A 144,179-nucleotide genomic window follows, 5' to 3' on the forward strand; every position below is an offset into this window, starting at 1 on the left:
ACCCTCCGATTCTGCATTAAAACACAACCTAACCCAAACTTCAATGCATCACTATACACCTTATATTGCCCACTTTCATCTGGCAAAGCCAACACTGGTGCCGAGGTTAACTTGTCTTTCAAGGTCTTGAATGCTTGTTCACACTCCTGGGTCCAAATAAACTTACATTCCTTCTTCATCAAATTCGTCATGGGCCTCGTAATCCTCGAAAAATCCTTCACAAATCTCCGATAATAGCCTGCCAATCCTAAGAAACTCCAAACATCTGACACACTCTTAGGTGTTGGCCATTCACTCACTGCATTAACCTTTGCAGGATCTTATGGAACTCCCTCCTTAGAAATCACATGACCCAAAAGGCTACTTTTTCCAACCAAAACTCATACTTCGACAGCTTAGCATACAACTGGTGTTCCCTCAAGGTTAACAATACTTTTCTCAAATGGTCCTCATGCTCCTACCTATTCTTGGAGTAGATCAAAATATCATCAGTGAAAACCACCACAAACTTATCTAAATATGGCCTAAATATTCAATTCTTCAAATCCATGAACAATATAGGTGCATTAGTTAACCCAAATGGCATAATCGTGAACTCATAATGACCATAACGAGTCCTGAAAGCAGTTTTGGGAATGTCTTGCTCTGCAATTCTCAACTGATGGTACCCTGACCTCAAATCTATCCTGGAAAATATTCCAGCTCCTTTCAATTGATAAAAAAAATCATCAATTCTAGGCAAAGGATACTTATTCTTGATTGTCACATTGTTCAACTCTCGATAGTCTATACACAACCTCAAATTTCCATCCTTCTTTTTCACAAACAGCACTAGAGTACCCCAAGGAGAAGAACTAGTTCAAATATATCCCTTGTCTAACAAGTCATCTAACTAAGTTTTCAGTTCCTTCATCTCAGCTGGAGCCATCCTATATGGAGCCTTCAAAAAAGGTCCAATCCCTGGAACGACACTACTAGAAAACACCTTTTTTACGACGGAAAAAATCCGTATGTATTCCTTAGAAATCCGTCGGAACACGTTGTCGGAAAACCCTTTGTAGGAGATTTTGCACATACCGAAGGATTTTACGTCGGAAAATGTCCTATCAACGGAAGTTCTGACGGATTACAATTTGTCAGAGCCTGAGTTTGACCAGTATTGGGAGTCCGTCGCAAGGTTCCGACGGTACTAAACCCCTCGGAATTGTCCCGCCTTTAGACGGAATAGTCCGTCGGTCCGTGCCCCCCTTCCGACGGAATATTCCGTCGGTACCTACCACTTTCCGACGGACTATTCCGTCGGTACGTAGCATCTTCCGACGGATTATTACGTAGGTAACGCACACTGTTCCCACGGACTTTTCCGTCGCAATGTTCCTACGGAATATTATCCGTCGCAAGCTACCAATGGAAATATCCGTCGGAACGTTCCACCATTGCGCCGGAATATAATTTCGTCGGAAATCTGCGACGGAATTACGAGGGCGCTTTAACTAGTTTGACTATTCCCTCTTTTGGTCGTTGATACCCCTTCACACCTGTAATTCCTGCTTCTTATATTAACGATTGAATAAAATTATTGGTTTTTGTGCAAAAATAATTATATATATATATACACTAATTCCAATGTCTACAATAAATACTAAGTTAATCAATGTGCATCAACTGTGCGATTGCCCTGGCCAGCTCGACCACTACCCGTGTCGTCGTCTCTGGGATCTCGAAATGGAGGTCGCACGGTGGAACATGGGTCATTGGCGTAACGACCCATCATCCTCTCTTCCAACCTCTTCTCCATTTCTTCCATTTGGGCTCTTACTAAGGCTTGAACTCGGGCTTCCATCTCGCGTTCCATTTCTTGCCGAAGAGCCTGCATCCTGGTTTCCACCTGATCTTGTATCTGAGAAACAAGGGAGGGCGTGTATTGGAGGGAAGATGTGGAAAGTCGACCCATCTGGTTGCCATAGTAAAGGTCAGCACTTCCGCCAAGTCCCTTCACACGTCCTTTTTTGTTTCGACCACCCACGGTCTCCCAGTACAGCTTATTCGGACTCTTCTGAGTCCTTTGAGTGCTAGCCTCCTCAACCCTCTTTTGGTAGGCCTCATACAAGACAAACATATGAAAAGGAACAACAAGTTAGTAAGTTATACAAATAAGCTAAGCTTTGGGTACCATATTCATGAAAAAATAAACAAAGTAATATGACGTAGGTGACTTCATTTTCGACAAAATGAACTATTTCTTTCTCTAAACATGTCTAATATAGGTATTATAAGGGGTTCATGCCTTGAAATGCCAAAAAAAACTAACTCCCTAAGTTTTGGGACGCATTTTGAGCCTAAATGAACCAAGTATGGCGTATTTGACCTATTCTTTGCCCATTTTCTTCATTTTCGACCAAATAAACTATTTATTTCTCTAAACATGTCTAATATAGGTATTCTAAGGGGTTCATGCCTTGAAATGCTAAAAAAAACTAACTCCCTACGTTTCGGGTCGCATTTGGAGCCAAAATGAACCAAGTATGGTGTATATGACCTATTCTTTGCCCATTTTCTAAGTTTTTTACCAAATGAACTATTTCTTTCTTTAAGCATGTATATTGTAGTTATTCTAAGGGATATAACACTTGAAATCACATAAAACTACAATTCCCTACGTTTCGGGACGCATTTGGAGCCAAATTGAACCAAGTATGGCGTATATGAACTATTATTTGCACATTTTCTAAGTTTTTTACCAAATGAACTATTTCTTTCTCTAAATATGTATATAGTAGTTATTCTAAGGGATATAACACTTGAAATAACATAAAACTACAATCACATAACCCCATGACCAAACCCACACTCGAAACCACGTGACAGTCATGGCTTTTCATTCCATAGAGCTTACACGCTTGCAAATCTACGCATCTGCTCAAATTTGAGGCGTAATTATCAGGGAACCGTAGCTGTTTAACCCACTCACACAAAACTTTTCTCTGAGCCTTTTCAAGAGCGAATGGAGCCTTTGGCATTACCTCTTTTCCTTTATCATCCTCTTCAAGATGAAGCTGGGGACGTTTACAATATTTAGCAATGTCATTCCGAGCTGAAGGCATGTCACACGTATGCTTTTTCACATCCATTACAGTGTGAATTAACTGATCAAAGAAGTTCTTTTCAATGTGCATGACATCTAAGTTGTGACAAATGAGGAGATGCTTCCAATATGGGAGCTCCCACAAGGTGCTTTGCTTGAACCACCCCTTCTTTTCATTTTTCAGCCTTTTAATTGAATCGGGTCCATCTGTAGCCTTTGGAAGGTCCTTAACACATTCCCACAGCTCCTCTCCTAACATGATGTGTGGAGGGGCTCCTTTCTCTACTTTGCTTTTACAGAATGCTGTCTTACTGTTCTGAAAAGGGTGATCTGTCGGAAGGAATTGCCAGTGGCAATCAAACCAAGAAACTTTACCACCATGTTCAAGCCAAAATGCTTTAGTCTTCTCCATGCAATGTGGACACGCTTTTTTACCAGCCGTGGCCTAACCAGACAACATGCCATAAGCCGGGAAGTCACTAATGGTCCATAGGATGGCTGCTCGAAGATTGAAATTATGTTTCTTTGAAATATCATAAGTAGCTGCGCCAACTTCCCACAACAGTTTCAACTCCTCTATCAGTGGTTGCATGTAAACATCCAAGTTTCCCTTAGGGTTTTTAGGACCAGGAACGAGCAACGAAAGGAACATGAATTGTCTTTTCATGCACATTGAGGGAGGCAAGTTATAAGGGGTCAAAATGAAAGGCCAACAAGAATATTGTCCCCCAAACTTACCATGAGGAGCAAAACCATCTGTACACAAGCCAAGTCTCACATTACAAGGCTCAGAAGCAAACTTTGGAATCCGACAATCGAGGTGTTTTTTCGAATGCCATTGTGCCATTAGCACTGTCACTAGGGTGTGCCATTGTGCCTTGAACTCTGGGATTTTTCGAATGCCATGTCATTTTCTTCGAAATGTTCTTCATTGAAAACAGTCTTTGCAACCTGGGTGTGATCGGGAAATAAAATAAAACATTCAAAGGCACAAGGCTACCTTTGGAAGTCTGCTTGTATCGGTCGCTGCCACAAACCCGACATTCAAACAACTGAGCATCATCCTTCCAAAACAACATACACCCTTTCGGGCAAGCATGAATCTTTTGATGGGACAGTTCCAACCCCTTCACAATCTTCTTCACCTCGTAGAAAGTGTCGGCCATATGGTTGTTGTTCGGAATCGCCTCACTTAGCAAAGAAGCAAACCCATCAACACATCTGTGAGGCAAGTTATACTCACATTTTAGACTATTGATTCTAGCGGCCATCTCTAACACAGACAAAGAACTCCCTTTGTATAATGGCCTTTCAGAAGCCTTCAACAAATCCAGAAAATGCTTACCAGTTGCATTAGGCTCCTCTTCTGATGAAACACTAGCCTCCTCGGAGTGCCCTTGATTTGACTATGACCAATAGCATCCAAAACCATGTCACGATATTCATTGGACCGTCGTTCGGGAACTCCCGGATACCCTTCCCCGTGACACATCCACTCATAGTAGTTAGGTATGAAAACCTTGCCATACAGATGAATTTTAACCGTATCCGCATTCCAAAGGCGTTTGTTCTTACATTTAACACATGGACACCTAACCTCATCCGGATTATTACTCTCGGGATGATCTGTGACGTATGGAATGAATTCATTAACTCCTTTCACGAAATCTGGATTAATACTTTTCCCAATCGTCCTATTATACATCCATCTACGTTCTCTTCGTTTCATGATTACAACTTCTACACAGCTCACGCATATGTACAATCACATTAGTCATGAACAGTATTTCGCAGTCATTATCCACCAAAGCGTTATGGAAATGCAAATGAGAAATGCTTCCAAAGGGTCCTTATCACTCCAACCTAACCCATCCTTATACGTTTATTCTCACTAGTGAATGTAACCCGAGTTTTCAATTCTATGGAAAATCCGCCAGTATTTCCCTACAATTCTCCAAGTACACGATGTAGGCGATTAAACACACCTACATATGTACCCAAAGAACACAGTAGAGAAATGCATGAATAGGCAGGATTTTCCCGCGAATAAAAAATAAGGCTTACATTCACCACCTAAGTGAGAATAAGCGTACAAGGACAGTCCTAACCGGGGACTATTCAAGACATACTCCTAATGTGTATGCCTTGAACGGGTATCTAGGCATATGATTATGCAAATGATTCATATATATATATATATATATATGTATATATATATATATATAAACTAACTTGCATTACATTAAACTAACAAATATACCATAATTTATCTAAAGAAAACTAACATATCATAATATCATAATATTCAAATAAACCAATCAAACAAAATCAAACTACACTAAAATATCATTAAATTAAACCAAAATAAGATACATAATATAAATTAAAATACATTAAGCTACATTATAGTAAACTAAAGTAATGTAACATACATTATATTAAACTAAACCAAACCAACCTACATTATATTAAATTAAACAAAACTAAACAACATTATATTAAAATAAAGTAAGCTAACATACATCATATTAAGCTAAACTAAACTAAATCAACATACATTATTATATTAAACTAAACCAAACTAAATTAACATATTATAATACAACTAAACTAAACTAACATATTACCCTAAACTATACCAAACTAAAGTAACATGTTATAATAAAGTAATTAAAAACTATACTTAAATTAACTAAACTAATCTAACATATTATAACACAAACACATTCATTTCAAATATTTCAACAAATTAAAATATAAATATAACAAATTGTAAATACAATAACTAAAAACAATAATAAACTACCATATATCTACACACCATTAGGATCTAACATGCCAAGTATAAACTAAATTTATAAATTTAGCTTTAAAATAATGTCTAACTTGTAGATCTGAGTTTGTAATTGCCAAATAAACAATTCAATACACAAAACCTACAAATATTCAAATTTTAAACAAAAAATTAACACCAAATAAAAGCATAAACTACATTTATGATTTAAGCTTTTAAGTTTATGCTTGCATTTTGTATAAAAAATAATAATAACATATGTGTACTTAAATTTAAAAAAAGCAAAAAAAAAACAAAAAAACAAAAAAAGCAAACGGAAACTACCTGCTGACGGCGGCAGCGGCGGCTGGGCGTGGTGGTTGCAGACCCGCCGACGATTTATGCTTTGGGGTTGATGGTTGTTAGTGAAAACACCCGTACGCCCAAGGTGAAAGGTGGTGGTTAGGGTTTTCAGGAAAAAATAAAAAAATAAAATAAATAAATTAAATACACTTACCGGCGGCGGTGCAGCAGCGGAGGGGTGCGTGGTGGCGGCGGCGGCGGCTGGTGAGCGTGCCCCTTTCTCTCTCTTCCTCTTTCTCCTTCTCCCTTTCTCTCTCTTCCTCTTCCTCCTTCTCCCTTTCTCTTTCTTCCTCTTCCTCTCTCCTATGTCGCCCTCCCTTACTCTCTCTTCCTCTTTCTCCTTCTCCCTTTCTCTCTCTTCCTCTTCCTCAACCTGTGTCGCCTTCTCTCTCTTCCTCTCGTTTTTTTTCTTCTCTGTTCTGTACAGAATCAGAAGAGTTGCGTTTTTTTTTTTATCTTTCTCAGCTTCCGACGGAAATTATTCCCTCGAAAATCACACGTTCCGACGGATTTTTCCGTCGGAACCTGAGATTTCCGAGGGAATAATTACTGTCGGAAGCCTCTATGAGGGAATATTATGTCGTAACCAACACATTCCGAGGGATTTAAAATCCGTTAGAAATGTTCCGAGGGAAAAGTCCGTCGGTAAGGCACTTTTTCGACGGATTATTCCTACAAAGTCAATTTCCCTTGGAAATTTTGAATTTTACGAGGGAATTAAATTCCGTCGGAAGCGTTCCCTCGGAAATAAGCCTATTTCTAGTAGTGTAACTAAGTCAATGATAAACTCAACATCCCTCACTGGCGGCATACCTGGTATCTCATCAGGAAAGACATCTCAAAATTCCTCAACTACTGGAATACTCTCATTCTTCTTATCTTCTTTTCCCACTTCCTGAACACTACACATGTAAATAGGATAACCTTTCCTGACACAATTCCGAAATTGCAAGGCAGAAATGATTTTGATCCCTGGACTATTCCCTTCCTTCCTATATGTCACTGACACTTTACCCGGACCTAACAATTTCACTTTCTGAGCAGCACAATCTATGTGAGCCTTATACTTTCTCAGCCAGTCCATCCCTAAAATCACATCAAAGTCTTGCAACTCAAACTCAATCAAGTCTGAAGGAAATTCTACTCCAACTATGGTGATAAGTACCCCTTTATATAAATTGGAACAACTCCTCACCTGCCCAATTGGAATAGAAACATCTGAACTCTCTAACTTTAATCTCTGGAGTAGAGATTGTGAAACAAAAGAATGAGACGCATCCGAATCAAATATGACTCTAGCATTCAAAGAACAAACAAGGAAAGTGCTAATTACCACATCATTAGAAGCCTCAGCCTTACGACGATTCATCACGAACACACGACCCTTAGGAGCCGTTCCTGCACTGCTACTGGTTCCATTCCTCTGAGCTGATCTATTGGTATGGGGTGGTTTGGGTGGGTTATTAGTCTCTTGGACATTCCCTATCTTAAAATCCTTCTCCTTAGTGTAACACTCATACTCTCGATGCCCTAGTTTCTGACAGTAATGACAAGTCACAGGGTTTCCCTCACAGTCCTTCCCTGGGTGGTTTTTTTCACATCTCTTACAGAAATAACTTCTCTTGGGTTTGGTGTTATTTCCATTCCCTCAGTTATTATTTCCCTGTCCATTAGCTCCCTTCCCAAGGTTTCCCTTATTGTCTAACTTGTTGAATTGCCCATTTCCTCCAGAACTCTCCCCACTCCTAGGTCTCTTATTAGCTCCATGTGAATCCCCATCACTCTTCCTTTTCTCTCCAGTAGAGGGAGATTTGGGGGTGTTACAAAGTGGTATCAGTTTATCGGGTCTTAAAAAAAGATTAAAATTGGGAAAAATAAAACGGTGGGTAGACATTAAGAGGGCATATAGGATAGAGTTTCGTATTTGTGTGTGAAGGCCAAAAGCATTATTTTAAATAAAAACTATTTTCTTGTTTGGAAAAATGATTGAGAAAAGGATTCTCGTGTACGACTCTCTATCTAGGTAAGGCTCGCCTCGACGTTGTAGGTAACTTACCTGGGAGACGCGTGCTCAACCGTCTAATATCATGATTCAAGTACATTATTATTATTTTCAAAAATAAAAAGAATTGAAACTATATGAAAGCTTGAGTCAGTGTGATTGCTTGTGCATTAAAGTTGTTGTTATAACACCTTGGTCCGAAATTTTTGAGCTATTGCCCATAGTTGGGTGATCTTGAGTTATACTTGGTTTATTATTGAGTAATGTATTGCTTTATGCAATTGGAATTTATGAGTTGAGTTTATTATGTGAAATAGCATTGAATTGATTGATTTATAAGTGTAGTCAAGAATATTAAAATGATTGATGATATGAGGAATAAATTCTTTGGTTTATATTATTTTAAAGGTGATGGGAGGTTTGAAATTTTGGTGTCTTGATGCTCATAATTGAGTCATCTTAAGTTATACTTGTTGATTGATGCGTATTGCATCATGCAAATGGAATTCATTGAGTTTTGATTTGAATTGCTCATGTCAAATAGTATTCATGTGTTTATTGAAGTGATTTATTTATATTGATGTTGGATTAAATCGTAAAGAATTTTTTTTAATATCTATTACTTGAAAGGTGAAGGGATTAGTATGTATTACTGATTTTGTGACTAGAATAACTACCTTTGTTCAGTCTCTTTATGAGAAGTTTGACCTTCAAGTGTTCACTCAACCACCATGGCTAGTTCTATTATCTCTAGCCCATTTACCTAGCCTAAAGTTAAAAAGTATGAATCTTTCTTTGAGAATGAGAAGCACCATCATGAGAGAAAGTGGCTAGAAACCTTGACTCGATTCAAAAATGATTTGTACTACCTTAAAGTTGACTATGAACCTGGGAGGAGAGTTGTGGAACCACCAAAGTTGGGGAGAACCAAACCTTGAAATAACCTTACCAACTTCATTACTTGAACTCCTAACTACTCTTTTGTTTATCCAAGACTTCACAAGGAGTTTGCTTCTTCCATTGATGAATCCATACCACCTTTTGAAAGACATAAGAATTATCCTTCTCCTTCTCCTACTCCAAGTTATGAGACTCATACCTCATGTAGGCGTCCAAGCCCAATAGCCAATTTTCACATTGCAAAAGGCCCAAAGTTCATGATGCTTCATATTCATATAAAAGATTACCAAGCCTAACGTATCATCCACCTTCTCCAAAGGTCCAACATTATTTCTTCTAAGCCAATTTGTAGATTTGCTAGCCCAGACTATAGCCCAATTTATAGCCCAATTCAAAGCTCAAGCCATACTCTAAATTACAGTGATTACAACCCAGTTACCCAACTAAAAATCCTACTACACTTGACCCAATTATTAAGCTTATTGAGTGGATGGTAGGGCAACCTATGATGATCCAGATTATGATCCTTCCAATGAATATTTTTATTCTGAGAATTTTGATTAAGTGATTGAAGTAGTTTATATGCTTTCAATAATGTCTTAACTGAATTTATTATTGTTTCAAAAAAAAATTTCTATGTTTTGGAATGAATTAAGTGTTTTCATGGTGTGTTCCTTTTAATTTTCAAGTATGGTATGAATAACCAGGAATTATGTCTTCAAGAATGGGAAATAAGCGATCTGGTTCCAAAGTAGGCAAGGTCCTTAGGAAGTTAACCAACATAGCTGAAAACATCATGCAAGTGGTGAACCAAGGAAACCGTCATTCTGACTTGGATTCTTACAATGAAACCATTAAAAAGATAGCCGCAGTTAAACCACTTGTGTACTTGGGAAAGGAAGGCCCAACCAGTCTTGAAAATTGGATTAGGGAGTTAAACAAGCTATTTAATGCCATCAATTGCCCAAAATAGGGTTGAGGGTGAACAATGGTGCTTACTATCTAAGGGAGGAAGCTGACATACGGTGGACCCAAAGGAAGGATTAGTTGTTGAAGAGACCTAACTTTGGGTGGGACGAGTTCAACGAAGCCTTGAGAGAGAAGTTTTACCCAGCCTACCTAAGAAAGAAAAAGTGTATGGAGTTTACCAATCTCAGGATGGGAAGTATGTCTATAAGTGAGTATTATAATAAATTCATAAAGCTAGTGAGGTTTGCACTTGAAGTTGTCCCGAGGTTCGAGCAAGGCCTAACCTTAACCTTTCAAGGGAAGCTTGGGGGAGTGACTTTTGAAACCTTGGATGAAGTTTATGGTCGTGCTGCCCATTTGTACGGTATTATAAAGGGAAGGAAATTGAGAGTTCTAAGGGAGAGGAAATAAAGAAATCTGAGCCTGTTCACGGAGATGAAAAAAACTCAAGCCAAATGGGAATTCTCAGGGGAATGGAGATTTTGATGGAAGAAAGGAAAATAAAGGGAACTTTGGAAAAGGAAATGATGGACAAGAAATCAATGTTCGAGGAAATGGGGATTAAGGAAACCATGAGAAACCCCAGAGATTGTATTTTTGTAGAAGGTGTGAGAAGAACCACCCTAGGAAAGTTTGTGAAGGTAACCCAGTGACTTGTCATTATTGTCAATATCTAGGACACCGTGAATTTGAGTGCTTCAAGAAGGAATCTGATGTCAAGGCAGGGAAAGTTTAGGAGATTAAGAACATATTCAAGCCATCTCAATTTAGTGGACCACAAGTTGGAACCGGTAACAATGGAGAGAATGTTCCTAAAAGGCGTGTTTTCGTAATGAATAATTGTGAACGTGAAAGCTTTGAATGATTTGATATGTTCTCTATGTTGTTAGAATTTCAATTATATTGTTTCAAGCTTTTTGAATCCTTCTATGCGTTTCTCATTAATAAAAGCTGAATTATAATAATAGCATTTGAATTTTCAAGATTCATGTGAAGTTTTCATGAGAAACATAATTGTTTGAATTTTGAGTGCATGTTGAAGTTTTACAAAATTTTAATTCCAAGGTGGAAAGATACATATTTGATTATATCAAGTGGAAGTTGGAAATAATTATTTTCATGTGCAAATCATGGAATTGTGTGTATATATGTTATTTACCTGGTTTATATGACGGAATTTATGAATATAGTTCCAAGATTATTGGTGGAATAAGAATTATTTAATGAGTGTTCCTAATGTTGGAATTGGTGTATATATATAATTTCCTTATATGGAAATAGGTGGATTTATGTGAAATAATTCTTTTACATATTAAAATCATATTTTGGAATGTTTGTGTTTGTTGTAAATTTCAATATATTGTTGTATGGGTTTATCCATTTAAGTGTGAATTTTATATAAGTTTGATACAATCTATTGACTAATTTCTTTGACCTTATATGGTATAATTAACTATGTGATATGTGGCAAGTATTTGAATCATACGAAGTGGTCAATATGGTTGAGTTTGTTATTTTGAGTTTAAAGGATTTGATGGTTACCATGTGAAATGAGGAGTTATTTTGGATTGTTAATGGTCATAAATGTGAATATTTAGAGGATGTGTGTTATCAAATCTTTACTAATTTTTGGAATATGATATATGTTGAGAATGGAAATATTATTTGTGGTAATGATGAGTTGAAGGTTCTACATCAGTGTTGGAGTAAGGTATGTATTTTTGGGAGATATGAATTTTGATATTAGCATTAATTTATTATCGTTTGTATCTAAAGGTGGAAAGTATTCATATTGCGAGAATGAGTATTGTGATGATTATGTAAAGAAAAATTGTTGATGATTGAATCTTTGAAGAAACTTAATACAAAAGTTAGAGGATTTTGAGTCAATTGAAGTGAAAGGGAGTATAAAAAATAGTATTTGAGATAAAGGAATTTGTTTTAAATTGAAGTTATTTTGAAGAAATAATACCTTATGAAGGGATTTATTGAAGTTAGTTAAGGAATGATTGTTTGGATGGTTACTTAAAGGATTTTACTCTAAGGGATTGACGACAAAGTTAATTGATATAGAGAAGTTATTAATAATGGAAAAATCAACAATTGCATTTTGAGTTATTTAAAGAATTGCCTTAAAGATAAGTTATGGATTCTAACAACCAGATTGAGAAATTTGAAGTTATGAGAAAAGATGATCAAGAGTATTATGAATGTTTTTGAATGTTTTAAAGGCGAAGTATTATGAACTGACCAAGAGTTAATAATTACGATTTAAGGTTGTATTACCAGGATTTATGAATTGGTTGGGAAAATTGTAAATACTTTTGGAAGATATCCTTAGACAAGTTACTAATCTATGAGCGATAAGAAGGTCAAGATAAGATGTGTCCTTTTATGCTTGGTACCTATGACAGTGTTTGCTATAAAGATGAATATGTGATTATTGTAATAATAGAGTTTCTTTATGAAAAAGTAAGACTTTTATTAAAACAAGTATTTACAAGTATGCAAAATGAAATTTCAAATATACAGTTTTCAAAATAAAGTTTTGTATTCTTTGTTTTTAAATAATTGTTTAGATTGTAAATTAACATAAACCTTTTAAAATCTTTTATTAAATATTTTGATTTTAGTCCATACCTTATAGTGTTTTAAACGATTCTCCTAATGAAAGTATTTTAAATTTTTCGAATGACTCATAAAAATATTTTACGAGTTTTCACACAACTTTTGTAAGCAAATCATTTTAAAACCTAAGCTCTTTTGACCGTCTGAAACGTGCTGGTTTTCCTTACTTTCATTGATGATTTTTGATAAAGTGTTAGTACAATTGATTTAGTGAGTTAATGTGTTGGTCGAGTTACGGGTACGTAACTCCTTTTAAGGGGGGTTGAGGGCGATAGAGTTTCGCGCATTTACCTTTCGAGTCATTTTTGAGTAATTTTGAGTCTTTCTTGAGTTAGTTATGATCTTGAGCCTAGTTAGGATGGGGTGCATGAGTCTAAGAATTTAAAATCGATTTCTTTTTATTTTGGCTAATTCGGGACGAAACTTCTTTTAAGGAGGGTAGACTGTAATACCCCGTATTTTTGAAACGTATTTTACAATTAATTAATTAATTATTATTTTCTAAAGAGGGTATTTTAGTAATTTATTTTACTATTTGATTTTTGAAGCCGAAATGATATTTGAATTTTGGCGCCAAAATTATTTTAAAACTTAATTATTTTTGGATTTTGAATTATCCATTTATTTTATTTTAAAAACCGAATTATTTATATATATTTCGGATATTTTAATTAAGCAAAATTATATTTAATTTAAAAGGGCCGAATTTCCCTAATTAATTAGCTAGGATTTTTGGATTTTCTAAGTGAAGATATCTGATTTTCTTAGTTAAACTAATTAGTGAATAATTGATATTTTTCTAATTAATTATCTTATACAAATTATATTATTTACACAATCATTTTTATTCCTTAAAAACTAGCAAAATAATTGCCTAAATATTTAAAAGGAGGTCCGAAAATATGAGCTTAGGAAAGCTCAAATTTTCGGCCACTATATTGTATTTTGAGAAAAATTATTTTGGTAATTTTGTATTTTAATCATCTTCCTCAATTCTATTATTTTCCTTAATTCTTATTTTCCATTTCCTAAATATTTGATCATCTTATTTCCCTACCTTAAATCATTCTTGATTATTCCCCAAACAAAGCCATTTACCATTTAATATTTCATGACTACATACTTACCTTATTTCTTCATTAATTACTTAATAACCATAACCTAGACTTTCAAAAATTCTTTAACTCTCTTCTCCAAGTAGTTTCCTTAAACTAATTTACCATAATTGTTCTACATTCTCCTACCATAATTCTTGCATGAGCTAGCCTATAAATACCCCCTCATACCTCTCATATTCTTCACACCAAAAACTTAATTCTTTTCTTCTCTCTTACTCTTCTTTTCCCTCAACCTTTTCCTACTTTTCTTCTCCTATTTTCTAAAAGAAAATCAGCCCATATATCTTTGAAGCCAATTTTCGGGCACTTCTGGGAAGTTTTGGGGTTTTTCTATTTCACAAAAAAAATTGTTCCTGTTGAAAACTCCTTGAGGTTAGGCTCAAGAATCACCCAATTCGGAGTTATATTGAAGGAGTTACGGCCTCTTCAAGTTCTATCAATTCTTTCCAACACAAATCCAATTCTTTTTAATCCTATTCCTTTATTTTCTTCATGGTTAGTTTTCTAAAATATAAATGCCTATTTCAAAGATATAATTTTATATTAAAGTATTGTTTTTAAAAAGAGTTTTGTAGTCCATGCACATTAGATTTGGATTTATGTCTAAAGATGTTGTGATAACCTTATGGTTATGTTAATTGCAAGGTGTATTCGTGATTGAACTTTGAAAGTGCGAAGTGTTGATTGAGATTCAGAATCAAGGTACGTTTAGGTGGCTAGATACCCTTCGAAAGTGATTGGTTTGTATATCATGTTTTATATGATTTTATTGGTGATTGAATTAAATTTATTTGAATTATGATTTATGAAATAAATTATGGTTGGAGGAATTGATTTTAATAGTTGTTTTATTAAATGTATTTTTGAGGGATTGATTTTAATATCTTGTTTTGAATGGTTTGAAATTATTTGTTATGTTTAAAGGAACTTGGTTTTAAAAAGTATGTTGGATTGTTTTAAAGAGTTTTTAAAAGGATTTGATTTTAAAAGCTTATTGAATTAAATACAAAAGGAGTTTTTGAGTTATTCTATTATAAACGTTGATTTTATTCAAAGAGGAGGTTCATGAGAATTATTGAATTATTTATGAAAGCTTTACAAGCATGATTATTATACTAATCCCACTATGCAGATTCATTGAAGACTATGGATTTTGTATGACCTAGTCTTTCTCCAAGAATAGCCTTTAAATAGTAGGAGACTAACTTGGGGGGTGTGCACACTTAGAGAGGAGGTTGAGTTTTCGAAAATAATTGATTTTATTAATCATTATTATTGAGTTATTGAGTTATTGGAATTATTTTGAGGATATTTGAGAATTGGTTTTCAAAAGAAGAATTGGTTTTCAAAAGAGGAATTGGTTTTCAAAAGAGGAATTGGTTTTCAAAAGAAGAATTTGTTTTATAAATCGTTTCATCAAATTATTGAGAATTGATTTGAAATTATGAGTTTTGGAGTTCATTGGATTAAATATTGGAATTGGTTTTATAAGCATGTTTGCAAATAAATTGAATTTACTTATCTTGCACTTATCGTACTTAGCATATTTTGCTAATCCGTATTTCTTATTTGTTTTGGTTCGCCTTGTTTACCGTAATGGTAAGCAGTGTTGACTAATTTCAGGTGGAGTCAAGAATTAAGCATATATATGGGAGTCATGGGAATGTTCTTCACCTAGATTAGGATTGTTGGTCTTGGTTTAATTATATATGAATACTCATGACGATGGTTTCCATTTATAGTTATTGTTAATAAAGAAAGAGTTTGAATTTCTGCTGCAAAGTATTGGTTTTGGTTAGTAGTTGAGTAGCCTTGCGTAATCACGCGGCGGTAATACTCCTAAATCTATCTCTACGGTGTAATTATATGTATTATACTAGTATTTCCATAGAGGGAGATTTGGGGGTGTTACATTATAGAGTAATTCGTATAAAATGAAATAAGTTCTTTTAAATAAGTTTAGAGAAAATTAGATGAAATAAACCGACCCTAAGACCCTGTTCACATCACCTTAAAAAAAATACTCGAAATATTCAATAAAAATAATTTCAGTTTAGTGAAAATAATTTCAGTTCAGTAACTATAAGTTCAATTTAGTAAAAATAATTTAAGTTCAGTAGAAATAAGTTCAGTTTAGTAAAAATCAGTAATTCCAAAGACGAAATATACTTTGTAACAGACAATCAACAAAATTAATTTCAGTTCAACAAAAATAATTTTAGTTCAACAAAAATAATTTAAGTTCAGTAAAAATAATTTGAGTTCAGCAAAAATTATTTAAGTTGCCGCTTCCTAGTTTTTTTGCTAGGGTTTTCCCTCTAGGTTTCTCCTTGGGAGGGTGTTTTTCCTAGTTTTTTGCTAAGGTTTTTCCAGTTTTTTACGGTTTTCCTTTAATCTTCTCCCATTCTCCCGTTTTTCTCCTTCATCCTTCTCTCCTTGATCTCCATTGTGATTATTGGTAGGGGCTACCACTAGTTCCTTGATCAGTGGTAAGCCCCGAAATCCCTTTTTAATCGCTTATAATAATAGATCCCATCCTTAAGATGGTCTTGATCGGTCTAGATGATTTCTCTTTTGTCATCGGAAGTTCTAATTTTTTGGTGGTGGTTCGTGCGGCGTTGAATCAGTTGTCAGATCAACGACTACAATTAATTGAATTGGGTTTTGTTCAATTCAAAAACTATCAAAAATCGCAAGGCCCCCTTATAGAAGAAGGCTGCAGAGGACAGTGATTCAAGAGAAGAAGGTATTCATCAATGTCAAATCTCACTTGCGATCGTAGTTCTACAGAATTAGAATTGTTGTTTGATTCAATTTTCATTATATTTATCGTTTCTAATCTCTTTTGTAGATGTCGTTATGGCTTCTTATTAATGAATTGATCTTCCTTGAAAAAAAAATTAATTTAAGTTCAGCAAAAATAAGGTGAACTGAACTGTGCCTAAATCGAGGCATTTTAAAGGGAGGAAAGTTATGTACCTATTGGTACATAACAGGGGCATAATGGTAACTTAGTACAACAAAAAGATGATGGGACCACATATTATCACTTTAATTTTCAGGTTTTAATTGTACCACTATAGTCATTTTAATACCATTATAACTACTATTATACCATTACACTCCAATGGCATAATTTTACAACCTAGTGGTACATATATTAGCTTCAAAAGTATACCATTGTAACAATCTTTAGTGAAGTTTTAAATATTTACAGTACTATTGTAATAACAATGATACATTTCACATCTCAGTGGTACCAATGTTAATTTTTAAAATATTTACGAATTGTCATGTTATGTACCAACAAATACATAGCATTCCTCCATTTCTACATCCTCGCATAAATCCGAGGACTTCAATTAATACAATACTAGTTTTGTGCCCTGGTGATGCCCAGGTTGATAAATTTTATGATGACATTTTTACTTGAATGTTAAATACGGTCAAATAATTCGTTCTGATAATGTTGGATATTTAGACATACGATATCATATGGCTTATATTTATATAATAATGTACTTTTTGTACTTTTGTTTGTAAATAGATATCTATGTTATTATTCACTTGAAATTATACTTATTGAACATAAATTATTTTCATTGAACTGAAAGTATTTTCACCGAAGTAAAACTATTTTTTACTTATTAAAACTTATTTTTACTAATTCTCCAATGTTTTCTTAAATAAGTTAAATAACAATGCATTTTGTATGCGGCTAGTCACACCATCTGGCCGGACCAAGTAACACGTATAAAACTGACTAATTAACCCCTGTAATACTAACTGAGTAATCTCTAACACTAACTAAGTAACCCATATCTATAACAGTCATTAAATGATCGCTATAACACAAACCAAGTAACCCCTGTAGCACTAATGAAGTAACTCCTGTAATAATTGGTGACACGGTTTGGCCAGCTATGTATAGAAGTTTGTGATTAAATATATTATACATGGATCTTATTTTAAAGAACTTTTTAAAACGAATTTGATGATGGAAATAAAACATAGTTATAGGATATCTATTAAAAGTTATAATTAATTTTGTATATATGAAATATTAGAATTCTATCGATAATAAAACTATATGCAACAATTTTATCTTAAAAAATATATCCAATAATTGATTAATTAGTATCATATGTGTCACAATAATACCTATTTTTCGCCTATGTGGCCTGACACTTGGCGAAAAACTGTCGCTGTCTTTATATATTAGTGACTAGTTTTGTGCCTCGCCCGGATTGTCCTAAACTTTTTAGCTTGAATATTAAATACGATCCTATAACCCCTTTTGATAATGTAAAATATTTAGATTTACGATATCATATTGCTTATTATTTATATAGTAGTGTACTTTTTGTAGTTTTATTTGTAAAAAGATATCTATGTTATTATTAACTTGATATTTTTTTATTGCGCTTAAATTATTTCTAATGAACTGAAAGTATTTTTACCAAACTAAAATTATTTTTTCTAATTAAAACTTATTTTTACTGATTTTCTACTTTTTCTTAAATTATATTATAAATAGATCTCATTTTAAAGAACTTTTTAAAACGAATTTTATGATGGAAATAGTAATGAGTTATAAGATATTTATTAAAAGCTATAATTAATTTTGTATATATGAAATATTAGAAATATATCGATAATAAAACACTATACAATATTTTTATCTTAAAAAAATCTATCCAAAATTCGCTTACTTAGCATCCTATGTGTCACATTAATACCTATTTGTCATCTATGTGCTTCGACACTTGGCAAAAAACTGGAATGCAAAGTGTCGATATCTCGTGGTCTGCCTGCGAGACTGGCTTTATATATTAGTGACTAGTTTTGTGCCCGGGCGATGCCCAGATGGTTTATTAAATTTTAAGATAACATTTTTACTTAAATGTTAAATACGGTCAAAGATAACATTTTTATTTAAATGTTAAATACGATCAAATAATTCGTTCTGATTATGTAGGATATTTAGACATACGATATCATATGGAGTGTACTTTGTATAGTTTTGTTTGTAAATAGATATCTATGTTATTATTGACTTGAAATTATCTGTATTGAACTTAAATTATTTTCACCGAACTGAAAATATTTTTACCAAACTAAAATTATGATTAAAACTTATTTTACATATTCTCTAATATTTTTTAAAATAAATTAAATAACAATGCATTTTGTATGCGGCTAACTACACCATCTGGCCGGACAAAATAACCCCTATAAAACTGATCGATTAACCCCTGTAATACTAACTGGGTAACCTCTAACACTGACTAAGTAACCTCTATCTATAACACCGATTGATCAGTAACCACTATAGCACTAACCAAGTAACCCTTATAGCACTAACGAAATAACTCTGATCTTGTAATAGTTGGTGACACGGTTTGGCCAGCTACGTATAAAAGTTTGTGATTAAATATATATTATAAATGGATCTTATTTTAAAGAACTTTTTAAAACGAATTTGATGATGGAAACAGAATTGAGTTATAGGATATTTATTAAAAATTATGATTAATTTTTTATATATGAAATATTAGAATTTTATCGATAATAAAACTCTATGCAACAATTTTATCTTAAAAAAACTATCCAAAAATTGCTTACTTAGCATCATATGTGTCACAATAATACCTATTTATCTTCTACGTGGCGTGACACTTGGCGAAAAATTGAAATGTCAAGTGTCGTTGTCTCATGATCTGGCTGCGATACTGGCTTTATTTACTAGTGATATGATATGATATAGAATAGGATCACAGTATGAGTAATATTACTTCTAAGTTCCGACTAAAGTACAGACACCAGAAATCTCTAGCAATCACAAATTACATAAATTATCCGATTTCTTTTACCACGTGGCATAAACCCATTGCATATCTTCAATCTCATGGACCCCTTTTCCATGACCGTTAGAGAGAGAGGGAGGAGGAGAAGATAGAGAAAGAATTTGGCAACTAATAATCGAAGGAGGTTGTGTCTCGAGACTCCTCTTCAATGGCCACATTCAACTACTCTACACTACTTCCTCCTCGCAGGTATCCCCCTTTCTCTTTATTTTCTTTCCATTTTTAGTATGATCATGAATAAATTACGTATATTGTTACTTGTTACTATTTCAATTTTATTTATACTATTGTATAATTTTAACGAGTAAGTATTAAACAATCACCGGTGTTTTTACCAATCCTTTATTTTTATTTTCGGGTATTAGTGATGGGCGCAGCCCTAATTGTTCGGGGCTGCGCCTCACTAACACCAACAAAAAAAAATGTTATTGAACATATATGGTAAAACAACTATAGAGTACCTGTGATTGACCAACTATTGTTTGTAATTTAAGAGTATGTTTAAATATGATTTAGCTAGCTTAAAAATACAGAAAGGGATATATCTTGTCAAATTTGAATGAGAGCTTAAGATATATGTTTTCAGTGGTTATCTTCGAGCATCTTGCTTGGCATTCCAGAGTTCTGGTAAATCATGGGTGGTGCTTCCTAAGGGATCATTTCGTCGAAGAAGACAATTTGGGATTAGAGCAGAAATTAATTATGTAAATGCTGATGAGGCTAAAGAGCTTGTAAAAGCTGATGGGTATGCAATTGTGGATGTTCGAGACAAATCTCAATTTGAGCGCGCTCATATCAAATCGTGTTATCATGTTCCCCTTTTCATTGAAAACCAAGACAATGACCCTGGTACACTCTTATTCTTTATACTATGATTGCGCTTTATGTCTGTATTTAGTGCTCAATTGCTTAATGTTTGACATATTAACTATGTTATTCGAACTTTGTTATAAACGGAACTGCGGGAACAAAAACAGTAAGAACAAAGTTACCGAAAATTAGAGTGAGTCGCGGACTATGTCGCTCTCTTTAGAACATTCACGGCACTGCCCTGAAAATGTGCAAGCAGTTCGTACTAAACCGGATGTTCCCCAGGATAAAACAACCTTTCTCTATTGTAATTATACCGGTGGAACTGCACAAAACCACCGGGCAACTAAACACCAAAAAGAAAAGAAACTGCTGGAGGGTTTTTTTTTTTTTGTGAGGAAAAATAGAGAGGAGAAGAAGATTGCTTTCTGTTTTTTTTTTTTTTGTCACTTAAAAACAGGAAATCAACACGCCTTTTATAGGCAAAATTGCAACGTAACTGCTGCTGTTTAATTAGGCACTAATTACGCAATTAAAACGGTCATAAGTTGAACGTTCAAAACGGTTACAGAAGATTAATGCGTGGCAAAACGTTTAGCAAAAAATCAGTGAAAACGTTTGCATGATTAACGCTCCATTAATCAGTTTTGAAAAAACGGTCAAATGTAATCAGTCAAAAACGTTTAGCAAAAATCAAGGAACTAATCACGCAATTAGCCTTGTCCAAAAAATAAGTTTATTTAATAAACCCGACCCGGCTCGGTTCGGCGCGCGTGTGTGATAGATGGTTTACCATATAGGTCCTCCCTCTCCACAAAATGTGGGTAGCCCAAGGGCCACACCCCTTTAGCCCACTCTCTATATTATAAAGAGAGTAAAACTCTCATTTCCCACCAATGTGGGACTTTGAGTTTTTTCACAAAATTCACACACTACACACTTGTTGTTCCAACAAACTCTTCATTTCATCTCTGAAAAAACGTAGTCTAGTTTGACACTGGTTATTTTGACCAAAAATTTATATCATGCAGGCACAATCATAAAAAGGACTCTGCACAACAATTTTGCTGGTTTGTTCTTTGGGTTGCCTTTCACTAAACAGAACCCTGATTTTGTGAAGTCTATAAAGAGCCAGTTTTCACCTGATACCAAGTTATTACTTGTATGTCAGGAAGGATTAAGGTTGGTATCTCTAGCTTAAGTAACTACATATAATGTCCGATATATCTGGCTTGCTTGTATGCCAATTTGAAACAATTCGTTCATTAGGCTCAAAATTCAAGATCCACTGGTAACAGATTTTGTGTTTAATACAGTCATTCTTTTATTGTGATCCATATGAATTCATTACAAGATCAATATTTATTGAATTTGGTGAGGCATTCTAAGAAGTTCACTGTGTTATGGTTATTGAATTTGGAATCATGAGCTATATTTTAGCATAACAAAACAGAAGGAGTTTAATTTCTACTTTGTATAACTTTGTCACTCGACATAGTTTCATTTGCTTCAAACTTCAGTCCTTTAACCCTTAGTCCTAGTCTAGTAGACCTATGAAACTGAATCATGCTACTCGTATATATGAATTATGAAAAGAACATTGGACTGTATGTTTGATTGAACACTTGCAGGTCTACAGCTGCTGCTAGGAGATTGGAAGAATATGGGTTTCAGAATGTAGCATGCATAACATCTGGACTTCAGTCTGTAAAACCAGGTACTAATCTGATTATGCAAATTAAAGCACAAATATTACTTATGTGCCCTGGTATTATGATATCAGGAAACACCAATTGACAGAATGCGATGCTCTCAAATTCTCATGTAGGAACATTTGAATCTGTTGGTTCCACCGAGTTACAGAATGCTGGTAAAGCCGGTTTGATTACAGTTCAAGGAAAGATTTCAGCAGTACTTGGAACTATTCTTGTTTGTAAGTCACTCTTATTTTCGGCCTTTAAACTGAGGAATCTCCATATAATGCTAACTTTAATTTCCATGCGACATTGGTTTCATTATCAAAATACAGGTGCATTTCTGTTCGTCACTTTTTTCCCTGACCAAGCAGAAAAGCTGCTACCCCCAAGCTAGTCCAACAAGGAAGAGGTGAATGCAGGAGAAAAAATAGTAGTAGAAAAGCGTTTTTGTTGCTATTTTCTGTCACTATACAAGTCTAGTCTAAGATTTATTTGTAGTGTTCTTGGAATCACAGGTTTCATTCAAATTTTTTATAACGAGCTTGAAATTATGTAAACTGCATCCTTTTTGCTGCACTTGTATCGAATGAGATGGCTTTGGAGGTTGATTCCTGTCATGTTTTGTTTGCAGCATGCATATTGTTGTTACAATCTATTTCCTTCAATTCATAACGAGGCCCTTAACCTCAGTACAAAAAATTTCTTTCCCTAATGCCTTTGTTAGAATGTCAGCAAGTTGTTCATAGTAGACACATGGCTAAAAGCAATGATTCCTCTTTGAATCGCTCCTTGGATACAATGACAATCAACTTCAATATGTGTTTGAGCGATCATGGTGCAATATGTATGCAATGCCGATTTACAATCACAAAGTCAACTCCTAGCTCGAGGATGATACACCCCTAGATTTACAATCACAAAGTCAACTCAAGACTCTTATAAGCTAAGTCACAACATATTAGTTCAAAAATTATTGCTAGCTTTATAGTCACTAACAAGAAAACTATCACTAACTAGAATATTTACTTTGTACAAGCATGTAGTTGGTAAACAAAGTATCAATTTTTTTTTTTTTTTTTTTTTTTTGTTGACAAAAAAATATCAAATTTGATATAAGAACATCGTGTTTGATAATAACAATTTTTTTTTCTTTTTTTGTGAAAGAGAGGAGACAAAATAGATAAAATAATAAACAAAAGGGCAAAAGAAAGGAAATGCACCAAACAAAGAAAAAAAAGTTAACGTTGGTCCTCTTTAGCACTAACCCACTAAGAAACCTCCAATAAAATAACATGAAAATCCTTAAGCACCGCCTCGAATAACACATACTTTTGATCTGACTTAACCCCAAATTTAGCTAATCAGACTCGACTAGCTTCCCTATAGCAATAGTTAATTGTAATAATTTCTCAATGTGTAATATGAGCTTTAAATTTTCGGATAATATGAATATAGTGAGTTGTACTATCTTATGACCATCATCTCAAGCAACTAGCAATCCATGTAAAACTCCAACCCCCCTTAGTACAAGTACAACTTCCACAATTTAAAGCAATGTTTTGCATAATTTGCCACGTTGTACTCGGATATTTACCCCTGCTCTCCGTGGTTTTCCCTTACCTACCCACACCATCGATATTCAATCGGACCCATTCCTCTCTTGGAAAACGCCACCTGATATAAGCTTCTTCTCGCCACTCTTTCATACCATTATCCTGATGTTCTTCATGCTCCGTTACTCATTTTATCACCCCAACATATGCAAACACAATAGCTCACTTGGTCCATAGGAACATTTAGATTACTATGGAAGGTTCTTGCATTCTGCCACTTACACAACCATCAGCATGTATCTGCAAAATTCTCGACCATTCAATTCTCATATTAGCACTTTTTTCATCTATATTTATCAAGATACATTTTTCTAGAGAAAAGTTGCTTCTCACATTTGTCAAGCGCTTCAAGTGTTACCATAAAATTCGAGATGTAATTTGCATTAATTTGTTTGTATAGCCATATGCACTCATTGCCTCATTGGCCCAATCAATTCGAAATACAAATTCGATGTTGCAATGTTGTGATTTTTTATTTTATTTTATTTTATTTTTTCTTTCTACGAGGCAATGCTGTGAATTATAATTATAAAATCCGCCAAAAAAACCCACATTATCGATATTTGTCACCTCAAATAGATAATCAACCACCTAAGTCAATGGACTTAAAATTCCAATTTCTTAATAATGGTTCATCCAAGTCATCTAATAATCCATGTCAAAACATCATCTAACAATGACTCACATCACAATAATGTAACCTAGTGTAATGTAATAATCAAAACCATAATAAATACATAAAATAAAATTTTGTAAGATTTTGCATTAGTTATTTTCATAATTTTCATAAATAAACTCAAAATATACACACAAAATCTAAAGAAACGATGAACCAACCACCGTGATTAACCATCATGTGGCGGAGCTAACACCTCTTTACTATTCTTTCTTCCTCTCTTACCGCCACTTCTCACTCTTTCTCTCTCCTCTTTTTAAAAACTTCATCATTTTCTCGATCCAAAAAATCCCCCCATTTTCTCTCTCCTCTCCTCACCTCCATTTTCTCTCTCCTCCATTTCCATATTTCCATGGCGGAAAACACCGACGCACCACCTTCTTCTTCTCCGCCATCTACGCCGACCAAAGATCCAATCACACTCCACACTCGTCGCGAACCCTTCGAGTACGGCCTCCTTCCAATCCCGAAGCTCATCTTCTCCGACGCCGCCGCTTCCATCGGATCCCTCAAAGAGAAGCTTCTTCAACACGCTGATTCTCTCCGAGTTAACTCGTCGATTGTCGCCGATGTTCTGCAAATCTCCGAGGAACATTCCAGGCTTGTTATCGATACGATTGCCGCTGTTCTTCCGACTGATTCTGATCCTCTTGTTGTTGCGAAGCCTGATAATGTGCCGGCGATTGGGGTGAATGTGTATGATTTGATCTTGTTTTTGTATATTCAGTCTTATAAAAGGCTTTTGCCTAGGACTCATAAGGATTCTGCTGCCGTTGCTGATGTTTGGCCCTCGACTTCGGCGTTTGATGGGTATTTGTCTGCTCTCTCTCCTCTTCAGGTAAATTTTTAGGTTTTAATTTTTCAATTTATTTTTTGATTTTTATGATTTTTGCTGTGAAATGAAGAAATGTATTTGGTTGTTTCTTGGGTGAGTTTTGATTGATTGTTGATTGGCATTTGCAAGAAAGGATGTTGTGTTGTTGTAACTTATAGGGTAGTACTGTTGGAATCGAGAATTTGAAACTTAGGTGCTTGGTTATTTTGCTTGAAATTTGATTGGAGGTTTTGGAAATTCAAATGGGAGGTATGGCGAGAAGGAGATAGTTTGATAGAATAAAATGAGAAATTGATGGCAACTTTGGTACAAAGGAGGTAATAGTTGGGTTAATTTTGTTTTGTGATTCGGAACAGTTCTTTAGGGGAGAAGGTTTTGGTGGCATTGTAAGATGAAAGCAAGGGTATGGAATTTATACTTGCTTTTGATGAGTGTAATGTTATTTTGCGAATTAGAAGAATATTTCCTTGAAAAACAATTTATGGTTATTGTGCGGAATGATTCCTGGTGCTTGTGCGGGGTTTCAGGTGCAATTTGGGGATGTAGAGCTTCCTCCTTGTGGGACAAACAAGAGAAGTTTCTTTGGGTAGGAGTGATTTCGATTGCTTGTGCAGGGCATTAGGTTATATTTTGTTGGAAGGCTTTGGTGATTACTTGGCTTTAATTATTTATGCAATGTGACAATAAGTGTGAGGAGGCCTTCAGCTCTTTGTAATCTTTCCCCCTTTGATGGTATCCTATGGGGTCTAAAGAGTAAAGGTATGACGTCATACCTGCAGAAGTTTGTGCCTATTGAAGTTGCTTTCATTTGATCACTCATGGTTTTTGTATATGTGTAATGAATTTGTTCACGGGTTAGAGAAGGATTTGTTTATTTCTATAGTTTTTGCTCCTTCTCATCTTCCACCAGGTTATTAGCCCTGTATGAGATGAGGAGACACCTTGACAGTTAATGCAAGGAGAGTTTTTGGTTAGGATAGGATCAAGGCTAGATAGATCAAATAATACGTCGAGAAATGTGTTATTGCTTAGACTGACTCAGGATTCTGAATGTAGATACTGTCATCATTTTAATTATGCAATTATTATTGGCTTTAAATAAGAGGTATGCTGAGGACAGGGTGTTAGGGTTTTTTAATCAAATGTGATTACATCTTTTGAATATGGTAGATCCTAAACTCCAATATTAGTTTTTGTTAATATCTGGTGGTTATGATAATGGTCAAAGAAGCTTCACTTCTTTGGAAAAAAGTTAAGAGTCTAGAGAAAGAAACTTCTTTGAGTTAGTTGCACAGGGAAAGGCATTGTGAACATACTAATCTGCGCTAGTTAGTTTGATGAAATGGAATGAGACAGTTAAAGCAACTTTGGTATAGAGGATGTAATAGTTGGGTTAATTTTGTTTTGCGGTTTGGAACAGTTCTTTAGGTGAGAAGGTTTTGATGGCATTGTAAGAAGAGAACAAGGATATGGAGTGAAATCTTGCTTTCTTAAGAGTGCAATGTTATTTGCCTATTAGAACAAGTTATAATTATTCGCCAAGAGTGTTATTTAGCACTATGCTGGCCTAGGATTAAACAGGTAGGTACTGTCATTAACTTAAAAAAACAATTATTATTGGCTTAAGAGTAGAGGTATGCTGAGAACAGGGTATTAGGGTTTTTTAATCAAGTGTGATTAAAGCTTTTGAATATGGCGGATCCTAAACTCTAATATTAGTTTTTGTTATCATCTTAAAATCTGGGGGCCATGATAACGTGCAAAGAAGCTCCCTCCTCTTTGGAAAAAAAGCTATAGTCTAGAGAAAGAAACTTCTTTGAGTTAGTTGCACTGGTAAGGCATTGTGAAGATGTGAACATACTAATCTGCACTAGATAACAATCTTCTCCCTTCGCCAACTTTCTTTACAAAAAAATTGCACTAAAGGATCATTAGCTTTGAATTTCATTTACCTTATAACCACAAACTTGAGTGAAAGGGAAGAGGAAGCATCAGATGGCATGTGTTAGTTTGAAGTTTTCTTATTCCATTCTCACAACCCCTTTTTGTCATTATCTCTCATAATTACCCCAATCACACAATCACACTAAATGGCCTTAGTCTTTAGTTTATTTTAAAGTCAAGCAAACTTATTAAAGTTAGCTAAGTTCAACTAAAGGTTAGTAAGGGTTACCCAAGTTCAATTTACAGCTTATTAAGCTCATATAAATGAAAACCAAGTGAATCAAAATACACCCTAAAAAGAATAGATCTCACATTTGTCAAGCAAAGGTCTTAACTCTTGATACATTTACTTTTCTATCTAATCAGTGTACTAAGCTATTGGTTTAGAGACATCTGTAGCCTATCATTTTTTTTTATTTTATTAACTTATTCTTCTTAAATACTATTCCACACTTGGCTAGGCTTAATTTAACAATAAATTTTTCAAAAATTATATTGAGTTATTTATTTAGCTTAATTTCTGGTGGAGTACTTTCGCTAGATTATTTTGAAATTATAACTTTTTTTTTTTTTAAATCTTAAAAGTCAAATGTGGCACATAAATGTAAAGGCAACCATACTTGTTTTTGAAAGGGAAAAGTGACTAAAAATAGTTGTAGACAAAGGAGTGCGTACTTTATTAATTTTTAGACACGTTCATGAAGAAGGGGAGGCAGATATCTCCTCCCTTATACACATCAATGTTTGAAAAAGCGAGCCTAAGGCGTTAGAGGTCATGCGCTTTTTATGGTCTAGGCGAGGCGACTTCGATGAGGTGCAGCTAAGGCTCACTGAGGCGCAAGGAACTCCGAAATGCCTTGGTGCACCTTGAGCCTTTTTATACATAGATACACATATCCACCTTACCTAGCACCCATGGCAGGTGTATATCCAATGTCTACATCCTCCCAAGTGGGTATGGACATAGATTTACACTTGGCTCACAACCTAAGTGGATATCCACTATCAGCTTATATCGGCATACCTATTATCCACCTGATTAGGAATGGCATTGGCCGGACCTGATGGTATAGAATTCGAGCTGATTAATAAGCAAGACTCCCAAAACCTAGTCCGACTCGGAATGTGGATCAGAAACTACCAGCTTTGAATTCATTTCGAAAAGATATCTACAACCTACGAGTCTGACCAAGTCTAATTTTCTTAGTACATTCATTCCTTCATTATACCCATTTTCAATTTAGATTGCTGACCTTTAAAATGTAAATGAAAATGTAAGTTCTGAGAGGAGTAAGATCAGAAGGTAAGAAACAAATGAAGACAGATATTTGTGACTTGATCTTCTTTTCTCCCCTAACTTTGGTTATTAACACATGTAAAAAGTTTATTTAGGTGAAATTGATTTGGTATAGGTCCAAATATCTTGGTAGTGTGTAGGACTATAGGTAAAAAGGTGAAACGTCAGGAAATTTGAACAAAACATCCCCCAAAACTATGGTGTCATGGCTGAAACATTTGTGAGGTGTAATGTTAAGTGTGTAAATGCGCTCATTATTAGGCCTATCGGTGGCACAAAGAGATAAAAAGAAGGGAGATATAGTTTAGGTAAGTATTGTTGGCAAAAGCTTTTTGTGAGGTTTAAAGGCTTGGCTTCACCAACTGATCTCTCTCACTCTCTCTTCACAACCAATGGCTTTGTGATATGTTTTGCTTACTTCAAGTGATCAATGGATGAGTGAATATATAAGCACTTGCTCATACCTTTTCTGGTTGGAGAAATGGAAAGAGGACGTAGTAATGTGGAAGGCATAATTAATCTTATAAATAACATGGGAATGGAAAGTTTTACAGTCTGTTTGGATAGATTCGGGGGAAGGAAGAGAAGGGGAGGGAGGAAAAGGGGTGGGAAAGGAAGGGGAGGGGAGGGAAAAATGACGAGTTTTCCTTCCAAATCTTTCCATTGTTGGAGGGATCAATTTCTTGCAATTTAATCCCTTTATTTCTTTCCCTTCCAATTCTCTTCCTTCCTCACTTGTTATCCAAATGAAAGATTATCCATCCTTCAATTTCTCTTCCCTTCCTTTCCTCTATTTCCTTCAATCCAAACAAAGTGTTAAGGAAAACAAAATAGGGGTGTGAATGGTCAAACAAGAAGAGGGAGAGGGATTATGAAAAGTAGTGGAGTGCTCCAAAAAAAGGCGGATTCTTTTTTTTTTTTTTTTTTTTCCCCTCTAATCCTCATTAAGGCTTCTTTTTTCAAAATTTTGAGGCACTAGGTGTTGTTCAGTTGGTCCATTTGTTTCTGTTTCTGTTCTTGTTTTTGTGTTGATGCTACATAGGTTACCTGAAAGGAGATTATTTGACATTGTATTGTCGTTGGTTTCCTCTTTTTATATTTCCTTACTAAACCTTGGTTCCCAAACACTGTTAGAATACTGGTGGATCTGTCAACTGATGTTTAAGGATACTCATGAATTTGTGTCTTCTGAACTTTTCATAAGTTACTTTTTCTAGGTTAATTTTGAGCTTAATCCTGCATTCTGTTAGTTTCTGTACAAAATACCTAATATTCAGATTTATTTAACACATGGCAATCTTGAACGGAGGTGGAGTTGAATGTTTATCTTTAGTAATATGAATCAGCAAATTAGTACTATTGCAGTTCTTGCTAACTACTTTGGTTGCTACTTACCCCTCTGTGATAGGAATGATACCATCAACTATCTGCTTTTGGTATCTGACTGCAAGATGTCTACTCCTTTTGCAGCTTGTACGCAGTAATACTCGTAAATTCATGCCATCACAAGCAGATGAAGAAGCTCATCAATTATCTTACTTGCAAAAACACTTGGCAAATATCCTCACTCTCTTAGCAGAGCCAGTTGAAGGGGAAGGTGACGAATCTCTGGTTAGTTGCAACTATCATCTATCATAGAGTTGTTTATTCCTGGAAGAATTATTTTCTCACTTCTCTTGATTGATTTACTGCTTTATTCATATTATGTGTTGTAGATTGAGAGATGTATGGTAGATGTTTGTGTGTGCATTGAAAAGTGATCAACCAGAGCTTTTATTATCTCATGGTTCCTTAACACTAGTGTGAGGGATTGATGTGGGACAGATACCAAGACCACTTTGTTTCTAGTTGTGATCTTTGTAGTAACAATGCAGGTCAAGACTTATAATTGAGTCCTTGATCAATTTTATTGTCATCATGCTAACTGACAGATAAAATTTTCTGTGGGCAACATGTCATTTGTCATACGTGTCAAAGGGAAAAAAGAGAAGCAAAGGGGTAGTTTAACTATCCATGCGGTACATTGAGTAGTTGAAGTTAGTAAATTTGTTTAGCTGTCCAGAAAAGGTAATTTTGCATTGTTGAATAAAGGAATTATATGAGATTGTTAGTTTTTTTTTCTTTTCTAATTTAGATAAAATGGTATACCATCCATTAAAAAAAAAAAAAAAGGGTTTGTTCTTGGTCATTTTTATGGTGCTTGTAGTGTAGTCCTATTGATGCTCTGTGTATAGCTGACCAGAAAAGTTAATTTTGCAATGTTGCTTGCTAAAGGAATTATATGAGGTAGTTAATTGTTCTTCTAATTTGGAAGAAAATGTTATACCATCTGTAAAAGTTTGGTCTTTGTCATGAAAAAAAATAATAATTTGAGGAACTGCTATATTTGGACCCCCTATATTTCTTTCTTTGTTGTGCCTTTTTATTTTCCTTCTCTCAACTTTTGTTGATTTATCTGAACTACATTTTATGACAGGTATTGCCAATGGAAAGGTTTGAACACCTTGGCTTTTTGATACAATTTGGTGTGAAGGGGTCTGAAGTAGTACCATTAAGCCAAGCAGCACCCTTTTTTGCAAATTCAGACCCTGATATGCCTGCTGCACCTGTACCTGCAGCACAAGTTCATGATTGGCTTCTGCAGAAGATAGCTGATGCCTTGGAACGTATAGCTGAGAGGGCCACTGCAAAAGAAAATGGCTCTGATCAAGACATTGCTATGTCTGATGCCAATTCAAGCTCAGCTAAGGCTTCAACAAGCTCAAGAGGCCTGACTTTTATTGAAGGGATTTCTAAGTCCTCATATGTGAAACAAGCAGCTGACGTGAAAGGTTCTTCTCTTAAGGTTCTGAATTGCCATGATTCTGTTATCTATATTTTGGCACCCTTGAGATATGCCACCATATATGGCTGCTCTGATGCAACTATAGTTCTTGGAGCTGTTGGTAAGGTAATGATCCAGTTGTGGAATAAGTTATATTTCTCATCTTTACTGACCCAGATGATCCCATGAATTTCTTTATTTGTTTAATTTAGTTGGAGATTCCTAAATGTGAGTTCTGATTTAGATGTGAAACTGACAGCACAGTTGTTATGACAATGATCATGTCAACAGGCTCTAAGAGTAGAACACTGTGAGCGAGTTCATGTCATCTCTGCAGCAAAACGAATTTGTATTGCCAACTGTCGTGAGTGCATGTTTTACTTGGGAGTCAATCAAAGACCTCTTATTATTGGTGATAATCATAAACTACAGGTATGCCACTGTTATTTGCAACTTCACCATCAGTCTCCAAATGTATATGCTCCATATTTCTCTATGCTTAAAAGTATCCACTAACATTTTTGCAATACATTGATCCATCACCTTTTTGTGTTTGATTGTTGGTCTTTGACTGATCCCCCCCCCCCCTCCCTCCCTCCCTCTCTCTCTACACACACACACACAAAGCCATCATATCTTCTGTTTCTAAGAATGAGTTGATGGCCAGAGTAAAGGAGTAACTGACCTTTGAAACTAACGAGGCCTTGATCATTTTTAGCTCTTTATCATGACTGTTTTGTAGCCTTAATAGAATATTAGAAAGCAAGTCAATTTTGTCATGTACTGTAGTGTTTGATGAGTTAGAAATATGCTGCCAACAATAGCCAGCTACTAGAAGTCACTTCTCCGCAGGACGGAATTAGTTAAATGTGGGAAAGATACTCTTGTATAAGAATGTTGAGGCATAAATGATATTCATTAAAATTGTGTGAGCTAGAGGGTAGGTTTTATAATTGTAAGTTGTTTTGTACTATAATTTTAAATATTCAGTTATACAAATGAATTGTGTAGCTTAATGACCATGTAATAAGGGATGAATGGCTATCAACTAATGGCTGAAACCTCAACTACGAAAATCACTCTTATGGATGATAGATGGTTTTCTTTACTTATATGGTCACTTGCTCAGAATTAGGGGTTGAGGATGGTGCCAGTGAAGTTAACTGAAATGGGCAGACAGCACTGTGACATGCCTCACTAGAAAACAATTTATGGAATGTTGGGTCTTTTGCTGTATTGCTGTGCACTTGTGATAGTAAAGGTTTTTGTGGACATAGGATTTATTTCGTATTCTTCAAATAGTAAGTGCTACAAATTGTTTTTTTTTTTTTTTTTTTTTTAAGTGGAAAAATTGCCCAGAAAAATCCCAACTTTGCCTCATCTGCCCAAAGTAATCCCAACTTTGGTTATTTTTTAATAACCCGAACTTTAATGTGAGTTTACTTCCAACAGTTTCGTTGCAAGTGCCTTTGTAGCCTTGCGCTATGCCATAGATCTTTTCTATCTTGTTTTACTTGCAGGCCTTTAACCTCTAGATAAAATTTTTACTAAATTCACTTGTGTGAGCTTAAATATTGTGATTCTTGGATTATCATTCAAAATATAGTTTGGGTTACTGTCTATACATGGAATTTATGGTCCACACCATACCCATTCTATTGGCAGAGGGGGTGTTTAATTTCCATACGTGTGCATTTTAATTCGTCCAAATGATTGGTAGGATACAAATCAATGATAATCTTTAGTGCATCTTCAGATGATAATCCAAGTAAGAAATTTATTCACTTTTCTCAATGTTATTAGCCATAGAAGATTGCCTGTGAGGCTACTGAACAGAATATTAATTTAACTAATGAGAAGCAAACAGGGAGCTGATGCTCAAGCACAACATAAAGAAACACATTTGTCAAATTTTTGTTTGTTGCCTGCATGATTTCAGCATTGATAATAGCAACTTCGAGGATTGTTTACTCAGAGGGTTGTGCATCCTTTTTAAATATTGAGTCTGCTGAGAAATGTCTCTTATTGAGAGTACTTCAGTAGTTCAGTTGGCACAACCTCAAATTGATTGATGGCTTTTGGCTAATTACTAATTAGGTCTTGGATTAATGGGCATGATTGGTTTTGTGGAAAAATTGACTATTAACTAAATTACAAAATCAATCCCTTCTTGTGACTGTGATTTATTTAACTGCTCATGTGTGTGGCTTAGCATTTTGCCAGTTTTCTGTGAACAAATACTTAAGAATGGAGGCCTGCAATTAGTAGGGGTATCTGGTAATTTATGCTAATAGAATTTGAAGTGACCTTAAGCCTATTTGTTTAAGTAATGAATGTAAGGCCTCTGGTATCAGGCTATCAGCTGTGCATACTAATTAGTTAGCTTAATTTGGTTATGACTGTTGACTGCTTGCATCAGATTTTGCTTAGATATCTAAGTTTTATGAGGGAGGCTTTTGTCAGACCTTGAAGTACATTGTAATATTCTTTCTTTTACTTTCTAATGGCTCATAATCAGTGTTGGTCTTGTCCTCAACTCCTTACCCAATCCCCTATGTGCATATTTTGTTGATTTAGGTGGCAACCCCCTTTTAGGCCATAGATATCGCCAGTGAAGTTTATTTACTTTTTTTTTCCCCTCTAGGGAGCATGCAATCTTTTTTAATTTCTTTTCTTCCTATGATTTTTTCCTGTGCCGGTGTATTGTGAAGCTTTGCTTGATTCTTTTCTTGCATACTCCTGTTGACTGCTTGTTTATGAGAGAATCTTTTATCCTTGATGAATTTTCAGGTGGCACCATACAATACTTTTTACCCTCAATTGGAGGAACACATGAGTCAAGTTGGTATTGAGCCCACTATCAACCAGTGGAATGAACCTTTGCCATTGGGTGTGGTTGATCCACATGATTCGTTATCACACCCTGCAGGTGTTTCTGATGCTCAAGCTGAGACAGCTGCACCGCTGGATCCAGATCAGTTTACTAACTTTTTGGTAAGCTTAAATTCCTTACAACCTGCTGCTTCTGTTTATGTTGCTTTATCTGTTCAGTACTAGGTATTTGTTATCAGTCTCTGGTTACGCATTTTCGTTACTTCGGATCTTTTCATCTTTTGAATATGTATGCGGAATTCCCTCCTTTTTAAAAGAAATTGTGCTGGAAATGTGCCTGAGGTTATGTGCTTCATTAAAGGCAGACTAGACTTAGTAGACTATGTATCTTTATATTTACATGCTCTAAATAAAATAGGTTATTTTGATGGGTTTTCTTGATAAAGTTTCTTGAACCACACATATTAGCTGGATCTTAACCAAGAGATAGACTCGTTTTAAGTTGAATCAAATAATCAATGATGATCTTCCAGGGATTTGCCTATATAAGCTGCAGCCAAAGTTGGAAATATAAGAGCCTGAACACCAACTGTAGATAATCCAAGAAACATGACAGGTATAGGAATCACTAAAGGTACTATAGATTCAAGAACAACCACCATTAATTGTTTGACTCATACTTTTCCAGAAGGTCAAAAACTAAGTGAGTAGGGTTTTAGCGAAATCTTCTAAGATGTAAAAGACTATAAAAAATAAAATAATAATAATAATAATAATTGGAGTTGTTGAATGTGTTTACCTAAATAATTGGAGCTGTTAAATTTATTTACCATATAGGTTACTGACTTGTGTCACATACTCGCATGAGTAAAGTAACAGTTGTAGTCATATCATTTATGGGTGCGGCTAACTCCTGGTAAGGTCTGTAATATTTCCCGAGCCCCTGACCAATTAGAAACAAAAATAAATAGAAACATAGTCCCAATAAAGGGGACCCAAGGGGCTATATCCTTCTCCAATTTGAGTTATGCTCATGTCTGATGAATTCAAGGACATCAAAAAAATTGACTGCCTATAGTCAGATTCATTTGTAGACTGAAATAGATTTTTTATTTTATTTACTTTGATTATGAAATTGCATGTCATTGTTCAATTTGTTTATGCAGATTCCGAACTGGTTTGGTGGTGAAGTACCTGGAGCCACTAAAGACAACCCATTTTCTTTGCCTGAGGCTTACATGAATTCTCAGCATAAAAATGTATGTTTTGAATTCTCCTAAATAAGTTAGATATGATATTGTGATTTTTATATATTGTCTAATTAAATGACTCTTATCCTTCAGAACACAAACCTGGGGGAGGTCAAGCAAGTTCTGCAGGAAACTCCCCTAGATGAGAGCAAGAAGCGAGAACTGTCATCTGCACTTCATGTGTTGTTTAAAGATTGGTTATACGGTAAAGGCTTAACCTCTAGATATGTCGCTGATGCTTAGATTGTGTGCTTTATCAGCTTTATGAACCAGATTATTGAAACTAATACATTATATGCATAGGACAGCTCAGTATCGCTGTAATTTTTTTGGTTTTTGTTTTTGTTTTTTTTTTTTTGTTTTTTTTTTCATACGATGTATGTCATATAATCAATCATAATTAGTCAATCGTATTGAAATTATGATAATTTAGAAATTTGACAGCATAAAATGTGAACACTCTGGTTTTCAGTTTTTGGTTTTGTTTAAAAAAATAACAAAAGGCTGGAAACAAACAAAAGATAACGAACAGGGCCTAATTTTCTTGTAAGTATTTTTTCACAACTAGAGAAAAAAGAAAATTCTATATGAAGCAGAAGGGTGTTAGATACTTGGATGGATGGATTATTAGTTTTGTGCTTTTTTGCTGGTTTTAATGGTTTCCTTGATACATGTTACAGCTTCTGGGAATGTTCGCCAACTTTACTGCTTACAAGGAGACTAATGCAGTTTTTAGCCATTGATTGAGATGGTGTTGACGGATGTTTCTCTGTTTTTTAATCTTCAACTTGAAAGTCCCGCAATTATCAGCACCTTTAAGAGTTGATAATGTACACAACTCATAACCAGGCTTACATAATAGTCTGAAGTGTTTGCAGCAGTTGTAAGTTAGCTTTTGGGCAGGGTGCATATTTTTGCACTAGCTAATCTCGTCCTCAATTTTTCGTGTAAGGAAATTCCCTGTAATTTTTAGTTTTTGTAGTTTTCACTCTACTTTGTGAAATTTGATACTGCAGATTCTTCAGTTGTCTGATTGCATATCTTATTCAAATGGTGCATTTTTATTGTTTTGATTTGCTTTTCATATTCTGCCGGTGTGTTATTGTCTTGATGTTGTATTGTAGCTTTGTTCCTAAGTCCCTAAGATATACTCCTAGTAATTTTTTAGTTTTTGTAAAGACAATAGAAACTGACCATGTTAATTGATAGGTAAGTTTGTAAAGAATTGTACTACGTATAAATTTTGGGAAATACTTTGTTACACTTTCTACTTTTATTTTCATGATAATAAGAGAAATAACACTTAATAAAAGTACCCTAAAACACACTTCTTAATATAAATTTCTATTAATTGAATTTTACAAAATTTCATATGTGGCTAGCCACATTGTGCGGTCAGTCACAAATTTTTTATTTTTTTTTTATTTCTTTTTCTCTCTCTTCTCTCTCCTCTTTTCTTCTTCTCCAGTTAGCCCACACTAGATCCTCTCCTCTCATTTTCTCAGATAACACAAATTACGCAACCATCGTCGATAGTCGTCTTCGCCTTCATGGTTCGTTCGTCGGTGGTTCGTTTGTCGATGGTGGTGGTTTCGCTGGGTGGGTAGTGGTGGTTTGGTGACTCCGTTGCCGGAAAACAAGTTCAAGGTTTTCCCGGCCTAGATCTAGAGAGAACAAATTCGACCAAAAGAGGTCGGCCTATAGACTGATCTGATCAAGGGGTTCGGGCTAACCCGGCCAACTGGTCACCACCAATGGCAAGGCATCTTATGTTAAGATTTGTTAACTCTTAAAAAGTTTGTACTAAAAGTAAGACCAAGGAAGCAACAAAAGATAATGGGTGCATGCATGAGATTATCAGACTGGGCAATCTATCCCATGTGCTAACCTCTTCCATTTTTACTTGTCTTTTTCTGCTTGATTCTACCTCATAACTTCCTCATATTGGCTTGAGGTTTAAGGACAAAAAAAATTTCTCAACCCACTGGAAAAAGTGCGAGACAATAGTAACTCCCTCCGTTTCATATAGTTCGACCAATTATAAGGGTATAAATTTTTAGGAGAATTATTTAATTGAAGTGGACGTGAATAGGAGATAATGTAATAAGGAGTATTACTTTGTTAATGAAATAAACGTGATAGAAGATAATGAAATTTTTATTGTTTTATAAAACCCTAATAAAGAATAATGTAATAAAAAAGACGAAGAAATAATACAAGGAAGAAGTGTTCAAACTAGATTTTATAAAAATCTACTACCTCCGTTTTATATTAATTGCAATTTTGGGGTATTAATTATAAGACATAAAAAACTCCAAGGGAGTGTTTGGAATATGGGAATTGAGAGTGGGAATAATTTTAATCCCAATTCAAAAAAAATCTCTTGTTTGTTAGATGAGATTTGGAATAAAGAAGGGAATGGGATTGAGAATAAATGGGGTAAATTCCCACCATTTTATTACCTAAAGAGGGTAGGTAATAAATGGGTGGAAATAGGAATAAGTTGAAAATGACATTTTTGTCATTAATGAAATTAATGGAGGAGAAAGGGAGGAAGTCTTTGGCAAAAGTGGAGAGGGTCCAATTGGACCAGCGCACGATTAAAAAAATAATTTCCCTAAAAAAATAAAGGAAAAACAAAAAAAATCAATTCTTTCTGTTTCGTTGGGAAAACGGGAACGGGGTATGTTTTTTGGGGGGAAATTTACCGCCAAAATGCTGATGATTGTTGTTGATGTCAGTGCTTTCCTAAAATTGATAGAAAAGGAAGAGAGAGAAAGCTACAAACTTCAACCAAAACTTTAACAAAAATACAAACAACGATGAAGAACTAATAAATGTAATCAAAGTTAGAAAATTTAGTAAACTCAAAAACGACAAACAAAATCAGGTAACTATACTTTAAATTTTAGTAGTGTTTGTATTTTAATTAGTGTTTTTGTTGATTTTAATGTAATTTATTAATGTATTAAACTAAATTTCTAGGGTTTCTCAATTGGTTTTCTGGGAATTCTTTACTAAACTCCACAAAGACCAACAAATTCAGGTACTATACTTTAATCTTAATTAGTGTTTTTGCTATGTTCTAGGCTTTCTGAATTGGATTTTCGTCAATTGTTTTATGTTACAAAATGATAATTTCATAATTAGGATTAACATACTAAGTTGATAATTTGTTGTATTGAAGATAGTTAATTAATACAAAATTTCTAGGGTTTCTAGATAATATTATGTTACTAATTTCTACGGTTTATAGATAATATCATGTTAATAATGTTAGTGTTGTCTTTTATATTTCTTGGAGTTCTAGGGTTTTAGAATTTACAACTTATTTGTTTGGGTTTGGTTTTGGTTTTGGTTTTGGAATAGGTATTTCAATTGTTGCTAGTATGAACCTTGATTTGATACAAATGACTTGGTTGTCAAGAACTTTGGTGTAGTGTTTCTATATGATTTTCATATAGTGTAGTTCATGTCACTAGCTTTAGCTTATGAGGAATCAGTACCATAATCTAAACTAGAGTAACATATTTCCTGCTCATCACTTTGTTCATGTTGAGCATTACAACATTGGTTGCATTGAGTTTCTTCTTTTGTAGCTTTCTTTGATGTACTTACTAGAGGAACAACCATCACCAACAACGTAACAAGTTTAATTTTAACAACCATCAAGATAGTAACAAGTTGGTCTTGATGTCATACAACGTAGCAAGTTTAATTTTAACAAGACAACGTACATGCTTCTACTACTTTGCTTATTAATTTTAACAAGACAACTTTGCTTTTTTATACGTTATTGTTTGTAGTTGATTTGCAATTTTGCATATAGTGTAGCTAAAATGGAGAAAGGTCTTAAAAGTATCTATGTCCTAATTATTTCAATTACATAGAACATATATGTATTGAATTTTGAATTGTGGTCATCATGCTTGTTATATCAATTGCAAAGAACATGTATGTATTCAATATGGCTAATTCATGAAATTGTATATTTGTAAATCATGTTTGTGTATTTGATAATCTCAAGGTTGTTGAATGAATTATTGTGATGTGCGATTTTGTAATTCTGATTATGAGGAATGTAGGTAGTTTCTAATTTCATGTTGTGTATGATTTGGTGAATCAATTGTTTACCATTCGAAGAATAAATTGTTTTTTATTGCACTATGTTGGCAATCGTATTTGTGAATCAATGTCATCCTCGAATGTCTTAAAAGTTTCTATGTGCTTATAATAAAGTGATGTACATCTGTTCTTAGGATAATGAGGGGTGGCAGTACAAGTGGTGCGAATTTGGACCGTGATGATGTTGTGCTCTTGGACTCTGATGATGAGGTTAGGCCCCTAGGCAATCAGGTAGCAGATTCAACATACTTGTGTGATGGAACGCAAAGTATGAGGTGCTATGATGCTGTTCTTTCTAATGGGGTTGTTCATGAGCCCTTTGTGGGGATGATATTTGCTAGTTGGGGGGGGGGGTGTTGATACTTATTTCAAGAACTATGGAAGGCAACAAGGTTTATGTATTCTTCGTGCATCTGGTTCTTACACCTAGAAGAAGGATGCTGCGACGAATCAGCTAAGAGGGTACATGTGGAAGTGTGAATGTTATGGAAGCAGTACTTATAAGCGTTGCATTAATGGGAAAAGGGTGGTTGCTGAACGTGAAGGGCCTACGCTGCGTAAGTCAAAGAAATGTGACTGCCCCGTGTATATGCACTGCTGTAAAAACAAATCTGGTGATTGGGTGGTGAAGGGGTTGGAATTACAGCACAAGAATTATGTCCCTACACCTCGAAAGTCTCGCTTCATTGCTATGTATAGGCAAGACGACATCAATGTTGTTGTGACAAGAAAGCTCTTCATTGATGTTGGTGTTGGGTCTAAAGTCACCCAAGTCTTCAACTCACTAGCTAGTGAGAGGAATAGGGTTGAAAATGTGACCTTCACCAAGAAAGATTTGAGGAATATTATCAGCCGGGAAAGAAGTGAAAAGATGAAGAATGGTGACTGGAATTCATTGTTCAATTACTTCAACGACACGTGTACTGATAATCAGAACTTCTATCATATGCATAGGGTAGACAAATTCAATCAATTGTCCGTGTTATGTGGGTTGACGCAAGAAGTAGGGCTGCATATGAGGAGTTTGGGGATGTGGTTGTGTTTCACTCTATGTTCTTAACAAATGAGTACGACTTGCCATTTGTAAACTTTGTCGGTGTAAACCACCATGGACAAAGCATTCTGCTAGGATGTGCCTTGCTTTCCCATGAGAATACGGAAACCTTTGAATGGTTATTCAGAACTTGGCTAGGGTGTATGTCTAACAAGAAACCCTTGGCTATATTAACTGACCAAGATGCTGCAATGAGGATAGCTCTCCGCAATGTTATGCCTGTAACACGTCACCGCTGGTGCTTATGGCACATACTTACCAAGTTCAGCCAGAAACTTGAGAGGCTTGAGACTTATGAATTGTTTAAGGTGGAACTTCACAATGTCATTTGTGACAGCCTCACTGTCGATGAGTTTGAGAAGGATTGGGCTGCTGTCATTGCAAAATATAAGCTCGAGGATGAATCGTGTGGCTGGCAGGTTAGTATGTGTAATGTTTTATCTATTCCCTTACCTAATTTTTGCACCAGTCTTATATATAAATGTCTTAGTTGTAGTTAAATAAGTTAGTTCATTATATGAATTCATGGTTTTTGTTAAATTTGTTAGTTATTTTAACAACATTTGGAAAATATTTGTGTATCAAATCTTGCACTTTATCTTTTTATCTGTTGGAACTATTAATTTGGTTTGTGTATTTCCTCACCTGTCTTCAATAGGTTTGTACAGCGAGAGGAAAATGTGGGTTCTTGCTTACATGAGACACATCTTTTGGGCAGGAATGAAGACAACTCAGTGTGTTGAGAGCATTAACTATTTCTTTGATGGCTTCCTCGACAAGCACACACGGTTGTTTGAGTTTGGGTCGAAATACATCCAAGCAATGGAGTCATGAGCAAATGATGAGCAACAAGCTGATGCTGCTAATCAGCGATTTTCTCGACCACTTATCACTAGTTTTAATGGTTTTCCAGAAAAATCTACACAGATGCAAAGTTTTTGGATGTCCAAGAAGTATGCAATAGGGTGTTGTACTTGACCCCGTTGCAAATGGTCATCGATTCTGATGCTAACACTGTTACCCACATGATTGAGGACAGAGTGTGGGTCTTGTGCAATGATACTCAGAAAGAATTCCCGACTCAATATACGAGGATATATCATGTGAAAATACACGCAAAAACCAGTGAAGCTTTTTGCAACTGCAAGCATTTTGAAACTCATGGAATTATATGCCGTCATATCATTAAGGTATTCTTATCTATGTGGTTATAATTTCAATTACATACAACATATATTTATTGAATTTCGAATTGTGGTCATCATGCTTGTTATTTTAATTACATATGCCTAATTCATGAATTTGTGTAGTTGTAAATAATGTTTGTTTACTTGATAATCTCAAGGTTTTGGATATGCATAAGGTGACTGTTGTCCTTGAAATGTATGTCTTGCATCGCTGGCGCAAGGATGTTTTGAGAAAGCACACTAGGGTCAAGGTCGCTTACCATGATCCTTCTAAGACGGAAGAGGCGAGAAGGTATGATGAAATGATGGTAGATTTTGAGCCCTTATTCATTAAGGCATCTGCATTGGCTGATTGTGTCCCTATAGTTATCGAGTCACTTTAATTGTTGGACATTAACTTGGATGCCACAGTCACTGCTGCAGGCATATCTAGTGTCACACCAACTAAGAAAACTCCACCCAAATCAATCAAGAAATCTCCTGCTTCCTCCAAAAAGAAATCTCCAAAGTCTGTGAGCACCAAGAAAAAAGGGACTGTCACTGAGACAGAGAATCAGTGTGCTTTGAGTGTTTCTCCTTCCTATGTTGAGAGTGGTTCCTCATCTACTGATGTGTTGGTCAATGACCCCGTTTTCTCGCAAAAGCCTCATAGAATCCAAGTTGTAGGCATCAGTCTTGTGTAGAGAGGCCTAAAAAGCGAACTCCAGTCACCAAGTCCAACAAAAATAAGGCACTACACCCTCATGTTACTTGTAACAATAAGATGTTCAGGTATAACATTTTTTCTTCTAATTTCACTTACTAATGGTATAATTATGTGCAGGTGAGCTCTGATGAAGTACCTCGCTTGTCTGCTGGTGGCATTGAGATGTTGACTGAAGATGGTTCAGTAGGGTACTTCACTAGCACAGTGGAAGCGAAGTCCGATGGTTTTGTGTTGTGTGGTGATGATGATAGAGGTGTTGTGGGACTGGATGATGATGATCTTCTCACCCAACATGATGTTTGGATATAAAATACAATTTCTGTGTAACTTTTTGGATGTTAAAGGGCAGGTGAAAATTAGAGGATAGTAACTTTTTGGAGCATTTATAGGTGGGCAGTCATTTTTTGGATTTTGCCCCTGGAAGAGGTTTTTATTTTTTTGGTGTGTTTGGTTTGATTGAACACACGAGTCTAACAATTATGCAGCTGATAGTTAACTAAGAACTAGTTAAGAGGGACGTATATCTAATCCCCTCCCCCCTAATCCTTTTGAACATTGAAGTACCTCTAATGGTCTTAATTGACAACATTTGTAACCTTTTGAGAACAACTACTATGTTTAATGTTGGATGTTTCATTGTGATTGCAGTCTTTGTTAATCATGGCGCTTTATGTTCATGCTAGAGTGGGTTCAAACATGATTAAGATTGATTTTTTAAAAAAAAAAAAAAATTGTTTTGGTCATGTATTTTTTGTTAACTAATCAATATAAAAATAATCAAGTTCCTTATAACTTCCTTATAACTTCCTCATTTTAATTGAAACAAATATGGTTTAATACTTATTTTTATTGATATGAAATTTATACCTTACCATTACTTTTTCTTATTTGAATTAAAACTTATAAGTTCCTCATTAGTGCATAATGATATGAAAGATTGGGTCTTGACGTGATAGGCTTTGTCCCCATGTCTCTATATTTGTAGTCAATAATCGATTAAGTTAAAAAAGGTTCCATTCTTATTTCAGTTCAAATTGAAACTTATACGTTACCTTTACTTATTTGTATTGGAATTAAAACGTATAACATCATTAGTGTATAAATGATTCGGAAGATTGGGTCTTCAAGTAATAGGCTTTGTCCCCATGATTGCTAAAGTGATAAATGAACTCTTATTAGTAATTTTTATATAGTAATAAATATTTGTTTCAAAAAAAAAAAATATATATAGTAATAAAATATATGCATTATCAAGTTCCTCATGGGTATATATACACACACACCGAATTATTAACATTGGACTGAAGAGGACAAACATTATGATGATGGACATGTAATTGGTACACTATAAGACATATTTAGGACCTTTCACATTTTTCTTTAGCCTTTACATGTTTCAAAGACATATTTTAGGACCTTTCACATATTTATTGTTCAATAATTATGTGAAAAGTCCTAAATAAGGATGAGTATAACTTTTGTGTTACTTCTAATGTATAGGATCAGGATGTCAATAAAAAAAGGAAAAGATAGGAAAGTTTGGCAGGAAGCATCTTTTCCTTTAAGGATAGAAATTCAGACTTTAGCTTAGTATGACTTCTAAGGTATAAGTGTGTCTGTAACTTGTCTTTTATAACTGACACTGAGTAGTGAGGGAAGCCAAGGAGACACATTTATTATAAAAATAAAATAAAAAATGTAATTTTTTTTTAAAAAGCTACAATCTGCATTATGTTATTGACACATGTCACATATTATTACCAATTAAGTTGAAAATGATTATAAGACAAGATATTTGGCATTACTTGATCATTGATCATTCACTTTGTTTTCAGGTTTCCTTGACACTGATCTTGGTACCCTACAAGTTATTTATGGTACCCTTGAAGTTGTTTATAGTACCTTCAGTATCATACCAGGGAAGTAACGAAAAACAATATGTTATTAACATTAATTATCAAGCCACTATTATATTATGCATACATAAGTTGCATTCGAAATACATTCAAACTTATTATTTGACCATTATTGCAAAGCGGAAACATGCCACCTAACACCATTACCCAATGCCTTAACCCAAAACAACCCTAAACTAGAACAAGGTAGAACTTAGTTGGTGTATTAACATTACGCTTGACAAGCACACCTTTGCCCGGTTTAAAAAACATCATATCTAATCAATTGATCGACATCGTTTCACATTATTTTCCCCTTTTTGTTGAAAGAGGTATGTAGCTCCGCAAGGCCATGTGTTGCTGGATGCCTTCAGCTCCACTTCCATGATCGGATGTGTTTCGGGGTTTTCTGATGTCCTGCGGGAGAGTTACAATTCCGAGACTGGAACCAGACGCCTGTACCTGCAAAACAAACGGATGCTCCGGATGATTGGAGATCCGCCTCCGACGGTCAAGTTAGTACTTGATTAAGGAGTAATTAATGCGGAAATTAAAGTGATTGGGTCTCTCTAGGTGAGAGTGTTTAATGTGTGTAATCTGCGTTTTTAGCGTGTAATCTCCCTTAATGAGGATTAAGGGAGGTATTTATAACCTCGGGAAACGTGTCAATCTAGGTTTAGGTTAACCTTGGGCTGATTGGGCTTCCCTCGGAAGTTGGGCCTAGGTGACTGGTTATCCCAGGCGTCATGGGAAGGACACGTGTCGTGTCGTAATTGGTCCATAGTGGACGGATCATTGCTTGACACGTGGCAGACTCCTATTGGCCCATGTGACGGACACATGGCGGAACCTGATTGGTCCACTTGTCAGATGGTGATTGGTGGGGAAAAATCCCCTAATCATTTGCCCCTCACAGGTGGCACGTGATTGATCACGTGTTACCTGTGACAGGTATCGCCCTGTAACAGGCGACGGCCTGCTACAGGTGTCACTCGGCGAGAGGCCGAGAGATTCTCCCGCCAAAATTTTGAATTCTGGAAGTGACCCTTCGCCTTCTTACTTCGTCTATATAAAGGAGTGTTGACTTCGGTCATTTTCACACTTGAAAACTTTGTGAGAGAACATTCGGACCCCTGAACTTGCTCTGACATTTTGGACCCTTTCTGCCTACCGCCTGCTCTGACAAGCCGACTGCAAAGGATTTTCAGAACTTCATCAATCGTCACTCGTTCAGGTAACCGTCGGTTCTCTTACTCTTAATTTTCTCTTTACTTTATTCTTTTTTTAAATGGCACCACGGAAGCACACGACACGACCTAGGTTAGTGATCAGCCGGTCACCGGGGACGGCTGAATCTAGGACTAAGAGTGCCGCCTGCTCTTTTCTGGACCCATCTTTGCCCTTTATACAAAGTCCAACTGTATCTGTGTCTATGCATAGCATGATGGCCAGAACAAAAAAGACTGCCAGGATCTCAAACTCAGACGGCTCCTCCCACAGGGTGCCGATTAGTGAAACATCTGACCAGGCGCCAGATGTGGAAGTGAAACAAAGCGGCTTGAAAGCCGGCAGTTCTGAGGGAGGAGTCAAAGTGACCCCTTCCCATTTTACAGTTGACAATTCTACATTCTCTCCTGCTCCTTTTAAAGGAGAGGAGGCGGGCCCCTCCGGGAGAGGGGGAGAGTCGTCCTCTTCGGACTCGTCAGAGGACGATTCCGAGTCTAGCTCTTCTGGCCATGCTTCTCTGGACACAGAAGAGAAAAAGAGTTGCCTGCAAGAGGCGAGGCTTTCTCACGCAGTTGAGAAGGGGGACGATTGGGCGGAGCCATCCGCCTCTCACCGAGAGCAAAATACCCCCTACTACTGCACGGTACCTCGGGGCCGGATCACAACCATGCAAGAGAAAGTGGAGAGCTTTATCGCAAACCACACAATGGGCCCCGGCTTTTTAGTGTTTGTGCCGGATCCAGAAGACACAGTCGTCTGGCCGGCTGGTACCAGTTATGATAGCGCCTGCTTTGGCTGCTACGAGGCGGTCATCAAGGCTGGGCTGCGCTTCCCACTACATCCGGCTGTTCAGCGGATCTTGGATGGGTATGAGTTGGGGTTATGGCAGTTAGCCCCGAACTCCTGGGTCAACGTACTCGGCTATGTGGCCGGGTGCGAACTGCACGGGGTGGAGCCGAGCTTCGAGGCTTTCGCCCACATGAACTACCTCAGCCGGACCCCTAAGGCAGGCGGTACCGGCTGGTATCAATTGACGAGCCACAGGGGCTACCTCATGACGAGAGGTAAAGAAAACAAATGGAAGGACTGGCGGAGCACCTTCCTTATCATTGAGAGTTCAGACACAGAGCTGAACAAGCGCTTCAACAGGTGGAACAGGAATCCGCCCCTTCTTGCAGGCGGCCGCAGCATGCCGCCTGTTCCCCCCAAGGCTAAGAAAGAGATCCTAGATAAAGGACTCTTCAAAGTAGAGTCGAAGGTGAACTCTACTTCAGGGGTACGAGAGCAAGTACCCCTGCACTGCGTCCCGAGCTTCAAATGGCTCTACGACGAGTACTTTTTGGCCGCCTGTGGCCTCAGCAGTCGGTACTCAAGAGGTAGCCGGCCTGTCGAATACTCTGCTGTTCCGTGCATTTCTTGTTATGACTTATTAACTTTGCTATTTGTTTTTGCAGCGGACGCCATGAGCAAAATTACCGCCTGCAAGACTGCGGCGGCCATGTTGCGGGCCTCCATCATGCAACAGTCTTCTACCGACTCCCCCAACAAGGGGGCACCCTTGGTGGGCTTCGAACCTTTCACCCTCTTTTTGGAGTTGTGTTTATGCATATACTGACTCTTTTCTTCTTTTTTAGACGGGCGCTCCAAGAGCTTCTTCTTCCCAACAGCCGGACCCCAAGGCCCGGAGGACGACTGTTGCGAGCTCTCCTGGTTCTGCCAGGAAACATGCGGCGGCTGAGAAACAGCCGGCCACTTCTTCTAAAACTCCAGCTTGGCCACCTAGAAGTATGAAATTGTCCTTGTAAATTTTAGACTTGCTCCCTTCTTTACTAGGTTTAATCCGTTTGTTTATGCTTGCTGCAGCCGGCCCTCAGGAGCCTGACTTGGTCGAGGTGGCCAAGTCTATGATCAAGGCCGTTCCTCCAGCTGAAAGGGAGGCGGTCAGGGGTGTCGGCACCCTTGACCTAGACGGGATTGCAGGGGTCCTTGCTGAGGTATACTTAGCATATTTTTGAGTATTTGAATTCCAGGACGCCTGTTTTCTTTTTGTTTGGAAACTGACGCCTGTTCCCCTTTTTACTTAGGCCCTGCTCCGAGTGAACGGCCTTCGCAAGCCGCTTGACCGGAAGAACAAAGAGGTAAAGGCTGCAAAAGCTATGGCCGCCTCTGACTGTGATAAGACAATGTTTCAAATTGCCCAAAATGAAGTTCTGACCATTGATATTCTTTATTATCAGGCGCAGGCTACCGCCGCTATCCGGGATCAGTTAGAGGCGGCCCAGAAGAGGAATAGCGAGCTGGAGGCGACCATCAACAACCTCAAGGCCGAGCTGAGACCTCTTCGCCAAAAGATGTCCTCATACGAAACCTTGGAGAAATCCTTGGCGAGCGTAAAGGTACGCCTGGTGACCCAGGAGAAGAGTCTTACTTAGGAGCTCTCGGAAAAGGCCGAGCAAGAAAAGAAAGAGCTGGTCCGGGAGATGATGGAAGACTCTGCTCAAATCCAGCGCATGACTTGGGGCCGCCTCTTCCCCAATGCCGACTTTGCCTCATGGGAAAAAACGTACCGCCAGTGTTCTGATAGATATAATCAGGAGATCCTGGCGGCTGCTGAGGAAGAGGCGTTGGCGGCTGCTGAGGAAGAGGCGTTGGAGGAGGAGGAGGAGGAGGAGCCGGTAGTGGCGCTTGTGCCGCTTGGGGTTAATGCATCAAAGAAGGATGCAGCTGAAGCCGAGTCCAGCAAGAAGAGTGCTGACCAGGCGGCAACTGCTAATATTGAAGATCTGCCCCCTTCTTAAGCTTTATGTCTTCTTTCCACGGCCTGCGTGCCGTTTGTTTGTATTTACCCGGCCAGGGGGTCGAGGCTCTGAATATTTTGCCAGTCTTTAATGACCGGCTTCTTTTTAATGAATTTTTTTGTTTTGCTTCAAATTTGTTTAAGTATTGAATATTCTGATATCCAATTGTACACTATACCGACTGTTTTACATGGCCGATAGTTGCAGACAGGTACGGATAGTTAGTCACGCCGCCTATGCCCCTGGACGACTGGTCGTCTGTTTCCAGGCTAGACGATCAGTCGACCATTTATCTAATCGGTATTCGAACCATTTTAAAGACTGGATCCCCTTTAGGCAGGCGGTTCCGTCATATAAAATTAACCAAGTAGGAAAGTGGTTTCCTACTTGTCATGTTTTTAGGCTAGAGACTTTAGGCCGTCTAGGCCGACTTTTCCCCGCCATATTTAATCTAGTGTGAGCCGGTGCTGTATGAACACCTTTTTAGTTTCATACTAAATTTTTAAGGAATGACCAAGTAAACATGATTGTTACCTAGTCGTCAAGTAACTGAGTAGTAGAGGTATCAAGCGGTGGGTACCGGTTGTTCCCCTTTATTCGCCAATGTTTGTTGGCTTTTAACTCATAGGTTGTTAACCTAGCAGGAGTAGTGGTTGAGAGCCCCTGTTTGCTAAAAACAGGCGGACGACTCATACCTTTTAGGCTCCATACTAAGGTAGAGAGAGTGACTATGAGTTAACTTTGGTGTTACTCAGTCGCCGTCATTCCTGCTTGAGTAGTAAAGGTACCAGGCGGCGGAGGCCGGCTGAACCTTTTGATTTGCCAATGTTTGTTGGCTATTAACTCAAGAGGTACCCCCTGCATTTATCCCAAGTAATACAGGCGGTCATCTGACTCAGATGTCAACTGCTACCACTGGTTTGGTTAGTGATAGAGTTATCCTTGTCTCAAAAACGGCTACGTGGTTGCCCTTGGGGACAGTCGTATAGGTGTCGTGTAATTAGTTTATAGAGCAATGTTCCACCCAAAAGGGAGCTGCTCTCTGCGACGAATTTCATCCGGAGGGATGCCGCCGGACGCCTGCTATGATGTTGGGACAGGTCGTATTAGTTTTGAAGATTGGATCAGTTGGCTTGGCGCCTGGTCTGATCATTTGGCCTGTGGCCTTGGTTAGTTCTTGGTGAACGTAGGTGCTAAGTAAAAGGAGGGTAGCCGCCTGTTTAGGCACAGGGTCGGCCAGGCCCTGATCATTTTTAGTTAAGTATAAGGGGGGTGGCTGTGTGTTTGGAACCGGTCGGCCCCTCTTCTATGGAGAGTAGCCGACTATATGTCCAGACGGCATGCCCCTATGGTGATAGAGTAAAATATTCAATGGAGAGTAGCCGACTGTAAAGGTACAGGCGGCATGCCCCTCTGAAGATAGAGTAAAATACTCAATGGAGAGTAGCCGACTGTAAAGGTACAGACGGCATGCCCCTCTGAAGATAGAGTAAAATACTCAATGGAGAGTAGCCGACTGTAAATGTACAGACGGCATGCCCCTCTGAAGATAGAGTAAAATACTCAATGGAGAGTAGCCGACTGTAAAGGTACAGACGGCATGCCCCTCTGAAGATAGAGTAAAATACTCAATGGAGAGTAGCCGACTGTAAATGTATAGGCGGCCTGCCCCTCTTAAGTAAGAATAAAAATTAAACATGGAGAGTAGCCGACTGTTTGTTAGTAGGTGTGCCCCTCTTAGTACAAAATTGAATATTAAGTATGCAAACTTTTATTAAGTAGCCCTTGACTATTTACATCATTCAAAAGAAATATTTCTTAAGATTATCTACATTCCAAGTTCGAGGCAACGGTTGTCCGTCTGGTGTTGTCCGTCCCTGACCTCTTCACAGATTCGGTAGGGTCCTTCCCAGTTGGGAGTTAGTTTGCCAGACTCATTAGCCCTACCAACTGCTTCCATTTTTCTAAGTACAAAGTCCCCCACTTTGAGTGGACGCCTGTGTACTTTTTTGTTGTATGATCTAGTCATTCTTAGGCGGTAAATTTCATGGCGCAAGACAGCATTGCCCCTCCTTTCAGGAAGTGAGTCTAATGCAAGGCGCATGGCTTCCCAGTTTGCCTCTTCGTCATATAGCATTACTCGAAGAGTCGGCTCGTAGTGTTCTATTGGAAGAACAGCTTCCGCACCATAAGTTAGGAGGAACGGAGTTTCTCCAGTCGCCCCTTTTTCAGTCGTCCTAATGGCCCAGAGAACATGTGGTAATTCATCCGCCCATAGGCCGCCTGCTCGTTCAATCTTTTTCTTGAGACCGTCTGAGATGATTTTATTAAAGGCTTCTACCTGGCCGTTTGCTTGTGGACGGCCGACAGATGCAAAGTAGTGTGCAATTCCTTGGTCACCCAACCAACTTTTGAGAACAGACGTCTCAAATTGGGGACCATTATCAAAAACCATAGACATGGGAACCCCGAACCGAGTGATGACATTTATCCAAATGAATGAAATTACATCCTTCGTCTTGATTCCCTTTACAGCCTCCGCCTCTACCCATTTAGTGAAGTAGTCGACGGCAACAAGTATGTACCTCCTCCCGCCTGTAGCAGGCGTATATGGACCCAGAATATCCATGCCCCACTTAGCAAACGGTAGTGGGCTATGAATGGTAGTGAGGTCAGTAGCCGGACGGTGAATTAGTTTGCCAAACCTTTGGCACTTGTCACATTTTTTCACCATCACCATCGCATCTGCTTCTAAAGTAGGCCAAAAGTAGTCCTGCCGCCTTGCCCGTTCAGCAAGCGTCCTACCTCCTATATGGGAAGCACAGTAACCAGAGTGAAGATCGTCCAGTATCTCTCGCCCCTTTTCTGGAGTAACACACTTTAAGAAGGGTTGAAGGTACCCCCTTTTGTGAAGTTCTCCCTTTATTATTTCAAAACAGGTTGCTCGTTTTTTCAGTGCTGCCGCCTGTTGATGATCATCCGGTAGGGTACCATTTGTCAGATATGCCCTGATTGGATCCATCCAGGTTGAGCTTCTGTCTAAGATTCCAATAGGTTCTTCCTCAATGCTTCTCCTCTCCATTACTTCCCAAAAAACAGTTCGAGGAGTATCACAGGAGGCGGATGATGCTAATTTTGAAAGTGCATCCGCCTGGTTGTTTTCTGATCTCGGCACTTGGGTCAGATGGAAATCCTCAAGGGAGCCGACTGCTTATCGGACCGCCTGTAAATACTTGATCATGGCCGGATGGGTTGCTTCGTATTCGCCATTGTACTGACTCACTATCAATTGTGAATCGGAACAGGCGTCTATTTTTCTTGCCCCTGCCGCCTTGCACATGCGGATTCCGGCTAGTAAAGCTTCATATTCTGCCTCATTGTTTGAGGCCTGAAAACTGAAGCGTAGAGCATACTCGTACATGTCGCCCTCTGGCGACTGACATATGACGCCTGCTCCACAACCATTTGAAGTAGAGCTTCCGTCCACATATACCTTCCAGACTTGGTCTGTAACTTGAGAGTCAGGAGGACGAGTCATCTCAACAATAAAGTCAGCAAAGGCTTGCCCCTTCACTGCTTTTCTAGGCTCGAAAGTAACTTCGAGGCTCTATATTTCTATGGCCCATTTGATCATTCGGCCTGACGACTCCATGATGGTCAGTGGCCGCTTGATAGGTTGGTCTGTATACACGACGACTGCATGTGCCAAAAAGTAGGGCTTCAACTTTTTAACAGCCATGAAGAGTGCAAGACCAAATTTCTCCACTAAGGGATACCTCAACTCGGCATTTTTCAGTACGTGTAGAGTACAGCAAGGAGAACATGTAGAGTACTTCTTTGGGCAAAGGGCTGACCAGCCTCGACAAGGAATGCAAGTGAACTTTCAATTTCTGGAAGGTCGCCTCAGCATCCGGCCCCCATTCAAACCTTTCCTTTTTCTTAATTGCCTGGAAAAAGTATAGGCATTTGTCGCCTGATCGGCTTAGAAATCTTCCCAAGGCCGCCAGACAACCTGTTAACTTCTGAACCTCTCGGATGGTACGAGGCGACTGCATGTCAATGACCGCCTGCACCTTCTCAGGGTTCGCCTCTATTCCTCTCTGATTGATAAGGAATCCGAGAAATTTCCCAGACTCAACTCCAAAGACACATTTCTTGGGATTGAGCATGACATGGTGCCGCCTGAGTGCGGCGAAAGTTTCTCGGAGGTCCGTCAGATGATCTTTCTGAAGTTTAGACTTGACAATCATATCATCAATATATGCCTCGACATTTCTCCCAATTTGATCAAAGAACACAGTGTTTATCATTCGCTGGAAAGTGGCCGGGGCATTCTTAAGACCAAACGGCATGACCGTGTAATAGTATAACCCCTGATCAGTGACGAAGGCCGTCTTCTCCTGATCTTTCTTCCATAAAGGAATTTGATGGAAACCAGAGTAGGCGTCCATAAAGCTCATCAAAGCATGGCCGGCTGTTGAGTCGACCAGGTTATCAATTTTAGGCAGAGGGTAACTGTCTTTGGGGCACGCCTTGTTTAATTCTGTGTAGTCTACACACATTTGCCAGGTGCCATTCGGCTTTTTAACAAGCACCACATTTGCAACCCAGTCTGGGAAGTAACATTGCCGAATGAACCCTGCATCAAGTAATTTTTTAACTTCGGCGGCTACCGCCTGACTTCTTTCTTCGCCATGGTTCCGCTTCTTCTGCCTTACCGACTTCTTTTTCGGATCCACAACCAGTTTATGTACCGCCAGGTCAGGACTAATGCCTGGCATTTCGTGGACTTCGAATGCAAAGATGTCCTTGTATTCTTTCAATAGTTTGTGAAAGTCGTCACCCAGGACTCTCAAAGCAGTCGTCCCAACTTTGACTGTTTGGTCAGGACGCGAGTCGTCTAAGATCAGGTCCGTATGCTCACCAGCCGGCTGAGGGCGGAATTCATCCGACCGCTCCTCTGCCAATGATTGCTATTTTCTGTCTTTTCTTGCGGCCCCCGTCTGGGATTCCTTTCTCTTCTTGCCGCCTGCTTCTTGAACAGGCGCACTCTTCTTGACATTGTCAAGGTCTATTTTTCCACCACTCGACCCAGTGGCCATAACAGTGGGCTTGACATCCGAGAGATAGCACTCTCGGGCCATCCTCTGATCTCCCCTTAGGGACCCGACTGTTCCATTATCCCTCTCAAACTTGAGCAGCATAAAAGATGGGATGATAACAGCCTTGGAATTATTCAGGGTTGGTCGTCCCAGAATCATGTTGTAGGCCGAGAGTTCTTCTACTACCAGGAACCGGACTACCATGTGTCGTCCTTCCCCTTTTTCTCCCAGGCGGATGGGTAAATCCACTCGTCCCACTGGGTGGACGACTCCTCCTCCAAACCCTACTAAAGGGTGGGATGCCGGATGTATGCAATCAGTCTGATATTTAAGTTTCGACAGACATTTGCTACTGATGAGATCTGAGGATCTTCCGGTATCTATGAGGATTCGGCCAACTCTCTGGTTGGCCACTTTACATTCAATAACGATAGGGTCGTCATGCGGCCCTCTTACCCCTCCTAGATCTTCTTCAGTGATGACAATCTCAGGAAATGAATATTTGGAGGGCCGTTCTTGGTGAACGGAATTTACATCTAACCGTCTGATATTGTCTTTGTTGCCCCTAATAGTGGGGTCGCCTCCTGAGAAGTCGCCTGCAATGGTGTAGACGACTGCATCATCTGTATCGGAGCTGTCGGCCTGTTGATTCTTTTTGACCGACAGCTTTTTCGAGGAAGAGTTCCCCTTGGATTTCTTGACATAAGAGTCAAGATCGCCTTGCTCAGCCAGGCGGTCCAGATATCGCATGAGACTGATGCATTCGTTGGTTTCATGACCAACATCTTCATGATAATCACAGAATTTTCCTTGGTTCCGACTGCTCGCAGAACCCTTCATGGGGGCCGGCTTCTCAATTTGAGATCCGTCCCTTGATTTCCTTTAGGATAGCTTGGCTATCCTTGTTAAATGCATACTTCGGGGAGTATGGTTTGAATTCTTTCCTCTTTTTCCTGGCCGGCTGTTTAGAGGAATCAGCCGCCCAGACCTCTTTTCTCTTTTTCTCATCTTTGTTGGACGACTGTTTCTGTCGTCCTTTTTTGTCGAAGCTCTTCCCGTCCGACTGTTTTCCCGTACTACAAAGATCAATCGCCTGTATATAGGCTTCTGCTTCAATCAAATCTTCTTGAAGAGTCGCCACCCTCTTTCGAACCAGATCAAACTTGAAGGTCGACCCGTCTTTGAGGCCTCTGAAAAAGTCAGTATAGGCCACCTCATCCGGTAGCCCTTGAATCTGTATTCTCATCAGGTTAAACCGCCTGATGTAAGAACGAAGCCCCTCCTTCTCGCCCTGCTGAATTGTTCCTAAATCAAGGGTCGTCTTCTTCGCAGGGATGTTCATGGCGAAGTTGGAGGTGAATAAGTAAGCAAGCGTCCTGAAGTTATTTACACAACCAGTCGGCAGGTTGCCGAACCATTGTTGTGCGATTCCTTTGAGAGTCGCTGGGAAACACTTGCACCAAGTGGGATCATCCAACCCTTGAAGGTACATCAGGTTGGTGAATGCCATCAGATGGTCTTCTGGTTAGTAGTGCCGTCATAGGCGCCTACTAATACATTTTTCACTTTGGCCGGCTGAGCGGCTTCAGTAATTTCCTTGGAGAAGGCCGACGGCTGTTCACCAAGTCTAAGCAACCGTAGCTGCCAGTCCATAAGGTTGGACATTTTTTGCTGCATGTCCACCAAACGGAGGTGGCTGTAAAAAATACTGTTGTTGCGGTACAAACGGTAAGTTTGGTACCGCCTGGTCGCTATGAAAGCCGGACTGACGGGAGGTGTCGCTTGACTGACTCTCATGATACGACTGAGTATGCCTCATCGAGGTATTTCGCAGACTGTCTTGGAAGTTTGAAGTAGAGGCCGACTCTGACAATCGGTCACTCTTCTTCTGCTTTAGCAGTAGCCGAGCGTCTGTGTATGTTTTCCTCGATCCGTCCGCCTGAATATGACGAACAGGTTTCCTATTTCCTGGAGTAGGAAAACGGTATTTTGTGAAATCAAGGGCAGGTGGCTCCCACTTCCTAGATTTAGGATGAGGGGTCGCCTCTCGCCCTTGAACTGGTTTCCTCTTCAGTGAAGTGGAGGGTTTCTTAGCCGACTGCTCCTTGTCCAGAGCAGGCGGCTTCTTGTTGATCAACTCTTGAATTTCTCCCTTGAAGTCCCTCATGAAGGTCATGAGTTCGTTCCTTGTGATGGGAGCAGACCCATCAGTCGGCTGCTGCCGAACAGGCGGTGCGCCTGCTGGCTCGCTTCTTGTTTGAAGATGTTCCCGTTCCCTCCTTTCGGTATGACGGGTACGTCGGGCCCTTAGGGTCCCGTCTGAAGCTGTGTGAGCTTCAACTTCAAATTCATTCTCAGTATCGTGGTCCGACTGAACTAGAGGGTCGTCCAGGGGACGTCTCTCTTCAGGAGTCGGTACAAACGTGGATGCCATCTCAGAAGTACTCTCCCCACAGACGGCGCCAAAATGTTTCGGGGTTTTCTGATGTCCTGCGGGAGAGTTACAATTCCGAGACTGGAACCAGACGCCTGTACCTGCAAAACAAACGGATGCTCCGGATGATTGGAGATCCGCCTCCGACGGTCAAGTTAGTACTTGATTAAGGAGTAATTAATGCGAAAATTAAAGTGATTGGGTCTCTCTAGGTGAGAGTGTTTAATGTGTGTAATCTGCGTTTTTAGCGTGTAATCTCCCTTAATGAGGATTAAGGGAGGTATTTATAACCTCGGGAAACGTGTCAATCTAGGTTTAGGTTAACCTTAGGCTGATTGGGCTTCCCTCGGAAGTTGGGCCTAGGTGACTGGTTATCCCAGGTGTCATGGGAAGGACACGTGTCATGTCGTAATTGGTCCATAGTGGACGGATCATTGCTTGACACGTGGCAGACTCCTATTGGCCCATGTGACGGACACATGGCGGAACCTGATTGGTCCACTTGTCAGATGGTGATTGGTGGGGAAAAATCCCCTAATCAGGATGTAAATCTTTGAAATGCTTCCTGGCAATTGCAGCTGGCACATTGTCACAATACTAAACTTATATATATATATATATATATATATATATATATATATATATATATATATATATATATATATATATATATATATATATTTGTCATTCGTAACACTGAGAAGCTGTTAAGGAAAATGAATTTTTAAAATGTTTCAAACTTTAACATTTACCAAAATTCCTTATTTTGGGTAGCACTTCGTAAAAATCTTAGTGTAGAATTTTCCTAATAAGCCATAATACATTTCCAACACTTTGAAAGAATCTTAGTGTATCTCGGAAAACCTTCGCATTACCACTCATATCTTACATATCTACTTTGAAAGAACCTGGGAGTCGCTCCGTCAACGAAACCATATCGGATAAATTTAATTTTGCCTTTGCCTTTATAATAACCATAAGTAATTATTTGAAATGTCTTATTTCAATTATCTTCCTCCACTTATTTGTCATTACTTTATCATTGATCATTCATATGTTAATCAGGTACCATTAATCAAGTTTTTGGTACCCTTGACGTTGTTTTGGGTACCTTCAGTATCATACTAGATAAATTACGAACAACACTAGGTTATAATCATTAAGTACCTAGCCTTTATCGAATTATGCATACATAAGTTGCATTAGAAATACATTCCAACTTCTAATTTAACTTAGGTTAGATATTAATTAGTCATTAGAGATAGTGTTAAGCTAAAATCTTCATTTATAACTTGATGAAAAGTGGTACAATCTTGCAAATATAAGCAACATCTTCACAATAAGAAGAAGTCATAAGGAATTTTCGGATAATCTAAAATAACATTGTGAATAATTAAATTACTAAATTAGTATGAGTTATTTAAATAGAACAAGAAAGATAAGAATGTAAATTGACTAGCTTAATGGATTGTACATAAGGACAAAGCATCATTTTAAAGAAATGAATAGGTTGGTTTTTTTTTTTGGTCTTTTTTCCTTCACCTTATGTGTAAATTTTTTGCGGCGTCATAATTTTCATTCAATGGAGGATCTATTAAGGGATATGAGAATTATCTTAAATAATTTAAACTACAGTCATTGTAGTACAAAGTTTTGCTTTTAATACAATACATAACTATTAATTTTTTAAAGCTTATTGTATATTAATTCACTATTATACGTTAGTGCTTAGAGGGGAACACGTGAATACCGTATTTCACATTCAGAGTAAACTACTATTCTGAATATAATAAATTTTGTAGTAATATTCATTGATTGCATGGAATGCTGTAGTGGTAAATTATTAAAATGTGTTAGGGCTTTAAGTGGGTCAAGGTCAGAGGTTCAAAATCTGGCACAAGTTTTTGTTTTTTATTTTCGGATTTGTTTTCATTTTATCAATATAATACATTTTGTTGACAACTTGACTATTATGTATACCAGCGCTGTAGTGGTAAAGGTTATATGAGATAAGTTGTATTGGTGGGTGTAAGGTCAATGGTTCGAAACCTGCCCCAAAACCCAAATTACGTACAATTTGTATACACTCCTCTTTAAAGCTTGAAGGTCGGATTTCTCTCTCCTCTTCTTCACTGCTGCATAATTTCAAGTAGTAATTTTTAGTTTTATCTTATTCGAATTTCTCTTAATTTGATTTTAATTTTGATAATTTCAATTGAATTTCCAAACTTTTTATTCTGATTTTTGTAATTTTGACAATTTAAAATCATCTTCTTCTAAATTTGATAAGTTCAAAGAACTTGTTTGAATTTTGATAAATTCAAATCATCTTGTATGAATTTCTCTTAATTTGATTGTAATTTGTCCCAAGATGGTATTTTCTTTAAAATTTACAATCTAATTTTTTATATTAGTATTCAGAAAATTTACGAATTTGATAGCTCATAAATTTGATTGTTATTCAAATGTAACATTATAATTTTTGCTAGATTTTTTTAATTGAGTATTCCCAATTTAGGATTTTTGTATTGCATGAGCAAACAAAATTTAAATGAGCAAAACATAGTGAATTTGAAGATCTAACAAAAAGAAAACACAAAAGCAAGTACTGAAAGCTGAAAGAACTCATCAACTCAAAATGAACATAAATTCATCAACTGTAAATGCATTAATCATATGGAACACTTAATTATTAGTAAATTATTAGAACATTTCTTTGATCATTTGGGAAATGTGCAATCAATTTTTTGCTCATTTAGGAAATGATAAAATAGTTAGTTGCTCATTTTTTCAAACAAGAAAATAATTAGTTACTCATTTGTAAAATAAGCAAACATTTCTTTGATCATTTAATTTGGAAAATGGACAATCAATTTTTTGCTCATTTAGCAAATGAGCAAACAGTTAGCTGCTCATTTGTCAAATGAGCAAATACTAGTTAATTGCTCATTTGTCAAATGATCAAACATTTCTTTAATCATTCATTAAATCAACAACCATTTATTTGCTCATTTGTGAAATGAGAAATCAATTATTTCCTCACTTGAAAAATGAGCAAATATTTCTTTACTCATTTGTCAAATGAGCAAATAGCTCGTTGCTCATTTGAGAAATGAGCAACCATTTGTTTTCTCATTTGTTAAATAAGCAAATAATTTTTTTTTGAAGGAAATAAACAAATAATTAGTTACTCTTTTGTAAAATAAGAAAACATTTCTTTGATCATTTAATTTGGGAAATGGGCAATCAATTTTTTTCTCATTTAGCAAATGAGCAAATAGTTAGTTGCTCATTTGTCAAATGAGCAAATACTTAGTTGCTAATTTAACAAATGAGCAAAAACTTAGTTGCTCATTTGTCAAATGAGAAAATAGTTAGTTGCTTATTTGTCAAATGAGCAAACATTTCTTTAATCATTCATTAAATTTACAAGCATTTCTTTGCTCATTTGTGAAATGAGCAATCAATTATTTCCTCACTTGACAATGTTGGGTTTCGTAGTGTCCGACACTATGCAAAAGTGAAACCCGCCCACTAATTAAAGCAACTAAACATGTAATCACATAATTAACAACATAAGAGAGAGAAGGAGAAAAGACATTCTTACCCTCAATCCATGCTTCGCTCGTTTCACGAGCTCTTACTTGAAATCTTAACCTCGCAAGCGCGAAGGCCTCCTACGGCTCGCACCCTCGACCCGACTAGAGCGGTCTTAATCCCGAAGGTTAGTCGGGACTTGATCAAATAAAATTAGAGTATTACGAACTTAAAGGTTTTCTCACTAATGATGAGATGCCTTATTGAGTTCAACTCAAGTGATTTTTCCAAAACCCAAAACTTGGGTATTTATAGGGAAAGGAGACTTGATCTCCCTTCTCCCATCAATGAGGAAGATTTGCATTTTTCCTCAATTTTATTTTAATAAAAAACAAAATAAAATGCAAGGCAATCAACAAGCTCCAAGTGTCACATGGAGGGAGAAGTTTGGTGAGGACCACCAGAGGGGGGGGGGGGACCAAAACACCTTGCTCCCCAAGCCAAACACCAAACAAATGGTCCCCTCCCTTGACCGGGCTTGACCACGCCACTTGGCTGGCTGGCAGCCTGCCTTAGCTGCCAAGGCTGTCAGCTGCTGCCTAGCACCAAGGCTGGGCTGCCCAGCCAGCTTGCACCCGCATGCTAGGCATGCTGCCTGCGATGCTTGCGGTAGCAAGGCCTAGCAAGCACTTGCGTGCTGCTGGCCTTACGATGCTTGCGGCAGGGCAGCTATGTGCGAGGCACTAGCATGCTAGCATGCCTAGCGCACAGCGATGCTGGCCATGCTACACCAGCTGGCTAGCCAGCGCTGCTAGCAAGCTCGGCATGGTGCGTGGTCTAGGATAGCCTAGCACTCGCATGGCTAGGCCAACGCGAGGCTACGACTTAGCTTGAACTTGTCGCTTGTTTGATTTCTCGTCTCGTAGAATTCTAAACTCGACTCGACTTGCGACGCTCGGTTTCGACGCTCTAAGCTCGACATCTGACGTCTTTGTTCGTAATACTCTAATGACTCATCTAATCCTTCGGATTGATTCGTCGTCGGTTATTCGATTGGGGTGCGACCCGAAGGGTTCAGTCAAGGTTAAGCTGTAATATTAATTACACATTAATATTACTGATCGGAAGCGGCCTCCATCTAGGCATTCCGATCATTTGACCTCACTGAAGAATTAGCTTTCTAATAATTCCGAACCCTCTATCGGAATAATACACTTGTTGGAAGGACACCATTCCTTTCAGACAAATGAGCAAATATTTCTTTACTCATTTTTCAAATGAGCAAATAGCTCGTTACTCATTTGTAAAATGAGAAAATATTTCATATAAATGCTAGGTATAAAAGTCACCATAATATAACCACCACAAAAGTCACCATAATATAACCACCACAATAGTCACCATAATAAAAAGTCACCACAAAATATCCAATTTAGATTCAAACATAACCGCCATTTTTACATCATTCAAAGACTAACAAAGATCTAACCACCATTTATAAAATGAGCAAATAATTCTTTGCTCATTTATCAAATGAGCAACAGTTCTTTCATTCTTTGTTCATTTATCAAATGAGCAAACAAACAATTCTTTGCTTGAAATTATATGAGGAAAAAATTAGCTTGAAATAATTAATAACTATAGAAACTTTGTTACAACTAAACTCTCATACAAACGCTTGTCTCTACATAACACAAATAAACCTACGTGGGATTTAAACCCACATCTTTTGTGCATTTGCACAATGCTCTACCAATTGAGCTAGTAGGTTGATGTATATAAAACAAATAAGTTGAAGGAAACTTACGCGCCAGTAAACTTTGGTATTAAAAAAATATAAGATGTGAGTGTACAGTTACTTGAAAGAGAAAAAAAATATTGAAAAACATTTAATAGAGCATGAGTTCACTTGCATCCTTATTGAACATTTATGAGTCCGAAAAACAAGCTACTACAATGGTAGCGAAGTTTATTCAAATGCTGATTTTGCAAAGCATGATTGTCAGCAACTTATTGTAAGGTCATAAATAACCATTGTACTCATTATAAAGGGTCTCCAGTTTTTCCCATTCATAGTCTAAAAAATACTTAATAGATGTAAGCTGAGAAAGAAGAGCTTATATTCAAATTAGGAATGCACAAATTTTCGACAAACTACTTAAGATATGTCATACATATATCATATCTTATTTGGGAGTATTTAAGCACTAAAAGCATAGTGAAATTTATTAGTACTTCTTGGTGTTCTGACAATGCTCCTATTAAGATGAACATTGCAAAAGCCTCTCATTCCAAAGCAGAGTAAACATAAAGAACACACATCAAAAACAAACGTGTATATACGAATTTGCAGCAGATACAAGATTCACATTCTTAACTCCCACAAAAGCTGAACGAAAACACGGAGATATGAAAAATGAGATGGTGGCAGTCTGGGGATGGTGAAACAACACAATCTACTCAATAGCGGAAATCAAAATCAAAACAGAAAAATAAGGTATTTTCATGAGAAGTTGGTATGTGGACGTGGTAGCAATAAAGTTCCTGTACCAGTTTCAATTACCAGTTAAAGCCCAAGCCTTTTGTCAGTAAAAACAACAGCAATCCACTTGCCAGACTTATGAATGTTAACATAGATATCTGATGCTGCACTTGATCCTAATCCTGTTTCAATTACATGCAAATGAATCGTGACTTTGTGTGCAATATTAAACAGTAATTACGAATCACACTATATGCATATTAGTAGATTACACAGTCTGATTTGATTGTCATTGTTGTTCACAGATAGTTCCAATTCCCACCAACATTGGTATAAAGTATAGAAAATTATTGGGAACCTTCAGTAGTTGTAATCAAATTTAGATATAGTTTTATAACTAAATTCTCAGTAAAAAAAACAACTATTTATGCCATTCGGAATCTCAATTACACATATATCAGTAGTCATCCATAATTTTAATCGCACTAAAACTCAGGATTCAATATAACTAGAAACAATATTTGCTTGACTAATAATTCTATTAACTTTATAAAAATTAAATCATCATCTCTATAATTTAAACCAAGTACAACTAGCACACAATCACATAACCGCACAACACCACAAAAGATAGGAAGGCATGAAACAACAGGGAAGTAGTAGGGCCACAACAACATAGCGACATGTAGTAGTAGAAAAGGGGGAAAAAAACTAAAAATAAAAGGTCGAGAGATTATCTTACCCCATGAATTGTTTCAATGGATTAGAAGAGGAACTCAGAAATTGCTTAAATGGAAAAGTTAGAGTTCCCGCAAGTAACAATTAGAATAATCCTCAAAATCCAAACAATTCAAAGAACAAGAACACAAACTTAATACAATTAAGCAGAAAAATTAAACACAATTGAAGAAATTAGGCCGAAAAATAAAACAAAAATCAAGGTAAAAACACAAATAAAAAATAATTACTCAAATAAAACTAAATTCGACTTTATAATTATTCAAATAAACCTAAAATCAAACTAAAATCAACGTAATAGCACAAATAAGCGTGATATCTAGGTTTTTCGAAAAAACGAAATATGTAAGATAACGAAAATCACACTAAAATCAAACTAAAATCAACAAAAATCACCTTGACAAAGAATCAATGAAGTTTGAAGAAGAATTGAAATTAAAATTTTTGTGTAAAAAATACTTAATAGATTATATTAAGTTTAATATTTCCATGATGAAAATATTAAAATTTTTGTAATGCTCATTATTCGATTATATTAAGTTAATATTTCCATGATGAAAATATACATCTTGATCACATAAAATAATTATGATAACTACATTTTAATTGTTTACCCTTATCATTAAAATATTTAGTTTTACACATTCAATTAAATGTATATTGTTTTTTTTTTTTAAAAAATAAATTAGAAGTTAATTGTTCTTTCTGTATAAATCTTATCACTAAGTTGCGCATATCATCTCGAAATTCAACCGTAAAACTATCCAATTCGCTCCAAGAAGCATAGTATAATGAAATCATTAGATATCAAGCTCATATAATAGGAAATGGAAAATTGGTTTAAGTATGTAGTTATTAAATAAGTTTCCTCAATTTAATATACAAAATGAATTACATACATGGATAAAAGGATTACAAGGAAACAATGCAAAATGTTGAAACTTGAATTAAAAGCAACCTTTTACTTTGTATAATTTAAAATTCAAGAAGCACACAAAAAAAGTAACATTTATGATGGTTGTAAGTTACTGTAGGGCCAACATGATTATCCCATCATTTATAAAACCCATTATAATTTGGAAATCTTTTGCGATATTTTAAAACATAAATTGTTTGTGTTTTTTTTAACCCAAGTCAAACTCGTTTCAAAAGCTCAATTGGAGACGGTAAGAGGGAATGAAATGATCATGCAAAGATATTGAATTTTCCATGCATTAAATGAGTGATCTTATATTGATCATTCCCGATGTTTCAAATTTTATTACTTGAACGGGAAAGACATTTTTTCAAATTGTACCATATGAGTTAATAATTTATCGTTTTATGTTTTTAAATTCGTTGAACTTTTATAATACTTAATTACCGAAAATAAGCAGATACAGGTTAGTTATTAAACGTTTTAAGCTATGTTAATATTAAGTTCATCCTATTTAAATTAGTCATGATTAACTTATTTTCACATTTATAATACTTCATTGCTATCCTAAATATATGTTAGTACGACTAACAACAATTAATTGTTACTTGTAGGATGTCTTTTGATTTTATAAAAACACAATACAACCGTAGTTCGCGGAGCCCTTAAACAAGTAGAACGGCCTAACAATGGTTGGATTCCATAAAAATACAATACCCACGGGTCCACCCGTCGAACCAAATATATCCGCCTTGTACTTATCCGGCAATTTTCTTGATTTAAACTCCAATGCTTCTCTAGACACTTTAGTTTCGGTTAGGATTATTATTATTGGATCGTATTTGTGAATTAGATAGCAAAAGTTGTCTTCAAATGACTTCCTTGTCATCCCTCTACAATTCCAACTTAGCACATTAGAACCTGTTTCAAATGGGAGCCTAAGTTAGTAAGTGATAATAATTTTAGAAACTACACTGGGTACAAAAAAAAGGAATTGGGTTTAGATTTTATGTTAATTATGTGATAAATATGATGATAGTCACTTTCATCTTTAATTTGTTTCACAGTTTTAACACGTTATTCAGATCAAACATGATTGGCTTATGATATTATTTTTAAGAACTATATGGTATTTACTACGGTAACAAACATTTTATTTTCACTTGTCAATAGTAGGATTAATTTTATATGTACTTCTACTTTTTAAGTGAGATATATGACATCCTAGTCATTTCAATATGTCATATGGAGCATAAAGTCAGGAGGATGTTTACTTTTTTTTGTTTGTGTTTTTTTCCTCCTAAATTTTTATTGCACTAATTATTTTGGTTTTTTTTTTTTTTTGAAGTTATGTTAGCATTAATGATCAAACATTTTATTTTCACTTTGTTTGTTAATTGGTAAATAAAAAGGGTAAAGTGTTAATAAAAATAATAAGGGTAAATAATAAATGTTTCTCAAAGATGCATCAACCTGTAAAATTAATCGGAGCCTAAATCGTTAACAATACAAATCCGGATACAATATTTACAATTCTTTATAAAATGGTAAATGCTTACCCAATTTTTTTTTAAAAAAGAAAATGTTATGCAATTATGGTTGTTCAAGCTAATATGTCCCATAGTTGGATAAAATAATGCATGAGTTTTTTTTGGAGTCCAATTTATAGACATTATTCCTTTGATTAATCATTAAGATAAAATACTAATTTGATAAAATAGGATACCAAAGTGTCAAATATGCTTATGATTCACCAAAATAGGGTACCAAAATGTCAAATAAAATAAATTTTTTGTATATAATAAGTATAAATGTCATAAGTACATCATCCAGTTTATTTATTTGACCTATGCATGTCATGATGAAATAGGGGTTCATTGTCATATGTCAATAAAAGTTGATGACTCTTCCCTTAATTTATGGTTTCATATTTTATTATTTTTTTAACCTTAATTATTTTAGATTTTTGTTTTAACATGCTTTTTATAATATGTTGTTAATGTTGATGACTTTGTTTTAGTTGATTCAAATATTAGTAATGTTATTATAATTTGTTGATTTAAGGTCCAAGATTTTGTATATTAATTTACTAAGACAATAAGAATTGACACATTTTTCATGATAGGTAACACTTAATAGTGTGTTTTATCTCCTATTTTTTATGAGGATTTTGACATATTAATGGAGTCAAGGATAGTACACTTAACAAGTTTAGGATCTTTTTTACGCGCAATGTTTGATACACCTAAATTAATGTGTTAGTATTTTTTTTGGTTAGGACTTTTTTTACCCGCTACATTTAGTTTCTACTTATTTCTTTGTGTGTAATTATCGTAAAAGTTATATAAATTGACCAAGTATATACATTTTTAAGAATTTTTTAATTTTTTAACAAGTATAATTTTCAAATTTTGTACTTATTTCTATACCTTTTTTTATTTGTATTTTTTTTTGGATATGGAACAATGAATCCTTATCAACAATGAACAATAACATTCAACTTATTAACTTACCCTACCTATACTAAAAATAAAAAAAAATAAAAAAATAAAAAAAAAATCCTTCACTTAATGAAGTGACACCTAACAAAGAAGAAAAGAATTGACAAAAAAAATGGCTCATAATTTTCCCTATTACACTACCTCCAACATTTTTCACTTATCATAAATATCACCTTTAATAATTACTCCCCTTCATTTTTTTCCTTTTCTTTCATTACCATCATCTTCAACCTTATTTATTATTTCTCTTTTTTTTAAAAAAAAAAAAACCCTTAAAACTTTATATATTTCTTTTCTTCAAAAATTAATTTAAATTCCAAGATGAACAACATAGGGAAGGTAATTGTTTCACGGTTGTCCTCTCGTGAAGTTGGTTGCACATCAAGAATTAAATTTCACCCCAAAACCGTGCATTATTTTAAACCACACACAAGCACCACCCCGGATTCTGATTTGAACAAGACTACCTACTATGAGGATGAGTTCATGTATGTCAATGGATATGCCACACCAAATGAGTTTATTCATAACGAAATTTTATCATCCATGGCTATTCGACGTACTATGGTGGTGGAAATACTCGCTGTCTAATGAGAATCCCCTAAGGTGATATCGTTCTGGCACATGTCCCCTTAAAAGAAGATTACATGGCCGGCCAAAAGAAGTGGGCTAGGATGTTCATCTTATGGGATATGCTGAGGATGCAAAGGGAAAGTGATTTGGTGGTTCTAGAGGACCTCCAAGTCGTAATTGATCCTAGACCCTTTGTAGATCCACAACCGAGTGTGACGTTGCCTGTGCCAGATACTCCAACTTATATTTTTATGGGCGGCTACAGTGATGGAGTGCATGCTATAGAGGTGAGTTCCACGATTCACACAATCCAACTTGATGTTGGTTCCCAAAAATTACCAAAATCCAAAAATCGTTACTTTGTTTCTCATGTAAGGCCCGAAAAGAGATTTCATATTGAAAATAGGTCTCCAATCCCCGAAGGAACTATTGTGTTGTTGTGGAATTGTCGGGGAATGATAAGAAACTCATTCGAAGACACTTTTATTTTCTTGTATCACAAGTACTTACCTTCAATTTTTGTACTCACTGAAATCCGTATATCTAAAGATGCCCTCGATTATGTTGAACGGAAGTTGGGAATTAAATACAAACTTGAGGTTTTTGGCTCGATTAATGGATCGGGTGGGGTGGCTTTATTGTGGGATCCGGTTCTCTTTACTCATTTTTTCGAGCACGGGGGGTATAATTATCGGGGTCTAGCTATGTCGGTGATATACGAGGTAATCTCCAACTTATTTTATTTTACTATGTTTTATATTAATTTGGTACTATGTTAATACAATTATCTTTTTAAGTAAAAAAAACAAATTTGAGATTTAAATAAATTATGTAGAAAATTGGTTTTCGGTTTTATTATTTTTTTGGAAGTACAATTTCCACTAGTTATATGTTACAAGATACATGATAGTGACATTTATTTGTTTGCTTTCATTATTTATATTTTTACATATTTAGTAATGTTTTAAAATAGCTTTTAAGTCTGATAGTAATAGTTGTTACTTGTTAGGTCGATAAGAATTTAAATGCAAGAAAAAATGATATCAAGTAAAAAAAAAACATATATTAAATTCAACTTGAAAGTAAAAATGGTAATATAAAAATGATAGGGTCAGTGAACTAGGGTAGGAAGTATATATAGGTGGATTTTGTTAGTCGTGGAAAATTTACATGTCAGTGACTTCAAGTGTTAGATAGATAGATTGAACTCCCACTTTAAGTATGTTTGCTAGATTTTTGGTTGATATGTTGAAACAATGATTCCCATTTTTTGCTCTGTCATCTTTTCAGGCTTTAGTGTTCTTATTAGGTTGAAATAAATTAATATAGTCACTTCACCTACATTATCTTTTTTAGCGTAAGGTTCTATTAAAAACAATGAGTTTAGTTAATAATAAATATGGTGATTAAGTTATAAATTATATTTAAATTCAAGGTTTTATTCATTAACTATTTTAGATAAAATTAGTCTTCAATTTAATCTAAGTATTGTGATTTTTTAGATGCATCGGACAAAGGTTGAGTATGAGGAAGATGAAGAGGAAGAGGAAGAGGACGAGGAGGAAGAAGAGGAGGAAGAGGACAAGGACCCTATGATCACCTCAAGTAGCAGTTCTTCCGGAGATGACGCAACTGAAATATTAGCTAAGATTCAATACAAGCGTGGATATAATCTAATGTACGACCTTAATGGGCAATTAAGCTTCTAATGTACGGCTACTAAATGTTGCATTTTGTTAAACTTTATGGAACTTCAGTTTTATCTGTTTTATTACTAAAATTTGTGGACTACTACCAAATATCTATTAATCAAATGAATCACTTGTCAAAACATATTTTGTTAAATTTGTGGACTACTACCAAGTATCTATTAATCAAATGTAGCAACCTCTTGAGCACAAACATATAAGTAAGTGCTCCAACAATACTTTTTCTCTCTTCATACCTATTGAAACATTATTTACTACATTTTATATTTATTATTTAAAGTTACTTTCCTTTACATTTCTATTTAGTCAATCCCTTTACATTTCTATCTACTAGTCACCTCTTTATATTTCTATCTACCTAATAATATTCCTTTCGTTATAACTTGTATAATTTACTTCAACAACTTTCATAATAACTCAAAATAATGTATGCAACAATTAATATGACTCCTTTCCTAGTCTAATTAAGTGACAGTTGTGCTATCGAAATAACGAAATTGAATATCCTTACTAAAATAAGAAGAAAAACACCCTATCACACTACATAATTAAAAAAAAAAAAAAATCATGTACAATAAATATGAACTAACACAACAATAATATAATAATGTAAGTTCCTCTAATAAGAGGGATGATATTAGTACAATGAAAAAGACATTGGGTTGTACTTTAATGCACCAATAGTTACAAAAACATTAACTAATAATTACCTACATAAATAGACCCCGATGACCATCATTACACCCATATTTTATAAAAAAAACTACGTCATACATACAAAGTGTAACACTTTCATTACTTTAAATTAAAGAAGACAAACTAGAAAACCTTAATTAATATTCAAACCCGTAATAGTCTAGAGCTCTTAGCTTCCGTCATTTGACACATCATCGTTGTTTCGATATCATCTTCGCTTTCATTTTCAGTATCATCTTCACTTGATCCAACATCTTCGCCTTTTTCCGTATCCCAATCCTCATCTGATTTGGGGGTCGCATAACCTTCATCTTCACCACTCCATTCATCGGCCGAAGTTAGCTGCCAAATACTGTCAAAAAAATAAATTCCTAATCCATACTTTTCTAGCAAAATACAACACTATTTGGTACTCCTCTAGGTAATCACTAGATTTGAAGGGGTTGGCCTCACAAAGATCCTTGTGGGCAGTAAGGTCATAACCATTTTTCTCAAACATCATCGCCTTGAATTGGACATATTTTGCATCATATCCATAACCAATTAAGCAATAAGTTATAGTGAAATAATTATGAGAGAAGCCAACCCATTCCGTACTTAAGATGGGTTTGACAAGGTCTTTCTTGGGATCAAAGAATTTCCTACCCAACATTAACAAACTCCAAACTTTACGGTCATTTTTGTGGTGTTCCATTTTTTCTTGAACCATGAGTAGCCAATTCTCCAAGGGCATGAAAAATCCAATTCCCTTCTTAGGGAGCAAGATAAAGCAATTAAGTAAAGTGCACCTTAGGTGAGCTAGGTTAAAGCTAAAGCACATTTTGCAATAATTTAAGAGGTAAAAAATATTACAATAGACCTCTTTTCTAAACTCTTTTGCCTTGCCGAGTGACATAGGTGTTAAGAATAGATACTCGGGATGGCAAGTAATACCTGTAACGGCCCCAAACCCAAGGCGAGTGATAGTACTCATTTGGTGTCCTCGCAACATCAATTTTTGACGTTCTAGGAAATAATGAGTACCAATAAGGCACTTAACATCATGCTTCCCTTTTTCATCCATCTGCTTAAGTAAGTCTTCCAACTGTGCCATAGTCACCTCCTCCCTCCTTTGTCGAATTATTTTTTTTCTTTACCCGTTCCTCCCTTCCCCCTCTCGTCATCTTAGAAGTAACCATATCTTCCTATACCAAGTAACAAAAAAAAAATTAGTAATATTTGAAAAAAATAAACCTTGGGGTGCAGCCACGTTAGAGTAGTAAAACAAGATAAACACTCTTTTTCTTACTTTTGATTTATATTTATAAATTAATTTGTAGCATTACTTACTATGCCTATGAACTTATTATTATATAGATGTGTAAGGGTGTTGGAGTATGAATTATGACTATTATGACCTACTTTAAAAACCATAAGGGCTACCTTCTCAACCACTTAATAAATGATAAGAAAGTATAAGCACTTTAAAAAGCCTCATATTTTCATTTGCACAAACAATATTCACTTGCAAAAACTTGGGAAATTGAAATATAATTTAACATTTCGGACATGATTATCACGACTTTAGGTTAATTCACATTATTAGAAGTACATTAAATATTAGTAACCAATTGATTTAAAGAGGAAGGCCAGTAAACTATAACGCTTGCCATACAATAGAAGTAAAGTAAGAAAGAAATGATGGTTTGTAATAAATGTTAGCTTTCTAGTGGCCAACACATATGAAGGTTGTTTACTTGTTTGTTTAATTTTTGACTTTAAGGTTCATTTGATGTTATTTTATAGTGGCCAACAATACAAAAATAATTTATATTGATGTAGTTAAATATCATTTATGTGAAGTTAAATTTATTTTAACCCTATAATTAAAACCCAAACCCTTAATGAAAAATTAAATAAAATTAATAACTTTACTTTACCTATAACTACCCTACGGTATGGAGTAGGGGAGTAACACCACAAAAGCTACCTTCTAATCAACCAAGTAATGATAATGTGTGAATAATTTATTAACCCCTCATTGTTGAATTTACACCCTGAATCTTATAAAAGCTTATTACAAAAACTTGTATTGTCTCTTTTTTTTTTAACACATCATATTAGTAAGAAAATAATTTGATAATGTATATAATTTTAACTTGTTGAATTTACACATCATATTAGGACAATTTTGTGGGATCGGACTCCATCGGACCATGCGCAGGGTCAATGTCTGATCCGCCTTCTATTCAAACTTGTGCAGGGTCCAAGTCGATCTGCCTCCGATCCGCACCCAAATATTTGGATTATTTTTAATGCATTCCAGTTAGATTTTTTGTCATTCAAAAAAGATCTGCCTTCTATTCGGACCTTACGCACGGTCCAACTCGATCTGCCTCCTATCCGCAGCTAAAAATGCGTATTTTGGTTCGGGTTATTTTTAAATGCATTCCAATTAGATTTTTTGTCATTCAAAAAGGATCGTCGAACTCGGATTGAATTGCAATACCTAATAACAATGACATGATTTTTGGTAATAAATGTTACTTTGTTTCATTTTCCCGTAATAATTTATAATGTATGACTTATAGTTATCTTTATGTACAGTTAAATTAATCATAACGAAACCTAAGACATAATTCGTTTATCGTAAACCCTTAACCCTATACCCTAAGGTTATTTGACATAATAGTACCCAAAGTGACTACAATAGTATGGGGTAGGGCAGTAATAGCCTAAAGGCTATTACGAGTAAGATTTTTTGTAGTTCTTCCTCCACTACATTTTTTTTTCACTTGTATCACTTTTCTAAAAAGGAAAATGGTTTTAAACTAGTTGCATCATTTTCGTTTTTAAGTATTAAATTTATAATGTATCACTTTCTTTTTTAAGAGAGTAAAGGAAATTTTAGAAAATACAGTGCCTTTTACTTTAGTAGAATAGTGTATTGTTGTATGTATATATCACGACAATGTACTTTATTATCATTGTAAAAATCATATGAATAGGATGATCATCCATTGAGTCTAGCTTTGGGAATGGAAACCTACATTGAAATGTTAAGGTTTTAGGGCAAATAATTGAGCAAACAAAGCAATGTAGAAAAACAACCACTATATTAGACTAAACATATAGCGCATCATACATAATGTCCACAAATCAATAGGTTCAAGAATACCGTTCCACTTTCGGGTGCAAACCGTTCACAACATAGCTTCATATAGCGTAGCATCAAGACTCCATAGACCTTGCTGCATTACAAGAATTGCGTAGTTTGAAAACAGGAGATGTGCAATTAATAAAAAAATAAATTTACCAACAGACCATTTTTGTACTCACTTATCTGTTTGTTGGAGATTTCCAATTGCTTTATTTCCCACTTGGGCAACTTATTAACCAACCATGTATGATCCACACAATGTAACATCACATCAACAGCTTGTATCTAAAAGAAGTAAGTAGTTTTGGAATTAGCCATTTAGATTTCGCATAAACGAGAATGAGGAAAATATGAGATCTTACCAATTCCCTAATTGTAGTCTCGTGGTCGGCCAATGCATTCATGAAGAGGGAGTCAATCACTCAAATTGTTTTATGCTGGAGGGCAAAGGCAATACACCACCAGTGCTCTTTCTCCAACACTGGAACGAACACCTAATTTTCACATGTGAATATGGTTAGACAGTAATTATCCATTTCAACTAAACTTGCAAAATAATTTTGCCAAGATTGAGATAAAGAATATCATCATGTTTCCATACCACACAAACATCAAATGTCAAGCATGTACCGGAAGGCCTTGACCATCTTCTTCCAAGCAAGTCCAAAGCATGCTTCCCAGCCTTCACTTGAGCCTACAAAAATGGTCAAATCAACTTAATGTGCCTTGCAATATTACTCTAAACATGAACCATCAAAACCCAACATAACCAAACACATACTGCAAAAAAAATGATCAAGCATTATTCTCTTAGTAAACCCGGAATATTTCAATGCCCAACTCTTATTGTATTGAACAGCAGCCAAACCCACAAATCCGGTTGATACTCTTCCATTCATGTGAAGGACTTCATAGCAATCCTTCTGTGATGCTTCATAGCCATCACATCGAATAAGTATAGGCCCAGGATTGTGAAATAGAAAGTAAAAAATCCATAACATTAAGTAAGTGACTATTATTGAAAATCATGCGTAAACTAAAGGTAAGCGGGAGGGATGCTTATTTACCAATCTCCTTTCCGCTTATTTTCACCCCATCTCCTAATGAAGTGAATCATATCTTTCTGAAATGCTGACAACTTACGATATTCTGCAGTCACATCTACTGATGGCCTTACGCTTGGAGATCTAGCTAGGTTGCCATTGATAGAGTCGCCGTTACATTCTAAATCTTCCTACCTGATGTCATCTGCCACTTCTTTCGCTACAAAGCTTACAGCTAACGTAATGGGGACTTATATACCACCGACGTTGATTGTATGGTCTAAAGTAGCTAACCTACCCTCAAGCGAATTATCTTTCGATGGTGACTCTAGGCTAACTCCCGCTACCTTCAACTTCTCAATAGGGCCTGCGTCAGGCTTTTCAAAAGGGGATGGCCTTTCCAAAGGCATGTCATCAAAGCATTCATACCGAAACAAAGTAGGAGATATAAACGGCTCATTCGGGGGATGATGTGATTTTTCCCAATTCACTGCCATGGCTTCCTTCAGCCCAATTATCATTCCGAAAATCATTTTCTATATCTCTGGCCCAATTTGCCTCACAACATGATACAATAACATATAACCTATTACCACACAAAGTGTAATATACCATATGAACATGTTTTTAAATGGACTAGCCAAAAATTCACCTCGGATGAATCTTCCTCAGCGAATGTATAAGTACCATCCCTATGAATCCTCGAATGTTTATGCCCATAAGAAGCATCAACAACCTTTTGGGAAAACAACAAAATCAAATGAGTTAATGCACAAGGACAACAAAAAACCATCAACATGTAGCAATGTCCAGTAAAGGTCAACCATTGCTATAATATATTTGTGGATTTTCATTTTAAAAAAGCATATTACACATTTGACAATCAATCCAACATAAGAAAATAATCATAAATCAACTTCTAAGGACTCAATACTCACACCAAACTCTCCATAGTCCTTAGTTTTAGTCCTATCAGTTTCCAACACTCGGCGCACTAACTCTGAATCCCACACCATCACCCGTGGAAAGACATTCCATTGAACTGGTGGTTCTTTTCAAGTGATCCAAATAAAATGTCTGAACAACAGCACAAAATTAAAGGGTGGTATCAATTAGAATATTATTGTATAGGAGAATGGAATGAGAATTTATTTACTTATAAACTAAGACCGTACCGCTAAAAAAAGTGTACACCCTCCACAACCACCAACATATCCCTTGGCATCAAACCTTTTCAGAAACATCTTAGCATAATCTAACAGCCAATCTAGAACAAAAGAGCACCAATCGTAATTAGCTTCTTTGGAAGCAACTGTGACAAGGGGCAAAAACTTGTTGCCAGGACACTACCATCTGTTGTGGGACACAAAATCAAATCTAAAGCAGCCACAAGGAAAGCAATCTGGAACTTTCTCCGATCATCATCGGTATCCTACGGTACATCATCACCTTTGTCGTCCTTTCGTACTACATCAAGCACTGCTTCATCAACACTAATTTTAACAATCGACCTAACATTACCATCTTCGTCAATATTTTCTTGAAGGGTACCATATCTTTCAACAACAACATCAACCAACTCAGGAGTTGCTTCTCCTACGCCTACAACATTTGGGACTTGTAATTGTCCCATAGGTAATCCAAGAACACAATTAACTTGAACGGGGCACAAAGGAAACTCCATATCACCAATAACAAGGGCATCGCAAACAACCCTAGACATCAACCAATAACATAAGTTGTTGTAGGAGGAAATTTAGCTTAATTTCCAACAACCCACCAAAAACCATTGCCTTGACAGCTTCAACTCTTGTCGAATCAAGGTCATTTATCAGTTTGCTCCAAGCATCCACCCTACAAATTACATTGGGAGGCTGCAAATGGTAGAGCAAAGAAGAATTTATAAAAAAGAGTTGTTGTGAAAGCGAGCATTTAATCTATAACAAATCTGGAAACACAACGTAACTGATCGAAAGATATAAGTATTGCTATTTTCACTATAATCTAAGAAACTATTAGCACTATAATATTTATATAAATGTTATATATATCCAAGACCTTTGAACAGACAAAAGAAAAGACTTAGAAAACATCTACACAAATATAAAATTCATACACGCGTGCTTACCCTATTTTTAGCCCTTTGTTTCTAAGTGTAGGTGACAAGGCATTTACTACGCACTCGATCACTAGCAGAGATCTCAATTTTTGGGTCACCAATCTTGACCTCTTTAGGACCTTTCCTATGTTTTGTTGAGGAAATTTCAGGAATATCACCCTTTCCAGACCTCCTGCTACTTCTCTTAGACTCAGCCACTTTTTTCTTTCCTCTTTTTGGCTCCTTGGAGGACTCTGAGGAATCACTACCATAATCCGAACTAGAGTAACAACTTTCCTGCTCATCACTTTGTTCATGTTCAGCATTACAACATTACTTGCATTCAAGTTGTTCTTTTATAGCTTTCTTTTTGGAATTAGCTGGAGCAACAGCCATCACTTACCTCAATGACCTCTGCAATTACAATGCACATTGTCCAACCAATTAATTCAGATATGAGTAAACATGTGCATAAAACTCAGCTGAATTTAACAAGACAACTTACCCCCCATTTACCTCTACAAGTGACTTTCTTTGCCTTGCTCTTTGTCATTGTTAGAAGAATTCAACAAAAAGCAAACCTACACATACCAAGAACAATATAATCAACCACATAATTTGAAAAAGATAGTAACAAGTATGACAAGTTGGTCTTGATGTCATAAAATTTTCTATAATCACAGTTGGTATTAAGTACTCCAACTTGATCTCATATCCAAATAAAGTAAGTAGCAAAGTAGCTAGAATGATAATGTTTTGTTTTGTTATTGTACTTGCATGTAGTTTTTGTTCTTTTAAGTACCTACTTGTTCATGCACAAGTTTCAATTGATAATTAGTATCACTAATTGAACTGCTCGCCACAAACAACGACACATAATTACATGCCAATTGAGCTAATGGTCTTCAAGAAAAACCCTAAATTGAACTAATTTTAGCTAATGGTCCATCAAGCACTGCATCATCAACAATAAATTGAACTAAATTGAGCTAATGTTCTTCAACTAAAACCCTAGATTGACCTAAATTGAGCTAATGGTCCTTCTTCATCAAGCATTGCATCATCAACACTAAATTGAACTAAATTGAGCTAATGGCTTTGCCTAAAACCCTAAATTCATGACCCAAATCAGTCAACCTCCACTTTATCCCCAATTCACAAACCCTAAATTGAACTAATGGTCTTCAACTATAACCCTAGAAATGATCCACCACAATTAACAATTCACATGGAGCAATTTTAGTCAACTACATATATAATCAAGTCATCGAAAAATACATCAAATTATTTAATTTCTTCTACATTAAGAATCAATCAAACATAATTACCACCAAATCAAATCAACTAATCAGTAATTTTCACACAATTACACAATAAATAAATTAAGATTTTCAAAGGAGATTCACCTTGAAGACGATCCTCAACCTTTTTCTCTCTCGGCCAGCACTTTCTCTCTCAAGCTTGAATTTTCTCTATCAACCAGCACTTTCTCTATCCAACTCGAGCTTTCTCTCTCTTAATTGATCGATAATGTGGAATTTTTTTCAGACAAACTATTTTGGGAATTCGCGCGATGTTAGAGCCAAAATTTTGGCTGAAATTTTCGTGAACTTTTCAGCTTTAGGTACACTCAGCATAACGGGCATCCGTTTTGCTGACAACCTGTCCCCCCCAATTTTAATCGCGAAAATACGATTTTACCCCCACTTGCTACTTATTGGACCCTCTCCACTTTTGATTAAGTCTCCCTCGGAGAAAGGTTAGTAAAGGTAATTTTGTATTTTCTTATTTATTCCATACCTATTCCCATCCACCACCCAAACAAAGTATTGCCATATTTTTACATATTCCCAACAATCAATTTCCAATCCCATTCCCACATTTTAATCCCCAAACTTCCATTCCCACATTCCAAACGCCCCGCTAAGTTAAAACTAATATATAGTGGAGGTAGTATATATTTAAGGAAGCAATACTTTTAAAAAATATAAAATACGTAGTAATAATCCATGTTACTCCCTCCGTGTTTTTATAAATGTTACACATATCAAATCCGGCCGTGTTTTAATAAGTGTTACACTTTCTTTTTTGGCAAAAAACTTTATTTTAATATTATATCTTTCTCTTTCATGGTCCCCACCCAAACTCACTACTTATTTTTTTTTATTATATCTTTCCTCTCACATTCATTACTTTACAATAAATTATTAATCCCACTATCTTTCTTTTACAATTTTTTAATACTCCAACTACCCCACTAACCTCTTATTTTATTTAAGTCAATTAAATTGCTTAAAATTATGTGACAGTCAAAGTGTACCACTTATTAAAATACGGAGGGAGTAACTATTGGCTCTCCCAAAAATATGCAGTTCCATTTGTGTACTTGAGCAAATGCCCCCTAGTAAAGACAATCAGGTTTTGGGGATGTTGAAGTGATACGCATAGCCTTAGCCTACAACTAAAACGGTAAAATAGTTGGATCTTATCCATTCAATATGTACATTCCCAAAAATATTTCATTTGGTCTGTTGACTATCGAGTTACGTGTTACCAGATTTCACAACCCTTGTAATCGTAGAAATCACAATTAACTAATTATTCTAAAGATGCAAAAAAATCGAAAATCATTGTTCGCGTCAAATTTGAAGCGGTGGAGTATGAGCTTTGCTAAATATGCAAATTAGTTATGATTTTGATTATAAAAGTTATGGTATCTTCTCTAAATCTGCGTTTACAGATCTTTATCAATGTAGATGACGTATGACTATTATTTAATGATATTAATACTTCTCGTTCAAAAAAAAAAAAAACCCTTGAGATGTCAATCTGTTCCTTTATGTTACGCCCTCCATTTTTTTTTTTTTTTGTTATTGAATGTATCACTTTGATTTTTGTATTATTTACGTATCGTGTTTGACTTAATAGTTTTTACTATTATAAAATAAATAAATATATGTTATTATACTCATACTCATAATATATCATTAGATTTGTTACAATGTCTATTATCATAATTTAATTTATTACAATTTTTACTAATAGACAATTAAATATATTAATGGTCAAAGTTACGTTTCTACAAATACGCCAATCAAACTGATGCATTTTAAAAAAGTTAAAGGAGTATTCCGTAATTATGTTTTTTTTAACGTTTCCTTTATTTGTTACCACGTACATTTTAATAATTTATAAATTAAAATATTATTTTACACACTCTAACTCATTGTACGGTTTTACCTACTCCGTATTTTTGATGCAACAACTTTTATTTTAACAATATATTTACCACTTCCAAAGAGATTATTTCTATTTATCAAAATATTAACCTAATCTCAATGCAGGTATTCCTTTATTACTAGCGGAGTATTATCAAAGTATTTCCTACGGAGTATATACCTGCGAATAACTCAAAACATAACCATAAATTTAACGAATGGAATTGCCGAATTGAGGGTACATATTCACAACCCCATTTCTATCCTGGCCTCTAATCTATTACCAAACCCATTAAGAGTCACATTCCCACAATAAACACCCCTTATTAGTTGTCAGATTTTCTTATTTACGATGTCTTAATTAATTGTTAAGGTTCTAATGAAAAAAAAAAAAAAAAACATTTAATGTGTTACTATACTCAATTACCATTGGTCAAAGTAATTAAAAGATGAGAACACAATAAATGATGAGTAGTTCCTTTTTTTTGTGTTCCTTAAATACTTCGTATAACAGCTACTGGTTGAATGGTACGGAATGAGTAAAATTGAAATACTAAACATAGTAATAAAAAAAACCATAATTATATTTAAAAGAAGCCAAAACTAAAATAAAAAATTAATTACATCGATCGGTACGTAATTTTATCGTGAATTGCTATGTTAATATCAACTAGATTTGGACCAAGATTTAGAACTGATCAAAGTTGGCTTGTCTTGAAAAAATGTCAGGTTCCGTTAGGATTTTTGGACCAAAAATTTGGACCTGGTCTGATTTTTTTTTTTTTTTTTTTTTTTTTTTTAAGTTGGAGTTCTGGGAATTCAAAATTGTAATTTTAATTAAAATTAGACCTAATCTGATTTTGACCCGAAAAGCCCACTATTTTTGGCCTAAAATAGGGAGTTTGGGGAGGTTTTTCGGTCAAAACTCGGCCAGTGATCATCTCTACAAAAAATACCACAGGTTGTGGAATAAATTTTTGGAAAAATTGTCAAGAATAATATGATCTTTGACTAATCTTTTGATTATCCCAAAATAATACGACCTTTGCAGGGTATCTGCTCAAAATAGAACGTGACATGTGGGTACCCAGTTAAACAAGTTAGTTATGACACGTGTTACATAATGATTGGTAAATATACCATTTTTCTTTTGGAAAAATTGCCATGATTAATCCCAACTTTGCCTTATCTGCCAATATTAATCCCAACTTTCGATTATTTCTTATTAATCTGAATTTTATACTCCTTCCGCTCATAACACTCCAAGTTGACCGGTAACACGTTGAGTGGGTAAATTTTTTTTTTTTTTTTGAACTTTAATATACACATGTCAGCATGTGATAAGTCAAAATAAAAAATAAAAAAAACAAAACAAAACCGTCAACCCAGCCACCCACAGACAGCCGTTGCCACCCACGGCCAGCCCAACCCCCTTTCCCTCGAGTGCCGGCTGCCGCCAAGACCCCCTTCCCCTCCCCCGATGTCGATGTTGCCCCAACCCTCCTTTCCCCTTCCTCCCCAGCGCTGCTGCCCGCCGCTCAGACCTCATTTTCCTTTTTTTCTCTCTCTCTATAACACCCCCAAATCTCCCTCTACAAAAATACTAGTATAATACTGTAGAGATAAACTTAGGCGTATTACCGCCGCGTGATTACGCAAGGCTACTCAAAACTACTAACTCAAACCAAAACATTGCAGCGGAAATTCAAACTCTTTCTTTATTAATAACTAAAATAAATAGAAACTATTGTCATGAGAACTCAAAATAGAAACAAAGACCAACATTCCTAGATCTAGGTGAAGCATATCCCGAGACTCCTAAATTCTCATTTATTGACTCCACCTGAAAATAGTCAACACTACTTACCAATAAGGTAAACAGGGCGAACCAAAACAAATAGGAAATACGGAGTAGCAAAATATGCTAAGTACGATAAGTGCAAGATAAGTAAACTTAATTTAATTGCAAACATGCTTTTAAAACCAATTCCAATAATTAATCCAATAATTCCAAACTCATTATTCAAAACCAATTCCAATAATTCAATAATTCAATAAAACGATTAATAAAACAATTTCTCTTTTTAAAGCCAATTCCTCACCCAAGTGTGCACACCCCCCCAAATTAGTGTCTTTATATTGAAAGGCTATCCTTGAAGCAATGTTAGGTTTTACAGTGATTTCAAACAAGAAAACACTTAAATAATGTGTGGGAACAAAACCTAGATAATATGATTACAATTACAAAGTAATGTAATTAATCAAATACAAAAATAGTATTACAATCAAGTATTATATATCTAAGTAATTACTGAAAATTACAAACTCTATACTAGTGTGAAGAATTAAACTTTCCTTAACTCCAAGCCGTAACAACCAAGCATGAACATGAGAAAACCCGATGTCCCGTAAGACTAGATCCTTGATACACTGTCAAAGGCGTGTGAATACTTTCCTAAAGAGGTTTATTTCCCCACACAGAACTTGGGTTAACCGGAAATCCTCTTTGAGATACAATTGACAGCAATTTCCTTCTTAGTACTAGAATCGAAATCAAGATGACAAATTCACAAAATTTGGAATAATTGAAAGAGTTTTCTCACAAAAGTTTGCAAGAAATTTGAGAGAAAAATGTGGAGAATACTGCTTAGGGAGATGAAGAATAATGCTCTGTCATTTTCTTTCACGAATTGATGTCTTTTAATAAAAGACTCATCCGTCAGAAAAAACCGCAAAACAGGGAGGCGCGGGCGCGCCACCAGGTGGAGCGGGCGCTCCTCACAATATCTTCATAATTTCACAAAAAGGCAGTGAGGGGCGCGGTTTATACGCGACCAGAAGCGGGCGCGCCAACCAGGACGCGCGGGCGCACCATCCTCACCTTTCCAATTTGCCAAATTCCAGAGAGGTATGCGATTTAGGCGTGCTCTCTGTGCGGGTGCGCCAACCTTGCGCGGGCGCTCCTTCATGGTTGCGATCGCGCAACCATCAACACTCTAAATATTCAACAAGAAACACACAAAAAGAACTTCAAGAACTCTTGTCAAACACACCCTACCAATAACTATAACCTAAATCAATATAAGGCTAACAAATAATCACAACAATTAAAATAAAACCCCCAACTATATGTACATGAACCTTATAAACTTATTTTTCATAAACTTGAATAATAAACTAAATTTATTTAATTAAAAACGCTCATAATATTTTTATTTATTAAAACACCCATAATAATAATAATAATAATAATAATAATAATATAATTAATTAAGAGAAGAGAAGAAGAGGTAGAAAACCAAGGAAGAGAAGAAGAAGAAGAGTGGCGGCAAAGGGGCAACTGCCGTTTGGCACGTAACTGCTGGTGGACGGAGGTGGTGGCTGGCGTCGGTGGCTGGCCGGAGGAGGTGGCAGCCGGCGGTGGAGGTGGTGTTTGGTGATGGTGGTCGTGCAAAAACCAAGAGAAAGAGAAGAGAATTAGAGAGGAATTAAGAGAGAAATTTAGAGAGTTTTGGTGTAAGTGTTTAGCTATGATTTAAGGGGTATTTATAGGCTAGCTTATGCAAGAATTATGATAGAAAAATGTAGAAAGAGTTATGGTAAATTGGTTTAATGAATTACTTGGAGAAGAGAGCTAAAGAATTAAGGAAAGTTTAGTTTTATGGTGACTAAGGAATAATTAATTATGAAAAGTATGTTGTCATGAAAAATAATACAGCAAATGGCTTTGCTTGGGGAATAATTAAGAATGGTTTAAGGTAAGGAAATAAGATGCTCAAATATTTGGGAGATGGAAAATAAGAATTAAGGAAAATAATAAAATTAAAAAAATAATTAAAATATAAAAATTACCAAAATAAATTATTTTTAATTCTATTATTTTCCTTAATAGAATTATTTTTGGGACAGGCGCCAGTCACTGTGGCTGGTAATAGAATTACCAAAAATTTAAGGCAGCTGGGGCGCCTGGCCAGGACGGCCCGTGGCTGGTGGTGGCGCCAGGTCCGCCAGCCACGTCCACCGGCCTGGCGTCTGGGCAGGACGCCCAGCCACAGTGACTAGCACCTGTCCCAAACGCCACTCACCGTAGCTGGGCGTCCTGACCAGACGCCAGACCGGTGGACGTGGCTGCCGGACCTGGCGCCACCACCACCTTGCCGCCACGAGCCACCACTACCTTGCCGCCACGAGCCAACCACCTTGCCGCCACGAGCCTCGACATCCCCGTACTTTGATTTTTATTGAGGTTGTGTTTTTTTTTAAGGTCAAGGGCAATATTGTAACTTCAATATAAGTTTGTGGGCTTTATGTGGAGATTTGCCTGGGCGCCAGTCACTGTGGCGTTTGGGACAGGCGCCAGTCACTGTGGCTGGGCGTCCTGCCCAGACGCCAGGCCGGTGGACGTGGCTGCCGGACCTGGCGCCACCACCAGCCACGGGCCGTCCTGGCCAGGCGCCCCAGCTGCCTTAAATTTTTTTTTTTTAATTTTTTTTTTTTTTTTTGGAAAATCAGAAAATTTTTCTAATTTTTTTTTTAATGTGTTTGATTTTTTTTTTTAATATTTATTAATTTTATGTGTTATTTTTTATAAGTCTAGTATATATATTTTTTATAAAATCAAATAAAAAACATAAATTTCCACATCCTAAATCAAAACATAAATTTAATAAACATAATTTAAAAAAAAAGGCAAAAAAAAAAAATTAAAAAGTAAGGGCGGCGTCCAAACCAGACGCCAGTGCACTGGTGGTGGCGCCTGGCCTGGACGCCAGTGCACTGGTTGAGGCGCCTGGGCTAGACGCCAGTGCACTGGTTGTGGCGTCTGGCGTGGACGCCAGTGCACTGGTTGTGGCGCCTTGCCTGGACGTCCTTGCCATGGTTCCGGCGTCCAAACTAGGCGCCACCTCGTTTTCCGTCGAAGACGACGTATCTCCGGCGACCCTCGCCTCTCCGGCCTCCCTGGGCAACCCAGTATGACTCCACATTTGTTAGATCGAGATTTATTCACTTTGGGTACGATTTTAGAAATGGGCAAAATTGTCAAACCATGTCTAATTTGTGGGCTTTATGTGGAGATTTGCGAGCGATGTTTAACAAATCCCAAAATTTGACCCTTCCTAAGCTCATATTTACGGACATCCCTTTCAATATTTAGGCAATTACTTTGCTAGTTTTTAAGGAATAAAAATGATTGTGTAAACAATATATATTTTATAAAATAATTAATTAAAAAATATACCAATTATTCACTAAATAAATTAACTAACAAAAATCAGATTTTCCACACTAGGAAAATCCAAAATTCATAGCTAACTAGTTAGGAATTTTTGGCCCTTTTGATTAAATAATAAAATATAATGTTGCTTAATTATATATATATATATATATATATATATATATATACATACATATATATTTTTTAAATAAAATATATGGATAATAATTAAGTTTTTAAAATGCTTTTAGCGCCAAAATTCAAATATCGGTTTGGCTCCAAGATTCAGATAGTAAAATAAATTACGAAAATACCCTTTTTTAGAAAATAATAATCAATCAATTAATTAGAAATATGTTTCAAAAATACGGGATATTACACTCTCTCCTCCCTTTATCATCGCCGCTGCCGGAGTAATTTCGACGGTGAAGGCGAAGCATCGATGGATGTTGCTGCTGCTGTTGGGGCTGAGACATGTGATGGTAATGGTGGTAATTTAAGTGGGAGAAATTGTTAGAGTTAGTGTTTGGGATTGGGGGTTTGGATTTTGGGGATTTTCCTTCGGTAGCGGGGATGACTAAGGGGAAGGGGAAAGGGGGGTCAGGGAAGCGCCAACACCGGGGGAGGGGAAGGGGGTCTAGGTGACGATTGGCGATCAGGGAGAAAGGGATTAGTTGGCTGTGAGTGGCTGTGTTGGTGGTTAAGTTTTTTTTTCTTTTTTATTTATTTATTTATTTATTGATTTTTTTTAACCAATCATACGCTGACACGTGTCTTGTAGCCTGTAATATTAAGTTGGATGATCGATTGAGAGTGTTATTGGCGGACGGGGTATAAAGTTCGGATTAATAAAAAATAATCCAAAGTTGGGATTAATATTGGCGGATGAGGCAAACTTGGGATTAATTACGATAATTTTTCCTTTTCTTTTTCTATTAAATTGATTTTAATTATTTTTTTTAAAAAAAAAAAAAAACCCAAAACCAGTGCCTTTTCTCCGTCACTAGGCACTCTGCCCAACCACCACCACTAACCCCCTTCTCTTAGCCGGAGCTAGCCCACCACCATCCCCATCCACCTAAACCCAGACCCGTGACCACCACCCCCACCCACCACACCCAAACCCGAAACCACAACCAAGACCACGACCCCACCTACTCAGACCTTGAAACCACTACATCTAGACCTGAAACACCTCCTCCTTCTCATCTCGTTCCCTTCCCTTCAATGCCTTATGTGGTGTCGCGGTGGCGCGTCGGGTCTACAGATAGGGTTTACGTGACTGCGGTTTCGATTCAGGGGGAGCGAGTGAAAGTGATTTCGACTTAGATGGTGTGACCGCGTGAGTAAGTATGGCGCGTGAGTAAGTGTGGTTTCAATTTAGGTGGGTTTTACCGTTGTGGTTAGAAGTCTGGGTTTGGGTGGGGTGGGATGGTAGTGGCTGAGGTGGTGTTGGTTCAGAATAATGTAGGGTTTCGGGGGGTCTACCATCAGTGCCATGGTGGCCAAACGGAAAGGGAGGAGGGGGCGCACAAACCAGAATGGAGAGGGGCTTGGATGGAGGGGACTTTATTTTAAAATTGTTTTTTTTTTTTTTAAATTAAAACTGATTTTTTTTAAAAAGGATTAATGTAAAAATTAAAATAAGAAATCCAAACTAATGATAATCTGACACGTGTCATGTTCAAGATTTTTTATTCTATTTTGAGCAGATGTTCCCCAAAGATCATATAATTTTGGGATAATTAAAAGGTCATTTTAATTTTAGAAGAACAGCCAAAGGTCGTATTATTCTTGACAAATTTTCCTAATTTTTTAGGTCGAAGCCAATATTTGGTTATTTTTAAAAAAAAAATCCAACATTTGGCTATTTTGGCTCTAAACATTGGAAGTTAGCCCAATATTTTTTTTTTATTTTTTATTTTTTGAGATGTCATATGGCGTGCTCTCGCACTTAGAAAAACCCATACTTTGGATTTATATTATCATATTTAGGAACTAATTGATATTTATATACAATCCTAAGGATTTTATATACATAAATCTGAATAATGTTTGGAGTCTTTGGCACCCCATAAACGGTGACATTATCAACACAAACCATTATCTCAGAAGGACTACAGTAACAAGGTTTAGTTACTAAAAAATATGAGGGGCATCTTAAGTCCTTGCACCCGCCAGAATAGGTTCTAAAATACCCACTAAAATACCCACTCGTATTTATGCAAGCCATCTTACAAGATAATAAGGGTAATCAATTATAAAGTGATGCTAGTTAATTGGTCCTGGAATAAGCACACACTTAGATCGGGAATGGATGGTGCCAAGAGTACACGGAGTAGGGTGGAAAGGGGTTTTAAGGGGCACGCTTCATTTGACTGGCTCAATCAGCGCAACATGTTATATTGAATGCTTGTTAGAAAGGGCTAAGGTGGGGTACCATACCACGTATGCGTTCTCTTCGTTTGAGCGGTTACAATTTACACAGACTCGTCATTTGTGATTCAATTGCTGAAGGAAATAGGGGTTATGGACATCAATATAATATGGACAATGGATTGTATTGGTCAGCAAAGCACTATTTTTTATTGGTGTTGTATTCGGAAGGTGCCCTAAGATATGGTCCATATGATGCATGACTTCGCTATGACGGCAAACAATAACTTATCATCTTTTAATATTATATTTTATAAACTAATGCTTAAGCTCATGTAAAAAAAATAAAAAATAAATAAATAAATAAATTAAAATTCATATACTCTTACCCTTGAAAAATATTGTTGGCACTTGAAATTTGAGCTCCTAGACAAACTTGTTAAAATAGTAAGGGAAGATTGTCTAGAACTACCCGCAAGATAGGGTCATTTGTGAACAATTACCCATTCTTTTTTTATTTGTTTACAACTATCCGCAAGTTTGAAAAAAGTTTGGGTAGCACTACCCATTAATGTTTTCCATCCAAAAACTGTTAGTGGGCCCCACATTGTACACGTGTCAATTGTTTATTGGATAAAAAAAATAGAAAATCCAACCCAACCCCACCCTCCTTCCCTGACCACCCCATCCCCACTGCCCACCGGCCACCGGAACCCAGCAACCCCATTCCCCTCTCCACTGGAAAACCCACAGCCCACAACACCAAACAACCACCATCACCACTAGCCTAAACTCCAATCACCACCAATTTTTGTGAAGAACACTAAAAAAGTTGAATTGGGGTTTTTTGTTTGGTGAAGCAATTCACAAAATTGTTTGCTTTAATTGATTATATGTTGAATTGTGAACATATTGGTAAAAATTTAATAAAATTTGGTGAAGAAATGATGTTCCTCAAGCTTTCATGCGTGAGCTTCAATGGAGCTTCAATGGCGTTTTTGTGCGTTTGGGAAGAGGAGGGGAAAGGGAAGGGGGCCGACATCGACAGAGAAATGGCGGCGAGAGAGAAGGGAGGTGGGGTTTCGGGGTGGTGGAGACTGGTGGCTGGGGTTCTGGGACCATATTAAGGTTTTGGGGTGTTTTTCAGTGGCTGTTCAGTGGCTGGGGTGTTTCAAGGATGGGTTAGGTGGGTTTTTCGGTGTCTCGATTGCTTTGAGGTCGGCTCCGGTGGGTTTTTCGGTGGCTGGGGGGTGCCGACGGTGGGGCTGTGTTAGGGTTTTGGGGCTGCCGGCGGCAGTTCATGGTTGCCGGTAGTGGGGCTGGGTTAGGGTTTAGGGTTTTTTTTTTCATTTTTTATCCAATAAAAAAATGACACGTGTACAATGTGGGACCCACTAACGGTTTTTTGGATGGAAAACGTTAATGGGTAGTGCTACCAAAACTTTTTCAAACATGCGGGTAGTTGTAAACAAATAAAAAAAATGGGTAGTTGTTCACAAATGGGCCTATCTTGCGGGTAGTTCTAGACAATTTTCCCAAATAGTAAGAATGGAGTTTACGACAGTTGCTCCATACCAAGTGTTGCCTCGCTTTAATGTTGTGTGTTGTTACTTGTTAGACCCTGTTTCGGGTGAGCTCCGACAACTTGAATTTTGAGATCCGTAAAGGTTTATCGGCCAATTAAGCACCTGCACAGTCAGCACAAATTAGCTAATCCGGGGGGTTCTCCGGGGATAACCGCTCCAATGCTAAAGTTAGCAATTTGAGGAAAGAAATAAGAATAAAGATGAAAGAGTGTTTAAAGATAGAGAGAGAGAGAGAGAGTTAGAGAGATCAAGATCGTACCTTAATAATCAATTATGCTTGGGTATTTATAGGAAGACAAGCAAGCTGGTACCACCTATCAACATAGGTGGCTAGTTGACTTCGTAGGCAACAGGTGCCTACATGGCCATAAGCAGCTTTCCACGTGGCCATGATTAAGGCCGATATGGAGAGTAAGCCGATATGCGTGATAACGGATAGCTAACAGCATAACATATTTTAGTGTACAAATCCTAACGGCGTCGACAGTATCCCGTACAACTAGTTCCCCAAGTGAGGACGTCTGTGTAACTGACGCTCTCGCTTGTCACATGTGCCAAAGTGAATCGTGCCGACAACAAGTGGAGTAATTGAAAAAATCTTCGATTTGCCCTCGAAGTGAGCAAAGTCAGGATAATAACTTGCTCAATTTAAACATTAGGCCGAAATTGAAAATTCTTTGAAAGTAAAATGAGATTTAGGGAGATGACATAAAAAATTGGGTAGGAAAGTATTTGAAGTAGTGGGGCACGTGTCAAACATCTAAAATGGGTTGGTGAAAAGGCACTTTTTCCCAGCCGTTGGATTGCACGCAACTAATTTCATATCAATCGCCACTGTACATTGGAGTATAAATACCCAAAAATGTGCAATTCTACAATTTCAACTCCCAAAAAAAAATTCGAAAAAAATTCTTCAGTGTTTCTTGCGATTTGCGAATTTAAATTTCGATCATGGAACCAAGTTACTCAAGCATTTCAAGCATTTCGAAAATCAAGTGTCCATCGGAATATCATTAGCGGCTTTATTATGTCATTTTACGAAGAAACGAGACTGCAAGAGGTAAAGAACCCTAACTTTCGTTTCCGTTTTTGGTTGATACTTGTTCTTTACAGTAAATTTTAGCAGTATTTTACTTTAAATATAACAATGTCTGGATCTGGAAAGCACTCGGATATGGGTAAAGCCGATGAGGCTGACCCTTTTACACCCCTGTCCTCAGCGCAAGAACGGGAAGCTTATTATTGGCATAAATTTCTTGTCGGCGTAGAGAAGATTTTACACCCTAATAACCCTAATATTTTAGAAGACGTAGAGATTGTGGATACTGAGCCTCTAAGTATCCGTTATCATTTATGGAGCATTTCGGAATTTCTTGATCAGTATGATACAAATATCGGCAAAATAGGTATTAAAAGTACCAGAATGCCGAGAACGAAGTGCACTAGCTATCAGCCTCAGGAGGCTGAAGAAGTCAGTCGGCGCCCTAGCAAAGAACCAATGTTAAAGCTAGAACCGCCGACATCGGATGTCAGGGATGAGGACATGCTGTCTGTCGAAAGAAGTGTTGAGGGTTCGGAGGAGGATGAAGAGAAAAATGTTAGTACTGTGCGAAAAGGTGATGAGGACAGTGAAGAAGATGAAGATAAAGAGGAAGAGGGTGATGAAGAAGAGACGGATCAGGAGATAATCGAAGATATTAATGCCGGTCAGCAGATTCTCCAAGAGGAGAGATTAGATGAGGGCTTTAATTCAGAGGATGATGATGCTGGCAACCACTTCAACTTTCTGGGGATTTAAAAGTAATGAAAACAGTGGTAGATAAAGCATGGATCAAAGTTGCGACTAAGAAGAACTACTGCAGTGTGAGTAAACAGTTTTTCAAGCTTCCTGACGGTTATGAATTGACCTTACCTAAGAGGGTAATACCGTTTTCGATTGTCCAAAGGGGCATATAGCAGTATATGCGAAGCACTTTGAATTTGGGTTGCGTTTTCCTCTGCATCATTTCATAGAAAAGATATTTAAGGCATGGATGTATGTATTGCTCAGTTAACATCGACAACAATTCGAAACATTGTGTCGCTGGTATGGGTTATGTTATTCATGGATTTCCCGTTAACCCTTAATTTGGTCCATAAGCTACATTAGATCAAAAAGAACAATTAATCACCAGGCTGGTGGTCTTTGTATACAGCCTCTGGTAAGATTACGGTGTGGCCGAAATTAACCAATTGTAAAAAATGACAAAACTAATTTTATTTTCTAAAAGTGCCAGATGATTTCAATCTGCGAAGAACTTTCTACCCTCCCCATAGCAGATTTGATTCTGTTAGAGATATGAAGTTAGGCAAGCTTGAATTTAAAGCTTTTCATTTTTTCGATTGTCTGTATGTAAATGAAGGTAAAAAGATTAAAGTTGTTCCAAGCGTGATATGGCATCCATTTAAAATAGAACAAGGCCAAATGTCCTTCCTCTCAGAAAGGGTGGTGGTACCAGCACCGGCTCCAAAAGGCCCAGTGGTGGAGCCAGCTTGGATCAGTCTAAAAAATAAAAACCATCCCGGCTCAAGACCAACAAGCCGGCAGCCGAAAGACGTCCCAACTGACATGAAGGACAACGTGGATTTGGAGGATGATAACGGCAACAGACCAAAGAAAACGGTGGGCATCACTGCCCCAAGGCAACCAGTCGACGGCTTCGATAAGGCCACATCACAGAATAAGGATGCAACCTTTCTCTACAGTTTGCTCTGGTTCTAGCAGCCTCAATGCCCTTATACCTGTGTTGACGGATGATTTTATTGAGATTCCCCATGTCAAAATTCTCAAGGAGGTGATGGAGGAATTTCTTGTTCCTGTCGGTACTGTTGGTGAACCACGGCATCCTCGAATTAATGTGAATAGGGGGAATTTGTCATTACGGATGACCTATCCACTAGAGGTAGCATGGGATGGAGGGTGCTAAAAGATTTGGCCACTCTTGCCGATAGGCCTGTCAGCCGGCTCGCTGCTCCTTATGGTCAAATGATGAATAACCTACTTAGGGTAAGTTATCCTCCTTAATGCTTCATGTATTGTGATTTGTATCTGATAATCAAATATTATATTTATGTCTTGTTTTATCTCTTGCAATTTTGTGTCAATGCACAAATTGTCAACTCGGCTGTAGAGGTTGTCCACATGTACAAATATTATCAGAGGTATGCGGACAAAGCCGAGAGTATTGTGAAGAAGGCTAAAGACGAGTGCAAAGCGGCCGCCCTTGAGGTTTCGAACTGTAAAGTCAAGATAAGGTTTCTTGAGAACCAGCTGACTAGCCTAGAGGAGTCAAAAAAGAAGTTGGAAAATCAAGACAAGCTGAAAGCCCAAATAGCTGATTTGGAGAAAAGCTTGAAAATCGAGAGGGCAAAGAAAGAGGAAGCGAAGAAAAAGTTTGAGTAAGCTCGTCTTGAGAAGCCTTCTATCAGGCGTCAAGCTGTCAACCGGTTCTTGAGGTCTGATTTATACTGGGACAAGCTGGTTAACCGTTATACCGGTGGGTGGGTAGCAGCACATCGTTGCGTGTGTATAACCGAGGGTTGGGAGGAGACGAGATGTCAGTCAATCGAGGATGCTTACGGTAATGACAAACATCACTCTCCCACCAGCTATGAAGAAGGATATTTTGCCGATCCCCCCAGCATTGAAACAATGACAAATGTTGATCCACGTGATATGCCGGATGAAAAGTTTGATGACGCCATTCTTGCCAGCCTTGTAGGTGAGAAAGGGCCAGAGAAAGAGTCCAAGAAGAAAAAAGGTTTAAGGGTTAGGCAGTCATCACCAAGCTCATCATATGGATCCTCATTTTCTTGCAACCATTGTTAAGCTGAATGAATTTTATTTGTGTTTTTGTCAGTTCTAAAACTCTCAATTGTTATGAACAAACTAATCGTCTGTTTGTCTATTTTAGCCGGTCTGATCCTTGTACTTTTTTGGGTGATGGCTGTTGGTTTTCTTTGTTTTAAAGTATGTTTGAATACTCTTTAAGTTTTAACTCTTGCTATGTATACATGATGCTTTCAGATCAATGATTTATCCCTTTTACTCATCAGTATGTTACTTGCATAGCGTACCTTTAAACTCATCAGTATGTGCTTTAAGCTAGGTCTTCAGTGCTAGTGTGCGCTTCGGTATTCCGAATAGTTTTATTTAAAACTTATTCGAATACCTTTCGCAACATTAACTATCAGCCACTATAACATGCCCATCTTATTGGCCTAGGTTATAGCATGATTTCACCAGTATGATACTTGCAACCTTTTCAGGCCGAGCAAAGATAGTGGATCAGACCATCATTTAAACTCGCTTGTAGGTGCTAACAGGGTAAAGTCGTATCTCCTAATCAAAAGAATTACCTAAGTCCTCTAACTAAAGCAGATAGGGAAGTAGGGTCGAATCCACAGGGAAACAAGTCTTTCTATTCCTAATTAATTATTATAATCTAAATTATCAAAGAGCAAAAAGGGTTTATATGAATTAATCTAAGGGTAAAATCAATAATAAAAACCCTAGGGTCGCAGGTTACCAATAATTAATACTCCGGGATAAAACATAACAATCAACAATTAATATTGCACATATAACATGATTAACAGGCTCTCGCAATTTATTAATCAACATAGATCTAACAAGCTCTCGCAATTTACTAGCTCTAAGTTCCTATTGAAAATAGCCTTTAATACCAAATTAACATATGTTCGATTCATCAATTCAATATTGTTATACTTTTACAATCAAATCACATCTGCTCGATTCATAATCCAATTGTAAAGAATTAAAACGATTTAATAAGAAATTATCATGCAATATCAAAAATCAACCAAAACAATTCATCCCTTCATATTAATTATGGATCCCCCAAGAACCTAGAATTAAACTACTCACGCATAATTGAATCTAAACTAATCAAAGCATATATGGAAGGCATGATTAAAATCAAAACACAAATTAACAAAGCAATTAAAATCAAAGCAATAAATAAAGCAATAAAAGACGCGAGAAATAATACCGAATGAAGGAAATATGAAATTGCACTAAAAAGGGAAAACTTGAGTTCAACAATAATCTCCAACTAAAATCTCTCTAAAAGTTATAAGCATGAAAGAAATAATAATGGAAAACGTCCCTAATAAAGCTTACAAAAAGAACTTAAATACTAAGCCTAAAATTAGCCAAAACGACGAACCCTAAGACTCCCAGGAAAAACACGCGCCCGATCGGGCCCGCCTTTTTTCTTCTAACCGCCTTTTTGGGCATCCGCCCTATCGGGCCATAGGTCGCCCGATCGGGCTCGGTCTTTTTCTTGGTCGAGTTTTCTTTCTTCTTTTCCTTTGGGCTCCAATTGCTTGTGGCCCAAATTCTTCTTCTTCTTAGGTCCATTGATTGGACCAATTCCACGGACCAAGCCCTTAATCACCGATATGATCGATCTTGGGCTACGATCAACGGTCATGAATGTGACAAAAGCTTTGATATCTCATAGTGGCCGGAAAACCGTAGAAATTATCGACAAATCCGGGAAATTGCTACAAAACAAATGCCAACTCTACAAAACACTCGAAACCACACATTAGTACTAAAGGTATCCCCGAAGAGCTCAAATATGCATAAAAATGATCGTGGGACGGGGGATAAAATAGCATATAAAATACATATATCAAACTCCCCTAAGCCAAACCCTTGCTTGTCCCTAAGAAAGGCAATGAATAAAACAAATCATAACTTCACCCCAAATCAAATTCAAAATCCATAATACAACTCAAAGCCCATCCAACAAACATGCGTCAAAATCAATCACTCAAACCCATCTGATTACCAATCTTCCCTAACAATTGTCAAACAGAGAAAACCACAAGAGCATATAAAATTCAAGACTAGTGCTCACACACTCAACCTAGTAATCGACTCGGAATATGTCAAATCATTCTTTGCATTGATAAACAACTAATTTCACATTCATACAACTCTATGCACAAAGGTTGGAAGGTCTTCAAAGTTTGTAATGTAAGGCTAGGGTAAAGGGTAGGAAATATTTGGGAAAATGTGAGAGTAAAGCCATGCTTAAGGGAGCCAAATACTAATAAAACCAAGGCCAAAAATAAATGATGACTATAACTCAACACTACAATAAATTCACCAAACAACCAATCCAATAATATCACATATTTTCCAACACTTACAACTTCACTCAAATAAATATGATAATATAGAACTTGAGTGAATAAACAAACTTTGATTTCTTTTCTTTTTTTTTTTCCAACTTGAATATTTTATCCTTGAAACTTATTTTTTTTTCTTTCTTTTCTTTTCAGCAACCTTCATTAGAACACTTTGAACATTTCTTTTCCTTTTGCTCTTATTTTTTCTTTTTATTTCACATTGGAATTTTTTCAACTTTTGAACATCTTTTCAATTTTTCAATCACAAAATCAAAAGAACAAATTACTCCTCTTATTCACCCACATTGTGCAAATTATGAGCACACTACAACTCCCTCACCTCATTAACTAATAGCTCCCCCAAGCCAAGCTTGAGACTAGTAACCAATGGGGCAAAATAGGCTTGTAATGTGGCTAAATAAACAATGAAAAGTCAAGGCAACAACATGGGCAGCAAGAAGGGAACAAATGTATCTAATATCGTCTGAAGGCCACCCAATAGAACAAATTCCTTCATCTTCCTCATTGTGCATAATAATGAATCATATAAACATTCCTCATAGTTAAAAACCAATACTCAACTTCATTGATATATCAAGAACTAACACACATTCCTTACCAAATCAACTAGTCAAGCATTATATTCACAAGTAGTTTTGAAAAATTGACGCATGTTAAAATTTCAAGGCAACCAAACATCAAATCATGACCAACTAATCCACAATGTTCATCATCAATAACCAAGAGTCAAAACAATTTTCATCAAGGGGCGCAGGGAAGCATGATTCATCTTTTTATTGGAACGTATTTTTGCAATTTTTTTTTTTTTGAAATCATTAAATCTAACCTAAGAAAATAATAAAATGGAGAAAAGAGAAAGAATACCATAAAATAGAGAAGTGATAAAGAATACCATAAAATAAAGAAGAGAGAAAGAATACCATATATACAAAATCATCTCCCCCCAATCAAGCCATGTCCTCGTTGAATTGGGAGTGTAGCTACGAAAAGCTACTCCTCATCATCATCCTCATCCATCCTAGCATAGCCACTACCACCTCCATGGCTAGAACCGGCACCTCCTTCACCCAAACTACCTAAAAAATAGTTAGGATCCACATTCCCACCTATCCCACCAAAAGGAACATCAGCCCCATAACCATGGACGGAAGAATAGTCCACATAAGTACCATAAGCACCAGGGGTAGTGTATCCTCCTTGAGGATATTGAAACCAATCGGGGACCATAGCCTCGGGGGGAATAGCCCCTCGACATGCATATCATCATACATGGGGTATAAACCCCTCTTTAGGTTTCGCTCAACATAGCCAGCCCTCCTATCAAGAGACCCCACCCTAGTGTTAAGGGATTGGACCATTCCCTCTACCCTTCCTTTCCCCATCTCGATTCTATCAAGTTGGCTCCTAAAAGCCGAAAATTCATAAGGTGCATTAGGATCTATGTTATAGTCATGAGAAGAGGAGGGGATGTCTTTCATGTAAGGTTGGGGTAAAATGAGGTTGTGGTTGAGGTTGGAATTGTGGTGGAGGTTAAGGAGCTTCTTGAGCTTCTCCATCATTGCCTAGTACAAAAGTGTAGGTGGTCTTACCCCTATCAAACTTAGTCAAAGTAGGATTAGGCAATTTGAAAGCTTGCTCTCTCCTTCCTGATTCTCTATGGATCACCCACCAAACCTCATTTGGCCGACTCACGCTATGGGTAGGTTGAAGCCAATTAAGGCTTCCCAAGTAGCTAAGGTCCATCAAGGTAGGCGCGTTTACCTTCCTATGGTCATTAGGCTCAAAACCCATTAATTTAACCGCAATGTGTGTTACTAACCCACCAAAATAGATAGGGGTTCTCGCCCTCAAGGTCTCAGAGGCCTTAGCACTACGTTGGGAGTGTTGTGCCATCTTTAGTGGGATGTTTATCTTCCCACCCTCGGAAAACAAGTAAGAGGCTAACAGCTCTAATTCGTCCCCCCTAACGTTGGCTGGTTCATGCCTCCCAAAAATTGTAAGGCCCACAAATCTTTGCCAAAACTTTGGCACGGGGTGGTGACTGATGGTGCCCTTGGAATGTTGGAGGCTATCTAAAACCTCTCACGTGAGGGCTAAGTAAACCTCACCACAAAAATCTCTAGGCGGATTGGATGGTCTATCGGATTTTAATTCAAAAAAAATTCCAAAATCCTTCAAGGATAATCTCACATCATTATTAAGCAAGCGAAATTAAACATGATACACATTTGGGTTCGATTTTATTAAGCTAAAAGTAGAGATGAATTCCACTGTTAGATAATCATAAGTGTCTCTATGCATATTGAAGAAACTAGACATGTCAATTCCTATGAACAATTTTTCTACTTGTTTATCAATGCCCAAAGTAATCAATGTAGGATGATGCACAAAACGAGTAGCAATTACCTGCCGTTGAATAAGATTGAGCATCCTCCCCCTTTGTTCTTGGCTAGTGACCATCACCTCCTTCTATCCTGGAATTTGAAGTTCAGGGTCGACCATTGGTGTTGGTTGTTGCCTTGATTGTTCTCCTCTTTGTCCCCTTGATCTCTTGGAAGCCATTTGGGTGATGTTTTTTGAAGAACTTGAGATTTTCTCTCTCTAGGGTTTCTTAAGAGTATGAGAAAACAAAGAGAAATTGGGTTTGAAATATAGAGGAAGGTGAGAGAATCAAGAATATGGTAAAAAATTTGAGTTTTGATGAGAAATTGGAGAAGATCTTAATTGGAAGATGGAGCTGAAGGTTTGAAAATGGAGTTAAGAGAGAGAAAGTGAAGGTGAAAGAGATGAAAGAAAGAAGAAGGTGAAAGAAATAGAAGGAGAAAAGAAAAAGAAGAAGGGTCGAGCAAAAGACGTGCCCGATCGGGCACGAATCCGGCCTTTGGTTTCGTCTCGATGGCTAGCCCGATCAGGTGAGCTTTGCCCGGGAAATCTTTTGAGTTAGCTCGAATTCTCCAAAATGTGCCCGATTGGGCGAGCTTTCTTCAATTGCTTACGCGCCTGATCGGGCAAATGTGCAGCTCAATCTTCGTTGAGTTACGCGCTCGGTCGGGCAGCTTTGCCCGATCGGGCTAGAAAAAGCCTTTTTCAGCCTTGCTTACGCGCTCGATCGGGCTTGATCTGCCCGATCGGGCCACTGCCTAATTCGGAACATGCTTTTCTTCAACTTTTCTCTTTTAAGTCTCCTTACTTGATGGCTCAAAACCTGCACAACTCACTTCACATATGTAAAATTTGCACTATCCTCACCCCTCTAAAAATAAAGAAAATAAAAACTAGTCCAAAAAGCATAAAATACGGGTTGCCTCCCGCAAAGCACTGGTTTATGAAGGTCTCGCATGACCTTTGTGCCTTAGCTCTAAGATGAGAGTGGAGTTAGGTGGATTTCCTCCACCACTCCAACGGTAGCTTCTTCATGGTACACCTTTAATATTTGACCATTGACCTTGAATTCTTCACCTTTTTTGTTTACTAGCTCAACCAAACCAAACTTATTCACCTTAGTGACAGTAAAGGGACCTGACCACCTAGACTTTAAGTTTCCTGGGAAAAGCTTTAGTCCAGAGTTAAAGAGTAGAATCTTGTCTCCCGGTGCGAACTCTCTTGGTAGGATTTTCTTGTCATGCCACTTCTTAGTTTTCTCCTTGTAAATTCGCGCAATGTCATATGCTGACGTCTAAACTCATCCAACTCATTGTGTTGGAGAAGTCTTTTCTCTCCCGCAACTTTAAAATCCATATTAAGCTCCTTGATTGACCAAAAACCTTTGTACTCCAATTCTACGGGAAGATGACATGCCTTACCGTACACTAGTCTATAAGGAGAGGTACCAATTGGTGTTTTGAATGCGGTCCGATATGCCCAAAGTGTATCATCTAGCTTCATATTCCAATCCTTCCTTGACTTAGCTACCACTTTCTCTAGATACGACTTTATTTCTCGATTGGAGACCTCAACTTGACCACCTGTTTGAGAATGATAACTAAGTCCGGTCCTATGGTAGACTCCATAATTCTTTAAAAGGTTGTCCAATTGTCTTTCATGGAAGTGAAAACCTCCATCACTAATGATAGCTCGTGGGACACCAAACTTTGGAAATATGGTCTTCTTGAAAAGCTTCATGACCACCTTGGCATCATTTGTTGGTGAAGAATGTTGGGATTCATAGTGTCCGACACTACACGGAAGAGAAATCTGCCCAAGACTCGCCCACTAATTAAAGAAACTAAACATGCAATCACATAATTAATAACATAAGAGAGAGAAGGAGAAAAGCCATTCTTACCCTCGACGAGTGCTTCGCTCGTTACACGAGCTCTTACTTGAAAGCTTAACCTCGCAAGCGCGAAGGCCTACGACAGCTCGCACCCTCGACCCGACCCAAGCGATCTTAATCCCAAAGATTAGTCGGGACTTGACCAAATAAAACTAGAGTATTACAAACTTAAAGGTTAACTCACTAATGATGAGATGCCTTATTGAGTTCAACTCAAGTGATTTTTCCCAAACCCAAAACTTGGGTATTTATAGGGAAAGGAGACTCGATTTCTCTTCTCCCATCAATATGGGAGATTTGCATTTTTCCTCAATTTTATTTTAATCAAAAAACAAAATAAAATGCAAGACAATAAACAAGCTCCAAGTATCACGTGGAGGGAGAAGGTTGGTGAGGACCACCAAGGGGGGACCAAAACACCTTGCTCCCCAAGCCAATCACCAAGCAAATGGTCCCCTCCCTTGACCGGGTTGACCACGCCACTTGGCTGGCTGACAATTTGCCTTGACTACCAAGGCTGCCAGCTGGCGCCTAGCACCAAGGCTGGGCTGCCCAGCCAGGCAGCACACAGCAAGCCAGCACATAGCCAGCCAGCACTCGCATGCGCTGCTGCGATGCTGTTGCTTGGTGCTGCTACGCTAGCACGCACAACCCAGTACGCATAGCACGCTGCAGCGATGCTCGTGCTAGCGAGGCCTAGCAAGCACTTGCGATGCTGCGGGCTGTGCAGTGCGATGCCCAGCATGCTGCGATGGCTTGCGGCTGGGTGCGTGGCCCAGCACACTAGCATGCTAGCATGCCCTAAGTGCTAGCATGCTTGCGGCAAGCTGCACCAGCCATGCTAGCATGCTTGGCCTAGCATGCAATGCATGTTGGGCTTGCGGCATGCTTTGCGATGTGCTTGGTAGCTTAGGCTAGCCTAGCACTCGCATGGCTAGGCCAAGGCAAGGCTACGGCCCAGCTCAAACTTATCACTTGCTTGATTTCCCGTCTCGTCGAATTCTAAACTCGATTCGACTTGTGACACTCTTAGCTCGACATTCGACGTCTTTGTTCGTAATACTCTGATGACTCATTTAATCCTTCTGATTGATTTGTCGTCTCGGATCAGTTATTTGATTTAGGTGCGACCCAAAGGGTTCAGTCAAGATTAAGCTGTAATATTAATTACTCATTAATATTACTAATCGGAAGCGGCCTCCACCTAGGCATTCCGATCACTTGACCTCATTGAAAAATTAGCTTTCTAATAATTTCGAACCCTCTATCGAAGTAAAACACTTGTTGGAAGGACACCATTCCTTTCAAAGCAATGGCCTCGACCCATTTAGACACATAATCAACGGCCACGAGTATGTAACAATTCCCATTGGAAGACGGAAATGGCCCCATATAGTTAATACCCCAAACATTAAAACTTTCAACATCGAGAATCCCAGTTTGGGGCATATCGTGCCTCCTCGAAATATTGCTGGTCCTCTGGCAAGAGTCTCAAGACATGATGAATAACCGTGCATCCTTGAACATAGTAGGCCAAAAGAAACCTGACTTATTAAGCTTGGCTACGGTTTTAGAAGGGCCATGGTGCCCACCATATGGAGAGTTGTGGCAACGTTGAAGGATGCCATTCACTTCCCATTTGGGGACACACCTGCGAAATAGTCCATCTACACGCTCACGAAATAAAAAAGGATCATCCCAAAAATAATATTTAACTTCATGGAGAAACCTTTTCTTTTGTTGATAGGACATATCAGGAGGTAGTATACCGCCCACCAAATAATTGTCATAATCGGCATACCAAGGTCCTTGTGACACAACTGCAAGAAGATTATCGTCAGGAAGGGAATCATCAATAGGTGTAGAGTCCTTACCTCCATCATACCTGATCCTAGACAAGTGGTCTACAACTACATTCTCTGCTCCCTTTTTGTCTCTAATTTCAATGTCAAAGTCTTGGAGTGAGAGCACCCAACGAAGAAGTCTAGGCTTGGTCTCTGCCTCGGCAATGAGATACTTCAATGCTGCATGGTCAGTAAAAACAATAATTTTGGAACCAACCGAGTATGATCTAAATTTCTCTAAGGCATAAATCATAGAAAGAAACTCCTTCTCTATGGTGGCATAGTTGACTTGAGTCTCATCTAAAGTTTTACTCGCATAACAAATAGCGTGCAAAACTTTGTTCTTCCTTTGGCCTAGCATGGCGCCTACTGCATAGTCACTAGTGTCGCACATGATCTTGAATGGAAGGTTCCAATCGGGAGCACATATGATAGGAGCCGAAATTAAGGCTTGCCTGATCCTGTTAAAAGACTCAAGACACTTGTTAGTAAAATCAAATGGAGCATCCTTAAGTAGAAGTTGGGTTAGTGGTTTAGCAATTTTAGAAAAATCCTTGATGAAACGGTGATAAAACCTCGCATGACTAAGGAAACTCCTTACCCCTTTAACATTCACTGGTGGGGGTAATTGCTCAATCACTTCAACCTTTGCTTTGTCTACCTGCATACCTTGGTCAGAAACAATGTGACCCAATACTACACCTTGTGTCACCATAAAGTGACACTTTTCCCAATTTAAGACCAAGTTTCATTCTTCACACCTTTTCAACACTTTAGTGAGGTTAGCTAGACAATTATCAAATGAAGATTCATACACACTAAAATCATCCATAAATACTTCCATAATAGACTCTATGAATTAAGAAAAAATGCTCATCGTACAACGCTAAAAAGTGGCAGGTGCATTACATAGTCCAAAGAGCATCCTACGATAAGCAAAAGTATCATAAGAACATGTAAATGTGGTTTTCTCCTGATCGTCAGGGTGAATTGGGATTTGAAAGAATAATCCCGAGTACCCATCCAAATAACAAAAAAATTTATGGCTAACCAATCTTTCCAACATATGATCAATAAAAGGAAGGGGAAAGTGCTCCTTTTTAGTGGAGGTATTTAATCTACGATAATCAATACACATCTGCCAACCTGTTACAGTTCTAGTGGGAATTAATTCATTTTTGTCATTCTTTATTATTGTCATCCCACCCTTCTTTGGAACTACCTGGACAGGCATACCCACTTTGAATCAGAGATAGGATAGATAATACTTGCATCAAGTAGTTTCATAACTTCCTTTTTGACGACCTCCTGCATGTTAGGATTCAACCTTCTCTATGGTTGAATATATGGCTTGTGATCATCTTCTAGGTGTATCATGTGCATGCAAAAATCAGGGCTAATACCCTTTAGATCATCAATATTGTACCAAATTGCCCTTTTGTGGGTTCGAAGAGCCTCTAGAAGTTGGGAAATTTGTTGGTCATCAAGTGCAGTACTAATGATCACAGGGTGCAGTTCCTGCTCATCAAGAAATACATATTTTAAATGTGAAGGAAGAGGTTTAAGTTCAGGTTTCTTTACCTCTGTAGAGTACGATTCCTGAATTAAATTTTCTACCTTATCATTCTCATCAGGGCTAAGTTGCTCATTTGATAGAGCACGCTCAATTTCATCCACCTCTTTACTCCATATGTCAGCATCACCTGCAGTAAGATCACAACATAGTACGTCCTCCAAGGGATCTCGGGAGAGAGCCTGGGGTAAGCTATCATGGCATATAATATAAATGACATCAATACTGTAGCATTTCTCCTCTAGCATAGGTCCTTTCATAACTCTCCCTAAATTGAAGGTAATATTATCATCCCCAACAGAAAGAGTAAATTTTCCATTTTTACATCAATTATGGCCCCTGCAGTATGAAGAAAAGGTCTTCTTAAAACAATAGGAATTTGTGAATCCTCAGCCATGTCTAAAACAACAAAATCAACAGGGATAAAAAATTTACCAACCCTAACAGGAACATCCTCTAGAATACCTAAAGGGTATTTAACAGAACGATTTGCCATTTGCAGGGTAATATTAGTAACCTTTAAATCACCCATAATAAGCTTTGAACACATAGACGATGGCATTACACTAACACTAGCACCTAAATCACATAATGCTTTATCAATAAAGACATTCACAATATGACAAGGTATAGAAAAACTATCGGGATCCTTTAATTTTGGTGGAGTTTTATTTTGTAGTAATGCACTACATTCTTCAGTAAAAGCTATAGTCTCTAACTCATTAAAGGCTCTCTTCCTAGTCAAAATATCCTTCATGAATTTAGCATATGCAGGAAACTGAGTAATTAAATCAGTGAAAGGAACTGTTACCTGCAAATTCTTGACAACCTCCAAGAATTTACCAAACTGCTTATCCAACTTATTCTTCAGATGTCTATTAGGGGATGGAAGTTGGATAGTAGGGCTTTGCACATCTCCACTCTTGTCTTGAGTTTTGCCTTACAAAGAATCATTAGAAGAGTTAGTTTTACCCTGGAGCCCTGCAGGGCTAGTAACAACACCATTTGGTATTACAGGATCAGGATTAGCAATTTTTGTTAAAACAGGCTCATCATTTTTGGGCATAGGAGGCCCATCATAGTGTGAACCACTCCTCAGAGTAATTGCATTTGCATGATCTATAGGTTGTACTGGCTACGATGGTAGGGCTCCCTGTTGGCGAACTTGTAGAGTAGAGGAGAGATGCGCAATTTGATTATCTATAATTTTATTATGTGCTATTAATGAGTCAATTTGCGCATCCCTACTTTGCATTTGCTTTTGCATACTGGCCAACATAGTTTTAATTTCTAACAAGGCAGGGTCAGTAGATGGAGGTGGAGTTTGTGGTTGGGTCCTTTGGTTGGGTGATTAATAATATTTTTACTATGGTTTTTGTGGTGCTTGTTGTTGTGGTTGTTGTGGAGGTGGAGGGTTTTGACATTGGTACTCCGGTAGGAAAAATATGGATGGTTCCAGAGACCAAGATTATAAGTGTTAGAGTATGGGTTATTTTGCCTATAAGCGTGGAAGGCATTAACTTGCTCCATGGAACTCCTACAATCTTGTGCCCAATGACCTACAATTCCACAATTTTCAGAAAAAGCATCTTTAGTATTATTGACAACATAAACATTAGCTACAGAAGTAGGAATACCAGTACTAATATTATTTAATTTCTGGCAAATAGAGGTTAATTGAGCTTGCACAAAGGATACGAAATCGACATAATGTTTCCCCTTGTTTGCAAAACCTCTAGGATTCCAGTATTGGGAATTATGAATTGCCATCTCTTCAATAATTGTTCCTTTGAGATCTACATTCATAAATCTTCCATTGGCTGCTGAGTCAAGAATTGATCTAGATGAATTTCCAAGCCCATTGTAGAAGGCATGGATTATCTGCCACTGCGTTAATCGATGATGGGGACATTCTCTCTACAAATCCTTAAATCTTTCCCAAGCATCATATAGACTTTCATCAACTTCTTGGGCAAAATTTTGGATTGAACTCCTTAATAAAGTTGTCCTCTCTGCAAGGTAGTATTTATTATAGAAATTCAAAGCAAGAGTATCCCATTTAGTAATACCAAGGGCAGTTCTATTCAATCCATTATACCACAATTTAGCTTTACCACATAAAGAAAAGGAAAAAAGATTCTCCCTGATTTGGTCCTGCGTGACCCCAGCTTGTCTGATAGTGATTCAATATTGGCAAAAATCTAAGATATGAAGATTTGGATCTTCACCCTTAGCTCCGCTAAATTCCTTCCTCTCGATCATAATAATAAACTCCGGTGTAATCTCGAATTGTACTCCCTTGAGATTAGGTGTAGGAGCAAGATGTGGAAAATCCGTCAGGGACGGCTGTGAATAATCGCTGAGCTTGCGAGGTGGTTGAGCCGTTATCTCTGATTTTGGTTCTGAAAAATCTTCTGTGTCACTAGAATCAGATGGTGGTTCCAAAGGTGTATTACCCTCGGAAGTAGCTCATACTTGTTTGAAAATATTCTTTAGTCAATGAAAAGAACGTTCGATTTCAGGATCGAATGGAATGTAGCCTGATCTAGAACTCCTGGGCATAAACACAGAACTAAACAAACATATATGAGAAACTGTCTCAAAGAACTTACGCTCTCTAAGATGAAAGAAAATAATCTAGACTACAAAAACAATTAGAAATAAAAATAAAATCGTTTCTCCGGCAACGGCGCCAAATTTTGACAAGGTAAAGTCGTATTTCCTAACCAAAAGAATTACCTATGTCCTCTAACTAAAGCAAATAGGGAAGTAGGGTCGAATCCACAGGGAAACAAGTCTTTTTATTCCTAATTAATTATTATAATCTAAATTATCAAAGAGCAAAAAGGGTTTATATGAATTAATCTAAGGGTAAAATCAATAATAAAAACCCTAGGGTCGCAGGTTCACCAATAATCAATAATCCGGGATAAAACATAACAATCAATAATTAATATTGCACATATAACATGATTAACAGGCTCTTGCAATTTATTAATCAACATAGATCTAACAGGCTCTCGCAATTTACTAGATCTAAGTTCCTATTGAAAATAGCCTTTAATATCAAATTAACATCTGCTCGATTCATCAATTCAATATTGCTATACTTATACAATCAAATCACATCTGTTCGATTCATAATCCAATTATAAAGAATTAAAACAATTCAATAAGAAATTATCATGCAATATCAAAAAATCAACCAAAACAATTCATCCCTTAATATTAATTATGGATCCCCCCAAGAACCGTAGAATTAAACTACTCACACATAATTGAATCTAAACTAATCAAAGCATATATGGAAGGCATGATTAAAATCAAAACACAAATAAACAAAGCAATATATAAAGCAATAAAAGACGCGAGAAATAATACCGAATGAAGGAAATATGAAATTGCACTAAAAGGGGAAACTTGAGTTCAACAATAATCTCCAACTAAAATCTCTCTAAAAGTTTTAAGCATGAAAGAAATAATAATGGAAAACGTCCCTAATAAATCTTACAAAAATAACTTAAATACTAAGCCTAAAATTAGTCGAAACGACGAGTCCTAAGACTCCCAGGAAAAACACGCGCCCGATCGGGCCCGCCTTTTTTCTTCTAACCACCTTTCTGGGCATCCGCCTGATTGGGCCCAGTCTTTTTCTTGGCCGAGTTTTCTTTATTATTTTCCTTTAGGCTCCAATTGCTTGTGGCCCAAATTCTTCTTCTTCCTAGGTCCATTACTTGGACCAATTCCACAGACCAAGCCCTTAATCACCGATATTATCGGTCTTGGGCTATGATCAACGGTCATGAATGTGACAAAAGTTTCGATATCTCGTAGTGGCCGGAAAACCATAGAAATTATCGACAAATTCGGGAAATTCCTACAAAACAAATGTCAACTCTAAAAAACACTCAAAACCACACATTAGTACTAAAGGTAGCCCCGAAGAGCTTAAATATGCATAAAATAAACTGTGGGACGGGGGATAAAATAGCATATAAAATACATATATCAGGTGCTTTTATTATATTACCTCCCTCCTCACTTGAATGAGTGATACAGCTAGCTAGACCGTTCACACATCCATATCGAAAGGAGGGGGGGTCGTCACACATTTGATATCGGGCCGCTAGTTTCAATTTTATTAACAGCATCAACCCAACACGCAAAATTTACACAATGTGATGACCCTTAGTCATTCAAATAATACATAATTATGAACTAATAAAAAGATAGCTATTACACATAATATTTCTTAAGGATGTTAGCATTCCAGACGGTTTTTGAGGGGTACACCCTCTAGGGTCATCAGCTAATATGACCCTTGCCTCAGAGTTTCATAAGTCTGATATGGACCTTCCCAATTCGCGGTTAGCTTACCATCCGCATTTCCCTTGCCGGTAGCCGCTGTTCTTCTTAAAACCAAATCGTCGTCTTCAAGAGGACGATGATTAACACGTTTGTTATAAGCCTGACTCATTCTATTCTTATAAGCCGCAGATTTGATGGCCGCTTTCAACCTTATTTTCGGCAAAAAAATCTAATTGTTGTCTTAACAAGAGGTCATTTTGTTCTTCACAATAGTGTTGAATGCTAAATGTCAAAAGGTCGACTTCATTTGGGACAACCGCCTCTGAACCAAAAGCGAGGTTAAATTGTGACTCTCCAGTTGTTTCTCTTATCGTCGTCCTGTTCGGCCACAGTATCTCTAGAACTAAATCGGCCCATAACCCTTTTGCATCTTCTACCTTCTTTTTCAGCGCACTGAGTATTTGCTTATTAGTGGCTTCAGCATGACCGTTCGACTGTGGATGGCAAACTACCACGTAAGCAAACTTTACTTTGTATATACTCAAGAAATTTTTGACAAGCTGCAATCGAACTGGGAGCCGTGATCAAACACCATTGCCATTGGCAAACCAAATTGGGTAAATATGCTTTTCTAGATGAACTTTTTCACCTCATTTGCCGTTATTTTCGCTACCGGCTCAGCCTCTATCCATTTGGTGAAGTAATAACTCCAACAATTAGGAAATTTCTTCCCCCAATAGCCGACGTGAAGGGACCGACAATATCCATTCCTCACTATGCAAAGGGTACTGGATTTAAGATGGGCGTCAAGTCATTGGGTGGCTGGTTAATAGCCGGCCCAAACTTCTGGCATTTATCACACTTTTTTGCATATGCTAACATATCTGCGTTCATTTTTGGTCAATAATAAACCCTCATCATAGCTTCTAGGGACATAAACCGACCACCCGCGTGATTTCCACATTCACCCTCGTGAATCTCTACTATCAACCTTGCAGACTCATAGGCCGTTATGAACCTTCGCAGTGGTAATGAGAAACCTCTCTTATATAACCCTCCGCGAAACATGACGAACCAAATGCTATCCTTTTTGACCTTTTGAGCTTCAAGCTTGTCGACAAGGAGCACATCATACAACTTGTAAGCTAGGATGTCATCATACCATTCTCGGCCTCCCTCAATGTAGTTGACCTCCACATGAGTCGCCTTAATACTCTTGCGATCTAGGATCTCTACCATCACTGTTCGCTCTAAATCATTGAAGCTTGAACTTGCTAGTTTTGCCAAGGCATCTGCCTGCGCATTCTGAGGACGTGGAATCAATGTGATTTCAAAGTACTCTAACCTTGTCGTTATTTCTTTCAGTTTGGCCAAGTAAGCTATCATTGTTTGCTCCCAGGCCTCATACTCACCGCTAAACTGACTTGCCACCAATTGTGAGTCCGTTGACAATTCAATTCATTTGGCCTCTACCGCTATACATAACTGGACTCCAGCGATTGCCGCTTCATATTCAGCTTCATTATTGGAAGCTTTGAATTTGAACTTTATAGCGTACTCAAACACATCTCCCTATGAGGAAGTCATTATAATACCGGTCCCCGAACCTGTTGAAGCTGCTGATCCGCCAATTGAGACCTTCCATGTTCCGATATCTTCCTCTTCATCTGTGTAAGATGTTTCCACAATGAAGTCAGACAAAGCTTGTGCCTTTATAGACACTTGTGGTTTGTAAACTATATCATATTTCGAAAACTCTATGGCCCATTTAAGCAAACGACCTGCAATTTCCATTTTCTAAAGGGAGTTTTCTAACGGCTAATTTGTTAGAATCTGAATTGCATGCGCATCAAAATACGGCCTCAACTTCCGCGCCGTTATCACCACTGCATATGCAATTTTCTCTATCAATGGGTATCGTCTTTCCGCAGCATTCAAGACATGACTCACGAAGTAAATGGGCATTTGCACTTTCTTTCGCTCTACAAGCAAAACTGCCGCTACCGTTTTCGGAGATGCCGAGATACATAACTGCAGTTTCTCTCCCTTCTCTGGCCTAGCTATTGTCGGTAACGATCGAAGGTGACTTTTAACAACCTCTAGTGCTTTTTCCCGCTCTTCCCCCATACGATGTTTTGTTCTATCGCAATACCACGAAAAATGGTAAAGCTTTTTCGGCAGATTTGATGATAAACCTTGTCAATGCCGCCACGCGACCTGTAAGCTTTTGTATATCTTTTATCAAATTTGGTTGCGGCAAGCTAATGATGGCATCAATCTTGTCGGGATTTGCATCAATTCCCCTCTCGTTAACCATAAAACCCAGAAATTTTCCAAACTAAACCCCAAAAACACACTTTTTCGAATTTAGCTTCATTCGGTACTGTCGAAGAGTATCAAAAGTTTCTCTTAAGTCCGCAATGTGATCTGTTGCCAGTCGGCTTTTCACAATTGAGTCATCTACGTATACTTCCACGTTTCTTCCCTTCTGATTTGAAACACTTTGTCGACCAATTTTTGATACGTTGCACCTGCATTTCGCAACCAAACGGCATTTCTTTGTAACAATAAACTCCGATATTCGTGATGAAGGAAGCCTTGGTTCTGTCGGGCTCATATAGGCTGACTTAATGGTATCCGAAGAAGGCATCCATGAAACTCAACATAGCATGGCCTAATGTAGAATCTACGAGTCTGTCTATCCGGGGCAATGGATAACAATCCTTGGGACAAGACTTATTTAAGTCAGTGAAATAAACACACATCCTCCACTTCCCTGACGGCTTTTTCACCATCACTACGTTTGCTAACCACTCAGGGTAAGTGCAAGGTTCTATAAATTCTGCTACTAACAACGTGTTCACTTCGGCCTATATAGCCTCAATCTTCTCAGTTGAGAAGTTTATTTTCTTCTGCCTTATTGGTCGTGCTTTTCTATCCACGTTTAGTTTATGTACCATAACGTCAGGATGTATCCCAGGCATTTCGTCGGCCGAGAAAGCGAATACATCTGCATTCTCCCGCAGGAGATCAACTAAGTGGCTCCGTAGATCCATATCCATGTCTGACCCAACCCTTACTACTCGGCCTAGGACTCCAGGCTGTAACTCCACTTCAACAATTTCCCCTCCTGGCAAGGGATAGGGCGCCGACACCGGTCGTGTATCGATGTTCTCCGTACACAAGTCATGTGTGGATGGATTTCTTTCTCTTTTCTGACTTGCAACATCTACTAGAGGTTGCCGACATTACTATTTCAATGCGGTCACATAACATTCTCTGGCCATTGTCTAGCTTCCCCTAGCGTGCTCAAGGAAACCTCTGTTAGATACATATATCATCGTTAGGTGGTACGTTGACACGACAGCTTGCACATCATGAATCATCGGCCTGCCGATGATAGCGTTATATGCTGACGACACATCCACCACAAGGAATTTCGTCATTACATCTCTTGTGGAAGCTCCCTCGCCGATACTACCTGCAACACAATGCTGCCTCGGGCCTAACGGTAGATCCGTTGAAACCAATGACTGGGTATGGCACTTGTGTTAAGTAGTGCCTTCCAATCATCATAGCGCCAAATGCCTTCGCGTGAACAATATCTTTGCAGAGCTTCCTCCGTCAACCATGATTCTCTTGACCAGGCTGCCATTTATAGCCAATATGAGTACTAACGGGTCATCATGGGGAAAAAACGATACCCCTAATATCAACTTCTGAGATGATAAGGATATTGAGGGAATGTTGGGGGCCAAGGGCAATCTTCTACACCTAAAGTATTCACCACGTGCCTATGCTCTGAGAAGCTTTTCTTGGCGCCACTAACGGATCCCCTGTGCACCGGCCCACCGGTAATAACATCCACCACTATATTACGCCCTAACGGTACTTGCCCCTGCCTTGGCATGTCATTCTGCCAACCTGCCTCAGGTACACATCTGTGGTCTGACTGCTAGTATTCAATATGTTTTGCGGGAGGTTGTTCTATTTGTATCTTGTTGGGCCCAATACTGAGAGAGATGCCCTTTCCGAATCAAATCCTCAATGTTTTCTTTCAGCTGAATGCAATCTTCGGTATAATGGCCGACATCTCTGTGGTACATGCAATACTTCTTCATATCTCGGCCCTTGGCTTTCATGGGTATCGGCCTGGCCCAATCTTCCCTTTTCTAATTACGGAATAGATTGCCACCCTTGACGTGTTCAGCAGCGTATAATTGCTATACCGGCCCAGACCTTTTGCTGGTTGCCTGCCCTTTATTGATTTTGTTGCGCTGGTCTACTCATTTCATGCATTGCGTTGTCAATCGGCCAACGACTTTACTCTGTCGGTGCCACTCTGTTGTTGTCCTTCAAGAGCTCTTCGCTCTTAATGTATTCATGCGCCTTATTGAATGCTGCGCCCAAGTTCGGGAAGGTTTTCCGGGCCATATATTTTTTAAAGTCACATTCACTTAGCCCACTCATGAGGGCATCCACAGCTATTTCCTGTTGAAACTTGGGAGTCGTATTACCTTCATTGCTGAATCGTATAATGAAGTCCCTTAGAGATTCATCCTTGTTTGGACCGACCGCCATCAATTCCCCTGACGTTCTCTGCCTCGCGCTATTACTTGTGTACTGGCCTGTGAACGTCTCCACCAGAGTTTTGAAGCAGTCAACTAAACCAGGTTCCAAGTTTGAGAACCAATCTGAGGCTGCTCCTGTCAGCGTTATCGGGAAGACTTTACACCACACGGCATCCGTGTCGGTATATAACAACATATGACTTTCAAATGCCGCCACATATCTTTTGGGGTCACCTTTACCGTCATATTTGCTTGATGGCATTTTAATTTTTTCCATTCCCTGATCTAGGATTTCCTTAGTGAATAGAGAGACTCTTGGTCTAACCACGGCTCTGGCCACATGCCTAGATGGTTCAATGCTGGCTTCTTGCCTGTGAGACCCTGAATCTTCAATTCGTGCACTATAAGGAGCTTGAAACTCCTTTTCCAATGGTCTCGGCCTTAATGAGGGTGACCTATCTCGTGGTTGTCGGCGAGGTGGGGGTGCAGCTTGATTAAACTAACTTTCTAAATTAACAAACGTAGGTAAGGACTGTGCCCTGTTTCCTCCTACTCTGCCAGCAGCTTTCTCGTCGGCTTCCTTTCTTTTCCTAGACATAGCACGCATAACCCAGGCCGTTAATTCCAACTCTTCAGGAGTGAACTCATCCATAGGATCCGGCATTGCGGCACGAGGCCGCTCAGGTGTTATCGACATATTTGTCGTATCATGAGGAATGAGGTGAGTTTCATCTTCCACCACAATCTCAAGCACATTGTTAACGGTCTTACTTGCACCGGCGTTGAGGATGCCGGTATCATACTTACGGTTATTGGTTTCTGGGATGGGTACTATAGTTTCATTGTTTCCCTCCATGACTGCTTAAGGTTCTTTGGACGATAGAAGTTATTACTTTCCCCTCCTTCTAGCGCCAATTGTTCCGGGTGAGCTCCGCTAACTTGAATCTTGGGATCCATAAAGGTTTATCGGCCAATTAAGCACCTGCACAGTCAGCACTAATTAGCTGATCCGGGGGGTTCTCCGGGGATAACCGCTCCGACGCTAAAGTTAGCAATTTGAGGAAAGAAATAAGAATAAAGATGAAAGAGTGTTTAAAGAGAGAGAGTTGGAAAGATAAAGATCGTACTTTAATAATGAATTATGATTCGGTATTTATAGGAAGACAAGCAAGCTGGTGCCACCTATCGACATAGGTGGCTAGTTGAATTCGTAGGCAATAGGTGCCTAGGTGGCCGGAAGCAGCTTTCCACGTGGCCGTGATTAAGGCCGGTATGGAGAGTAAGCCGGTATGCGTGATAACAGACAGCTAACAGCGTAACGTATTTTAGTGTACAAATCCTAACGACGTCGACACTATCCCGTACAGACCCTTAACTTTTTTTAAAGGTAAGATACAGGTAGAGATTAATAACGTCTTCTCACAAGACCGCGCCCTAATCTATCAAGTAAAAAAAAAAAACTAGCTTGCTATAAAAAAAAAAAAAGTCAATAGATGAGTCAGGGTAGAATAACCTAGAGAAGCGACATACTCTACAACCCGTTTAGCTTCACGAAACACATCCAAAAACTGCTTAATAGATATTGATGTGTAGTTGCAAGCATTTTAGCACCCAAACTCACTAGTTGTTATATGAAATTCATGATTTAGTCCCGGTTATACCTACCTTGACTAACTCAGTCGTCATAATAAGCCTAAATCACCTGCACTCCATCAATAAATAGGAACTTTTTTTAGATTAATAAGCTTTTTTGCATTTGTTATTAGGCAAGAGCGCATCATCAATAGATAGGATTGCTTGTACTATTGTCGATAAATAGACAAGAACGCACTGCACGATTCAATGTCGAAATGAACTTATTGTGGATTTGGTCCATGTATGACTTGTACAATCACATTCAAATTATTACTCAATACAACTTTAATTAAAAAAGAAGGGAGTATGATTTTTTGGGATATTATTTATATTTTTTTTAATCAAGGTTGTCAAGACTTTAATAACAGTTTGTGTAAATCTTGTGTGGACACACGCATTTAGATGTCATAGTTACCTTATGAAGCATTAAAATCATTTAAATCATCTTTCAAAATATCAATTTTCTCGTGAACACGCTGCAAACCAGCTGCACTTACAAGTATACAAAAACCGCCATAAAGTTCTCATGGTAAAAAGGAAAAAGTAAAATAAATTAATTAAGTAAATGAGCAATTTGTTAGCCTACTCCATTTCGTACATGAAGTTCTCCTCTCAGACTATTCATGTCATCATGTGGTTAAGATAGACCTGATCAAGTATGATCCGGGCCGATTTTGGGCGGGCTTTGGGCAGAAATTTTCGGGTTGGGTTCGGCTCGGCCCGAAATTTTTATTTTTTTGGGTGGGTTTGGGAATGCGTTTTTAAGCATATTTAGTTGATTTTTTAGGCCCGGCCCGAAAATGGTCCGAAAAGCCCGCACGGCCCGACCACTTTGGGCGGGTTTGGGCACAAAAATTTCGGCCCAAAGCTTGGCCCGGCCCGAGAAGTGGGCAATTTTTTTTAGCTTCAGCCCGGCCCGCCCAATGATCACCTCTAGGTTAAGAGCACTACCAATGGTGAGCTAAAAATTTGCTCATGGGCATTTTGGGTGGTGCATTATAATAGTGAGCAAATGAGAAAAAGCCAAAAAATGCTCATGAGCATTTCTGAAAATGCCCAAGACTTGAGCATTTTTTAAGATGAATAATGCTCTGGTGAGCCCCACAATTTGCAATGGTTATATTTTTTGTAATGCAAATTCTGAAATAAATAATTACTAAAAACAAAAAAATTAAAATTACCAACAGTCATAAAATTTAATTCTCTATAAATAGACATGCATTTTGGTATATTTTGGTATAATTTCAGAAATACCATAAATCCTCCATATTCTTTATTTTAACGATAAAAATGACACAAATAAAAAAAAATAAGTTACACAAATTTAGACTAGTTTTTATTTATTTGGAGTAATATTGTTAAAATATAAATGAAAGTAATAAATAAAGAAGTGTTGTGTAGGAGAGAGAAAGTAATGGTGGGGTATTGAAAAAGTAAGAGAGAGAGAGTAGTGGACAAGCATTTTTTTTGCTCACCATTGGGAGAGAAATTGTGTAAAAAATTTGCCCATGGGCAAAACAGATTTGTTGAGAGAGAAAGTGGGTAGAGATATAGTGGGTGGACATTTTTTTTGCTCACCATTAAGAGTGGTCTTAGTTGAAATTGACTACCTTTACTAATTTATGTATATAAAAAATTTAGTACTATGTGTAATCTTGTTATATCGGTTTTAATATCAAATCCAAATATCAACAATTTTTTATTTATTAATTTCTATTAACATCGAAATAAATACATTAATAATCAAATATACAAAATATACATTTAAGACTGTTTATAAAACTTTTTTTAAAAAATTTTATTATTCAAAAGGAGTATTAAATTAGAAAATTGGAATATCGATTCGAAAGCGAAGGGAGAAGTACCAATTTTGATATGCAAAGGGAGACTTAGCAATTTTGATGTGCCAAGAACCAAGGTATCAACATGTGTTGAGCCTTATATTTGTGTATAGTTAATGGGCCAATATTATAAGCCCTAATCTCTTTTTAGGTTGTATACTTGTGTATATATTCTTGTTCATGCACTAATACAATCAAGGAAAATCAATTCCTGACATGGTATTGGAGCCTCTAAAATTCTAATTCCTAAAATTCTAAATTTTTCTATCATTCTAAACCCTAAAATTCTACATTTTTTCTTTCTACCATTCTACTACTCCTGATACTTGATTAACAATGGTGAGCGACACCATTATATCTTCTTTTATTGTATCCGATCAACATGATAATCTGTCCACTAGTAATTTTCTGTATAAGCGACGTCGTAAGTCGACACTATATTATACTCATTGTAATCGTAAGGGTCACGATTATGACGCCTGTTTTCTTGTCCATGGGCTACCCAAATGGTGGCTTGACAAATATGGACATATAGGGCGCTCTTCTTCTCCGGCTACTGCTCTACCTAAGTCCGCTGCTGCTACTTCTTCTACTCTTTCTACTGATCAGTTTCATGCCACTACTCCTATTTGGGTGGGGTGTTTTCTCTCCCTACCGATCGTATAAATGGTGATTATTTTTCATTGTTGTGGATTATTGACACTGATGCATCTCATCATGTTACTGGCGATGAGTTCTCTCTACAAGATGTTCAATCAATTATCCCTTGCCTCGTTGGTCTTCCCGATGGTGCTAAGGCCATGACTTCTAAGGAGGGTCGTGTTGTCTTGGCGGATGGCATTATTCTTGATCATGTTTTATTTGTTCCGCAATTGAATTGCAATTTAATATCAGTGTCTAAGTTGATTGATGATTCTAATTGTTTTGTCCAATTCACTAATTCTCTTTGTGCTATACGGGATCAACTCTCGGGGAGTTTGATTGGAGGTGGTGAACGAATAGATGGACTATATTATTTCCACCGTATCCCAAAAGTATGTGCGATCACAAGTCCGGAGATATCTACATTTGAGTTGTGGCATCGTCGTTTGGGGCATCCGTCGGAGAGAATTGTCACATTGCTTCCTGCTATTCGTGGTAGTACTGGTACTAAGTGTTTACAGAGAGCATGTGAAATTTGTCCTCTAGCTAAACAAACCCGAGCCAGTTTCCTAATAGTGATAGTCGTGCTAGTCGTATTTTTGAAATGATACATTGTGATTTGTGGGGGTCATATAAAACTCCTTCTACCTATGGTGCTCATTATTTTCTGACTATTGTTGATGATTATTCAAGGGGTGTTTAGGTGTATTTATTGAATGACAAAACCGAAGTTTATTCTTCCTTTTGTTTCTTCTTTGCTATGATTAAGACTCAATTTGATGTGACTATGAAATGTGTCCGAAGTGACAATGGTACAGAATTCAAATGTATGCTTCCGTATTTTAATGACAATGGCATTCTTTTCCGAACCTGTTGTGTTGGTACACCTCAACAAAATGGTCAGGTAGAGCGTAAGCACCAACATATACTAAATGTGAGTCGTGCATTGATGTTTCAAGGCAATTTTCCTATTAGTTTTTGGGGTGAGTGTGTTCTAGGGGTGGTCTATTTAATCAATCGTACTCCGTCTCGTTTACTAGCAAATAAAACTCCTTATGAAATACTTTTTGGTAAGGAACCTGATTTTGATGTGATACGGGTATTTGGATGTCTTTGTTTTGCTCATAATCAAAAGTCTAAGGGTGACAAATTTGCTCCTCAGAGTAGGAAATGTGTATTTTTGGGTTACCCTCATAGTAAAAAGGGTTGGAAGGTGTATGACTTGGAATCGGGTGACATTTTTGTTTCACGAGATGTTAAGTTTTATGAGCATGAGTTCCCGTTTACGGATAATGTTGGGGTTGGTGATACTAATGTGGGTATGAATGGTATGTCTAACGACAATGTTGGTGTTGACCATGAATTTTTGGACGACCTAGAGCATGTGCTAGAGGTCGGGGAGGGTTCCCTTGACCCCGATAATGTCCACGACCCAAGCAGCCCTGCTGCCGCATCCTTTGATGTTGTTGCTGCTTCGTCTGCTACTGCTATGCCTGTTGCTCTTGATGTTGCTACTGACGCTGCTGGCAGGCTGGACCACGGCCAGCCCGTGGTGCCTACTGCCAGCAGCCCTCAAGCTTCTTCGAGTCCCTCTTCTTCTTCCACTATTGACATGGGTCGTGGTCACAGGCCGCAGCAACCTCCGGGGTGGCATCGTGATTATGTTGCACATACTATATCTCTCTCGAGTCCATCTATCTCTCCTAGTTCACCGTCTTCTCCGAGCTCCTCAGGTACTCCTTATCCTTTAGTGCACTTTGTGAATTGTGAAATATGCGACACCGTGTCTTTATTGCAGCTATAGATATGGCAGTTGAGCCTCGTAATTTCAAGGAAGCTATGAAACATGAGGGGTAGAAAGAGGCTATGCAAAAAGAAATCTCAGCCTTGGAAGATAATGAGACTTGGGTAATGGAAGAATTACCTCCCGGAAAAAAGGCTCTCGGCAGCAGATGGGTTTACAAGGTGAAGCATAATTCTGATGGCACAGTTGAATGATTAAAAGCTCGTCTTGTTATATTTGGCAACCATCAGGTTGAGGGTATTGATTATAATGAAACATTTTCTCCCGTAGCTAAAACGGTTATCGTTCGCACTTTCTTAGTTGTTGCTGCAGCGAAAATTGGGAATCGCACCAAATGGATGTTCATAATGCCTTTCATCATGGTGACCTTGATGAAGAATTTTATATGAAGCCACCTCCTGGTTTCCATACCTCTCGATCCGGCTTGGTGTGTCGCTTGAAAAAGTTTTTGTATGGTCTACGACAAGCACCTAGTTGTTGGTTTTTCAAATTGGTCGGCTCTCTGAAAAGGTACGGATTTTTGCAATCGTACCCTGACTACTCTCTATTTACTCTGAATAATGGTACTATTCATCTTAGTGTTGTGGTGTATGTTGATGATTTAATAACTGCGGGTAATGATTCTTCTGCAATTTCAACATTCAAATCATATCTGAGTAACAGTTTTCATATGAAAGATATGGGTGTGTTGAAGTATTTTCTTGGTATTGAGGTTGCTCGTAGTCCGGAGGGCATATTCTTATGTCAACAGAAATATACTCTTGATATTATTGCAGAGTCTGGTTTGCTAAGGGCACGTCCGGCAGGTACTGTTATTAAGCAAAATCATACTCTAGCTAAATTAAAGACTCCTCTTATTGCAGACCCAGAAATGTATCGACGTCTTGTGGGTCGTTTAATTTATTTGTCTTTCACTAGACCGGATTTGGCTTATACGGTTCATATCTTGTCTCAATTTATGCAACAACCTCGACAAGACCATTGGGAGGCGGCACTTCGTACGGTTTGCTACTTGAAAGGATGTTCGGGTCAAGGAATCCTTTTGAGTTCAGATTGCAATTTACATTTGACAGGTTGGTGTGACTCGGATAGGGCTAGTTGCCCTTTGACGAGACGATCGATTTCTGGTTGGTTGGTGTTTCTTGGTGGTTCCCCTTTTTCTTGGAAGACTAAGAAGCAACACACTGTCTCTAAGTCTTCTGCAGGGGCAGAGTATCATTCGATGTCTAAGATAACTGATGAGCTAAAATGGTTGAAGGCTCTACTCAACAATTTGGGAGTTTCGCATCCGCGTGCGATGAGCTTGTTTTGTGATAGTCAATCAACGTTATATATTGCGCAGAATCCGGTCTTCCACGAACGCACTAAACATATTGAGGTTGACTGTCATTATGTTAGGGACGCAATTCAGGAAGGGGTTATTAGTCCGTCGTATGTGAAGACAACGGATCAACTAGCGGATATTTTCACTAAGGCATTGAGTAAAAACCAATTTTTGTATTTACTTGGCAAGTTGGGCATTTGTGATTTGCATGCTCCAACTTGAGGGGAGGTGTTAAGCCTTGTATTTGTGTATAGTTAATGGGCCAATATTATAAGCCCTAATCTCTTTTTAGGTTGTATACTTGTATATAAATTCTTGTTCATGCAGTAATACAATCAAGGAAAATCAATTCCTGACAACATGAAATATTCCATGTTTCCAACAATTCCAAAAGTATACGGTATACAACTAATTTTCCCTTAAAAAAGAAGTTAATATAATACCTACCTTCGTTTCGTAGTAATTTTGTAGTACAATATTTTGACTTTTGTATTATTTATATGCTTAATTTGACTATGCTTTCTTACTAATACTACTACTCCCTTCGTTTTTTTAAGTGCCCCATTGGGGATTTTGGCACTATTCACTAAACATACTTTGACCAATATTTGTGAATTATACATAAGAAAAAAATATAGTCTTGTGGGTACTTGTTAAAATCGCCTCAATGAGTAGATAATTAATATTTAATTGTTATAATTTATAGTTAATGATAATTAAAGATATCATCAGTCAAACTTTTGTATCGGCATGAGTGTCATGTCACTATGGGGCAGTTAAAAAAAACGGAGGGAGTATTATATAAAAAAACACATGTTGCCTTGTAAAATATTTTTGGATTAGTCTTTATGTATATTTTCATTATATTAACCTTTTATATTCCATAATATAGTGTTTTTTCTTTTAAAAAAAAATATAGGTGTTGTTTGGTTGCCTTTAGTTTTCATGGGCACCCAAAATTCCCGTGAATTTCCTTTTAGGTATGTTGTTTGGTTGACATTAAAAAGCAAAAATGGGGGAAGTTACAATTCATGGGAATTTTTACTTTCCACAAAACATGGGAAGTTACTTACCCACCCCTCTCTTGGTCATTCACAATTCCTAGGTTTTACAAATTCCCACATGACAACCAAACATATTTATGCAATTTCTAGGAATTTTAATAAATGAAGTAATTTCCCATGAATTAGAATTTCCCATGGGAATTTACTTCCTACATCAACCAAACAAGGCCTATAATATACATCCTCTATTCTTTTTTACTTGACGTGTTTATTTTATTACGCTTGCCAATGCAAAACTCTAACGATCAATAACTTTAATTGTTCATAAGTAAAAATTATAAAAGTTATATATTATGATAGTAATTATTGAGACGAATTTAAAAAGAACCCACATGAATATGTTTTTTCCTTACATATTATTCACAAAAGATGGTCAAATAAGAGGTGGTGAATAGTGTAAAAGTCAAAGCAGGTCAAGTAAAAAAGAACGGAAAAAGTAGTATATAACTATAAATATTAATTGTAAAAATTATGCTTTGACGTGTATCAGTCAAAATATTGTGATTATTACGAAACAGATAGAGTATACTTTACTATTCAATTTTTTTTTTAGGCAAAATCGAACCATAGCAAGTATTCACGCGTGACATAGTGAATTGTTTGTGCTACGGTGTTGCGCCCACCACAGGACAAAACTAGCTAAAGTTAGAGAGAGAAAATCAATACTCATCCTTCCTTCACTTAATTACATACTTTTTCAAGAGAGAGAAATTGAGCTTATTTTTCTGAATGTGACACATAGTATTACTACCCATTAACCTTTTTTCTCTCTTCATTTCTCTCTTCTTTCTCTTTTTTGTAGGTATCCTTCTTCTCACATTCTCTCCGATTCTTCAGATCCCATTCTCCTTTTCTTTTTTTCTTTTTTAATTTTCTAACTCTGTTCTTACTCTGTTTTTCATTCATTTTATCTGATTATTTTTTAGATTTTTTTTTCCCTTTTTGAAATTTAAGTTTTAGGGTGGAAATCTTCAATTTGCTACAGTTTGATGAAACCCTTTTCTTGGATTCACCTAATTTAGCGTTTTTTCTCTTTCAAATTGATGTCTTATCAAGCTTCCAGAACTCAGGTTTGCTACGTAACTGTCCTTTTTTTTTTTTTTTCTTTGCACTTACTTTTTATTTTCTAATGTTAAAAGTTCATTAATTTTTTGCACATTTTCTAGGTTTGATTATTTTTATTTTAAGGCTTAGTTCTGCTTAACATGTTTTGTTACATAAAATCCTCTGTTTTTGTTTAATTTTTGTTGCAGAGTTTGTTGCATGTGGTGGAATTTTTGTGCATTGTCATCTTTATTGCTGTATTAAAAATATGATTTATCTGGGTATTTATTGCTTTGTTTTTTCTGGGTTTTTGCAGATTTGAGCTGTCGAGATCTGTGGGTAAACTCAGGTCTTTTTTGGGGTTTTGCAGCAAATTTATGTTTTTTCTAAAAAAATTGAAAAAAAAGAGGAAAGAAATATAGTGGTTAGGTGTTGAGTATATTTAAGTTGGTGGGTTGAACTCATTTCCGAAATTTAAGGGTTAGATATCAAAAATTTAAATTTCAAAATTATATTTTCTGGTTAAAGGTTGAATTTTTGGTGAATTGTTAAGAAAAACCCAGAAAAATGCAGAAACCTCCTCAAGAAGATTTCTCTCTGAAAGAGACAAATCCCCACCTTGGTGGTGGAAAAGTAACTGGTGATAAGCTTACTAGTACTTATGATCTTGTTGAGCAAATGCAATACCTCTATGTGAGGGTTGTTAAGGCTAAAGATTTACCTAGTATGGATGTTACTGGTGGTTGTGACCCTTATGTTGAAGTGAGGCTCGGGAACTATAAGGGCACGACTCGACATTTTGAGAAGAAGTCGAATCCTGAATGGAGTCAGGTGTTTGCCTTTTCGAAGGAGCGGATTCAGGCATCAGTTCTTGAGGTTACTGTGAAGGATAAGGATGTTGTTAAGGATGATTTTATTGGCCGTGTATTGTTTGATCTTAATGAGGTTCCGAAGAGAGTGCCACCGGATAGTCCTTTGGCGCCGCAGTGGTATAGACTTGAAGACAGGAAGGGTGATAAGGGTAAGGGAGAGTTGATGTTAGCTGTGTGGTGGGGTACTCAAGCTGATGAAGCGTTTCCTGAGGCGTGGCATTCGGATGCTGCTACTGTTAGTGGGACGGATGCTCTTGCTAATATTCGTTCGAAGGTGTATTTGTCTCCTAAGCTTTGGTACCTGAGGGTGAATGTGATTGAGGCTCAGGACTTGGTTCCGGGTGACAAAGGACGATTTCCTGAAGTCTATGTTAAGGCTATTCTTGGAAGCCAGGCTCTTAGAACTAGAGTCTCTCAGAGCAGGACCATCAATCCTATGTGGAATGAGGATCTTATGTTTGTAGCGGCAGAGCCTTTTGAAGAGCCCTTAATATTGAGTGTGGAGGATAGAGTTGGGCCTAACAAGGATGAAGTGTTGGGCAGCTGTGCAATTCCTCTGCAATATGTTGACAGGCGGCTGGATCATAAACCGGTTAACACTAGGTGGTTCAATCTTGAGAAACATATTGTTGTAGACGGTGAGAAAAAGAAGGAAATCAAGTTTTCCAGTCGCATTCATCTGAGGGTCTGTTTGGAAGGTGGTTATCATGTTTTGGATGAGTCGACACATTACAGTAGTGATCTCAGGCCAACAGCTAAACAGTTGTGGAAGCATAGCATTGGAGTTCTTGAACTTGGTGTCTTAACTGCACAGGGTTTGATGCCGATGAAGGTGAAGGATGGCCGTCAGACCACGGATGCTTATTGTGTTGCCAAATATGGTCAAAAATGGGTGAGAACAAGAACTATCATCGATAGCTTTAGTCCTAAGTGGAATGAGCAGTATACATGGGAGGTGTTTGATCCTTGCACTGTCATCACTGTTGGAGTATTTGACAACTGTCATCTACACGGAGGAGGTGGAGGAGATAAAGGTGGCGGAGCAAGAGATTCGAGAATTGGTAAAGTGAGGATTCGTCTTTCATCCCTCGAAACTGATCGTGTGTACACTCATGCATACCCGCTTTTGGTGTTACATCCTTCAGGAGTGAAGAAGATGGGAGAAATTCAGCTGGCTGTGAGGTTCACATGTTCATCGTTGCTGAATATGATGCATATGTACTCTCATCCATTGCTTCCTAAGATGCATTATCTTCATCCCTTAACTGTGAGTCAGCTTGATAACTTGAGGCACCAGGCCACCCAGATAGTGTCAATGAGGTTGAGTCGTGCTGAGCCGCCTTTGAGGAAGGAAGTGGTCGAGTACATGTTGGATGTGGGTTCTCATATGTGGAGTATGAGACGGAGTAAGGCAAATTTCTTCAGGATCATGAACGTCTTGGGTGGAGTAATTGCTGTTGGAAAATGGTTTGACCAAATATGCAACTGGAAAAACCCCATCACCACTGTTCTTATCCACATCTTGTTCTTCATTTTGGTCATGTACCCTGAATTGATTTTGCCCACAATTTTCTTGTACTTGTTCCTCATTGGTGTATGGTACTATAGATGGAGGCCAAGGAATCCACCCCACATGGACACCCGCCTATCTCATGCAGATTCTGCACACCCCGATGAATTGGATGAAGAATTTGATACATTTCCAACTTCTAAGCCAGCTGATATTGTGAGAATGAGGTATGATCGTTTGAGGAGTATAGCCGGGAGGATCCAGACTGTTGTTGGTGACTTGGCAACTCAGGGTGAGAGGCTCCAGTCTTTGCTGAGCTGGCGGGACCCTAGAGCCACCGCATTGTTTGTTATATTCTGCTTGGTTGCTGCCATCGTTTTGTATGTCACACCATTCCAAGTTGTGGCTCTTCTGACTGGGTTTTACGTGCTAAGACACCCAAGGTTCCGTCATAAGCTTCCGTCTGTTCCCCTCAATTTCTTCAGAAGGTTGCCTGCTCGTACAGACTCAATGTTGTGAATCTTTGTTGAATTTGTTTTCCGATCTTTAGCTGGATTCATTTTGGATAGCACCTATTTTCCCCTGTCATAAAGAAGCTGCTGACGCTCTGGTGCTCATTTTCTTTCGGTTAGTGGCGAATGTTAGATATGGGTATGATGTTTTACCCCTTTTTTCTGCAAACTGGCAGAATTGTGGTTCTATGTTTTGTGTATCCTGTAGAATCCGTGGCCTGTATGTTAACTATATGGGAACCGTATTTATGTGTTGATTCTTAAATTGCGTCTAATATATATTTTGCCACCTTAATTGCTGTGTCTCGCTTAATATAGTGAACAGAATCACAATTTTCAACAGTTTTGCCCATGCAAATACATACCTTTTCCCTTAATTTTGGTGGGTGGCCTTTTGAATCTTATAATGTTTCTTACTGTTTAATTTGTTAATTTAAATCCAACTTTAGTTGGTGTTAAACATTCTGTGTTGTAATCTACCAATCCTTCAAGTTAAGTTCTTTTCGGGGCAGTTGAGAAGTTTTGGTAAGCAGGGAGCTTAAGTCATCACGTCCCTTTCAGCTAAACAAGGTATGTCTTCTAACCTTTAGCAATGCAAGCTTCTTCCTTCTTTTGGTTTTGTTTGTTTTAAATTGGTAGATTCTATTATATTTAGCTGATACACCCTAATTATAAAACAACTTGATCATGATAAACAATTAGTTTTTCTTTGACGACATCCTGCGAGTTTGGTGGAAATGCGGAATATGTCAGACAGATCTGGCTCTGTTTAATTTTTTATTAGCCGTGTTTTGTTCTATGTGCTTTTGAACTGTGTTACAGTGATTTACGGAGTATACATGTACGAAAAATCCGTATTATTTTGTGGAAACTACTTGTTTTTGTTTAGTAGTGTAACATTAAACCTTGCACAAGTGTCATTTTGGACTTTGCTACATGTTTAAGTTTGTCTTGAGCATTATAAATTAATCAGCTGTCTCAGTTAGAAATCATTTTTTAATACCTGCTGCTTGTTTATATTATTCGTGTGAAGAGTACAGACAGTGATAGCGCTCCGTAATAACTGGTTGTTGTCTTCTGTTGTGCTGTGGTTCTTTTGTTCATGTGAGGCATGAGGTAAAATCTAAACATCTCTGGAACTGTGTATCTTTGTCAAGTGAATAATCCACAAGTAAATACGTATATAAACAAGGGGTAAAAGGGGAATAAAATTTAATAGTGCGAAAAAGGGGGAAACTACTAAGTTTATATGAGAGAGTTTAGTGATTACTTTATCTGGGAAACTACTGAGTTTATTTAGTGATTACTTTAAGAAACCTCTTGTAATGGTGAAGCTTCTTTGTTTTGGTAAATTCTTTGTTATTTTTGTTAAAGATGTAAGCTTGCTCATGCTTTACCATTGGGAACAGTTATGGGTTTTAGCTCCATTTTTTTTATGGACAAATTTAGAATGCTATTGCAGGCTTTCGACATTAACCCTCCCTCTTCCCGATATGTATAGTCGTATACTTTTTGCATTTGGTACAAAATCAGGGGGTTGAGGGCATGTAAGGACTAAGGAGTAATTCCTGTAAACTCCCATCTTGTTTTTCTGTTGAAGGCTGAAAGTTACATGTGTATTGAACTATTGATGTTCTTATTTTATTGGCATGACAATGTTCACTTTGAATAAGTCGGTGCATTTCACCTAGTGCACAAGTACTATTGATGATGAACAAATGTTCATTTCTTTTTATGTATGAATGATTCGATGTACTGTATTAATAATGGATGATAGAAAATTAATACAAGTGCTAAGGTGCAAGTGATCCTCATGATTATCGAGGAACGTATTCGAGTAATTCTTGCATGCACTTCGAGCACCAAGTACTCTATCACATATGTGCCTTGGTACAAAACGAGTCATATACAGGTGCTTGGCTACAAGTCCCTTTGGTGGTTAAAAAAATCCCTAAGTCTTTCCATCTATCCTAGAAGTCTTCTCAAAACTCTAATAATAAAGAGCATATCTTAGCACTTGTTTTAAATTGTTGAAGGTAATGTGTATCATTTTCGCAATTCGATATGCAAGTAGGAAGACATGTAATCAATCGTTATCAATGTAAGATATGTTTTGTATTATTTTTTCTCAAGTATGCTTAACAAAGGAAGATAAAATAAGTTACTTCGTATATTGGTAGTATTCAAAGTCAAAACATATCAACTAATATAAGTAGAGGAAGTATTTGTTTGTGCTATTGAGTTACTCTTATTTCTTTTCTATTGCTAGTTTCAATATAAAAATTAGTACTACCTCTGTTAATTTTTAGTTGCAACAAAGGGGTACTATTTGTGAGACAAAAAAATTTTCTTTGTTGCAACTAAAAATGAATAGAGATAGTATAACTCTATACTGAAACGGAGACTATGAATGATGTGCAATCCCTAGATACGTTCAATTTATTATTTGCTCACAAAGATCATATATTCTCTCTTAAGATTGACTTAAGCATTGGTGCTGGTGTTGACGGTCGTCTCTTTACTTCAATTTAATATCATCGGTGTGCAGGTAAAACCGTAAAATGTAGCATCAAAATCAAAGTCTTCCAAACAAATTGTGAAATAGTAAATACACCCCTAATTAGGTAATTGTTTATTTTGTACCCGAAGCAATGTGTAAGGTCAAGCCATAAGATACACTATATGATCACTAATATCGGCTAAGATTTGCTTTCACAACAAGTGGCTAGTGCCCACCCAAGTGGCTAATGCTCACCCAATTTGCTCATTTTTAGTTAGTAACTAGTTTAAATCTGCAATGCATGATTTTTATTTAACCTAATTATGAATTATAATGTTAATTTAACAAATTTTGTGGCTAGTGCCCACCCAAGTGGCTAATGCCGTCCCAATTTGCTCATTTTTAGTTGGTAACTAGTTTAAGTCTGCAACGCATGATTTTTATTTAACCTAATTATGAATTACAATGTTAATTTAACATATTTTGTTTTTAAAAAATTAATATTTTTTATTGAAACAAATACTGAAAAAAAAAATAAGAAAAAAAAACACCTTGAGTCTTATACTTGTATTATATTGTTATAAAAGTTATTGATCATTAAAAATGTAAAAAAAAAAAAAAAAACACAAATTTAATGATTATACGATTCTATATAAGAATTAAATTTTATGTTAATTATAACCCGTGCAATGTATTTTTGTTTTTTTTCTTTTTTTTTTTTGAGAGGAACCCGTGCAACGAACTTATATACCTCATATATAAATGTCCCTCTTTTGTTGATATATTTTGACTGGCACAATGTTTCATAGCTTTGACCGACACAATGTTTTATACAAATTTAATTGACTTATTTTTTGTGATAATTAATAATCAAGGTTTTTTATTTTTATTTTATATTTATATAGTTATTGAATTTTAGTGTTATTATTATAAATAAATCAACAAATATATAATAAAACCTAAAGTGTCAATCCTAGTTAAAGCAAAAAAAAATCTCAAAGAAAAAAAATACAATGTAGAATGATACTGAATATGGGAGTAGTATATTATTCTAATATATTATCTTATACATTATATATGTTTGTTTATTTTAGAAAAATACCTATTATAACATATATGAAAGATATGTTTAAATTATTTTCATTGAATGCATATAGAATATACTTTGAATATAGTTGCCAAAAGTTAATATTATAGGATTTATATAAATTAAGATTTGTAAAAAAAAATAAATAAAAAATAAATAAAAAAGTGAAAGTGGCGGGAATATTTTTAATCAAAACATGACAAGTGTCATGTCAGATTCGCTTCTAGTATTATGTTATTGATGATTTGTCATTGCACTGAATTCAAGGTTAAGAACAAGAAAAGTGAAAGGTATTCCAGGTTTTGTTTTTACAGGATCAAAAAACCCAAGGAAACAAATTTGAAATATCTTTTGGCTAGTATCGGCGATGAATCAGATCTTTTCAATCCCCGCATTTGTATTGTCAAGCAGCTCACTATGTTTGTATCCTCAATCCTCATTTTAGCTCTTGTATTAGTATGGTTAAGAGAGTCAAATGCTCTGTTAGTATTCTCGAGTCAGTTGGAAGCATAGCCTCCTTTTTGGATCGCTGTAAAACAAAAAAAATTCATGGTTAAAATGCCACAAGATCAATTAATAAAGCTGAGAGTCTGATGGAGAATGTATAGAGGTAGGCAAAGCTATGTTTAATTGAACTCTAATATGGAAGTCCAAGGAGCTCATTTTACGTTTCCATGTAACATTGTCACATAGATGCTAGACCTAATAAATTTGTGTGGAATGAGCGAATGACTAGCATATTACATTGAACTCGGATACTTATGTCATAGACAATTAAATGTGTAACTACGTAAATAAAACTTTTCCCTTTTGTTTATAAGTAAAATGTTAATTGTTGACTGTGATATAAATTATCAAAAATTCGACACAGATACTTGAGATAAAGTGGGACCGACGTTGGAGCCCACATCCTAATCTTCAACATAGAATGCTTTAACCTAAAAAAGAAATGCTGATGGGAATCAGAGCTTAAAAAAACATTGCTTTACACATGTTGGGAAATATGGGAATTGAAATGATGAAATGTGATTTAATTTCATTTTTGACACACCCACCAAATTAAAGGAGGCCCCCTTCGCTTTGGCAGGCACGTCTTTAACGTTATTACACTTAGACAAATAGTACTGTGGTTAGTCCTAGACGGCTAGACATATATAAAGAGTCCTACTGCCTACTGCACATAATATTTTGGCCCATTACATGTTATAATGTGGTACCTTCTGGTCTTACTTTGGCAGCATCCACTGCCCACTGCTTTATCTACCGTAGCTTGTCTATGAATGACTGTGCTACATGTTAATGCCTTACAGCCTGTAATTTCTTCAGCTTAGGGAAAACCCTAATTCCTCAAAAAAGAGAATTTTTTTGTTATGTTAACGTAAGGGTATGGAATGAGATAGTTGTGGGCTGTGGTGGGCCATGTCTCATGTTGAGCCTACAAGCCTTGTGTCTGGTTAGGTCAGGCCCATGTCTTTTGTTTGGCTTAGGCCCGACTCACGACTTAATAATAGCGTGTCATGCTTTTTTCATGCTGCCTCAAACGCCATCTTGAAGCCTGGGCATTGTAGATAATAGTGTAGATAGTAAAGTGTACTTAAGAGATATGATCGATGCATATGTGATATTGACATTTTAGTTTAGTATTGGTAGTGTTTAGATCATCATATTATATACGTAGTTATCTACATGGGTGATGGACTAATGGTGATTGTTTAAAATTAATTATGTATAAATATGAATATCACGACGGAATTGACATTATTTTAATTTTAAAAATCATATAGGATGATTTTACAGCGGTCGTTTGAAAAATGACTACCATATTATTTTAATGATATATAATATGGTCGATTCATTTTTTCATGTTATAAAATGCACAATTAGTCTTATAATATCTACAATGTAAATATAAATTTTGAAAAATTTCATTCAACATATAATAAATATTTTTTGAAAAACTGTAAAATAAGAATTAAAATTACATAAATGAAACAAAAAATTTGATAAATAAAAAAAATATTGATAATACTATTTAATACCATTAAATAAAGTAATATAATTAATAACTTGAAAAAAAATATATCAATTATAAACTACATAATTATTAAAATATTATAATAGTCATATTGACTACTGTAAAATTTTCAATATAAAAAGAAAATCTAGGAAATTTCTATAGCAAGTAAAATAGAATAATAAAAAGTCTACAAGTTAAATGTTCCAGCATAGAAAAGGAAACCTTTATCTTTCAAAGCAAAAAAAAGTTGTGATTAGACATTGGTCGGTTCCTTTATGTTTTAATTTGGATTTATTTATAAAAAAAGTTTTTTTTTTTTTTTTTTTTTGGACAAGATTCATTAAAAAGTTTTAGAAATAAAAATATTGGCATCAGAAGCAACTCTATATCAGAGCCAGGTTTCGATCCAGGGACCTGTGGGTTATGGGCCCACCACGCTTCCGCTGCGCCACTCTGATTTTGTTGACAAATTTGTTGAACTTAATTATATAAACACAAAAACAAAGGGCATTGAAAATATTTGGGCCGAAAACTAGTGTTCTTGCCTCCTTGGGCTTTTGTCTTCCTTTTATCTTTTATCCTTTATGAAATTCAGTTCTACTGAGTAATAGACATCAGAATTTGTAATATTGAGTTTAACATTACTTCTGAATAGCACTGTCAAAAACCGAACCGAACTGGTGAAACCGAACCGTTTCAAACCGAACCGATTAAAAACCGATTTTATGAAACCGAAAACCGACCCGAACCGTATGTTAGTAAAACTGAAACCGAACCGATCCGAGTAAACGTTAAACCGTTTAAGAACCGACCAAATCTAAACCGAACTGAAAGGAAAACCGAACCGAAAATGAACAGAACCGTTTCTAACCCGAAACCGTTTAAACTGGCATAAAAACCGTTTACACCGAACCGTTAACAAACTGCAACCCGTTTGCACCAAACCGTTTATAAACCGAACTGATTATAAACTGAACCGCTTATAAACCGAACCGTTTATGAACTGAATCGCTTATAATTCGAACCGTTATAAACCACTTCCTATAAGGGGTTTTTTGAACGACTCGATAAAAAACCGATTTTTTGAAATAAAAAACAGACCCGAACCGTAATTTAGTAAACCTGAAATAAAACCGATCCAAATAATGTTATATCGTAGAAGAACCGTACCCGTTAACGAACCGAACCAGTTATAAACCGAACTAAAATAAAACTGAACCAAAAAAGAACCAAAGTGTTGTAACCGGACAAAAACCGTTAACAAACCACAACCTGTACCGTTTACTACCCGAACCGTTTACAACCCGGACCGAATTTAAACCGGGATAAAAACCGTTTACACCGAACTGTTAACAAACCGCAACCCGTTTGCACCGGACCGTTTACTACCCAAACCGTTTACAACCCGAATCGAATTTAAACCGTTCAAGAATAAACCGAAACCGAATCGAACCGATAATTATTTAAACCGAACTGAAACCGACCCGTAAGACATTTGAACCGATTTCAAACCGAACCAATTTCAAACCGAACCGAAACCGAACTGTCAAACCGTTTTGACAGTGCTACTTCTGAACCATCTAATAACCGCTACACTCATTACTAAAGTTGGTATTTTCCGTACATTCTTGATGGAATTTATTATTTTAAGTGTTTTAAGAAATAAGATTTTAAAAAATGATGAATAAATAAATTTTCCAAAAAAAAAAAAAAAACAAAAACAACAACAAAGCCTTAGTCTCAAAATGATTTGGGGTCGACTAACTAAATCGTCACAAGGAACTGGACGATATAAAAAGTTAAAAGGATTTATATTAATTATGTCATTAATAAATGTATCGATTATTGAAAGTAATATAGTACTTATATTAGATTAGAGGATTTGTGAAATGACTTTGAAATGTATATAAGATTATATAAGGTGATGATCATAAAATATCTAAATACTTGAAATTGGAACAGGAATTTGTTAAGAATCTATGATTTTGAGTAATGAAAGTCAAAACATGTATAGATTCCACAGTTCCAGTATTGATTTTTAATTTTTAAAATCGGGACCTTTAGGATATCTTGTTAAAGTCAGCTCTTATACTAGATTAGTGGAACAACAATCGGATGAAGATATTATTCAAGTTGAAATCAGAAATCAATCCAAGTTCATTTTTGGAGGAATAAAAATATCGAAAAACAAATTACACCCAAATCATACAACAATGTAAGCCCAAATCACATAATACCTTTTGTGATTATAAACTGACAACAATTTATGGAGTATATAAAATGATAGGATTACCCTAAACTAGATCCTGTCACTGGTAGTTCCAATTCCAATTCTCGTCTAGTAACATGTTCAATAAATTTCAGTTCCAATTCTGATTTTGAGCAACCTGTTGCAAAACAAGAAAAAGAGGGGTGTATACCATAATTACCACATTGACAATGGAAAACAATAAATATTAAAAAAATGAACAATAAAGTTTCTTACTTTATTGTTTTTCTAATAAATGTTTTATTTGCTCGTCAAAAAAAAAAAAAAAGGATTATTTTGACTTTTTAACATCTGTCAAATGACTTGACTATTGATTTGAAAAAAATGTGAAAATTTTAGTTTCTAGAATATACATTAAGTTAAAGTGATAAAGCCAGCAAAATATTCAAAGAATGCCATTTATTTGCACAAATTAAAAATAAGAATATACTTCGTATTAAGTTCAGCATATGAATAAAATAACATGTCAAAATTGATGCATAGAGAAACAGATAAAATCTTAAGCATTCAGTTCAATTGTAAAGTGGATCATGTATATCATAATAGTCTAACACAAGTGCAAAGGTAGATACAAAAAAAGTGTTTTATGCGAGAACAAAAATTTCCAATGGTTTGTCAGTTAGGATTGTAGAAGGGAAAACAAATCCACGAATTTTTCAGCAGCTTAAAAGATGCTAATCAGATGGTGTCAGCAGCAACAGTTCTAAATCTTCAGTCGATTAAACCTATATTTCATGTATTTTTATACGATGTGCAATTTACAAATGTTTTGAAAAGCTGCGTATATAAATAATTGCAGCACAAGACCTGCAGGGAACCTACATTTCTGCTTCCATCTGGGCTACAGCCTACAACAGCCAAGCGAAAACGACGACAGAAAAGCTACTACAAAACACATGTTTACAAACATAGATCCACCAAGATTCAAATGAGAGACCAAAAAATGCATTTTTACAGGCATATTTACAAGGCAGCATAAACTGCGGGTGTCCATTCTCTCAAGGGATCACTAGTAAGCATGGGTGGTGGCCAAAATTTGCCTTTTAAAAGCTCGTCTATCAAGCTCGCATCATCTGCACACCAGAAGCAAAACATAGGATTAAGAGCACGCTGACTAAACAAATTGTTTGGTGAGCACCATCCATAACTGTAGGAAAATGATGCTTAATCCAAGTATAAAATGATGGGGCATTAGGGCAACAAAACAGAGAGCAATGATAAATTTATAAATTCTTTCTAGATGCCTTGCTTATTTTGAATATGGTGATGGTATAATCAATCTACAATTAAACATCTTTGTCGATTACAGAGGATTAATCACACCAGCTGTTTAATTCAAAGCATGTGTTTCTACCATTTGGATCCAAATATGTTAGAACTTTATTAATCAAATTCTACAAAGTGGGGCCTTCAGTTCCAATTATTACCCACTAAATCTACTTAAAATCTTCACTCTATTTAGTGTTGCCAAGTTTTAAGAGTATTTTAACACTCCAACTATGGTTTCAACAGCAGATTGGTAAAGCCTTACGAAATATCACCGACCACAACTGATACATTCCACATAAAAGTGGTGAGAGTTCCACAATGAAAGGAGGACCAATGATTTCCTCAGCAGGCAGTTCTTACCACCTTAGGAGCGTTCCTTCCTCTAAGCATCTTTGTTGCTGCACTGGCAAATGCTTGAGCTGCTTCCGCATCTGCTTCTGCTTCATCAGCTTCCCTTTCAGCATCTTCAGCTTCTGCTAAAGCAGTTTCAGCCTCAGTAACAGCACGAGAAGCAGCAGCGGCAGCATCTTGTGGGGTCATACTTCTCATCTTAGCAAGCTCTAAATCAATCTGAGATTTAAGCATAGATAGATCATCCCTATCTATTTTGGGTAAATTCACCTGCCTGATTTCTTGAGCCAACATAGGAAGATTTCTCCTCTTTTCCGGAAATGCTAAGGAAGGAGATATCTGGTAATCCCGTTTAACCTGAAAGAGGTAACTTAACATTGAAGAGTTCTACGTACGTCTTAAATAAAAATAAAAAAAAGATGCGACGCAACACGATAGGCTTCCAAACGTACACAAGTGTAGATAAAAAGTAACATAGTACTCCAAATATAATCTCATACCAATTACATATGTGTGCGTGTGCTGTGTGTGTGTGTGTTTTATAACAAAAACTAATAACATGTGATAAACTATCCACAGAGAAGAAAAAACCAATTAGATCTTCACAGATGTAAGCTACTTAATGGGCACATGACTCAGTTGAGGGGGAATTTTTAAACAACTTCAAATGGATCTAGGTTCTCATAGTATATTCATTGATTGGATTATGTTGTGTCACAAGCTCACAGAGTCACAGCTGTCAGCTACTCGGTACTCAATATATGCCAATGGTAAGAGAAAAAAAAAAAAAAAAAATCTGAGCCTTCCTGCTGAAGTCTGAAACAAGGGGATCTATGTCTACTCTTTTGTTTGCTTTAGGTATGGATACCTTTATAAATGTATTTAATATGTGTCAATTGGAAAAAGACAATGTTTACAGATATTCTCCTATATGTGCTAAAGTGCATCACACATAACGAATTTGCAGATGATTTTAGAATGTTTAAAAAAGGGATTATATTTTTGTGACAGTTATTTCAAGTGTTTCTTAAGTTTTGTGAAGAACCAGGTTAGAGAGTAAATCCTTCAAAATCTAGGAACTTTCATGAAATGTAAGTGTTAAAGGAGATTTAAAAGAATTTGGGTTTTCAGAAAGGTGATCTTCAAATTAGATATTTGGAGAGTGCGTCTATTGTTGATTGCAGATTATTAGTGGAGAAAATTACACATCGAAAACAAGTTCTGGTCATCCAGGCTGTTATATGCAGAGTGTGCACAATGTATCAAATCTACATTGTTTGCCATTCAAGCAATTTACGCTCAGAATATTGTGAATTTGTCAGTAATTTAGGCTCAATATTATGTTTATTTTATTTTAATATTTACTTTAATTATTTTCTCAACTCGTGTTTTGCAAACTTTACTTATTTCCTTTGCTAATTGTAGACACCTGATCGTGCCTCCCCAAACATCAAACCCACTGATGAGTGCCTTTCACGTTTTGATTGACGAGTTCGACAAAGAGTTGAAAAGTCGCGCAAAGTTTCCTTAAGCCTAGACCATCTTTCTAATCTTACCCAAAGTGTTAAAAATCCTAAAAGATTCATCTCGTGTCCTTAAATCCAAAAACATTCATCTTGTGTCCTTAAGTCATTATTTTGTGTCCAAATTATAAAAAACGTCCAATCTGATTATTTTGGTCCATTTTCCCATTCCAATTATTGTTTAGATGGATGGGGTTTAAAAAGAGCTTTCCAACGATATATTATAAGCCCAAAGCCGACTTAAAATGAACGAGTTATGGCCAAAATACTAAACCGAGCACAAACCGATCCTAGGTCCACCTTTAGTACAACCCAATGTTTATATGGAGTCCAAATATTCTATTTAGGCCCCATATGATTATATTTCTAATCCTAAATCAACTAGAATCTTCTAGAAGGTTCTAATTTATTCTTTCCGAAAACATAAAGATCAAGAGTTTGAGATTGAATAGAACTCTTATGATAATCCTTGATTTATTAGAAAACGTTCGGATATATTTTTCATAGTAAACCGCCAAAAACAAACTCCGTACAAACAATTTCTATCCTATGAACCCATCGCAATCGTGACGCAACAGAGTGTGTCACGGTGCGATGAAATTCTGGGATAAATTCTAATTTTTTTAACTCGTCGCGACGCGACAAGATCATCGCGCCGCGTCAGAGTTCTACCACGAATAGAACTTTTGATCTTTTTCCGATTGTTCGATTCCCTTTTTTCCTCATAAATAGAGGTTGTTTTCCCCGTTTTTTAGAGGACCCACAATCATCACCATCAATTATCTACAACCATCAACAATCATCGCCATCAATTATCTACAACCATCAACAATCATCATTAATCATCACAACCCGAAATTCCTAGATCCCTTGTTCTTAGCCTAAACACATCTTTGATTCATCCCAATCATCCATCATACTTCCTTTGCGTGATTCGAATACTCCAAACCATACTCGACGTTATCTTTGACCTCGACGTGAAAGGTTGATATTTTTAAGGGTTTGGTCTCAAATCTATATTTCAATTCTTAATTAATTTAGTTTATAATTTAGTTATTGATTTTTCTTTAAATTTACTAACGTGAGTATTATTTTTATAGCAAGAAGGTCGATGCATCAAAGTAAATAATTTAATTATTTAATTACTCTTTTTCGAAATAGAAATCATGTTTAGGATAACGTTTTGATTTTGATTACTAGTATCATGTTTAGGATAACGTGTTGATTTTGTTATTAGTAACATGCTAGGATTGTTATTAATCTTTTTAGTATCATGCCTAGGATCTTACCACTAACGATGTTTTTATGATAATGGTTATTATATTAGTTATATGTTGCTTGATTATCCATTTTTTTGTTGCTATTCCTTGATCACGCCCTCTTGGCAGGTTTAAAGGGAATTTGTAATTGAAATCACGCCTAATAAGATAATTAATAATTGGATTTGGATTTAGGTTTAACATGATTTTAATTCAAGTGATCACTAATATTAGATTTAATTGTGTATTAATAATCAACCAACATAAATTCAATAGGTTTAGGATTAATTTAATGTATGTATGTTGATCGAAAAGCACGCATGAATGTCAATAAGAATTAAGTAAAGGCCTATTTAGGACGGGTTTGATCTTTTTGAAGGTTGAATTCGTACCATCATCTCCCGAACATCTTGTCATGGTTCCGGACCACTATAGAGTTAGCAATCCCTATGATTGTGAATCATGGTGTAAAAACAAGGCCGCGACGTCTTGGTTGGGCCGTTTTGTAAAGGATTTACAATTGACCGAACCGAGATTGTCCGTATCAACAAGGGGTGTGAAAAAAACCCGCAATTTTGTCCGAATCAAACATTCTAACCCTAAATCACCCCTTGTTGAAAGTTACATACATGATTTCACTCAAAAGTTGCTTCCTATTCAAAGATATATTGAAAGATCTCCCCACTAACGGCTCTAATCCTTTACTATTCTACTATATCTCTCCATTGATGGCTCTAATTTTTAACTATCTTTAAATCAAATTTGCATCGCGATAACAGTGACACGGTCCGCGATCAACACATCATACCCGTTCCCACTGCAACCGTTCCCGTGATCGTATTCGAAACCGCATTTTTGAACCATGTTGTGAATGGGGTGTAACCTTCACAATCGTGAACGGTTTACAAGTTTCTAAAACTTGTTGACTCTTTTTCTCTTGCTTCTTTTCCTTGGAGCGCCAACATGCCTAAAACATTACCCACATGTAATGTATTCTCAAACCTTTTGTTATAGACTAAGTTTGCTGCTGTAAATATTGTAATTTGATTGTAAGATTAATAAAAAAGCTTGAGTCTTTTTTATTGAAACTAGCAAAAGCATTACAAAGATAAAAATAGCTTTAGGTTATAACTCTTGGTGGTAGCCTGAGGATACGAATCTCACATTCAAAATATCACTCAATTTCTACCTAAATTCCTACTGCTACCCTACTTCCCTCATATACCCAAGCAACTACAATAACCCAAACATTAATGTACTTTGGACCTATATATTGGAGTATCTTGCTAATTCACGTTTCCTCTCCTAGTGGAATCTTAATTGCATTTGTCCCCTAGTGCATAGTTGTCTCCTAGAGGAATGTTAAAGCAGTTTGTCTTTCATTGTTGGTTCATCACACCTTTATGTTTTTACTCACATGTTTTCCCTCTCCTTTTTTTCCCCTTATAACTCTTAAAACTCTTGTAATTTTTTTTTATATACTCTTTCTGCTTTTCACTTTACACACTTTTTTCAACTTTTATTTCAATTGATTATTTTTTTTAGGAAATTTTGTATAAAACCACTTTTTAAAAAAAATGTTGTGAAAGACCATCTTGTTTAAAAATTTTGTTGCAAAATAACACCACTTGCCGGAAAGTTGCCGTTGACCATTAAATCCCGGCGTTGACCCAGTCACCGGTTTTGGGTTGGCTCGTTTTTTGGCAGAGAATGAAGTAGGGACTTTTTGAGTTTCTGTTTGGTGTGAGGAGGAACAAGGCTGGGTGACTAGGTGAGGAACACGTGACTGGGTCAACGCCGGAATTTAATGGTCAACGGCAACTTTCCGGCAAGTGGTGTTATTTTGCAACAAAATTTTTAAACAAGGTGGTCTTTCACAACATTTTTTTTAAAAGGTGGTTTTTTACAAAAACAAGTTTTAAAAAGGTGGTTTTATACAAAATTTCCTTTTTTTTATGCTTTTTTTTCCTTTTTGAATGATTCCTTATGACAATTCATGTTAGCCCGACCCTAAATCATTTTGAGACTAAGGCTTTGTTGTTGTTGTCATCACACAAAAGACATTGAAAATATAGTAGCTTACTAAGGATGCATTCTAACTCCGCCAGTTGGGTTTTCCAGTCCCAAGCTTGGATAAAGGAGGGTTACGGTGGGCAAGTGACAGCCAGTGTAAAACTTTGTCACATCGCTTGACATGAGCCACAATGATTGAGATTAGTACTAGGATGGGTGACCTCATAGGAAGTCATGTTGGTTCATGTAGCCGGACCCCACTTATGGGATTAAAATGCATTCTAAATTTCTAATCAAAACTTGGGGGGAAATAAAAGCAGTCTAGCATCTTTCTGTAGATGAGGCCAAAGAGCTAACAAAATTAAGAGCACAGCCATCCAGATTGAAAAGAGAGTATTGAAAATGCGAGAAAAGAGGATAATGAAGACAGAGATAGAGAGGAGCTGATCGAAGAGAGCAAAAGAGATAACTGACTTGACCAATTAGGTGTTTTTATGGTTTTTGACACTTGAAAATGAAAATAAATCATGTCAATGATTGAGGTCATTTGCTCGAACTGTAATTGGAAAGCCTGGATAATAATTAATATGATAAATTATGCAATTATATTTTTTTTTCCTTTTGAATTCAACTCAAATCTACTCTTCCCACATATCTCTATAGAAGAGGGCACGGGCACATTGCCTTCCACCTTAGCTGGCCTTCTGGATAGAGGTGTCAAAAACTCACCCGGCTGACCTGATTCAGATTTCGGCTTGTATGTGCATAACAATTTAGCATGACTCAACTTCAATCTAGACTTGACCCGACCCCGACGCAGACGAACCTAACCCAAACACCCGAATAGACACCACTACTTCTGGATTTTGCTACACCTTTCACTACCTAGGCGATTAAGCCTTGGATCACTTTTAAAACTAAGCCTAAAACAAAGTTCAGCTGGTTAATGTCTAACAAGTTAATTGTGATCTCATAACCTCTAATGGCAGTTGGTCCAAAAGATGAAATGGCACAAAACCAACAGATAGCAGTCCATACCTTATGCTTGTCCAAATCACACTAACATCTCAATATTCATTGTCATCTCATCACAACTTTAAGTCCATGGGTTCACTATCCTTAAGAAAAACATATTAAAGGTGAAATAAATGCAAAAAAAAAAAAAAAAAAAAAAAAAAAGAAAATGTCAGAAAACCAGATTAAAATCTTTCCAACCCAATAATTTTCAAAAGCATGTCTAAACCAGCACATGCTTACACATTCAAAGTTACAATGGCTCAGTTCTCAAACATTAAGCAGCATAAAAAATAAAAAAGTTTTTAACTTTTTTTGTCAAATATGCACTTTTGTCATCAACTACCCACTTTAAATGAATTTCAACAAAACTACCACTAAAATTTTAAGACTTTGAGTAGCACTACCTATTTGTGATTTCCGGCAAGAATCTCTGGTAAGAAGGGCCCACATTTTATCTTTCCTCCTAAAATTTGCTCTAACCCTTGTTTTTATAACTGCCAACCTTCATTTCTCATCTTCTCTTCACAAAAAACATCCACCATTTTTGGATGTTTGGATTTTATTGTGAAGAGAAGATGAAAAATGAAGGGTGGCAGGTATAAAGACGAGGGTTAGAACATTTAAGAGAAAAATAAAAATAGGGCCCCACTTACTGGAGATTCTTGCCAAAATACAAATGGGTAGTGCTACTCATAGTTTTAAAATTTTAGTGGCAAGTTTATTTGAATAAAATTTTAAGCAAGTACTCCCTCCACTTTTAAATACTTGCTTTATTTCCTTATTTGGAAAGCTTTTACAATATTTAATTTATTTCTCTCAACTAATGAACCCAACATAAATCATATTTTATTAATTTCATATTCTCTCTCCTCCAATTCTCTCAAACACTTGCTTTTTACAATTTTTTATTCTTTTACCTACCCCACCACCTCCATATCTTATTATTTCTCCTAAAACTCCGCGCAAGGAGAAATGGAGCAAGTATTTAAAAACGGAGGGAGTGGTTGTGGACAAAAGTGCAAATTTGGTGGGTGGTTCCACACAAATTTCCCCCAAAAAAAAAAAAAAAATTCTCAGTTTGGGATGGGAGTATGGGAGAATGAAAACAAGAAATGAAAAATAAGTATATGAGGTTTAGTGGGCTCTAAAAGGGGTAATGCTGTGGTGGGTAAGTAGTATATATTAGTGGATATTTGTCTGTTTGAAGGACGACCCATTTAAGGAGACATTGTGGTCATATTTTAAACTTAATAGATCGATTATACAAACAGACACAAAATCAAAGTTAGTCAAACATAAAACATACATCGTATAAAGCAATACATGGAATGCACTGCTTTTGTTATCCAACCAAATTAGGCTCTGCAGTAAATGCAATATTAATTTACCTTGATGAGCTTTCCACTTGATGTCAAAAACTTTAGTTTTGCAGACAATACTCGTTTGAAATCTGGAGGTGCCCAATATTGATCCTACATATGTATTAAACAATAATTATTAGAGCTTGTAATCTGAAGGTGGAAAACTGAAGATGATTTCTAACAAAAAGCAGACACATGAATTGGAAAACATTCACCACGCCAAGAAAGTGACAAAAGCCTTCAAATGGCAGTAAAATGAAAACACGTATCACATTTCAGCTGCATATAATATATGTTAATGATGGAATTTTTTGCATTTATGTTGAACTAAACTTAGGCCCTTGAATTTAGAAATTTATGTATGTTTCCTAAGCCATTTTAATAATACTCATAAAAATATTAACTATCCACTATCAACTTAGTGCCACACACAGTCCCACAGGGCTTACAACGGAGGGGTCAAGGATAGGGTTATAGGGGGTGTCATGCATATGCAGCCATAATCCTTCACGAGCAGCAGTTAAATGCTCATGGTCCACCCCTCCATATTTATAAAATAAAATAAAAAAAAAAAAAAAAAAAAAAAAAAGGTAAATCAATTTCCATCTAAAATGAACCCCCATTTCAATAATTCTTGCTCCTCATTGACATCACAATTTGTCATTTTATCACTCAACCATGTAAACCCACCGCCTCCTACCAATGGCTACCACCACCAACCCAACCCTACATGACAGGCAGTCCTACACCAGCAACCACCATGAATGGCCAAGGGAAAACAACAGCACCACATACTTTTAAACTCCCCGACATCCTTTCCCACCACTCTACCGTCAGATCTAAAAAAGAAACAAAAAAATAGATTTGAAGACATGAAAACACAACAATGGCAGCAATGCCATTGTAACCAAAGACCGCATGGTTAGTAAGGTTGTGATGATAGAAATTTCGGATTTTATTGGTGAGTTAGGGACACTTTATTTTATTTTTTGTTTGAATGATACTCCCTCTATCCCTTATTTAATGGCCTATTTGGGTTTTTTCACGAAAATTAAGAAAGTTGTATATTCCTTTTAGAAATAGAGAGAAAGAAAAGGTAGTTGGTAATTATTAAAGAGAGAGAGAAAAAGTGTTGGAAAATGATGTCAAAAGTACAAAAAAAAAAAATGATGACAACTCATCAAAAAGAGTGTAATATTGTCAAAAAGTACACTCTTTAAATAGAAATAGGCCACTAATTTTGGCTACCCAAAAATGGAATATAGGCCACTAAATAAGGGACGGAGGGAGTATGTTGCATAGACTAGGATTTGGGAGCCGGATCTTCCGACACTCCTTTCATAAAATTCCCTATATGGCCACTATTTATTTGGGTGTTGTATCGTGTCAAAGTGCCTGAACATCTGACACGTGACACCCTACATAGTTTGCATGTGGTGGCTGCTAATGTTTTTAGATTTAACAAAGGGAAGCAAGAGAGACAATGGTGGTGGTGAAAGGAAGGTGATGTGATGGTGACTAGTGGGTGGTCCAAACGCTAAAAGGTGGGGATGAGGGTACAGGATGGACGAGTGGCAGAACATGGACATAGCAGTGACACTGCAATGCATTATGTGGATGGTCATTTTTTTCAACCAAACAATAAGCTTGGGAAACTGGAAAGAGACAGAGACATTGTGGTGGTGGTCCTAGTAGCTGCAAAGGAAGGGCATTAGGACAAAGAGAAAAGATTAAATGTAGATCCCGAAGTATTTTCAAAGGGACATACAGGAGTGTATGATGGTGGGGGAGAGGCAAACTATCGATGGGGGCTGTAATGGAGGCGGTAGTGTGAGAAATTGAGAATGAAGAGGGTGATGGGAAGGGGATGATTCAAAGTTATCTCAAACAATGACACCCAAGAATTTAGAGACAGTACTAACAAAAAAAGTTGACAGTGAAGCAAGGTGCAGATGTCTATCAAATAAAACACTATCTTTTGTTGCACTAAATAGATAGTTGAAAGCGAGGTGACATACTTTCCTATACATTTAAATCCCAGCAATGAAGTTTCTCATAGGACTCGTACAGCTCACTTGACCATGAATTATAATGTTATAACAAGAAACCAGTCTCACGATAGTCAACCACCAGCAAGTTTTATTCAAGTTATTTCCATTTACTACTTTCCATACTATCTCATTCTTACCAAATGATATTTTTAACTTTCTTAAAACCAGCCTCTTCTTTCCTCATGATTATCCAATAGCTATTACTCTTCTATTCCCACTATCCTCTTGACAGCATACTTCTCTCTCCACCCAAAAGTGCAGACAGTAGCCTTGCCATGGCAAGTGACTAGAACTAAATCATCATTCGTAAGAATTTTTATCATTGGAAAACTCTAACCCCGTAAGTCTAAGTTTTTTCAGAACTCCATGAATGCTATTAATGAACTCATTTAAATTTCGTGTTGTTCCCCAATTAAACGAGGTGGGACACATGATGCATAATGACCTCAATTTCTAATAAGAGCCACTACATTGCAGATATTAAAGACGTCATCATAAATCTGTACTCCTACTTTGCTTCAGAAGCCTTACGTGAACAATCGAGCACACAACACAATACAATGTTGGTAAAGTGAGCATGCACACTCACACAATACAATCTTGGTGATTGATTACATTAACAAATATGATGCAAGTGATAAGAAGTGTATCACGTTGAAGAGAATTGCTTCACTAAGAATCCCAAATTTTAAAGCAAGGGGGAGTGTTGAGTATATATATATATGAAATTTGTATGTTCTGTTTTATACTTTGGAGCTATTCATACTAATTAACAAGATTTGTGTTCAGGAAATGGCATTGGCAAAAGAATGTTCGTAACTAGAAACACTATCTAAAATTAAAAAATATTTAGACTCAGACTCTAGTTTTAAAACAAAAATTACCGAAAGAATACATTCAAATGGTGCGGGAAGCACTTTACTAAGGCTTTTAAACCTTGTCCCTAATGAACCAGCCAACCTTCCAACTCGATTACTCAACCAGTTTTTGACCTATTTTATTCAAGTTAACCCCACACAAGATTTCTTTTGTTTCCGTGTTTGCGATTTGGAGAACGTTCTATTTTTTACCAACTTGTCGATTAAGGGCCGAGCCGCTATCCCCGACAAGAATAGAGACCCACTTCAGCGAGTTTTTTGTGTTTTAGAAAATGTAAATAAAATTAGTCTAGCTAAGAAGTATCTGATGCTAGCAAACAGGAAGATCAAAGAATTAAGGCCATGATCCTCTAGATTGTGACTTATCTGATTCCTCCGCAAGCATCAAGCAATATGTCCGCTTTATTGAAAATTTGACGAAGTGGACTCATATGCATGGGGAGCAACAATGTTGGCCTTCCTATAGAAAGTTGAACAATGTTCATCCAAATTTTCGATAAAGCGGACATAGGATGTTGAGGAATCGTGCCCGACAAGTCACAATCAAGAGGATCATGGCCTTGATTCTCTTATCATCATGTTGCTAGAGTCAGTGCAAATACTTCCTAGACTAATTTTATTTTCATTTTCAAAACAGAAAAAACTCGCTGATAATAGGCAAGTTGGTCAAAAACACAACGTCCTCGGTGTGATGTGACATTCATGTTTTGACCGCAAACACAGAAACAAAAGATATTTTGTGTGGGGTTGGCTTGAATAAAATAGGTTAAAAACTTGTTGAGCAATGGAGTTGGAAGGTTGGTTGGTTCATTAGGGACAAGGTTTAAAAGCCTTAGTAAAGTGCTTCCTGCACCATTTGAATGTATCCTTTCGGTAATTTTTGTTTTAAAACTAGAGTCTGAGTCTAAATATTTTTTAATTTCAGACAATGTTTCTAGTTTCGAACATCCTTTTGCATTTCCTAATAAAATAGTGAGCACAAACCTTATTAATTAGGATGATTAGCGGCAAAGTGTAAAACATAACATACAAAATTCATTATATATATATATATATATATATATATATATAATATATATATATATATATAGGCCTTTTTATTTTTTTTTATTTTACAATTCACATCTATTTTAAATTGGTTGCATATATTATTTTTCTGTTTCCCAGGATTCATTAGTAGAAGTTTGTGTTTCTATAGTGAATAAATTGTATTTAGTTGGAGAAGTGGTGTAAGTTAGTGGCCCATGTTTCCAAGACCGGCAGTAGGTTATCAAGTGGCAAGCCTATATATGACTTTACATAGGCTTACAATCTCAATTGATATTAGCTAGGAAACAATCCCCTTGACAATAAACAAAGATAGTATTACTGCATTAGTAATGGCCCTCTATCTCTCCCACTAACAGGGCTATAAATTGACCTACTACTTACTAGTTAATCCTTAAAATAAGTCTAACTACCAGAATCAGACCCCGTACATAAATTACTACTAACTCAATAACGTTGTAATTCATAAACCAAAATTTTAAAAATCCATTCCCTCGAAAAAATTTGAAGCTAATCCCTCATATATTATGGACACATAGCTCAATCCACCCTCTTACTTCAAAAAGTGAGCGGATTGTAACCATTGAAGCACAGGGTTCGAGAGTCTTGCTCCTAATTATGATTAGCTGCCAATAATGGTGTAGATGGAGTTTAGGC

The 144,179-nt window shown here is 36.9% G+C and overlaps 5 protein-coding genes, 3 long non-coding RNA genes and 1 other non-coding gene across 11 annotated transcripts in view; 5 read left to right on the plus strand and 4 right to left on the minus strand.

Moving 5' to 3' along the window:
- Nucleotides 1–19,729: 19,729 nt before the first annotated feature.
- On the plus strand, nucleotides 19,730–22,829 carry LOC110734550 (rhodanese-like domain-containing protein 9, chloroplastic). Its single transcript, XM_021914721.1, has 6 exons — nucleotides 19,730–19,894; nucleotides 20,292–20,554; nucleotides 21,547–21,697; nucleotides 22,147–22,232; nucleotides 22,344–22,448; nucleotides 22,545–22,829. Exons 1-6 carry the CDS (start codon nucleotides 19,854–19,856, stop codon nucleotides 22,604–22,606), a joined length of 708 nt encoding a protein of 235 aa, XP_021770413.1. The 5' UTR covers nucleotides 19,730–19,853; the 3' UTR covers nucleotides 22,607–22,829.
- Nucleotides 22,830–24,584: 1,755 nt separating this feature from the next.
- LOC110734551 (TBCC domain-containing protein 1-like) lies at nucleotides 24,585–36,556 on the plus strand. The gene is made up of 8 exons (XM_021914722.1): nucleotides 24,585–25,339; nucleotides 30,048–30,188; nucleotides 31,054–31,527; nucleotides 31,693–31,833; nucleotides 34,192–34,395; nucleotides 35,400–35,492; nucleotides 35,577–35,688; nucleotides 36,164–36,556. Exons 1-8 carry the CDS (start codon nucleotides 24,854–24,856, stop codon nucleotides 36,205–36,207), a joined length of 1,695 nt encoding a protein of 564 aa, XP_021770414.1. The 5' UTR covers nucleotides 24,585–24,853; the 3' UTR covers nucleotides 36,208–36,556.
- Nucleotides 36,557–72,114: 35,558 nt separating this feature from the next.
- Nucleotides 72,115–73,905, minus strand: LOC110734144. Its single transcript, XR_002513773.1, has 4 exons — nucleotides 73,370–73,905; nucleotides 72,665–72,996; nucleotides 72,482–72,587; nucleotides 72,115–72,393 (listed from the first exon to the last, which is right to left on the minus strand). It is a non-coding gene; the product is annotated as an uncharacterized LOC110734144 (long non-coding RNA).
- Nucleotides 73,906–74,001: 96 nt separating this feature from the next.
- LOC110734145 lies at nucleotides 74,002–75,526 on the minus strand. Its single transcript, XR_002513774.1, has 4 exons — nucleotides 75,474–75,526; nucleotides 74,521–75,219; nucleotides 74,284–74,422; nucleotides 74,002–74,081 (listed from the first exon to the last, which is right to left on the minus strand). It is a non-coding gene; the product is annotated as an uncharacterized LOC110734145 (long non-coding RNA).
- A 13,288-nt stretch (nucleotides 75,527–88,814) lies between these two features.
- On the plus strand, nucleotides 88,815–91,925 carry LOC110734554. The gene is made up of 2 exons (XR_002513867.1): nucleotides 88,815–88,898; nucleotides 90,241–91,925. It is a non-coding gene; the product is annotated as an uncharacterized LOC110734554 (long non-coding RNA).
- Nucleotides 88,898–91,909, plus strand: LOC110734552 (glutamic acid-rich protein-like). Its single transcript, XM_021914723.1, has 2 exons — nucleotides 88,898–90,884; nucleotides 91,009–91,909. The coding sequence occupies exon 1, from the start codon at nucleotides 88,986–88,988 to the stop codon at nucleotides 89,634–89,636; it is 651 nt and encodes a 216-aa protein (XP_021770415.1). The 5' UTR covers nucleotides 88,898–88,985; the 3' UTR covers nucleotides 89,637–90,884; nucleotides 91,009–91,909.
- A 27,706-nt stretch (nucleotides 91,926–119,631) lies between the features above and the next one.
- LOC110734555 (FT-interacting protein 1-like) lies at nucleotides 119,632–123,175 on the plus strand. The gene is made up of 2 exons (XM_021914724.1): nucleotides 119,632–120,012; nucleotides 120,303–123,175. Exon 2 carries the CDS (start codon nucleotides 120,554–120,556, stop codon nucleotides 122,885–122,887), a length of 2,334 nt encoding a protein of 777 aa, XP_021770416.1. The 5' UTR covers nucleotides 119,632–120,012; nucleotides 120,303–120,553; the 3' UTR covers nucleotides 122,888–123,175.
- A 5,695-nt stretch (nucleotides 123,176–128,870) lies between these two features.
- On the minus strand, nucleotides 128,871–128,942 carry TRNAM-CAU. Its single transcript has one exon. It is a non-coding gene; the product is annotated as a tRNA-Met (tRNA).
- Nucleotides 128,943–131,453: 2,511 nt separating this feature from the next.
- The window catches only part of LOC110734556 (telomere repeat-binding factor 1-like), a 21,823-nt gene continuing 9,097 nt past the window's right edge, over nucleotides 131,454–144,179 (minus strand). The window contains exons 5-7 of one of the 3 annotated variants that reach the window (XM_021914728.1): nucleotides 139,574–139,657; nucleotides 132,386–132,730; nucleotides 131,454–131,826 (exon numbers count right to left, since the gene is read on the minus strand). In XM_021914728.1, the coding sequence (XP_021770420.1) occupies nucleotides 131,812–131,826; nucleotides 132,386–132,730; nucleotides 139,574–139,657 (444 nt within the window). In that variant the 3' untranslated portion in view covers nucleotides 131,454–131,811. Of the gene's footprint in view, nucleotides 131,827–131,971; nucleotides 132,731–139,573; nucleotides 139,658–144,179 lie in introns of those variants that run through there. The other 2 variants (XM_021914727.1, XM_021914725.1) reach the window with 2 other exon arrangements.

This window comes from Chenopodium quinoa, unplaced genomic scaffold (assembly GCF_001683475.1).
Source record: "Chenopodium quinoa cultivar QQ74 unplaced genomic scaffold, ASM168347v1, whole genome shotgun sequence".
NCBI lineage: Eukaryota > Viridiplantae > Streptophyta > Magnoliopsida > Caryophyllales > Amaranthaceae > Chenopodium > Chenopodium quinoa.

Excerpts from the sequence above, each read along its gene's own strand:
- LOC110734551 (XM_021914722.1), top strand. The coding sequence starts at position 24,854 with ATGGCGGAAAACACCGACGCACCACCTTCTTCTTCTCCGCCATCTACG. Across the intron at positions 30,189-31,053 it reads GGGAAGGTGACGAATCTCTG|GTATTGCCAATGGAAAGGTT; the intron begins GTTAGTTGCAAC and ends ATTTTATGACAG. Across the intron at positions 31,528-31,692 it reads TTCTTGGAGCTGTTGGTAAG|GCTCTAAGAGTAGAACACTG; the intron begins GTAATGATCCAG and ends TCATGTCAACAG.
- LOC110734550 (XM_021914721.1), top strand. The coding sequence starts at position 19,854 with ATGGCCACATTCAACTACTCTACACTACTTCCTCCTCGCAG. Across the intron at positions 21,698-22,146 it reads GTATGTCAGGAAGGATTAAG|GTCTACAGCTGCTGCTAGGA; the intron begins GTTGGTATCTCT and ends GAACACTTGCAG. Across the intron at positions 22,449-22,544 it reads ACTTGGAACTATTCTTGTTT|GTGCATTTCTGTTCGTCACT; the intron begins GTAAGTCACTCT and ends ATCAAAATACAG.
- LOC110734552 (XM_021914723.1), top strand. The coding sequence starts at position 88,986 with ATGTCTGGATCTGGAAAGCACTCGGATATGGGTAAAGCCGATGAGGCT.
- LOC110734555 (XM_021914724.1), top strand. The coding sequence starts at position 120,554 with ATGCAGAAACCTCCTCAAGAAGATTTCTCTCTGAAAGAGACAAATCCC.